A 121,896-nucleotide genomic window follows, 5' to 3' on the forward strand; every position below is an offset into this window, starting at 1 on the left:
ATAATAAATAACAAAGATATTAAAAAACACGGAAAATGACGAACCGTATAACGCCCTCCACTATAACGCTGATTTTGCGGAAGTTTCACCTGTAATCGTAATATTAGAGTAAATAAGATAATAGGTGGAATGAAATTTTGAAACACTAAAAAGTAAAAAAATATTAAAAAATGACGGAAAATGGCGAACTCTGGAACGCCCTGCATTTTCCTAATAATGCAGATTTAGCGAAAGCTCAAATGTAATCGTTATAATAGCGTAAATGAAGATAATTTGTCGGGAAGGATTTAGAAAAAACCCCAAAATTGGCTGTTAAGAACGTACACTCAAGACAAGCGACATAAGAATGTTACGAAATATTAGACAATTCTCTTAATTTCTGCAGAATTTTAAAGTCGGCTTCACTTGTAAACATAAGTGCATCGCTAAGAAGACGTGTTTTCAGGAGAAGTTGTCGACATCTGTAATTGAAGCGCTCGAGACGAACAGGCGGCGCGGCCGAGGAGAGAGGGTGTGTCGAAGTGAGTAGGAGGGGGCGACTTGTCTTGCTCTACAAATTCAAAAAAAAAAAAAAGAAATCGCGGGCATTCTTTACTAACGTGAAGCTTGGGTAGGAGCGAAGCATGTAGTGTATAAGTGCATTCTTGGCGCCTTGGCGTTTTTGCCAACGGCGATGAAACCGTTGAGGGGTACAGGTATACAGCTTTGCTGTAAAAGCCTCTTGTCTTTGAAGCGCGAAGTTCTATAGCGCGAGGCGTAAACGAGTGACCCGGTGGTTTTTTAAGTGCAAATGCACTTTATAAGCGACCCCAAACCATCCACCGCCGGCGTCGGCGGCGGCGGCGTCCGCAGTGCTCCTCTATATTTAAAAAAGAAGCAGCATCCGGCGCCAGGTTTCGATCCGAGGACTTTGCGGCCGCAGCGCGACGCTCTACCGACCAAGCCACGGACGCGACGCTGATATCAGTGTTAGTGACGCGCCTTATATCTTTAACGCATTCAAACTACGTCGTCAGCGGCGTGCGTTGCCGACTCAGCGGCGTTATAGCGGCTTGATAACTGCGTGGTGTACACGTGATACTACAAACCCGATGGAAGAGATGGAAGAGAAGGCGGCGAGGCGGTGGGCTGCGGGGGCCGAGCGCAAGCGCCGCAAGCGGGCCGACAACCGTGCATTCGCACTTTCACATTCTCCCCCTCGGGGAAATGCGGGGGAATTTTAGTCCGCGTTACGCTCTAGCGCGAGGCGTAAACGAATTTCCCGGTGTTTTAGTTCCGTGACTACATAAGACAACGATTACGACTACGAAGACGACAGAAGACGCCAAGAGCCCCAGCCCCTGAAGGGGCTTCGCCCCTAAAATAAATACCGGAGTGAGTTTGCCTATAACATCTGCGCTGTAGCACGCGATATGTGAGAACGATACTGGAGCAGAATCATAGCCTTCCCCTAGGAGCCCATGCGCCGGCACCGAGATGTCGGTTGCGCCATACTCGAATCCTTCAATGCTGCATTATGGTACTCTGGCCAGCGTCTAACACTAGCACTATGTAATATCACCATAAGCCTTACGACGCTTTACTCATACAGCTTATGCGTTATTGAATGCATTAGCACCTCCACCAACCTTTCTTGAACGTAGAGGAGAGAGAAAAGGTGGGAGGGAGGGAGGGGCAGGGAGAACTTTAAGTTCCCAAATTCCCTACTGGCTTTCACCCTGTCTTCATCCCCTCAATAATTTCCTTCCTTATACTCATTAGTGTCACCTGTAATATTGTAACAATAAATGGAACATTTACGGACACTCGACCGCTTCTGAGACACAGCCGGGTCTTAGCCCGTAAGGCTCTACTCACATATGCGCCTTACCATGGAGTACCATAAATAATTCAAAGAGCAGACAGAGTGAACAGCGTACTGCCATAATGTGGTTTAGGAAGGCACAATGTCATCTGCTTCCGTAAACGTGGCACTAAGGAGCTCTTAGATGTTCATTGACCTCTGCGTTAACGCTTTTATATGCTTATCCCCATCCATGAATAAATAATAACGGTCTGTTAATATGCCCTTGCGCGTAGTGGCAATGATAAACGAGTGGGAATTTCAAAACTGCTTATGTCGATTAGTCGCCATTTCTGCACTACTTCAGTCAGTCCAGTGCAGAACGAACGTGAAGTCAACAAAGGAACACCGTGCGCGGAAATTGCTATAGGCGCTACAACATGCAACATGCTACAACATGCACACACGCACATGCGCCATGCACCTCTCTCTCACTTACACACACACGCACGCACGCACACACACACACCCACACGCACGCACGCACGCACGCACACGCACGCACACACACACACACACACACACACACACACACACACACACACACACACACACACACGCAAGCGGGCGCACGATGAAGGCACAAGACCCTGCGAACATCGCCATCGTACGCAGTTTTCCTTTTTTTTTTTTTTTGAGCACCACTGCCCCTCCAAATTAAGGAAAAATGGCAGGGCAGGGTTGCGGTAGGTTGGACAGCCTCCAGGGCGTAACTTTTTCAAACGTGACTGCTTTATTTGAAATTCGCGCTCCTCAATTGCTTCTTTTACGCGCATGCACACGTTCAAGAGCACCGCCCACAGCAGACGTGTACCCAGCCCCTCGGCGGGTTGATATTCTGGGCCCGCATTTTTTTTTCTCTCCAAGACAGGCCTGCGTGTGCCGTTTAAGTGCGGCAGCCGGTCTATATACAATTCCACGCGGCTAAAAAGCGCGTCTGTCAAAGGCGAGGCTCGTCGCTGAGAGTGCACCACCCAGCGGCTTCGCGCGGGCGTGTTTCGACACACGCCCATGACACACAGGCCATAGTATACGACCAGCGCTGCACAGGAACATCCAGAATGCTCGTAAAGGCGGCGGGGAAAAGATGCTCGGAGTATGAAGTCATTCGCACTGCAGGAAGCAGAGAGAAAACGCATGGCTTCCGTATGAGATGACAAAAAAGTCTCCATGCGTTGTGCACTTAGCTTATGCAGTCTGACAACGCACGCTTTAGGTCAGCAACACAAAAATTTCAGTTCAGCAGCATAATTAGGTCAGTAACAAAAGGGTATTACGATACACGCGCACTGGCATCCTGTGATTGACCGCCGAAGCCGGTAACTTGATTCTGTGGCGCGATAGTTTACGAGCTTTTTCTAGTCGTCTGCGTCTTTATTCGGCCGTAGGATCCCCCAGTCCCACTGCTGCGAATTCGGTGCACTGCACTCTATTGACGCCGTGCTTGGTGACGCACCTAATGTGCAGTGAATGAGCCTCGCAATGCGAAGCGCCATCCCGTTCGGTCCCAATCCAGGTGACGACGTAACTTACCGTTGCAAGCTCCCGAACCGGGGCTGGACAGCTCCTTCCACACTGATCACGGGAAGGGTGCGCGATTCTTGGAACCTTAGGGGTCGGTGAACACTCCCATACCATGTGTTAACTATATGGCAGAGAGTTGTGTGAAAATGGCGTCCGCTTCACTGCGCGCTTTGCAAAAGTGGACAGCTGTGGCAGGGACTTTGGCAACTGCTGTTGATGATTTTAGATGCGACTGCATCTCATTCACTCGCCTTGTCCCTCCATACGGCGTTGTTGTTGTCCGTCCACACCCCTCCCCCATTCTCCTCGCCGCGCGAGCTGCGCTCTCCGCCGCTCACCCCCTCTCCTCTCCGATAGCGAACACTCTCTCGCGAGGGGCATTGGATTGGATTCGATTGGCTTAACTTGGCTTGGCTTGGATTGTGTTGGGTTGGATTTGGGTTGGATACGATTGGATTGGATTTGGGTTGGATTTGATTTGGATTGGATTGGATTAAAGTGGATTGTGTTGGATTGTGTTGCGTCATAGCCGCGGCAGGGGGTTCACGGCACGTTTCACGCGATGGGAGAATCAACCTAACGGAAACAACAACGGAACCCCCTATGCGTCGCATCTACACAGAGGTTCCCGCGAGGGGAGGTGGGAGTAATTTTTGTTACCCAAGCAGCAGTGATAACTCCTCCAACGACGTGGATTCGTTAAATTTCAGTTCCGATGAAGACGCTCCCATTCAAATGCCTGTCTTCGAAGGTGCTGCCAGGTAGATTCGTTTTTGACCTCGCACGGTATTTATAAGCAAAACTTGCGTCCTATCTGACGACTGCGGTTTTACATTGATGTGTAGGATCTGGACAACGTACGGCGGGGATATTTTACCAAATGCACCACGCCGTATCGCGTTATCACCTTCGAGGTAGCCTGCAGCTCCTGTCAGATTAGCGCTGCGGAGCGATGCGCCACGCTTCTCAAGAGCGCTGTATTTCGTTTTCTTGTTTCTTACCACTGAAGTGATAATAATTTTGTGTCAGAACACAAGAAAGTGTGCTTGGATGCATATTTTAGAGAGACTGACTTACCCTCGAGTGGCAGAGCCTTCAGTTTCGTTAGTTTGACGGGCCCACAAAGAATCAAAACTTAGTGTACGGCGTTGATTTATATATTGAATCATAGCCAAGAAACGTAGGGACAATTTGTATATCTTAGAATTCCTAAAATAATTTTTTCGGCTTAGTAGAATTTCCTATATCGTCGTTGTAGTGCAGTGCACGGGCCTGGGCCGGCCCAAAAGCCCGAGCCCGGCCCGGCCCGCGGGCCGGGCTCAGGCCGGGTAGCACGCATTTTCTCGGGCCCGGGCCGGGCTCGGGCTTGAACGAAAGTTTTGTCGGGCCGTGCAGTTCCTAAGGCCCGGGCAGTTCCTGAGGCCCGACTATCCTGTGCCGCAAATTCTAAATTGTTGGCAAGAGAAAGTTTTCTTGTTGATATTTCAGGTAAAGTGAAAACAAATAAAGGAAGTGCGAATTCACTACCGCGCCGCTAAAAGATATAAAAAAATACAATTGCACGTAAAAAGCCTTCACATCAATAAAAGAAACGTATGGGTCCCATCAGATTAGTGGGAGAGAGCGGGCCAGAAAACGAGGGCACTCCAGGCACAGACTACAACATGATTTTATTTTCTCTCTCCTTTTTAAACTAAAACAAACAGAACAAACGTGGCTGGATTTCGCAGTGTGTGCAGAGTTTGAAGAACCAATTTTCTAAGCAGAGCCCATGATTTTTTCCCGCAAGAATTTTTTTAGAGCCATGACTAAAGGCACGAAAGAACAGAAGCGCAGATAAAATCATGCTGCCAACGTAACTAGAGGGAAAGACAAAAATCAAATGGTGAAACCGGACGCATCGTCTGACCAAATTTCAGCAAGGAATGGAAGAAAGAAAGGTACAATATCTGTTTAAGAAATGCAATAATAAAAAAAATCCACTTACTTGGAATCATTTAAGGTATCCTTGGGTGTGCCTTGATTTCGAAGGCTGGAAAATGAAGTTACACGACTACCGAAAATACAGCTTCTAAGTGAGGATAAGTTGTACAAAGTTCGGTCCAAGTTTAAAGGAAATTTAAATCTAAAGTAGTCGTATTCGCTTTGTGCTTACGCTTTTTAGGTTAACAGCAAACTTCTTCAAGTTCATGTTAATATCCTCTCGGACTAGGGATGATACTTAACAACACTCTGGCGGGCTCGGGCCGAGCTCGGGCTCATATTTTAGGAGTTTGTCGGGCTCGGGCCGGGCTCGGGCTCAGATTTTAAAAATTCGTCGGGCTGGGGCCGGGCTGCGGCCCTGCATTGCGGCCCGTGCACTGCTCTAATACGTTCTGCGTGTACTTTTAGGGGCGAAGCACCTTATGGGCTGGCGCTGTTGGTGTCTCCTGTCGTCGTCGTAATCGTCGTTCGTCTCATGTAGCCACCGTGACTATAGTACCGTTACTACACCGCCTCACGCTAGAGTACTAAAAAAACACCGGGACACTTGCGCTCGAGCGCTTTGTAACGCGTACTGAAAAAACACCGGGACACTGGTTAGCGCCTCGCGCTAGAGAGTTTCGTGCTTCAAAGACATGATACTTTTACAGCAAAGCTGTATTCCTGTACCCCCCAACGGTTTCATCTCCATTGGCAAAAACGCCAAGGCGCCCATACTACAAGAAGAATATGTTTCGCCCCTCATCAGGTTGCACGTTAGTGAAAATGGCCCGGGATTTTTTTGTGCATTTTTTCTGGTTATTTGACCAATAAACTGTAAATAATTGTACATTTCACAATAACGCTGTTATGTGTTTGGAAGAGCAATCTATAAGCTACAATTTAAAGCATAGCAATGCTAAATGTGTCCACTAGCTGCAAGAGAAAAAAAAAACAAGTTTTGTGGAAGCACTCAAAATCGGCCGTTTTTCCACCGTAACGAAAGGGTTAAAGGGGTTCGGTGTCTGGCGCGGTATCGGGATACCTGGGTTCCTATGGAAGAATTCGATAAAAGGCCGTACGGACTTTCTAGATTAGTGTAAAACTGTCCATATGACGCATAAAAATGCATTTCGGCAGTGCATGCACGTCCAGTAATAGAAAAAGCTTTTAAAGGAGCTTGGCGTTTAGCACTGACACAAAAAATTTGCATCTTATTTTTTTATTGCAATAAGTAGCTAGTGACCTACTTATCACCTGTAGAAACCTCATGCGACGGTTGTTTAATTAGAGGAATTCTCAATGCGGCCAGTCACTGTTTCGGTTTCAGCAGATGCCGCGAAACGATGGATTTTGTGAGAACAAAGCTGACCACGTGACCGTCGAAGGGACATCACCGAGCAGAGCTGCCGTAGCACTGTCGAATCCGCATCACCGGCAGTTTCTGCGAATGCCCCCACGTTCTGATCTCGTGAGCCGCTTAATTAAAAAGCGACCGTGGACGTGGCGCAGGCGCTGCGAGGGCAAATGCTACCGCGGCTAAAGAACGACGCGCGACGCTCGAGATAGTGGGTGGCAAGACGCGCGCTGGTAGCAGCCGGCCGGTCTGCCTACAGGTTGCCTACAGATGTGTTCGGCTTGGCACTGCGGCAGGTATTCGATTGCCGCTGTCGTAAGTGGTGCAGATGACAATTTTTAATGCAACCCGCCATCGCATCATTAACTCCTTTCTCATATAAGCTGCCATGGTTGGGACTTTGGTACAATAGCGGTAACAAGCTATCACTCGAGCTACCTGCGCCGGCCTGCGCCACTTCGCGGCCGTGGCCGCCGCCTGCACAGCGACCATGCGGCTCGCTCAGTGGGCTTTTCGTGTCTTCGGCGCGTTTTCGCGTCCAATGTAAATAAAAAGTAATAAAAACAGAGTGCCTGGAATCGCTGTAGAACTTTGGTCGCGGCCAGCTGCCCGATGAGCCGACGAAATCACGGCGCCTCAGCCGCCAACGATCGGGTCGTTCGTTCTCGAGAGCAGAAGCTCCGCCCTCCGATTGGAGCGGCGAGTCGGGCGAGCCGGCGAAAAACGCCGGCAGTGCGGAAGCGGCAAACACAAACTCGTGACGTGTCTGGATGTTGTTTATTTACAAAATATCCACGGGATGTCAATTGCGCGGGGCCCTCTGCTGGCTGCTCGGTTGCGTTTCGCACACTTTAAAATTGATTTTAAGTATGTTCTAGGCTGTATTCGCCGCTGATATTTTGCAGATGATGTATGTGTGTTCACACCAATCTATCTCCGAAGTTATCTCGCCTTCAAAATTTTGTGTCAGTATCCCTTTAAGCATTTGTTCGACCATTATTAATTGAGAGTTCCTGCAAGCTTTTTTTTTTGTTTTTGTTTTGGTGCTCTGTTTTTATTATTGCTCAGTGTTATCGGCGGCACCTTCGCCAACGAAGCATATCACCGACCAGCAGAGCTCACACGCGGGTGTCGAATTCATCCACGTACAAGTAGTTTCCGCCCTTCTAGGCTACATGAACAGTAAGGCACTGCCACATGTTTTGCTCTAAAATGGGAGGTCGGGCGGTGGCCCCAAGTGTTTGTCTTCTGGTGTCCGTTGTTTGCACTTAAAAATACTACGTTTTCAAACGTGAGCCAACAGCGTGTACGAGCGCTGGCTGCATTTTCCGCGTCAGGCTGAGCGTGTGCTTTTCACACGGTGTCTATGCGACATGGTAAGACAACGGTTGAGATACAAGTGGCTTTCCTTTTTGAACACGGTATCATGTAAGCCAGAAGCGCAAGTTTGGTCCCATGCAGCAGCCGATTGATTGCACAGCAAAGCGCCGATAAACAGCGGTAGAGAAACTCTGCACCGAGTGAAGACGCTTTATGCTGTTCACTACGACAACGCGTAGAACACCGACCTCGAAGCGGGCCGCTAGAAACTGGTGCGAAAATGTCGAGCACCGCAACACTGGCACCTAGTGGACAGGGGGGATGCACCCGCCGCGGTGGCTCAGTGGCTAAGAAGTTGCGCTGCTGAGCACGAGGTCGCGGGTTCGATTCCCGGCCGCGGCGGCCGCTTTTCTGATGGAGGCGAAAAGCAAATATTCTTCATCTTCCCCCAGGGGAACCCTGAGCAGTATGCGAAGCGGCCATGGGGTCGACTGAAGTTCCCATTAGTTTTCATTTCGTCGTTTCCGTTGACGTTCGGCTTCGCGTGCCTTCGTTGTATCAGTAGCTTCTTGACGTAGTTTGAATGAGTGAAGGACACAAGGCGCGTTCGTAGCACATGCTCCCGTCTCGATTTGTAGCGCAGTGGGAAGAGCACCACGTACCTCCCGTTGCGGCCAGACAGTCGTGTGATCGAAACCGGGCGCCGCCTAACTATTTCTTTTTATAGTGGACTGCGCTGACGTCAGCCCAAACGCTGACGGGGCTGAAGAGACGCGTGTGCGCAGTAGAGAGCGGACGGCAGACAACGAAAACGAGGAAGGGAGGGAGACAGCCCCAAGCATGAGATGCTTCGCATCTAAAACGCCCGCGTATACGAGATTTCGGGGCACGTTAATGATCCCCAGGTGGTCAAAATTAATCCGTAGCCATCCACTACGGCGCGCCTCATCGCCTGTGTAGCGTCGGCGCGTTATAAACCCTACAATCAATCAATCAATCAATCAATCAATCAATCAATCAATCAATCAATCAATCAATCAATCAATCAATCAATCAATCAATCAATTAATCAATCAATCAATCAATCAATCAATCAATCAATCAATCAGGGGGGACGCAAATGCTTCCTCGTTTACGGGTCAGCAAAGACTCACACGTCACACTTGTAAAAACACCCATGCAAGACCTAAATAAGCAAGTATAACTACGTTTTTAAAACCCTCGCGCGCGCCAATATCCTGGTCAACGTGAAATAAAATGTGTCGCTACGGGAAAGTAGATGAGCTGCTGATGAGGTCGTCATGGGGCCTTGTAAAAGCGGAAGACGAAAGTAGCGGAGCGAGCTCGACACGACAGGCGCCACAAAACGCCAGGCGTTCGCCAGGCGTTGCTGTAGCAGTAAAGGAGAGCCGCTGTGCGATAACGACAGATTAAGGCAGAGAAGACTGTAGGGAGGCTGCGTACACAACTGCTGCCGCGCATTGCAGCGACAACAAACGGAAGCTGCACCCGCACGTATGGTATTCCCACGCGATTTCCCGTCGCAAATGAGGGGCGAGAACGTCCACAAAGTGCGTCATTTCGGTAAACATGGCGTCGGCAGCCACAGTACAGGACTCGAGCACAGAGGCAGCATTGGTTCGCTGCTCCAAAATGAACTAACTTCTACGCTTGGGACCTCGTATTTATACCCAAAGCGCTAACGGTCAAACAAGTTTCCCCCCTGCTTTTTGCCCACGGTGCGAACAGTGCAGACAAACACAACGCTCTTTCCAGAGTTCATGAGGGGTCGGCAGTCGCGGCGCACGCCGAGTCCGAGATAGGGAGATAGGTCTCCGCAGCGGCGTCCGCGTCCTTCGGACAAATCTCTGCGTGCCGTGTTTCCCGCCGCCGAAGTTTGAATCACGCCGACAGAGAGGCGCCCGGGATTCAAACGGCCCGAGGGGGCCGTTCGCAGGCACGTTGCGGCATGTCGGGATCTCTTGGCTGTCGCTTGGCTTGACCACGCGGAAGGCGCACGTAGTGGTGGCTCTGCCACAACGCAGAAGAGCGCTGCACGAAGCCTGCAGCACAGCGGCGCGCTGAATCGTAACAGCCTCAGCTAGTGATCGTTACAATTTTAAGCTAGCCTTGCTGGCATGCTTATCTGACGCATTTTACCGCCGACAACAAGGCAGAAGCGCGGTATGCCAATTACTGAGATATCGAGAATGCCTAGCCAACGATAACCGCAGATGCCAAGCATATTGTTTCACAGAACTGAAACGATACTGGTTTGGATTCTAATCTTGGACATCGTCCAATCAACATTGCATCTCGTATGCGCGTCACCGCTGTTGTTGCGGCCGCCGCAAATATCGCATGGCATTATTCCTTCTTTCGGGATTTGTAAATTCATTTATCGACCACATAAACGATGAAAAGTGAAAAGTGTGTTCATTTGAGCCAGTCTTTGCAATGAAAACAAAAACAGAAGGTTGGTAAATTCATTTCAGTGTCCTTTTAAAGCCCGTCAGCAGTATGAATTTTAAGGTGTGAGGAAATGCACCTGCGGAATGATTTTTTGCCATTGGCTCTTCAATATCGGAGCGATGTGCTAACAAAGGCACGTTCAATGCTCAACCTTTTTGTTGAAAATTGAGTTGGATTTGAGTACGCTTTTAGAAACGAGGATATGACTGTTCATATTTGAAGAAATCTGTTTGGAGAGTACACAGAGGGTAGTCTAAGAATTACTGCGAAAATTATGAAAGCAACAGCAAACGTCACCGTTTCCAGGTTTTTGATTCAAAACTGTGGCTCTTTTTATCGAGAATAAGCATCCCATTTCACTGCTGCTAGCCGTTTTCTAAGAGTTGGTCGAACTTGAGGACTAGGTTAAGCCCCGGATAGTTCAGAACATCCATTTTTGTCCGGTAACATCTCAAACGTGCTGCACTCGCAAGCAAAACTTGAGGCTAAATAGTGTTCATCTGGGCGCCTATTTTGTAAAATCGGCATTTATAGGCATTTATAAACATTTAGGCACAAACGCCAAGACAGGCATTTATAGGCACTATAAAAACACCACAAAAGCCCTTCTTTAGTCTGATTCATGCTCATACATCAAAGTGGTGCGATAGGAGCACAAGGAACAAACTAGGCATTTGCCCAAGAGTATTATTACTCGGGAGTGCTTACTTGCCTTGTTACGACTCACTCACACTCATGAGCACAGTCATAAGTCATAGGTACGAATGAGTATGTACACTAAAGAGAAGGTGACAGCTCTTGTGTGCTCCCACCTATGTGCAGTACCCTCGATCACACCGAGAAAAGGAGTCGGCTGAAGCCGACGAAGCCCTACTGTTCTGAGTGATGTCGACGAGGTGAGAACGACGATGCATGGAGAACGGGCTGTCGGAGAAGGTGTCGCTGGTGCGGGGCACGGCGGACACCTCGTTGCCTGCCGCTTCGGGCAATTTCGTGCCATCGTCTCTGAATGACTCGCGCTAAGCCTAGAAATCACGCAATCAAGCCGAATTTCGGCCGTCTTTGATCACGAGTTTTTGCTGCACGGCAGCGCGGCTGGCCGCTGGACCTTCCCGACCGGGTGGACGTCTTGGTGTCCGAGTGGATGGGCTGCTTCCTGCTCTTCGAGGGCATGCTGGAGAGCGTGCTCAAGGCCAGGGACAGACTGCTCAGGTCCGGGGGGGCCAGCCGATTCCAGCTCTTCCTGGCGGCCATCAATGATCCAGGTGAGCTTGACAGGGTTGTCGTTTGGGTGAGCACGTATGCACTTTGAAGGGTTTAAAGGAGCAGACAACCCATTTTTGTGGAGTCCATGTCCTCTAGATCATATAAAAGGCCAGCGTTTTATATAGGGGGCTACCACAACGAATTTATAAAAGAATTGGTGGAAGTAATTTTAATTTGGTACTAAGCTTTCTAAAGTCTGAAAGGTGGCGCCATGTAGCGCCTAAGCATGACACTACCGTACTTATGCAAACAGCTCCGTGGGTTTTAATGTGTTATTCAACAACCGCATCAGGGAACAGGAAATGCGACATCTTATTATTGTTTCAGCTGGGGACAAGTGCTTAAATACCTCTTTGCATCTTACGTACAGTGCACGGAGCATTGATTCTCCAGATGGGCTGTGGCGCCCTCTCTTGACTAGTTTCAGTATCAGCCTGGCCTTGATGCCAGAAGTAATCGAGAGAGGGCACCGCAGCCACTGAAAGGGTCTGATTTAGTTTCCATTAGTTTGGGGTAATTAATGCCTTAATTCTTGATGTTTTCCTTATTTTATATTACTGTGTACTTATTTACGGCTTAGCAAAGGCAGCCTCCGTGGAACCGGTGTTGCACGAAGATCACCCCCAACACTTTGCATGAGGGTAATGTGTGCCCCTGTGGCGCTGTGGGATAAGCATCAGCTTCAGAACGTGAGGGACCCAGGTTTGATCCCTACCAGGAGAAGCAGGTGTGTTTTCGAAGCCTCTGTTTGTGTGCGCGACGGCGCGACTACGGTGGCTGACTGTTACCCCGCACGAGCTACAGTGACAAGCCGGGCCACCAAAGTGCTCCACATTAAAAAAAAAACCTGCTACGCATACAGTACATGCAGTTCACCTTCTCCACATTCCCCCTTCTACCCCAACGGTCAGTCATTCCACATTCGCACTCGATAAAACTCCTGTGAAAGTTGGGCAGTGTTGCGTATTTAAAAAAAAAAACAGCTGCAGGGCTAGGGCACTGTGCAGTGGCCGGTCTAATTTGTAAAGCCGAACACCCTTGATGGTTTTGAGTGACTTTCATGTGATTCCACTGTGGTGTGATGTAGCTGAGGGGCAAAGGTGTTGGGTGACGCGTTGTGGTGACGGGGTAACGTGCCTGCGCTCTTCTTTCACAGGCGGTCCTAAGCACGGCCATTGAAGCCGAGCCCACCCACTGGAAGCAGACAGTGTTCCTGCAGGAGGAACCGCATGTGCCTGTGCAGGGTCAGTACTTGCTGCTTGCCAAACAAAGCTGGCGGCCAGCGCCTGAAACAGGGAAACGGTTCCTAAATCTCCCATGCCATTCACTGTGATATGTTCTCCATTGAGCGAAACAGCCAGTTTCCAATGTCTGTAGCACTAAAATAGCTCCCAATCTTGCCATTTACTCGAGACATTCCCCACTGAGTGAAAGGGCTAGTGTCCAACGTCTGTAGCTGCAAAATGTCTTTTAAACCTTCAGTTGGCTGCGGCACGTTACCTATTCTCCACTGAGTGAAAAAGCCAACGTCCGGCTTCCGTAGCACCAAAACGGCTCCTAAACCTCCCATTGGCTGTGCAATGTTCCCCATTGAGCGAAAGAGCCGGTGTGTAACATCTGTAGAAGCAAAATGGCTCATAAACCTCCCCTTGGCTAAAACGCGCTGCGTAGCATGCTCTATGTGGCAGTGCGTACCATACTGCTATGGTATCATCAGCAACTGCAACCTTGGAGTTATTTATTTATTTATTTTTATTCAAAGTACCCCTAAAGGCCCTCACGCAGGAGGGTATTACATAGGGGGTAGTCAGTGCAGCAGAAACAAACATATGAACAAAATATATACACTGGGAAAAATAGAACATAAAAAGGACAACGCATGCGCGAGCACAAATATGATATATGTAATGTTAGCTCGAAATAACGCGTAAAAAATTAACTCTGTAGAAGCAACAACAAACAAAATTTTTGAGAAAAAGAACAATCTGTAAGACATTATACAATAAATAAGCGATAGGTTTGTTTTCAATTCACAACTTCAGTGAGTATTAGTTGATTAAAATTAACAGCATCAATGACGGTGGCTATGTGTGATGGCAATGCGTTCCAGTCAATGATTGTACGCGGAACGAATGACCGAGAATAGTGCAATGTATGACATAGTAAACGCTTCACTTTGAAAGGATGGTCGTGTCTGGGAAGAATGGAAGCTGGTGAAGAAAAGAAATCGTTATGAAGCAATGGGTGGTGATAAAGTTTGTGAAAAAGTGATAACCTTGCAGCTGTGCGTCGTTGCGACAAGTCGAGCAGTTCTGCACGAATTTTCAACTCAGTGACACTGGAATGACGGTAGTAGTCTGAAAAGATGAAGCGAACTGCGCGGTTTTGAAGTGATTCGATGTTGTTGATTATGTAAGCTTGGTAAGGGTCCCAAATTGCTGATGCATATTCTATTTTAGGCCGTATAAGTGTGATGTAAGCGAGTTTACGTAGGTGCGATGGGGCATGCTTCAAGTTATGTTTTAAAAGACCTAGTGAGTGGTTAGCCAATGCAAGTATGACGTCAATGTGATGATTCCAGGATAAGTCCGAACTAAGGTAAACACCAAGGTACTTGTAATTACTAGTAAGTTCAACTGGAGTATTATTTAAAGAGTACGAGGTTGAAATGCGAGATGCGCGTTTAGTAAAGGACATAAGCTTTGTTTTAGAATTATTAAGGCACATTAACCATTCAGAGCACCAAGAGCTTATACCATCTAGGTCAGCCTGGAGGGCCTGCTCATCTTCTTTGCACAAAATTTTGCGATAAATGACGCAATCGTCCGCGAAAAGCCTGATTTGGGATGAAACCGTGTTAGGCAAATCATTAATGAAAATTAAAAAAAGCAGGGGGCCCAGCACGCTGCCCTGAGGAACACCTGAGTACACTTCCGCAAAAGAGGAGAAACTGTTATTAACGGATGTGAACTGAAGTCTTCTTGAAAGGAAATCTTTAATCCATGCGAGTACAAGCGGGTGAATGTTAAGCTGTGTTAATTTGATTAGCAACCTGTGATGAGGGACCCGGTCAAAGGCTTTGGAAAAATCAAGAAAAATTGCGTCAGTTTGTTTGCCAGCGTCAATGGAAGAATGTAAATCGTGAATAAACCCGGCAAGTTGAGTGTCGCACGAGTAGCCCTTTCGAAAACCGTGCTGGTACTTGAAAATGATGTTATGCTCTTCGGGGATTAAACCAGATGACAAGCATTAGGTGAAAAGAGCTGATAAGATACGATGGATGCCTTGAGAAAAATTTTTTAGTATTTTGTTATTGAATCCAAGGTGATCAGATGCGGAAGTGGTTTTAAGTTTGCTGAGTAAAGAAAGTATGCCAGCCTCGTTAATAACTATTTCGGGCATTGAACTAACGGTGGAAGTGTTAACAGCTGGTGATGATGTGACGTCCTCTCGGGTAAACACTAAAGAAAAGGTGTTATTCAGGACCTGCGCGCACTCGTCCTCGGGAATTGCGTCGCCTGCAGCATTGGAAAGGGTGATGTCGGGATGGTTAGAAGGATTTATTGTGCGCCAAAACTTTTTTGGGTTGTTAGTTAACATTGAAGGCAGATCGCGGGCGAAAAAGTTACGGCGGGTTGATTTTAGCAGAGATTGGTAGTGACTGTCACATAATTTATAACGTTTCCAGGAAGCTGAATCTTTGTGCTTATTAGCCTGCCTGTAAAGGCGCTTCTTTTTATTATTAAGCCGGCGAAGCTGATTATTAAACCAAGGGACTGGGTTAGTGCAAGAAATTGTTATGACGGGAACAAATTTATTTATGAGCTCGGCAAATTTAGTTTTAAACAAATTCCAGTTGTTCTCTACTGATCGGGTTGAAAAATCTTCGAGAAAACCTTCTGCGAAGGTAGACAATTCCTGGTTAATACCATCATAGTTTGCCCTTCCGTAACACATTATTTGCTTTTTAGTGACGTTCTTTGTGACAGGTGCCCGCCCAGTACACCAAACATAAGCGGCAGCCGAACACGAAGGAGCACTCAGCAACGTTCATTTGGACATTAGTGCGTGTGCATTCACAACTCATAAAAAGTGCTTAGCTCTGCTCTGTCTTTTCTTCTTTAATATTTAGAGAGTAGCTTAGTTTTATTGCAGTTGAACGTTGATCTGAAATAGTACTTGCAGTTCAGAACTGTTTCAAACCAAGGATTCTGTTAATTTGGAGTGATTTTGTTCCAGTATTGGAAAACAAAAAAAGTTTGTTACATTGAAATCTTGATTAAATTGTGCTTTGTTAAACAGCTGTTCGACTGCACTGTCAGTGCTCTCGCATGTTTACTTTCAACGGCGACAACGTTTGCCAGTAATTTTTGTCCCCATGTAGCTTCCAAGTTCTCGATAAAGAAGAAAGGGGAACTTCTGCACTCTCTTTCAAGGAATCACAAAGACAAAGAAATAATGTGTCAGTGGGTGTGCTGAGAGCGATGCGAGACGTCACAAGACACCTGCAGCTGCCATAAATGAAATAAAAAAAGGGAAGACCTCGGATCAAGAAATAACATTACGGCTGGGCATTTGTAAGTTAGAGAAGACTGTGCAAAATCAGCAAGCACCATGCTGCAAATGTGCCCTCAAAAAGCTGAGAATCTGAAAAGTTTCAAGAGCTTTGGAAGCGTTTTGTCATATAAGAAAGAGATCTGGCCTGTTTGATATGTAACTGCGGTTTCAAATTTGCTAAGCTTCGGCATTCCAGTATTTGGTCTTCCAGCGTACTTGGCTTCTGCCGTTACTGGTTAATCAGGTGAAAAAAGAGAGTAATTTATTCGTTACTCAGCTGAAAGAGAAATGATCAATGGTGAAGATATTTGCAGTTGATGTTGAGAGCTTGGGGCATTTCCTTCGTATACAGGAGAGAGCACATTGCGAGGCCGCCTGGAGTGCCGACACCAGGGGAAGCTGGAGCTGGAGCTCACGATCACCTCAGGCACACGGCAACAGAAGTATGCGCTGCACTGAAGAACCCCTCCATCTGGAAAGACAAAAAAAAAAAAAAACATACTAGCCACTTACTTGGTACTAATCTTGGATTGCCGCAAAGCATGGGACTATCTACATCCCTGCTTTCTTTGGCGGCTTCAATACAGTTTTTTGCAGTTGAAGAGTTGTGCTCTCACTAAAACACTCCTTGTGTGTTACCGAGCGGTCAGTGTGATAAAAATTTATGTGCAGTGTAGGACAACACAAATGTCTCCCGCAGGGATGTTCCGTGAAGTACATAATAAAGAATACGCCGACCACCAAAGTCATTGTTTTATTTTCTCTGGTGGTCAGTGTATTCTTTCTTATGTACTTCAGTGTCATTCCCGACCAGACGGGCGTCCGTCGAAACCTCGATTTCAGGGACGTTCCGTGCTGGGGAGCGAAATTCCCATTTCTAGGTTCAGAAATTCCCTTTTTTGCAGCACCTTGTCTCCCAGTTTTATGAAGAATTCCCTTCAAATTTCCCTGCATACGTTTTTTTGCAGCTGATACATCTTTACGTGGATTCCTGTTCGGATTTGGACGTTCGCCAGCGCCACCTATGTCTACTTGTGTAGTGTTCCGGACGCAGACGCCGTTCCGAGAATCAGACTCTCAGCGTGTAATAAATTCTACTACATCTGCCGCCAAGAAGTGTTTTACTTCGCATTTCGTGTTTTCAATCAAACAGCATGTCTACTTTGCATTCTAAGTTCTAACGTAAACTGCCTGTATGAAAAACAAGACATTGTTGGGAAATTGAGGTAATTTTAGCTCAGCGCCCGAACTGCTGGCGACATGTCTTGTTGACAGGACGCTGACTAAGGCGCACCCGAAATACTTTTTTTGTATGTTGCGCATGAGTACATGGGAACAGGTTTCAGCCCTTGAGCCGCCACCGCTTCGCGCTTTACTAATGTTTCTTATGGAGTACGTATTCTTTCCTGTATTCTCCCTCCTGTTTCACGAACCGGATTGGAATCGGTCTTGGATGCCCTTGGCTTGTGGGTAGACGACCTCGGGTATTTGTACATAAATATGACGAATTGTCAAGGGTCCTTTTTGAAAGGAAACAAAGTAATGACTGTTCCGTGGTCCGCTTTACTGGCATTATTTTTCCGTTTTACTCAACGACTACTGATATTCCGTGAATCTTACAAAGATTCCTTTTTTTCCCATTCGGCCAAAATGACAGCCCAAAATTCCCCGAAAAAGGGAAAATTCCCAGCACGGAACATCACTGGTCTCCAGCAGCATATCTCTCCCAAGTTTTGTTTCGTTTTCATCTTAATCAAGGAGGGGGTGCATGCAGCGTGCATTGATGTGGAGCTTCATATATGTCTTTTTTTTTCATTAGGATAGGAGGCTCACGTCTTGAGAACACCCTAAGAAATAGTTGCTGCATTATATTACATTAGTTCCTCTATATCAAAACTTGCTTGCATTTTGCCCGTCCAAGAACTTACAATTACAGTGGCACGAATGAAGTGGACAGAGTAACAGTGCCCAGAAGGCAGATGCAATTTATCCTGGGCTCCTTCACACCGCCCTTGTTTGAGTGGAGTTGTTCATGGCACGAAATCGACATCACTGGGCAACTCTGCCCAGTCCTCCGTTGAGGACTGCTGTCTGGACTGGCCAGGACCACCAGTGATTCGCCTGTGATTACATACTTTTCCATGCAAACAATGAGGTTGCAATGTGGAGGGAAAGGCAGGGCGGGGGGTGTGAGAAGTTTGCAAATCAGCCGAAGGGTTCACAAATAGTTCACAACTTATTCAGGGAGATCGTACTGACTTGGTACGACTTCTTAAACGAGCGCATCATGTGTACAAAATTCTATTTCTCTCGCCCCTAATCAAACTTTCACAGCAGGGAAGGAATTGTGTTGAAATGCCCTTGACAAGCTCAGAAACAAGTTTTGGGTTATCAGAAACCGGGTTAACTGCTTTTGGAAAGAAGTAGGTATGGAGATAGAATGTGATGGCTGAAATGTTTGCCGTCGGGGATGCGTATTACTGGTGGCATGAGCGGGAGGTGTGGGAGAGTTCTGCAGCAGCAAAATGGAAGAGGAGTTTACTTCGTGGCTCTAGCCAGTGTGCTACCACAGGGTACATCTGGACTAGAAGAAAGTCGAACATGAGGAACCCTGTGACACAGGTACGTACTACGGACTAATTTCTTAGTTTAAGGTTCACCCATAAATTGGTATAGATGGTAAGGGCGAGGCGGTGGGAGTTGGGTACAGTTGGGAAGGGTGCGAATTTGGAGGCGGCATCATATACTGGTGTCTGTTATTGTCATAGAGGATTATTTTAGGTTGTCCTGGTAGGTTGGGGTAGTGGGGGGGGGGGGGGGGAATTTGGACATCGTGAATGGGTTCTTTGATTGTCTCCTCTGGAAATGCTCGGAAAGTAAGACTGCAAGTGGTTGTGAGTGCCGCTGTGTTCCCGGGAAGAGCTGCCAGGTAGGGTAAAATGGTAAAAAAAAAGTAAAATGGTTGTGCAGTCTAGCATTTCAACATTATTTTCAACAATTCTGTGCTTTGGGTTCAAAAAAATTTTAGGTAGGCTGCAGGATTCTTCTCGGTGGCTGCGCACACAGAAGGTGGGGCTTTGAAGTTTTGCAAGAACTTTTTTATGCTTTAATTTTGCGGTAAAATTGTCAGCAATTAAATTAGGTGCTGGGATGCATTGAATATGCTGGCTCAGACATATCGTTGACCTAGCCAAGACTCGCAGAGCTAAACCGGAACTGTTCCCTGATGGAAAGTTTAATGCAGTAGTTCTCAGCCAATTACTGGCAAAACCTAGGACACTTGCTAGCTTTACCTTAGATAAGGAGCAACGGTTGACTTATCGGATGAATTGTGTGTATATCAAATTTGGGACTGTGATTCGAATACGAATAGTAAAAATTGAATACGAGTCAAATCGATTATTTTCGAATACAGATATCATTACTATAGTTTGCATAAAGCTTCTATAACACAGCCATCAAAAGAAGATAACTTGGGAAATCGGGACATCGCACACATGAGTGCTCATGTACTAACGTTTGATAAAAAAATGCCCCAAGAAACCGACAATGAAAGGTTAAGACGGGACACAAAACTTATGGAACAAAGATTCGGCGTACATTGCCATGAAGAAATACGTCTTTTTAACATGCTGTAAATATGTTCAGGGGGTCTTCGTGAGAGATGGGAAAGGCGCGTCCGATCGACTTCTTTAATTTTGATAAAATTTTTATATATAGCTCCTTCTGCACAGGGAAAAACATGTCTTTGGTAATCTGTGGAAAAAAATTCTGTTCGTCAAAAAATTCCCAAATCAAGCTGGCACGTTGAGCGGCTCCCGGAAATTTCGAAACTTCTACCAGTGTAAAAGAGAAAGTACTGCAGGTACCGCCCTAGTTCTTTTTGTGTAAAGACTTTGCATACCCTTCAATGATTGAACGTATTCGTGTTTGGCGCGCAGAGCGAATTCCTTATAATAAAAATTCCCAAATTGGAACATATTTTAAAAAATTGGTCAAATGTGGGGCCTTTTTTTTCCCATCTAATCAAGCTAGGGAGTTTTTTTAGTGTTATTCTTCCATCCGTGCTCTATCTTTGTGCCAATTATAGTTTATATGGTCAAGACAGTTCAATTTGAAAAAGCATTGTACTGCAGCTGGGTAACGCGTTTTGGAATTATCTGAAAGCCAATTAAAGAAATCGCCACCTCCGGTTTGTCTTCAAACTTTGACAAATGAAAGCCAAGGTTGCTCTCTATTCCCTACATCAAAAACATGTTGCACTATTTTTGTTGTTTTGCAGCTGCAAAGCGAGAAGGCCAAATATGGCCTAGTTAGCAGTACTGCAGTGACATACTCAAGGGGTTATGTATAACGGCCAGCAGCGAGACATTTTCACAGGGCTAAAAACGGCCCGGGGAACCCCTCCCCCTCCATATACCGGCCAAGCGAACACAAAATTGGACGCCCCCGGCCGCGATAAAATTGCTTTTCTGCACAGCTTTAGCATCGTGCAAAAAAGCCAATCCAAAGGGGCACGCATGCTTGCAAGTCGTGCGGCAGAGCCAACTTTTATAGGTCTAAGCGTAAACACTGAATATTCTAATTCTTCCAATTATCAGAGCAGTAAAGCCGCACTGCGAGCCGAATCAAAATAGAAAACACAATATTTCTTCTTAATTTGGTTCATAGCATACACAATACTGTTTGGACCCATACCAAGGTATTCGAATTTCGCATATTCCCTCCCCTCTGGTCGTTTTGGCGCGTGGCCCCTTGGAAAGCGATGTGAGATAAAAAAAAGAAAAAACTGTGGTTGATCCCTCTGGCACTGGAATCGGTAAAACACGGAAGTGGAATGTGCAGCGAAATCTGCAGCTGAGCATGATTTGCGGGTCGGCGGCTGTCTTGTGGGTGTGCTTGGCGAGCGACGTCCTGCTGGCGGGTCACTTCGGCACAGGTTATTGGCGTCATTTCTGTGACGGATATAACGTCACTGAAATCTTGGTGTATCCCGACATAAAAACACTTTCATTTTGAAATATTAAACCCGAGAACGAACAACCCGAAGTATAACGTACTCTTTAGCACTAAAGGTTGCTTCCCCGCAAAAATACCCTTTGTGCAGGGGTGCACCTTTACAGGCCGCTTGCTTCGTTGTACTTGCGTCACTTCCGTGACGGACATGACGTAAGCAAAATTTTCGCGAATCCCGGAATAAAACACTCTCGTGTTTAAAAAATGAGCAGAAATCCAGAGACGTTTATTTATTTATTAATTTCAAAATAACCCTGAATGCCCTCCGCTGGAAGGTATTACATAGGGTGTACATTACTATCACAATGGTAAAACGATAAATCAAAATGTAATTAAAACAAAAGACAAAAGCAAAAAGGGCAAAATAAATCACAGCGCATCACGTAAAAAAGGAAACACTCGCAGAGAAGACACACGCACAAAAAAGTTCCGGAAGCACCATGTCAAAATTAATACGTCGTCACAGGGACGTTTACTAGCGTGCAGAAAGAAAGATAAGCAAGAAAAAGAAATGGAAAACAAATTTCCAAATGAGGCAGTAAATTGTGTTAGGTTTGCATATTTCTGTTTAGAGCATCTGTAAATTTCGCGACATTTGATTCGATGGCAACGTGGGATGGCAGATTATTCCATTCAATCGTGGTTCGAGGTATGAATGATTGAGCAAATGCCAGGGAACGACACGTGATGCGTTTGACTTTGTGTGGATGATCACGGCGCGGGAAGATGGCTGAAGGTTCACTCATGAAATCATTATGAAGAGACGCATGATAGTAAAGTTTGTGGAATAGCGACGATGAGACAAGGCTTCAAGCTCTGCACGATTTTTTAATTCTGTTACGCTGGTGTGACCTGAATAATCCGAATACATGAAACGTGCAGCACGGTTTTGTAGGGCTTCCAAATCAGTTATTAGATATGCTTGATGAGGATCCCATATGGCTGAAGCGTACTATATTTTAGGACATATTAGTGTTGTGTATGCCAATTTACGTAAGTGTGCAGAAGCATGTTTGAGGTTATGTTTCAGAAAGCTAAGAGAACGGCTTGCAGATGCGAGAATGTGGTTAATGTGATCATGCCACGTCAGGTTAGTGGTTAGGTGAACGCCAAAATATTTGTAGGAAGAAACAGGTTCCACACGATTGTTGTTCAAGATGTAAGATGTTGATGGACGGGGTGCGTGATTAGTAAAGGAGATTAATTTTGTTTTATCAAGGTTTAGAGGCATTAGCCAGGTGGAACACCATGCGTTTACAGCGTTTAGGTCGGATTAAAGAATGTCATGATCACAGTTAGAATCAATATTACTAGATATTACGCAGTCATCTGAAAATAGTCTGATATTAGATTTAACGCCGTCTGGTAGGTCATTAATATAAATTAGAAAAAGTAGATGTCCAAGTACGCTTCCTTGTGGTACACCAGATGTCACAGGGACTAGAGATGAGTTGTGATTGTTAACTGATGTAAATTGCATCCTGTCAGTGGAGTGGAGTGGATAAACTTTATTAAGGCGAGCTTCAGGCGCTGATGGTTGGGCGCCCACCAGGTGGGGGGCCCCCTCTAGTCCGGGAAGCCCTGGTCCGCGCTGGCTGCCCTAGCCCTCTCCACCAGGCTACGCTGGACTGAGAGGTCGGAGCTGGCCATCTGGCCCGCCCACTGCTCGTACATTGGGTCAGGATTTGGGGTAAGGGATGGGGTTTTCTGACAATCCCATACCATGTTGTACAGGGTGCCGGTTTGGGGACAGAAATTACACGTAGAGTAGTAGAGGGTGGGGTACATGGCATGGAGGATAGTGGGGTGAGGATAGGAATTTGTCTGAAGTCGGCAAAAGGCAGCCGCCTCTGATTTAGATAAATGGGGATGTGGTGGCGGGAAGCGACGTCGTTCATGGCGGTAATGGGCGAGAATGTCCGCGTATGAATTAAGAGTAGCGGGCTTGGGAGAGCGAAGGGGCTGCGTGACTTCGCCTTCTTGAGAAACGGCCCGGTGTGTACGAACGCGGGCAGCGGCGTGTGCTGCCTCGTTCCCCTCGAAGGACTCGTGTCCGGGGGTCCAGATGATGCGCATTTCCGAAAGCTAGCGCACACTTCGCAGAATTTTTAAGGCCGTTGGTGTTATTCGACCTAGCAGGAAGTTGCAGCAGGTGGTAATCATTAATGGTAAGTTCTAGATCTGGTATGGGATCTGGACGCTTCTTATATGTTCTCTTGCACAAGGTTAGAAGGGCAGATTTTTCGGGGGCACACTAGAGTCCACGGGCTTTCAGGTATTGTTGGGTGACCTGAATGGCTGCTTGAAGTGCATCTTGCTAGTCGCCCGGAGATCCAATGGGGACCCAGAGCGTTAGGTCGTCCGCGTATATTGCTGGGGAAGGTTCGGGATGGCTTTTAGTAGGGGTGGCAAGTCTTTCATTATGAGGTTGAATAGTATTGGGGATACTACCGACCCCTGCGGAGTGCCCTTTGGCAGGGTTTTAAATGCGTCGGATCGACGGTGCCTGATGCCCACTGTTGCTGTGCGCTGGGTTAGAGAGGAGACAAAGTATTGGAATGTGCGCTCGCCACAGTTTGTAGATGCGAGGCCTTGAAGAATGGCTTGGTGAAAACGTTGTCGAATGTCCCCTCAATGTCGAGGGCCGAGATGGACCGCTTGCTGTGGCTATTAAGGTCGTCCAGCACTTCCTCCTTAAGCTGAAGTAGTATGTCTTGGGTTGACAGATGTGGGCGGAAGCCGTACATCGTGTCAGGGAAGTAGCCGTTGTCTTCAACGTGGGGCGAGAGCCGGTTGTGAACCAGGTGTTCAAACAATTTGCCGACCCATGAAGTCAGAGAAATAGGCCTCAGATTCTTGGGGTTCAAGGGTTTGCTGGGATTGGGGATGAAAGTGACGTCTGCATGTTTCCACTGTGGGGGCAAGGAACCCGCCAGCCAGCACTCATTGATGTAGACTAGGAGATTTTCTGGGACGGCATGGTCGAGGTTTCGCAATAATTTGTTAGGGATTTTGTCTCGACCCGGAGTGGTGTTTCGGGTGAAACACCACTCCGGAAATACGCTGCCGCCTCGATTTCAGCAATGGAGAACGGCTCGTCCTTATTTGGGATTCGGATCGCCTGTGTAGTCGGGTGCCTGGGTGGGTTGGACGTGAGGTGGGGCCGCCAAGGCTTGCTTAAGTTCGTCCAACAAGTCTTCTTCAGTGCCCGGGTAATTGTGGATTAATCGGCGAAGCTGGTCTGCTGCGGCCGCCTTAGATTCACCGGGGCCCATAAGGGAACGCAGCAGGTACCATGTGCGGCGGGTTCCCAGCGTTCTTTGCAGCTTGTTGCAGAACTGCGTCCAGTTTTGCTGGCTCAGCTCACGGGAGTACGCTTCAGCTTCTGCCGTAATTTCCGCCATGCGGATTTTCAGCTTGCGGTTCGTCTTGTTCTTTTTCCACCGCCTGATTAGCCCTCTACGGGCGTCCCAGAGGTGGAGCATGGGCATCGATGGCTGGGTTATCCTGCGTAAGGGAAAGTTCCTTGGTGTGCTTTCTTGCCTTTTGAATGAGCTTGGTAGTCCATTCCTCGAGACTTGTTATCGGATCAGCGGGGGTTGTTTCTTGGAAGTTCTTCCAATTTGTTATGCGCGCAGTGCCAATTTTTTGGCTGCTCGCTCTTTGATGGGAGATTTGTAACTGAATTATGTAGTGGTCGCTACCAAGAGTTTCGTCCAGGCGCGGCCATGTAGCCCGTTTGATGTTGTACGCAAACGTCATCCTGTTAGAAAGAAATTCTTTTATCTATGAGACAACAGTAGGGTCAATGTTCAGTTTAGTGAGCTTGTGAATGAGCCGACGATGAGGGACACGGTCAAATGCTTTTGAAAAATCTAGGATGATGGCATCTACTTCGACTCCTGCATCGATAGATGAATGTATGTCGTGAATGAAGCCAGCCAGTTGTGTGTCACAAGAATAGTTTCTGCGAAAATCGTGCTGATTATTAAATATGAGGTTATGCTCTTCGAGGTATTTAATGACTTGTGAATGTATAACATGCTCGAACAATTTGAGGAACGACCACCTGACTCGAAGAATGGCACCACCTTGGCCCCTTTCCAATCTCGGGGTATTACGCCTGTTGATAGTGACCGCAAAAACAGGGCCGACAGTTGTGGGAAAATGCTTGATTTAGGCCAGTATTGTCCGCTGAAGAAGAAATCTTGAGATTAGTAAGGAGAGAATAAACTCCGGAATAAGTAATTATTATTTCCGACATAGAAGCATTAGTGCGTAGCATTAGTTCTTTATTTATGGTAGCATTAGTTCTTTACAGCCGTTTTTTTTTTGTTTTTATAAATACTGTCCGACCAATTATCTCAATTTACGCTATTATAACGATTGCAGGTGGACCTTTGTTAAATCTGCATTGTTGTGTAAATGCAGGGAGTTAAACGGTTCACCCTTTTCCGTAATTTTTTTTTTAATTTTTCTTATTTTTTTAGTTTTTCAAAGTTTCGTTCGACGAGTTATCTCCATTTACGACATTATAACGATTACGATTACAAATGGAACTTTCGCGAAATCTGCATTATTGTGGAAATGCAGGGCGTTACACGGTCCTGGCTGTGGGGGTACTCGGCAAAGAATGCCAAGCATTAAAATAGCATGTGTGTATCGAATGCGTTGTCTCTGTGACACATATGCTTAACAGTTTGAGATATGATCTAATGGTAGACCGCTTCGACTAAAATTGACTACATTACACGTTGGAAATGACGCTGTCTCTGCCCGAGTCGCCGTGATCGCTGAAATTTTGCGAGCATCACGACAGAAACTGGCCACAAGCTCCGAGTGGCGCTACTTAGAGACCCGCAGAGGTTCTAAGGGCAAACGCCAGCCCTGCAAACACAGCCTGCGATGGCTGCTCTGCATGCAGTCACGTTGGATTAATATATTACTTCGCGCGGAAATACAAAAAAAATTTCGAGTATACGTGAGATTTCGGTGCCGACTAAGAATTTTTTTTTTTCCAAACCCTTACTGCACTGGTGCTACGACGCGATCCAAGAACCCTAGACTTTAATTTTCGCACTACTTCCTCCTATCGGCACGCTTCTTCTGAAGTAATCCGCGAACCATTTGAGGCGTATCTAATTTGGCACGCCTGTTTCATACGGGATCTGACGCCAGTTCGATAAGCACGCCGCTCTGCTCGGTGGACAATGCTGGCGCGTGAAATTGCGAACTCAGCGCCTTCCCACGACCCAATTGATCGCGCGCATGCGAAATAATGCACCCTCGTGAAGCGCATACAGAACACCCATGCAGCAAAGCCGCAGATACAGCGCGCTTCCGCGGCAGTCCGAACGGAAGCCACTTGAAAACTGTGTGCCGCGCGCACAGGTTTGAATGCTAATTCCTAGAACATCCCTCGCGGCACATGGCGGTCCGGTCCACTTGATGACCATGCAAGGAGTGGCCGGATGTGGAATCGCTGGCTCGTGCGTCGCAGCAACACAGGCGTGCGCCTGTGGAACCAGGCTAGCTCTGGGGCGATTGGATTGCGCCGGAGCCGCTTGATAAGTTTACATGTGTCACATAATGCGTGTACCGTGTGTGTGTCATTAAAACAGATTTGATTTTTTATTTCTTGGCAAAAACCAAGGGGAGGCTGAAACTAAAGGCGGACGTAGCCTGACAGAGGCCCCAGCCGTCCGATTTACAGCGTACATAACAACACGTCTGTTCACAAATTTAAGCATGATAGCACAATCGTAATAGAGAAATAGCACAAAGCAAAGTCATTAGACTCATTACTACATTTCTTATGTATTATACAAAGCATAGGTCTCAAATTCACAAAGGGATCACAATTTACACATAAACGCAGTAATTCGTACGCACGAACTTTCATCAGTTACACTACTATGTCACAATTACGTATTAATATATTTTTGTTTGTAATTGTTTTTAATTTCTACCTTTAGGGGAACATGTAGACATATACTTCGAACCCTTAATTATATATCACTATTGCGAGCGTTTTGCTTAAGTAACACTTCTTTGACCTGTTTTTTAAATGTAAGTTCACTGGCGTCGAAGTTTAATTTTCTGCTAATTTATTTAATATTTCAGTTGACTGGTACAGGAAAGATTGCTCACCATAATTCGTTCTTACTTTTGGAGTGTGCCGTATTGTATGACTGAGATATTAGCCAGAGGATTTATTGGTAACTTGATTGTGGGTCTTTTGCTTATAAATGGTGTGCAGAACCTTCATGTAATAGATTTGGTCAGCTCGAAACATTGAATATTCAGTAAATAAAGGACTTGTCCTCAAATCTGCGTAACAGCCACGATAATATAAATATATGCGCAAAATTCTTTTTTGCAATACAATGTATGCATGTATGTATTTATTGTACTTAGGAAAAGGAAAATCCACCAACAGGCGTAAATTGTCTCGCCTAGGGGGCGGACACCGGAACGCCTGCTGGTGTAGGGGGGGGGGGGAGGGGGAGGATAGGGGGAAAAGAATACATAGGAATAGGAGGATAGGGGAGAAGGTTGACATTACAATGTATGAGCCTGTTATAATTAGTTTTAGTTGTGGTCCCCCACAACAAAATCCCGTAGCATAGTTTCGAATAAATGAGAGCATTGTATAAGTTTTGTTTCAACCATAGTGGTATCAAACGGCCGATAATATGAGACCTATACTTTTAGCGAGTTCGGAGGACAGGTGAGCAATATGCGCATTCCACGAAAGTTGTTCTTGAAACCAAACACCTAAGAACTTCTGTTCTGTCACTCGGTTTAACTTGGTTCCGCTGAATATAATGGGGATTTCTTTCTCGACATTTTTATCCTAAATATCATGTAAGTTGTCTTTGTAGCGTTAAGATGCAATTTATTATCTAATAACCAATTTGATAATTGTTCCAAGTAAACATTTACCGTTGAGTGGAGTTTAATTATATTATCAGATGTGAAGAAAACGTTAGTGTCATCCGCATAAATTACAAGTTCTTGCGGACCTTGTATATTTATGATGTCATTTACATAAACTATAAACAGTAACGGGCCTAACCTGGAGCGTTGCGGAACACCTTGTTTTAGCTTTAATATGTCTGATGCAATGGAGTTTAGTTGAACAAACTGCTTTCTTTGAGTTAAAGAGCTTTTTAAAAGGTTACCTGCCACGCCACGTATTCCATACCTCTCCAATTTATTTAGAAAAATATTATGATCTATCGAATCAAATGCTTTTTTAAGGTCTAAAAACAGTCCAATTGCGAACTGCCTGTTTTCAATGTTTGCAATTATTTTATCTTTAATGTACAGTAATGATTGCTCTGTTGATTTAGATTTTTGGAAACCATATTGACACTTGGAAATTACATTGTGTTTAAGAAAGAAAGTCTATAGTCTATTATAGATTACTCCCTCAAATACCTTGAAAAAAAACTGTCAGGACAGATATTGGTCTGCATGATAATCAAGTCAATCCTAGACAACCAGAAAAGCTAAGAATAACCCGCTACGTATATCCTGGCATAGCCAAGCCAGAGTCTTTCAATGCTTGTAAAGCATTGAAGGACTCTGGCCGAGCTAAGCCACTGCTATTTTTTTTCCTTTCACTTCACCCACGATCATTCATCATCATCACCAGAAAAAGTTGGCTTTTCTGCAGGGCGTATTGGCATGCAATGGCGTCACTGAGGACACTAAAGTTTCGCTTTAATATGAATGGGCCGCGGCTATTTTAAGGGTTATCCAAGACCACTTTCTCATTCTCACAAGATGGAAATTCTTGCAGCCCAGTCCTCTACTCAGTGGGATTGTGCTGTGCAATAGAATTGACGGCACTGTAAGGAGGAGTAGAGAAGTTGAGGGCATTGATGCGGGAAAAAAAAAACTATATAATACTGAAAGAATGTTACCGTAGTGAACAAATATATCCGGAAATGAAATAAGTCTTCCCGGCAATTTTTCGAGAAAAGCCTGCAGCTTCGCATGGTTGCTCATGAAAAAATTTGCCGCGTGTCTGCTCCTTTCGTCGCAAATGTCGACAAATGACGATAGTCTTTATCGACTTTTGCCAAGTAAATGCCTCCCTTCGTTTTCCCGCTCACCTCTCATGTTGTTCATCTTGCTTCGCGCTCTTCCCAAGGTAAAGACGCCAAGGGTTTGCTTAAATCATTTTAAATTTACCGCGTTCCACTGCTCCAGGCCGGCTGTCTCGATGCCAACGCTGCCGTTCGGCGTACGGGCGGAGACGCACGTGAATCGAGGCGCCCTACTTCAACGTTGATAGAACCACGTTGCCCTACTCCACGTGCGTTCTAAGCAGAACTTGGAACCTATCTAGTGGAACCTTTCCTAACTGTTGCCGGTTGATTTCTTAAAATGGCGCCAGAAGCTATAGTGGCGCGGGCGACAGCAGGCGACGGCGGAGTGAATCTTTTTTCTGCAGTTGATGAAGTATTTAATTTCGCAAAAATCAAGCATATATGATTTTTTATAAAGGAACACTGCAAAGATCACTTCAGTATTAATTTGTTGTCTTATATTTGCGTAATATCTTATTCTTCTTCAACAATGTTGGCAAGTATGAACATTACACCGGACTTATACGGGTAGATTTAGCTGTGACTATATAAGACTATTCCGCAGGCTTTGTTTTACTTTGGCCGGGTGGCTGAATCGAGTCACAGACAGACAGACAGACAGACCAAAATTTTTGGGTTTAAGTAGCCCAAGAAAGGCTATCGTCTTTAAAAGCGTACGGTTTGTGGCCGTTTACGTGTCCTCCGCACGACTCTGTTCTGCATTCATCTCGACCTTGGTGCAAATTATGGGTATGGAGCATTATACGCTTCCTCTCCTCCATGTGAAGCTTATTGGGTAAATTAATTGCATCATTTGAAAAGGTTTACGAAGGAGCTAGCTCAGAGACCACAAGAAGCCAGTCTGGTAGCAAGCTTGACTTGATCTTCCAGAAAGGGCAAGTGGTGGAGCCGTCGTTCGAATGCAGACGCGATCGACCAGAGTTGCGTTGTTGACCGGCCATTGCGAAGCCTGCCTGTCTGCTCGTGCGCTCATGGAATGGAAACCGCGGAGGCGGAGCAAATGTAGGCTGCATCACGCAAGGTCCGCCCGTTCGCTAACAGTACCCGCCGAAGAACTTCATATCCCCGGGGGTAAAAGGCACGCCATCACAGTTCTTTCACGGGTTTGTATTATCGCTGTCATTTGCTGTCGGCTGACCCCCGAGCCGGTGCATTTCCCGAGTTGCCTGACATTAATCTTTCCATCTCCGCGTTGACCTGACCGCGGGATACGGGCACGTACTGCACCGGCGATTGCCGATCTGTCGCGAGATGTCCGACAGCCGCCCATATCGTTCCGTGCTCATTCTTCCGGGACGCGGCTGCAGAGTAACGTCTTCAGAAGCACTCCGCTCCGCATGCATAATTAATGCACCGTGTTCGTGGCGGGAGACCAGGCAGCATCGGTAGCAATGGTGCAACTTTGACGCCCTCGCCGAGAACAGAAGGGAGCGTTGGCCGTGGCTCGTAAAAAAGGCCATGGCTATCACGGAAGACAGAACGGAGGAGGAATTGCTCACCCAGCGAAGTGCCGCAAATGGTACGCTTCATTTCTCCACGGCGACAGTTGTCGGTAAGAAGGGTACCGCTAGCCCGCTTGCAGGCGAGACGGTACATTCAAATACCGTCTGTCATCGTGTTTGCATTACAGACCACTGCAATTATTTGCTATTCTTGTTACTATTCATCCACCTCTTCGCATTTTTCCAGCGCTTTCGATAGTGGGTCATTCCGCGCCAAACGTTCCATACTTCGCTCCATCATCTTTGATTAAACCAGAGTCCTTCAAAAGCATTGAAGGACTCTGATTAAACTATAAAAATTCATGGTTGATCACTTCCATATACTATTCATTCTCGATTCTGGGCAAGACAATTTTTTTTTCTGCCTCTCACAACAATTTGAAAATCGCGGCGGTGACGAACACCAAAGTTGCGAAAGAAAATTCGCCAAAATAAAATAATACACTGAGCGTAATGAAATAATTCCAGGTTATAGAAAAAGAAACGCTATTTCTTTCTGTGACGCATTGATATATCTTCTAATGTGTTTGAAAATTGGCTTTGCGGTGTATCAAAGTCCTGAGCAATTTTTGCACATTTTTTGCAGCTACTAAAACGGCCACTCCCTAGTTTACACGGACGGCTCGGTGCGGCAGCAGCAGGGGTCGGCCGCAGCGGCCGCCGTGCTGGGAGAGGCCACCCGAAAGGCGCGGCTGCCCTATGCCTCTTCTTCGGCCACGGCTGAGCTGGTGGAGGTCGGACTGGGCCTGGACCTGCTGCTGGAGATGGAGCCCTTGCCCGAGCGCTGCGCCCTGCTGTGCGACTCCCGGGTGGCCCTAGTGCGTCTTCGGAAACTCGCACTCCTTGTTGGTGCGGGGCACCCGGGAGAAGGCAGCACAGCTGGCGGATCGGGTCACGTACTCGACTGTGCCTGCAGTGGATCCCCGCCCACATCGGTCTGGATGGCAACGAGCGGGCGGACGAGATGGCCGCCGGGGCACACGCGCTGCCTCCGTCGGACATGGCGGCCCAAGCGGCAGCGGACGACGCCCGCCTGCTCATCCAGTGACACATCCGGGCATCCAGACCCGCGGCTGCGTGTCGGAGGGGGCCTGCCGCCTGTGCGGGCCTCACGCCTGCCTCGACGACTGCGCTCGGCCATCCTGCACCTCCGCGTGGGGGACGCGTGGACGGCGGAGCGGAAGCACCGACTGGGGCGGGTGGCCAGCCCCGCCTGCACTCACTGCCGAGCGCCCGTGCAGTCCCTGCTGCACGTACTCTACGAGTGCCTCAAGTTTGTGGCAGGGCGGGCGGAGCTTCTGGCCGTGCTTCAAGGAGTGCGGCCACTTGAGGAGCTGCTTTGGCCCCCGGGCAGTGCTAGGGAGCGGGACCAAGTGCTTGAGGCGCTGGGTTCATACCTGGGGGCCTCGGGGCTGCACAGTGCACTCCACTAGAACTCCTCCTCACTGCCCAGATTGTAGTGGAGTGCTGCTGCTGAAGCAGCTTCTGTACTTGTGTGTGTGCGTGTGTGTGTCCCCTCTGACATGTGTGTTAAACATTGTCCTCTGTAGTTTCATGTGTTGTCTATATCTGTAGTGTTTCTCTGTAATGCCAATTTCCTCAATGTGTAACTCCTTCTTTTCTTTTCTTTTTTTCTTTTGTGTTTTATATTTACCCTTGTGTGTGTTATATACATCGCCTTCTCCCCTATCCTCCTATCCCTATGTATTCTTTCCTCCCTACCCCCCCCCCCCCCCCCTACACCAGCAGGCGTTCCGGTGTCCGCCCCCTAGGCGAGGCCTGTTGGTGAATCTTCCTTTTCCAATGAACAATAAATACATACGTACATACATTTCTGGGGATAAGTAAGCTTCACACTTTGTTTATGTTGTTGACGGTAATTGCGGAAGAAAATGTAGGAGCCGGGAAGCGGATAGGTTCAGCGCGCGCGTGAAGATATGAACTTTGAAAAAATTGCAAAATCGCCCATGTTCAGATGCTTATGGCGCTGTGGGCCAGTCTATGTAAAAATATAGGCTTAAGCTCGTTTGAAAGGGTGTACAAAGGGCTTTTATGTCACAAAGTTCAGTCGAAGTACTTTTTGTTTTAAGAGAGAACAGAATTCTTATATTGAGCGCCCACCACGGCCTAAGTTCGGTGCGGGACGTAAGTCCGCTTCACTGCAACGTCGCTCCTGCGCGGCAGCGCAGAGTTGGCGCGGCAGCGCTGGTCGATCCACCGCATCTTTCGTTGGTTTCTTACGATGCTTCCGGCTTGGTAAATGTGACTCCACGTGCATCCTTCCGCCTTCCGCGGTGCCGCAGACGAAGGGGGTTGCTAGTCTTTTGTAGTTCTTTCACTTAGTACCTTGTATATTGTTTGGGACATGTTATTTTTGCAAACAAGCTACGATTTTCGTCCCGTTTCGGAGCGACAGGTGTGCGAAGTTATGCGGATTGAAACGAAGACGGGGTTCTTGGCGCATCTCCAAAGAAAGCAGGATGCATGCATCAGCGAAGAAGCTAAATTTTTAAGAATACTGTATTGCCAGAAGGAAACCCGTAATACGCGGTCACCAATAGCGACTGCTATTGCTAAATCTGAGAGGAGTAGAAAAAAACATGCTCAGTGCGAATTCTCTTCGCTCGCAGTTCCGCGCCATGCCACACTGCGTTTTGGCCGGCGAAAGTGGCATCCACACAGTTTGCGTGTGCACCAAAACTTCAAACTTATGCTTCATGACGTCGGCTTCAGGCAAATTACAGAACTCAGCAATAGTATGTAAGTTCTTTCAACTTTTCGGAACAGTTTTTATGCGCTGTGGAAGATCTCATGATGCACCATTTCATAAGAAAACAGCACGGAAAGTCCCTGCGAGAGATAAAAAGCAGCCTAAATGATTAGGAGAATATTCTTTTTTTAGACTGCAGCGATTTATAGCTTCCCCTTACAAGATGCTCCACAATCGTACCACTAACTAAATACCCGAGCCGCGGTACACCCATTCATGGCATACCATTACAATCACTTGCCATCATTTCACGCGAAAGCGGCCGTGGCTACATTTCACGCTGAGGCATTAAGACTTCGTGAACACGAATTCCGTGCTTTCCGAAAAATTCGTTATTTTGCCGATGTGGAATCATCACAGTACACGAAAAAGAAAAAATGTTTAAATTTGTGCTGCCATGAAAATGAATCAATTTATCGGCTCAGTGGAACATTTTCGCTCCGTCGCATGGAAATTAAGCGCTTTCGACGGGGCTGCTGCAGGGCCATTCTTCAAAGACATTACCACGGACAGATATAGTTAGAACCCGTTCTAAGGAAGTCACCGGGAACCGCGAATTATTTTGTTAAATCGAGGACTTCTTAAAATCGGGACTGTCAATTTACAAGCGATTTCATAAACTCGATGTCTAAAGAGCGCATCCCGGCAGGTATACCATGACATCGCAACTGCAGCGGCCGCGGCGCGCGCCTGCCGGTAATTTAGCAATGCGCTGAAAATACGTGGTGAAAATAATAAAAATAAAACGCTAAGGGCACGGCGGGAAGCGCATTTATTTGCTAAAAAAAAAAGCCTGTGATTTTCGCCTGTGTGCCCTTAGTTAGCATTGGGTGGACAGACTTTTCGTAGTACGCAAGCGCATTCAACGCGTCCTCGGTTCTTTCGTGAGCCCCAGCAAAGCACCTGACCAAGTAAATAGCGTACATCACCTGGCCTGGAGCGGGCACAGGAGTTTCAGCCGCTTCTGGGTCGTCAGCATCCATGGCCATCTCTTGTGCACTGGAAACTAACTGTACTAGGTACCTCGATTTTTTTTCTTGCGTGGTGGCGGCGCAATAATGTTCGTGGCGTTTCGACGGTAAACATTCGAAATAACTCCGTTTTAAAAGTGTATGTTTTTCGAAACACTTCGTTAAATAGGGAATTGCGCTGTCTCTATTTCGTTAATTCGAGTTCGTAAAAGCAATAAGACGTATAGGCACCTGCGGGGGAGCCCGAATTTGTTCGTTAAATCGGGAAATTCATAAGATCGGGTTTCGTTAGATCGAGTTTTGACTGTAATTACACCCTATCAGCTTTTTACACGAGCGAAAAAGAACAATAAAAGTATATCCCTGCTGTAGGTACCAGAAGAAATGGTTGAGGAAAAAAAAGAGACTCACATGAAGGTTTGAGTCGACAATTTGTTTCAAAGGTACGCGCACTTTTCACCACATGATAAACGCTGTCAATGCTGGGCTCATATTTCGCTCCGCCTGCGAGACTTCCAAGTTGCAAAGAACCCACGTCGGCGACCAGCATGAAAACTGCAGACCAAGACCGGACCGGCAGCCGATCTCCTGCTACATCTGCATCACCTACATGAACGCAGCGTGGGGGATTTCATTTAGGAGCACCAATAAGTGATCATCTGCCGATGACGCCCTTACAAAATCCAGTACCAGCCAACAGCGCTCTGTTAAAGCAGATAGCCGCGCGAAAACGCAAACCGCGGTCGACCAGCGCTGCCGCCCCACCTCTCCGCTGCCACGCAGGAACGACGTTGCAGTGAAGCGGACTTACGGCCCGCAGCCTGAGGCCATGGTGGGCGCTTTTCTCGCCAAAAACAAAAAGTACTCCGACTGAACATTTTAAAATAATAGCTCTCTAAACACCTTTTCAAATAAGCCAAAGCCGGTAGTTTTACATATACCGCCACACAGCGCCATAAGCATCTGAACATGGGCGATTTTGCAAATTTTTCAAAGTTCATACCTTCACCGCGCTGAACCTAGCCGCTGCCCGGCTCCTATATTTTTGTTGCGCAATGACCGTCAACAATATAAACCAAGTATGCAGCTCACTTGCCCCCAGAAATATTTTAGTAACTGTAAAAAATGTGCAAAAATTGCTCACAAATGGCACTTTGCTTCACCGCAAAGCCCATTTTCAAACACACTGGAAACTGTCAATGCGTTACAGAAAGAGAGCGCGTTTCTTTATCTATAACCTGCAATTATTTCATTGCGCTCCATACACTATCTTATTTTTGCAAATTTTCTTCGCAACTTTTGTTTTCATGACCACCGCAATTTTCAAATTGCTGTGAGAGAGAAAAAAAAATTTCGCCAAAAATCGACAAGGAGAATGAATAGTGTAAGGAAATGATCAACCGTGAATTTTTATAGTGTTACCCGAGATGGTCGCGCGTACTCTCTGGGGCGTTCGGCGTAGAATGACCCCAGTACGTTTTGAGCACGGAAAGTTCACTCGTGCGGTCACGGGGCTTGGTACATCTGAGCGTAGTATCGTTTCTGTTGTTTGCTCTTCGTGGCGCCTAATTTCGAAACCCCGCCATATTTTGCAGCACGTTTTCAAGTCACTAGTAAGTTTTTGAATGGCGGAGCGAACATCCCCGCGGTGACCAGTCCACTGCCTGGCCCAGAGTGACGCCTCGGAAAGGGGGATTAGTGTGGTGAAGGCTGAACGTCCGGGCCGCCCATTTCTCGTGACGTTTTCGCGCGCGGCCAACCACGTGAGACACAGTAGGATAGTTCTTACGTGATGGGCTGTGCTCGCGAAAGCGTCACGAGGAATGGTTCGTCCGGGCAGCAGACCGCACGAGAAATCCCCCTGGCCCGGAAGTTTTCTCACCCAGTAGGATTTGCTCCGTAGTTTCACTTGCGAGGTCTCTGAACAGTGCATTAACGCGCGCGCGTGCGTGCGTGTACGCACGCAAAACCCAATCTAACGAAATCACCGGGAACCGCAAATTATTTTGTTAAATCGAGAACTTCGTAAAATCGGCACTATCATTTTAATAGCACTTAATTCCATAAACTCGATGTCTTAAGGCAGGCGCATCAAAGCAGCTACCATGACATCGTAATTGGGGCGGCCGGGTCATTCGCTGGCCGGTAACACAGCAATGCGCTTCCGCGGTAAAAATATATATCCCTAGTAGCACAAATTGTTGCCGCAACGTTTCTGCCATGTTGCCAATGTTGTGTAACGTTAGGCAACGTTACACAATGTAGTGACAATGTTGTGTTGCCAAATGTGGGCCAACGTTGGACACATTCAGCAACAGTATATATCTAGCACCCCCAGCTTTCACTCCAGTGAGGTCGATTTACTCGCACTAGTGTCTTATTTAGTGACACTAACTCGCACCGCTCCGGGGCTCCTCCTCACCACCGCCGATCGTGCACTCTATCACATACGGGACATCTTGAAGGTAGCGCACTTAAACACGGACGCTAGCGAAAGAAATGACAATTCATTTACATGAGAGTGAGTTTGGATTTTTAAATCGCTCTGTAACGTAAAATATATCACGCGCCTTCATCCACACCGTCTGTTTCATGCCTGTCATGTTTTAGAAATGATACGCTGGATTGTGACGTATGTATGATGTCTGGTCACATGGGTTTTGGTTGTAGTATTTAACTGTGTGTCTGTTCTAATAAAAATCAGTTGCGAGTCAGCGCTGTGGTTTGTCGTTTCTTTCGCTAGTGTCCGTGTTTAAGTGCGCTACCTTCAAGATGTCCCATATGCATTACCAACTAGCCCAGTTGTCACTTCTACACTCTATCACAACTGCTATTCCCCTCGCCACCACCGGTGCCTCTTTCAGAAAAAGCGCAAAGGGTCATGGGTACGTCGCCTGCTACCGCCACTTCCGATTCGAGATCTCTCCTGCCCTCCCGTACGCCTCCCGTACGCCTGCGTGCGCCGGTGGCTGTCAGGCGCGTGTGTGCGTGTTGTTTATTTGTCACAGGGTGCTTACCTGTCAGATAAATCCCTAGTGTGGTCAATCGTTGTTATTTATGGAATTCCCGATGCATGAGCGTTTTTTTTTTTCCAGTGGAAACAGATAAACAACAAGCACACACTCACGTGAAAGCCGACGGCCTAGGCCAGGAGAGCTCCCGAACCGGAAGTGGCGGCTCTCCGCGGGAGAAAACAATGCACCCATCAGCCTTTGCGCTTTTTACCGGTCACCTATTGACCCCTGCAAACGAGTGACCACCGGTGAGGTCCCGCGGCTCCTTCCCACCAGAGGGATATCCCGAATAGAGCGGTCCCTCCTCCGGCTCCTCCGGCTCCGGCACCAGCTGCTACAACACAGCAGCACGCCTCCACAGGCAGGGTCGCAAGGCCACACCCACCTGTGCCCACTGCCCCGACCCCGAGACATTAGATCACATCCTCTGCTCCTGCCCTTCGTACGCTGGTGCCCAGAACAAACTGGTGTCTGGGTACCGGCGGCTGGGGGTATACCGTCAAGCACTGCAGAGGACATCCTGCGTCCTCGGGGACCCTTCATGCTGCACCGAGAGGCCTTCAGGCTGCTCCTCTCGTACCTCGACGAGTCAGGCCTCAACACCCGCCCATGAACTGTAGAAGCCAGACCCCACCGGCTATCCACCCCCTGTTAACTCTCTTGTGTGCGTGGGTGTGTATGTGTGAGTGCGTGTGAATGTAAATAGTCTGTATGTAACCTGAGTGTGTATGTATATAGTCTGTGCATAGCCTTTTGTAACCTGTTATCACATTTCATTTTTATTGCCCTTTCACTGTTTTTTTTTTCAAACCACTTTTTTCCCCGGCGAGACCTGTGCCCTCTGTCGAGAGGCATAACTTCGCCTTGTAAATATTTTCATTTTAATAAACACTTTCTCTCTCTATTGGCTTACAACGGCGGTAGCACCGTTATCAGGTGATTGCGGATAACACACAGAAGCGCGAATGGGCGTTAAAGTGACCGAAAGCCGCCGCCACCGTGGCCGCCTCAAATTCCACCTCGCCCAGTATGTGCCCGGTTGAGACGCCGGCGTGAGCCCATAATTCTTCAACTGGAAAGGCTTTCCGAGCGGCATTTTCGCCGGTGCATTTCATGCATACGTATGCGCAGATCACCGGTTGCCGGTTTATGCGCGCACGAGTTGCGGGGGGGGGGGGGGGCGTGCACGCACAGTTGGCCTTCATGCCTTTTCCGATAATGCCCGTTGTGCTGGTTCGACATTTAGATGTGCAATTTTCATGGCTCAATGCGTCCTGTCCTCTGTCTTTCGTAATCGGTTTGGGTCTGGGTTGGTGTATTAGACAGTAAGATGATTACGACGGGGGCGGGAAGCCGACGGTTCCATGTTGGCGTCGGCCCGAACAGAAGCGCGAATAGGTGAATAGGAAGTGACTGATTGATTGATTGTGGGGTTTAACGCGCCGACGCAACGTAGGCGATGAGGCGCGCCGTAGTGGAGGGCTCCGGATTAATTTTGACCACCTGGGGATCTTTAACGTGCGCCGAAATCTCGTACACACGGGCGTTTTTGCTTTTCGCCTCCATCAGAAAAGCGGCCGCCGCGGCCGGGAATCGAACCCGCGACCTCGTGCTCAGCAGCGCAACGCCTTAGCCACTGAGCCACCGCGGCGGGTAGGAAGTGATACCGCGTGCCGGCCTAGTTGGAGGCGATCGACGGCAACGTTGCGCAAAAACAAACGAGGGCAAATAAGAAACGAAAGGACAAGCGCCCTTTCTTGTCGTTTCTTCTTTGACCTTGTTTGTTTTGCGCAACTTCGCCATGTATAGAAAGCCGCTACTAAAGTTCCTCTATATAGCTCCCTGCGGGAGCTATATAGAGGAACTCTAGCCGCTACCGCCGCACTGCGCCCTCTAGTTCCAGCTCGTCGAGTAGCTGCGAATACCTCCCGGATGAAGGGCAACTTGCCCGCTTAAAACGCCGGCGTGGGGCAGTATTACTTGGTCAGGTTTCTTTCACTTCTAAGCCCGCGCACATAACCGGTTGCCGGCGTGCACGGCTTTGGGGGGAGGGGTGCGTGCACGCGGTCCTTGCTGATGGCGCCTCCGTTGTGCTGGCGGGAGGTTTAAACGCGGTCGTCAAACGGCCCAATGCGACTTGTCCGGTGACCTCCCAGTGATCGAGCGGATTGGGTTGGTGTGTTACACGAACAGTGAGATGCCTACGAAGGGGGAGTCAGCTCCTAGCTTGTCCGCGACACTGAACCTTGGGTCCTTCAAAGTTTCATTCAGCTAATTGGCTAGGAAGTATGCTCAATCGCCATTTACGAACAAACGTGTTTCCTTTCATGCACTCCGTAAACTGCGTCCAGCTTCGCAGGTCATTTTCTTCACAGAGTGGAAACGGCACTAATTTTCTTACAGCCACGACTCGTACGCACCCGCAGCGATGGCTAAGGCTAAGGCGTTGTGCTGCTGAGAACGGGGACGCGGGTTCGAGTCCCGGCCACGGCGGCCGCTTTTCTAGTGGATACGAAAAGTCAAACCGCCTGTGTATATACGAGATTTCGGCGCATGTTAAAGATTCCCAGGTGGTCAAAATCAATCCGGAGCCCTCCACTACGGCGCGCCTCATCACCTTCATTTCGTCGACGCGTTGAACCTTTCAATCAATCAATCAATCAATCAATCAATCAATCAATCAATCAATCAATCAATCAATCAATCAATCAATCAATGACTCGTACGCAGTAGCATTTGTGTTCCCGCGCAGTCGACTGTTTCGTCAAGACATGGCGTTTTTTATTCGGTTTCAAAAGCCGCGGAAGACGGCCGGTAACGGCCGCATGATCGATAGGACCGTGCAATCGCGCCAGCCGACATGAAGAACCACCAAGCAGAAGGTTATCTTGCTCCGTGACGCAGCATAAAATGCCTTGTCATGCATGCTCCGGTGGCCGCGCGGCTGCGACTTGATGCGATAACTTTTTCGTTTTGTTTTACAACTGGCAGAATGTTCTGGAAGACCATATCGATGTGAAAGAGTGGAAGGGTAGGCGGTAGCCGACCGATAGCAGCGCTCTGTAATGCCAGGATAAGCGCGTTTTAGAACAAGGGGCACGCCATCTTGCCTGCCGTTCTGTGGCCTGCATGTTGCGCATCGGGCGCAGAGTAGCTGGCGGCGCGCTGACGGCGGCGATGGACAGGTGAGTTTTTTTCCAGGCGGTATGCTGTCTATTGTGGAAGTTTGGTTCGCGCTAAGAGGTGTTTTAATGTAATAAGTGTTGTCATTTTTGTTTCCTTCAGTCGTTTTTCGTTGTGCCTGTGCCATCCCCGCTCCCAACCGGCTCGCTCGGACAAGCGAATACCCGCGAGGGCCTCACGGACTTCCTTCACGGTATGCTGCTTCACAGTCTTCACCGACGACTCTTCCAAGTGGTGAGTTCCGTGGCTGAAGGCCCGGTGCGACGTGCGGCGTGCCCACGAAACCGGCTTTCGTATCATTTTTTTTCGCGACGCTGAACGTTTGCGTATTTGCATTTTCCTAACCGAGCGCACGTTAGCCTCGGAGCCGGACGTTTCCTGGGCCGTCGCGACGCAGGGATTCCGACTGTCGCCAAAGCTTTGCGGTGCGCGTTAGGCTGTAGCTTTCGGGACAGCGGCGCAGTGGCGGTGTTGGAGCCCTTCGCCACTGCCTCTAGCGTCCGACTCAGCTCGGAAGCCCCGTTAAGTTATGGTGATAGTCGGTCTTCCTTTCCGAACGCCGCGGTAGCCGAGGGATATTCACTTCGATAATGCCTTCCGCTCGCACGTCCTCGGTTCGCGCGGCGTTCGGAATACAGTCGCCACCTTCAACGAGCATCACTGAAGCACGGAACGCAGCTCTGCGGTCCGCGGCTCCAAATTGGGGTCGTGGCAAAGGCGAGTGATGGAATTGGTGTCCTTGGTTCCTTTTCAGGTTCGCGTCCGGAACCGCCTCCGCCCTCCCCTTTCCCTGACCCTTGCGTCGTGTCTTATTGCACTTGCTCCTTCCCGCAAACATGCACTACTCATCTGGCTAGGCAGGTACACGTCTCCATCTGTCCTATCTACTGAGCTCGACGACGTGTGTTTTGTACAGAGGTGTTCTGGTAATAAAAGTGGTTCTGTGGCTGTTCGTCTGTTACTTTGCCTTTCAGCGTCCCTTCCCGTTCCTGCCAGGCGTAATCATGGTCCCCGCATTCGGTAAGCCGTGATTACCTTCGAAATTGCAACATTTCTAACGTGATTTGCCTTTTGTTCCAGACCGCCTCCTGCCTATGCGTACCGGCCACCGCCGAGCCGTGCGGGGCCGTCATCGAGACGTCCAGAATGCCGTTCGAGTCGAGCTGTACATGGCTGCGCCTGTCTTGAAATCATTAAACCCTGTTTGCAATCGGTAAGGAAGGGTGATCTCCCTAAACGTAACATTTTTAACGTGATTTGCCTCTTGGTGCAGACCGCCTCCTATGTATGCGTCCTGATTACCACCTTGGAGGACGGTGCTGTCATCGAGCCTTCACGGATGCCGTTCGAGTCGAGCTGTTCATGTCTGCGCCTGTCTTGAAATCATTAAACCCTGTTTGCAATCGGTAAGGAATGGTGATCTCCCTAAACGTAACATTTTTAACATGATTTGCCTCTTGGTGCAGACCTCCTCCTATGTATGCGTCCTGATTACCACCTTGGAGGACGGTGCTGTCATCGAGCCTTCACGGATGCCGTTCGAGTCGAGCTGTTAATGTCTGCGCCTGTCTTGAAATCATTAAACCCTGTTTGCAATCGGTAAGGAATGGTGATCTCCCTAAACGTAACATTTTTAACATGATTTGCCTCTTGGTGCAGACCGCCTCCTATGTATGCGTCCTGATTACCACCTTGGAGGACGGTGCTGTCATCGAGCCTTCACGGATGCCGTTCGAGTCGAGCTGTTCATGTCTGCGCCTGTCTTGAAATCATTAAACCCTGTTTGCAATCGGTAAGGAACGGTGATCTCCCTAAACGTAACATTTTTAACATGATTTGCCTCTTGGTGCAGACCTCCTCCTATGTATGCGTCCTGATTACCACCTTGGAGGACGGTGCTGTCATCGAGCCTTCACGGATGCCGTTCGAGTCGAGCTGTTAATGTCTGCGCCTGTCTTGAAATCATTAAACCCTGTTTGCAATCGGTAAGGAATGGTGATCTCCCTAAACGTAACATTTTTAACATGATTTGCCTCTTGGTGCAGACCGCCTCCTATGTATGCGTCCTGATTACCACCTTGGAGGACGGTGCTGTCATCGAGCCTTCACGGATGCCGTTCGAGTCGAGCTGTTCATGTCTGCGCCTGTCTTGAAATCATTAAACCCTGTTTGCAATCGGTAAGGAATGGTGATCTCCCCAAACGTAACATTTTTAACATGATTTGCCTCTTGGTGCAGACCTCCTCCTATGTATGCGTCCTGATTACCACCTTGGAGGACGGTGCCGTCATCGAGCCTTCACGGATGCCGTTCGAGTCGAGCTGTTCATGTCTGCGCCTGTCTTGAAATCATTAAACCCTGTTTGCAATCGGTAAGGAAGGGTGATCTCCCTAAACGTAACATTTTTAACGTGATTTGCCTCTTGGTGCAGACCGCCTCCTATGTATGCGTCCTGATTACCACCTTGGAGGACGGTGCTGTCATCGAGCCTTCACGGATGCCGTTCGAGTCGAGCTGTTCATGTCTGCGCCTGTCTTGAAATCATTAAACCCTGTTTGCAATCGGTAAGAAATGGTGATCTCCCTAAACGTAACATTTTTAACGTGATTTGCCTCTTGGTGCAGACCGCCTCCTATGTATGCGTCCTGATTACCACCTTGGAGGACGGTGCTGTCATCGAGCCTTCACGGATGCCGTTCGAGTCGAGCTGTTCATGTCTGCGCCTGTCTTGAAATCATTAAACCCTGTTTGCAATCGGTAAGGAAGGGTGATCTCCCTAAACGTAACATTTTTAACGTGATTTGCCTCTTGGTGCAGACCGCCTCCTATGTATGCGTCCTGATTACCACCTTGGAGGACGGTGCTGTCATCGAGCCTTCACGGATGCCGTTCGAGTCGAGCTGTTCATGTCTGCGCCTGTCTTGAAATCATTAAACCCTGTTTGCAATCGGTAAGGAATGGTGATCTCCCCAAACGTAACATTTTTAACATGATTTGCCTCTTGGTGCAGACCTCCTCCTATGTATGCGTCCTGATTACCACCTTGGAGGACGGTGCCGTCATCGAGCCTTCACGGATGCCGTTCGAGTCGAGCTGTTCATGTCTGCGCCTGTCTTGAAATCATTAAACCCTGTTTGCAATCGGTAAGGAATGGTGATCTCCCTAAACGTAACATTTTTAACGTGATTTGCCTCTTGGTGCAGACCGCCTCCTATGTATGCGTCCTGATTACCACCTTGGAGGACGGTGCTGTCATCGAGCCTTCACGGATGCCGTTCGAGTCGAGCTGTTCATGTCTGCGCCTGTCTTGAAATCATTAAACCCTGTTTGCAATCGGTAAGGAAGGGTGATCTCCCTAAACGTAACATTTTTAACGTGATTTGCCTCTTGGTGCAGACCGCCTCCTATGTATGCGTCCTGATTACCACCTTGGAGGACGGTGCTGTCATCGAGCCTTCACGGATGCCGTTCGAGTCGAGCTGTTCATGTCTGCGCCTGTCTTGAAATCATTAAACCCTGTTTGCAATCGGTAAGGAAGGGTGATCTCCCTAAACGTAACATTTTTAACGTGATTTGCCTCTTGGTGCAGACCTCCTCCTATGTATGCGTCCTGATTACCACCTTGGAGGACGGTGCCGTCATCGAGCCTTCACGGATGCCGTTCGAGTCGAGCTGTTCATGTCTGCGCCTGTCTTGAAATCATTAAACCCTGTTTGCAATCGGTAAGGAAGGGTGATCTCCCTAAACGTAACATTTTTAACGTGATTTGCCTCTTGGTGCAGACCGCCTCCTATGTATGCGTCCTGATTACCACCTTGGAGGACGGTGCTGTCATCGAGCCTTCACGGATGCCGTTCGAGTCGAGCTGTTCATGTCTGCGCCTGTCTTGAAATCATTAAACCCTGTTTGCAATCGGTAAGGAAGGGTGATCTCCCTAACCGTAACATTTTAACGTGATTTGCCTCTTGGTGCAGACCGCCTCCTATGTATGCGTCCTGATTACCACCTTGGAGGACGGTGCTGTCATCGAGCCTTCACGGATGCCGTTCGAGTCGAGCTGTTCATGTCTGCGCCTGTCTTGAAATCATTAAACCCTGTTTGCAATCGGTAAGGAAGGGTGATCTCCCTAAACGTAACATTTTTAACGTGATTTGCCTCTTGGTGCAGACCGCCTCCTATGTATGCGTCCTGATTACCACCTTGGAGGACGGTGCTGTCATCGAGCCTTCACGGATGCCGTTCGAGTCGAGCTGTTCATGTCTGCGCCTGTCTTGAAATCATTAAACCCTGTTTGCAATCGGTAAGGAAGGGTGATCTCCCTAAACGTAACATTTTTAACGTGATTTGCCTCTTGGTGCAGACCGCCTCCTATGTATGCGTCCTGATTACCACCTTGGAGGACGGTGCTGTCATCGAGCCTTCACGGATGCCGTTCGAGTCGAGCTGTTCATGTCTGCGCCTGTCTTGAAATCATTAAACCCTGTTTGCAATCGGTAAGGAAGGGTGATCTCCCTAAACGTAACATTTTTAACGTGATTTGCCTCTTGGTGCAGACCGCCTCCTATGTATGCGTCCTGATTACCACCTTGGAGGACGGTGCCGTCATCGAGCCTTCACGGATGCCGTTCGAGTCAAACTGTCCGTCGCTGCGCCTGTGTTGGAATTAAACCCTGGTCGAAACCGGAGTACTGCCTTTGTCGTTTGTACACAGTCGATGCGGCTCGCTGGCTCTGTCGGCTCGAGCGACATCAAGTACTGTGTCGGTCTCTTGTATCTCGTTTCAAACAGTATTTTAGCAAATCCTAGTTGTCATAATGGCGCTTATTAAAGTTGGGAGAGAAAAAAAAAAGAGCGAACAAGTTCGCACTCCTAGTGAGCATAATTCCAAAAATGATTCGCTAGGAGTGCGGTTAGGGACAGCCCTTTACCCCGTATGAACGTCCCACCGTTCATGAAGCGAAGTTCTTACTCGGGTACTTTGTCCTCTGGCTGGTGTGAAAGTGTTCATTCTTGGCAACGTGTCCTCTCAGGATATGGCCCCGGACGGCGAAAAAGGTAAACGAACTTTTGTGAGTAACTTGCTTCGGTTCGGTGTAGCCACCGGCAAAGTAGCATGCGGACAGAAGTCTGACCATTCTTGTCGTCACTCGTAGAGTTGAGTGTAATACTCGGCGTACTGTTTAGTTTTCTCAGTGGCTCTTACTGCACCAATTTGTGTCAGATAAACCATGGCGTGCCATACCAGAGTGTTATCAGATGTAGCTGCTCAAAGATTAGCGATTCAGTATCAAGTGTTGTACATAAATGTGCAGTGAAGGGCTCGATTATGCATGGTGGCAATGCTAAAAACTGTCGCAAAGCGCCTCAGTGACGCTACGCCCCAAGCAGATCGTGACATAGGAGCCTAGCAGCCCTGCCAGAGTGGTGCATTACCTGTGCGAAAGATGTGAGCCTGTGGGGAACCCCGACTGAGTTTTCCCCCCCAGAGGGACGTTTGCTTCAAACTCACCGGAAATAAACAGTGTGCGCGCGTTCCGGTGTTCGTAGTGATGGCGGCGTCAGTGCCTGTTGACGCTGCCAAGAGTCAAAGGACGTTTGGTTATGTCTCCCGCCTACTTGCTTGGCCAGCGGGCTCCTTCATCTCGAAAGCAAGTGTGCCCTGGCAGAGAATTTCCTTCGTGGTCAATAAAAATGCATAAAGTGATTCACGGTTGTTGTCCGCCCTTGCTCCACTCACCAAAGCGTTCGGCACTAATCAGAGGCATCGAAAGCACAGCGGCAAACAAATAATGTTCACATACGGCCATAATTTCGCTTCAAACCAGAGGAGTCATATTCGACGATAGAATATATACATGTACTGAATTAAGTAAAGAAACAGTAATGCGATAACAGACCAAGTAAAAGAAATGAAAGAGAAAGGAACAAAAGTGAAAAAAATTGCTGAAAAGGTACTGAATCAGGCTTACGGCTTATGCGCGGGGCCCGATCTCTGACAAGACGACGGAATCTGCCGGCCACTGTATACTGCCATCTAACCTCCACACGTCATTGGCGCAGAGAAACGCCCTCTCACGGACAGACTCCGCCATTAAATGGCTCTAATAATGTTCCCTAATGCGCGTGGAACTAAACACATGAGTAATTTGCCTGGTCAAGCTAAGGCCGAAAGCTTCAGAACTAGCGCTACTAGCCATGGGTGTACTAATGAGGACGAAATACGTACGTCTCAACTCAGCCCGCATGCAGTCTTTGCCTCAACGGGCGCTTTCTAACCATTCCGACGGCGCCGAAAAGGGCAAGGAAGGCGCCAAGAGGCACGATTTGCGTCGCCGTTATCAGGAAAATCTTTTGCTGATAAGGGGGGTATTTTCAAGCATTCTTTAGCAAAACTTTTCACTCGAAGGTGTAACCATGGTGTAACATTAGGCTTCGCGAAAAGGTGTAAATTTTGACTCCCTTTAGGGTGTACGTGCTGACTCTCTTTTGCAGGGTATAACTACACCCTTTGAGGGAAAAAAGTTTCGCTGAAAAGACCCCTCTTATCAGCAAAAGATTTTCTTGATAACGGCGACGCAAATCGTGCCTCTTAGCGCCTTTCTTGTGCCTTTTGGTGCCTTCAGAATGGTTAGACAACGCCCGTTCAGGCCAAAGATTTTCGGGACGCGTTCTTTAGTTAAACTTTTCACTGGAACTGTGGAAGTATAAGCCCCGCAGAAGGGTGTCAGTCCTCGCACCCGAGAGAGAGAAATATGTTTATTGGCGAGGTTGGCCTAGGAAAGTCAGAATTTGCTCCCTTGCGTGCAGCGTAATGTTAGACCTTTTGAGGGAAACGTTCACATGACATGTGTAAGTTTTCTCTTCGATGTGAGTTTTCATGTGATCTTATTTATTCGTATTCAGAGATCTTAGTGAGTGAGGGTTTGTTCTAAAACGTAGTTTCCCATCCAAATTCCCTTTCATAGTCATATTTTTAATTTTTTTTTTCTTTTCAATTCTGTACATGCACGCCACTGTGCTCAAGCTGGCGTAGCCAGCGAGCTCAGGAGCTTTGATAGAGGCAGCAAATATTTAGAAAACGCTTTTATTTTCGCAATTGAAGCAAGGAGTATGAGTGACATGGCGAGATGCTACGACGTCATGTTTTGGCGGCGTGAAGGATTGCAAGCTTGTACAGAACACAGGCAGGCTTGGACGCGCTTCGGGTTTGGAACTTCCAAGAGGCGTCCTGACTTGTCGAACAAGGCCAGCGCGCTGAAGCCAAGTGAATGCTACATCTGAAAAATAAAAGAACAAGAAGAAAAAGCCAAAGTTACACATATGCAGTAGTCAGGAACGGAAGCAGCTGCGGGCTGGCGACCCGGTTTATTACAGCTCCATAGCAGGGAAGGGAGCAGGCCGATAAGCATCCTTAGGCACCACAGATTACATGAAATTAGTTTTATAGACTTTCAGTCATGCTTCTACGAGGTCGCGGCTTCAATTCCCAGCCGCAGCGGCCGCTTTTCTGATGGAGGCGAAAAGCAAAAACACCCGTGTGTACGAGATTTCGGCGCACGTTAAAAAAAATGGCAGCATCTCAACTCCGTGGATAATGGCGAGGGTGCGGAGTACGGGGACCGTGACATCCAAGTTGCACCTCGAGTGAAATCCGATTTGCGCCCCGACCGTCATTCGATTTTAGTCACTTTGCCTCCGCTTGCCGCGGTTTCATATTCGGGGAAGCTCGTTGTCTTCGTAAACGTTAGCAGCTGCGTGACGCGTCTTACGTTTGTTTCCGTCCATGGCGGGAAGAGGGTATGGGATTTTCAGAACCCGCTTACATACGCGGTGCACCGCGGCGCCATCTCGTGTTTCCGCGTAGCGCCATTTAGCGTAGTTCGATGCAGTCACTGTGCACGTATTACAACTTGATCACAACCTGACTGCACCGGTGCTTTTGCACGTTTTCTCGAATGGACACCAGGCCATTCTTCCCTCGAGGGAAACGAGGCGGCACACGCCGCTGCCCGTGCTCTTACATTCCCTTACTGTGTGCGTAGCACACAACCCAATTTGCTCGACCAGTGAAGACACCAGACAGGTCGCATTTGGCTGTTCGGCGTCCATGTGTAAGACTCCACATGTAAGAGGGTGTGAAACCTATAGTTTTGCATGCACGACCTACCCTCCTTCCTCCGGTCCCCGCATGTGCACGCGTAAACCAGCAACCGCTTATGTGTGTGTGCTTAGCAAAAAAGACAAGAGTAAGCGGCACCCAGAAAATGGCTTCACTGGAATGAAACCGGGGCGTGTGGAGACACAGACTGCTTCGCAGTAAAAAGAATGCTCCCCATGCTGAAAAAGTGGTGCCTTTCACATTTATATTACTGCAGAGCATAACATTACACTCATAAAACTTCCCTCCAAAAGTATATGCCAGCTTGTAAAACTTTAAGCTAAAGGGGCCATGCAGACACAACACAAGCTTGGTTCATTCGAAAGATCGCCACGTTAAAATCATAGTGACACCACTTTTAATGTGCACTTCACCCAAATAAGCTATATAATTAGGAAAAAAGGGAATGGCCATGCCACCCACTAGCTCATTTCCTGCAACAGAGCCTACATGTCCTATGTGCCCAGCTGTGCGATTGGCTGAGGCCGGCAAAAGCAAACACAAATTAGGTACGGCTTGCAAGCTTTCCAGATGAGCTATTTGCCTATAAATGTAATGCATATTCATTTTACAGTAGTACGAATGGTGCGCAATAAAAGTACAAAATACACATAAGCATAGAAATACCGATGAGCACTGCTGTTGGTACTGGGCACACTATGCTTGTTGTAGCTGCACAGCAGTCCGCCGCTTTGGAGTTGTCTTACGTGACCCTGTTTGTCGAGCATACCCCATGTTTCACAAAAGGATTACTTTCTACAGTAGCAAAAACAAGCCAAGTTCTGGGACTAACAGAAAGAAAGCGTTAAGCACCTACTTTCTTCACAGCCAGCACCGTAGACGGCTCGCGCTGGTGGTGCCGCCAGGCTTGTGCTGGCGCAGCTGGTGTCGGGTGCTGGGGGTTCTGCAGGGCTCATGCTGGCAGGGAGCTGCAGGCCATGTCCACTCTTTTCACTCCCTGGAGAGGTGCCTGAGTCACATGAAAAAGTGTTGCACTCTTAAAACAATACGCAGTACAGGCAATCAGTTTTAATAAATTGCTCCGCTTTTAAAGGAATTTAAAGGTTGGTCAATACCATTCTCAGCACACACAAAATCGCAAACAAGTCATTCTACATAGGTGCAGATTGTCCTTTTATGAGACTAACAAGTCACTTTTAGGGTTGGGGCTGTATCAAAAATATAGAGCAATAAGTTGTGTTGCCCACTCATAGTCACATTGTTAGCAAGTCTGCTACAAAACATAAAGCAGCATTGCCGTGTTCCTGCACTTTCACTAGAATTGCAGTTTTATTAATTTTTTTTACTAGGCCTTCTCTTCCAAACAATCTCATTGTCAAAATCCTTTACAGCGAGTAAAGCACTTTCAACGGGCAGTAATTTATGCAGTGCCTGCAAAAAGGCAATGACTAGCAACTAGATAAACCAATAGCTCAAAATCTTCATATATAAGCCACGTGACAAGGTCATGCTGCAGGGCAGTTTTGTTTTCACCCGCCCAAAGAAAGGAACCTGTTCAATCAGGGTGTAGGCTCCGTAGATGGTTAAGCCGCATGTTTGAGGAAGTGAAACCTTCCTTGCAACAGTTGACATTACAGCCAACTAAGCATGATAGCAACTGCAGTATCTGGTACGTTGCTTAGCTCATAATAGTGATAAGAAGCCATGCACACAGATGGAGCATTGTTTACGCACTGGTGAAAAGAACTTGCCGGCCGCTCCATGGTGAGTGATCGCAGCCCCCGCATCTCGGCCTCCAATTTCACGACCCTCTTCCTTAAAACTGCTACAGGGTCTTGGTCCCTTGCGGCAGCTCGAAGAATGATGTCGACCTTCGCTGATCTTTTCTCTGCCTTCGCAGTTTTTTTGTCTGCCTGCAATGAGAGGTCAAGAGATAACATGCCATACTTGTTCCGAGCCTTTTCAACCAAAACGACACCTATTTAGAGCAACAAGCACACTTCAGTGTCATTTTACACGTGTTTAATGATAGCTATGAGGTCAACTTTCACGCAAATATTGACTTCCCCTAATATACATACCTGAAAGTGGTGGCTATTCTAGCGCCTTGGCGTTTATGTGCGCCATGTTCGAGAAGAGCGTTTACAAATAAACTTACTGTAGGGGCTGCTGGCAAGACGGCCTTCACAGAAACACCACAATTTCGAAGCTCGTACAGTCGGCAAAAGGCTTGTCTATAACGCGCGAGCGGCGTGCTCTGGACTCGCCTGGTTTGAGACCAGTAGAATGCGCGACCCGCATCAGCGCCATGGCTCTTTTCCTTGTCGCTGTGCCCGTCGCCTTGACTTCCGTACCTTCTTTCGTCGTCAGAAGCGCTGCCTGCACTGCCGGACCGGGAAACAATAGCGGCAATGAGCGATTGGTAGTAGAGCGTTGGCTGCGTTTAACTACGTGCAACGCTTCTTTTGCAGCGCCCTACACAATTTGGACGCGGCAGTTCCAGGCGCGCAAATGAGAGGCGTGTCTGCAGCAAATACGACTACGCTTTTTATTTCTTTTCTTTGGGAGGGGGGGGGGGACATTTTAGAGGCAGGAAGTAGCCAATGCAAAACGCCTAGGTGATAGCCATAGCTACTTGCCCGATTTAAAAGTCAACAGCAACTTGCGCCAAAGTAACAGTGAAACAATTCAAAAGAGAAAAGACCAAGCAACTTTCCTTCATGTCATTGGCTGAAGACTACGAAATGACAAAACGGAAACGTAGGAGGCAGCAATATCTGCGACAGCTGCCTACACTCGCAGCAGATTGTGCGTGCGAAACGACTGCAACGAGCGCACTGATTTTCACAGCTTAACCAGCACATCCTGCGCTCATCGGTTCATTTGTGCGCAGTTCAGTACATGTTATCTCCGTTCGACGGACGGGAACAACTCTCGTGGCATGTTGGTTCGTCGCAGGAATGCGTTGAAACCAGTTTGACACGAAAGAAGACTCACCGTCAATCATTCCTCTTCCAGTCAAATTGAGCTGACCGCTCTTGCGTGCCAACTTTATCAAATCCACACTCAGCGCGGGCTCTTTTTTCTGGAGATCGAAGCATGCCTGCGGATTGGGCCTGGGATGTTGCGCTCTCAGCTGGGCCTTCGGGATCCGAGACGTGACCGACATGACGCTTCAACGAAGCGGCCTGAAGAGAGCGAACGCGCGAAGTGGCGGCTTTTGCTTGCTAAGCCATTGGTATTTGTAGCACGGCACTAGTTCACTCTACACGGCACACAGCACCCGGAACCTCTTCTTCTACCGCAAACACTCCGCCGGGCCGACACACAGACTCACGGCGCTCACGGCATACAAAATCAAAACGCAACGTGAAACGGCGCCGTTACAAAAAGTACGACAAACAACACAAAAACAAAAGGCAACGTCTCGTGCCACACGTGTGGCACAAGCCACGCCTCCCTGGCAACGGCTGCTGCCACAAATGACGTCACAATGACGTCATAACATTAATTGTCATTATTTTGTGTACTGTAGTCCGAAATACACATTTTTTTTATTTGCAGTACAAAATAACGCACCATTGAACTGCTAAAACTTTTCTAAACAAATATTTTTTGTTCTTGCGGGAGCAGCCGGCGATGCTGCTGCCCTGCTGCTGCCAGCTGCCGTATCGCGTACATGGAGTCCTGCCAGATCCCGACGTCAAGTGTTCAACCACCTCTTGGCATTCCTCGAGGCCACTGGACTAACCCAGCGCCTGTAGCTGAGGCTACTGAACAAACACTCGCGCCGAACCACGACCTACTCGTGCGCCGAACACTCGTGCCGCTGTCGCCTATGTAATGCCCCCCCCCCCCCCCCTCTTTTCTTCTCTCTCTCTTTTCTTCCTGTCTTTCTCTTTCACACCTTTTCTATTCCACCCCTAACCTCCTCCCAAGTCTTTTATCCCCCCTTCCCCTCTCCACCGCACTGGGTTGTATGCAGGTGAGCTCCCTACTGAGCTCAATAATATCCCCAGTGCACTTTCTTTTCCTTTCTTCCACCAAATCACTTCTCTCTCTCCGAAAGCGGGACGAAGCTCCGATTTTCTCGGGCTGACAACATAAATAAACCTGTGGATAAACCGGAGTTCATATTGTTAGAAGAACTATCTGAAAACGTGAGAAAGTTGCTTGTGATTATGTATTGCGTGGGGACCCAGCCAGCCTTTCTAGACCGCAGCAAAATCTCTCGAGTAATATTGACCTGTGACCGCTTGGTTATGCTTGGTGTACGCCGATGGTGCCTGCGTACAGTTTCAGCCTACGTGAGACGACATCGCACAGCCGTCTGGCCCCGTTCGAACAAGCTATGTTCCACACAAGAAAAGACACCGTCCGAGCGTAATTCTGTGAACCTTCCGACGCATGTCGGCGTGGCAGCATCTGCTATCAACAGTTTGCACCACGGCAATTGGTTCAGAATGCTTAAATGGGCGACCTGAAATCGCGGTGCGTGTTCTCGAAATGAAGACAACTAAGCAGCGCCAAAAGATAATCGGAATGTACAGTGCCCAGGACGAAGGGTAGTGGCGGCAACTGTTTTTTACAAGGCACATGTGCGCATTACAATTACAGACAATTGCGCCAAGAATAGGAAAGGTAATATTTGGTGTCCCCAGACATGTACCGCGTATACGTACCACTACAGTAGATCTCCTCTTCTGAAATATTAGCAAGGAAAACTTCCGAAATTGGGAAGTTCTTATTTTCTCGTGGGCGAAATTGTAGCTTAAAATTTGTTTTACACCCACGATGTTTTGAGCAGAAAAGTCTTGTGAGCATGCACCACAAGCATCATACTTGCGTAATATTCAGCGCTTAAGAAGATTTCCTAGTAGAAACCAAAGATTTCATAGTAAAATACATGATTCTATGACAGTTTAGGACCTGCGACCTTCAAAAGGTAGACTAGCTAGGCGCTTCATCTCATAGTACTGCACTGGTATAACTTTCACGTCTCGCTGTACTGTGGTATACGCTATGTTGGCCAGACTTGACTGAGTCCCTCATGCAAAGGAAGTTAATTCAGGACACCCAGACGATAGGGTCAGAGAAGAGGCTGTACAGACGGTAATAGGAAGGGTGTACACTTGGCCGGCCATATCATGTCTAATACACATATATGCACTCTAGCATATGAAAACCTATGGGTTCTGCACAGGCTCAATCAGTAACGTCAAAGAGAATCTTAAGATGTGCCTGGAACGTGAAAGCATGTACGGATTGTTTGTGTAAACAGGTATAAGCAGCGAGCATGCTGCAAATGTAATTGATAGGCAAACGTCAAGGCTGTCATGGGGTGAATTTAACAAAAAGAAATGGTGAAAAAGATCCCACTTTCAAACTACATTGATGTTCTATGTGCATGCACTATAAACACAGTGATCAGTATGTTAACTGTACTTCACTCTAACTGTACATAAACACTCAAGTGATATGATCAACTAGAGGCCCCACTGAAATCGCCCAGTTATGTTTCTTTGCAGTGGAATAGGTCGGTATCTGTTAGTCGCACAAACAAAATTCTGTGATGGCATGGAGAAATAGCTGGAAAGTGGCTATGGAGCTCCGGCTGCTTTACACATTTTCTCTAATACCAATTATTTGTTTGAAGTTTGCAATAAAATTGATGTCATTTGTTAGTCTTTTTAATGAACGAAACTTTTCGTGGCCACAAAACAGTGGTCGATAAACAAATGCTCACTTTCTTTGGTGGCTTGTAACGATTCACTAGAATTTCCCATGGCCAACCCAAGGAATCCATGGCTCGTACACTGCAGGGTAGTGCTAGTCTCCAAAAACATTTGACAGGAGGACTGGAAACTAGCGTGGCGGCCCACAGGCTCCATAGGTGGAAACCAGTAGCCCACCCACACAGTGCCATAAAACAGCTAATGAATGGAGTGAGTCACTGGTAAATATTAAGCAGGTTCAAAGGGTAGGTTCGCATTGATAGATTTTATATGCCATCGTTCACTGTGCGTAGATGAACTATTTAACAGGCACAATAGTCATTTTTGTTATTTCGGACAGTTCTTGAAGGGTTGCCTAAATGTTCTTTAACAAAACAAAAAGTGAAAGCTCTCGGGGATTTTAAAAACATTGTTTAGCCTCTCCAGCAATTGTACCAGCCTGAAGGAACTCGGCTGATAGTTGGTGCCGACTGTCGTCCTCGCTTGCTAGCTCCCTGACCAAGCACATGAATGCAGTGACTAAGAAAGACGGTGACCAAAGTGAGAAGAGAAGGTGGATCCCGTCCCTTGATCATCTAAACACCAGAAAAAAGCACCGATGACTTACAGGCCGCGACTAGGGCGTTAAAATACCTTTTGACATACATTTACAGGACATTTACAACTTTTTATCAAAAAAATCTTATGATTACACACAGTCCCTCCATGGAAGGGGTTTGTTTCTGACAAGGTTGTTGAAATTTGTTATTAGTAACAACATAAACTCATCATTGGTCCCTTTCATTCAGCACACTTACGGGCTTTGTTTTAAAAACCCTGCTGTTTCTATTTCACGTATAAATGAACTGCTTATGCAATATTCTCTTATTTACCTATGTTCGAAGTAAACTGTGTTATACCGTAAAATGTGATGTGCCGAGTGCATGCACGTGTAACATTCTTCTGTGGGACATGCAGAACATGAAGCTCAGTGCTGATAAACTTAAATCAGGGAAAATAAAGCTTCCCATGTTGCTTATTTTTTGTAACTATTCTCTCTACCAAATAAGCTTGGTGGCAACTCAACTAAGCTCACCTTTTCCCTAAGCCTTTATAATTGTTTTGCTCTGCAATTATACATTCTCAGCTGAAGCATGCCTGCTAAATTCAGGCCCCAACCACGCTTTGCTATTTCAAAATTGCAGCTGTATGAAATGTTGCTCTTTAGGTTTTGCCAATGATTTCCAACAGGCCACTAGTGTCAAAACCATTTCATACCTTTAATTGCTATAATTATAGCAAACAGTATTACATCATTTTTATATAACACATTTTGTTGTAACCTCATTCAATGATTTTGTTACCCTGCCAGCCTGGTTCATAAATCTTTGCGTGAACATGCCCGTCTTACAGCTAATCTGCAGTAAGAGACACCACACATTTTGGCTTTCCAGCGTAGCTTTGGTGTCCGCAAAAAGGAATCTTTTTCTTGGCTCCTCTGCAGCGCTTATACAAAAAGATCACTTGCTGGTTTGGCTTTCCCGCAGGACTCTAGTGTAGTGCAAGATAGTATCGCTTGCTTATTCCTTTTTTGTTGAGGTTTTAATGCTGTGCATCTTCCAGAAGAACCCTGGCATTTTGTTTAGAAACGGAGCTTCACAGCACAAACAGTGCACAGAAAGTAGAGCTACTCACTTTTTGCATAGACACGGAAGTTTGGCAGATCACTTGTCATTGACAAGCGTTTGATTTCTGGCTTAAGGTGCAACGCTGGGATAGTTTACTAGTTGGGGAAAAAAAAAACAGCGCTGATAAACGGTACTGAAGTACTAGGAAAGGTGCCGTGATCGACATAATTTCCATGTGTTGGCAGCTTTTTGGTCCAGTGTTTTTCATTAATATTTGCCAGGGGGCCTTAACATGGCCTGCTTTTGTGTAACAAAAATGTCAACAGTGACAGTGAAGCACTTATCAATGCTCACATGCTGCTCATTGATACCAGAGCAAAAGTACGTTCAGCGTTCATTTTATTGTTAGAGCCACCCATGATCCATACACCTTCCAGCTATACTGCAACTTTCACAAACACCGACAGACATTCACATCCACGCACGTGGCCTTGGCTCCAGTTCTTGCACAAGGTATTAAGAAGTACTCTCTGGAGTGGGCAATGTCATGCTCGGCACCAACCATTACCCCGAAGTTGTACTTTTTTAAGCCTGTTGGCTTAAAGGATTGTTTAAGTGCCCGTTTTGTGGAAGAAAAAGAAACAGCTAATGGGCACACAACACACAACCCGTGAATGTGTTTTCTAGCAGCTGGCTTCTGACGAGACTTGCATCATTGTGAACGAAATGTGGGACATTTTATAATGACCCTTACCACTAAGTAAATTCACTTGAGCAATTTTCCACAACAGCACACAGTGCGGAGTTAAAAAGCAATAGAATGTGAAACGTCCCCTCACAAATGGAAACTCTTCCTGTTCACTACCCCAAAGGCTTGGACAGTAGACACTTAAGCACGCTTCACCAGTTGCGAATACAAGCATTAGTGTCAAGTTGAACTCCGCAGAGTGCTTGGAATGGGCATATAGATGTCACAGCCACTTGGAATTTGTACATATAGACTGCAAGCCTCCCAGATAAGCTCTCATCATCATTAGCCCATCCTGCTGAGAGTGAATGAAAGTATTGTGGCTGGTTTTGTTCAATTCCAACCAAGCCAAACACAAGAGTAAAGAAGGAACGAACCTATCAAAATACATACTCAAAGCAGATGCAGGAGGAAGTTTTGTTGCCTAACCAGGTTAGAGGAGGCGAAAGGTACTGGAGCGAAGGAAAGGGAAATAAAAGCCAAGCAGTAATTTTAAGCCTTGCCTATCATTTCATTAAGTTGAAAGCAACAAATCTGAGCATAGATGAACAATAACTGAACTGTCACTTGTTAACCTTATGCACACCATACTTTTAAAGGACTATTAGCAGAAGTTCCAAACTTGGCTCACACAGCGATCTTATCGGCTGCACTTATCCCATGCTTGCACAATTGGAGCTTGAGCCTCCTTGCACAAGAAGCCAGCCAGTCAGCGAATGGTTTCAGTGGTATCTTGAGTAGATATCTTTGGACGGGCAGTTGGGCTCCACCCACGGAAGTGAAGCTGGGCTCCCTGCACGGATTCTGCAGCAACACAGCCTTTCAGTAAAGTTTTTTTCCTACCAGAGTATCACAAGGTGCGAACTGCACTACCTTTTTACTGTACTATTATATCCATTTTTTTTAATTCTTAGGCTCTATGCGTAGATAGCGTGGAGTTCCATTGAAAATATCGCATTGACAAACTAAGCAATCGTAAGGCAAACTAAGCAATTGTAAGGAATGCCGAAATTGTTATTTTTGTAATACCAGACTTGGCTTTACGCACAGGTGTAGAGCGACGGCAAAAGTTGCGCAAAGCGAGGTCACAGTCGTCGCAGCCCACCAGCCCTCCCATTTCAATCCCCAAGGTGCACATTCACTACGATCATAATCTAAGTAACGTTGGTATGTTTAGCCACCTCCCTTTTGGCATTAAATTTCACTTCAGATAGATGAACCATTATTACTAGCGTGCAGTAACAGCCCGTCCCGCTATCGGGCTGCCCCTTCTGCAGCGTTGATCGTCCCATTCCCGTCGCTTGCAAGTTCGCTGTGAAAGGCAGCAATAACTCAGTGTTTTATAAGACCGCAATGAGTCCGAAATTTCACTTCAAGCACGCACTGGCCTCACACTCAAACCGAAACACAGCAAATTCGTAGGCGCCATGTTTTTTTCGATTAACTCCCGTCTTGAGAAATCATCCTGCCCTACATAAGTGGATTGCCAGTGGTCAGCACACGTAAAGCTGCCCCGTGTCTGCTACTTTTTGCGTGCTACACCTGCACACTCCTGTGGTCGTCCGGACATCCCCCTCGATCCAAGCTCCTGGAGTGCCCGTTAAAAATTACCGAATCCAGTGTGGTTCAAGTAGGACACAAAATTCGGCACGATATGGCAAACCTGTTGCAGTAATTCGATGGCATCCACAGGCCCACCATGGCAACCTAGCGTTAGTGCAGCTTTCCGGGTGCGCACCAGCATCAAGGAACAGTGCAGAAACGGAGTCCCCCCGTCGCCTTTGGCGGCAACAGACAGCGCGCCCTCTGCTGCTGCCAAAGCTCATTCGCCATCTTGACCTAAAATCTGTGCGGGAAAGCCACCTGTCGTGCACGCAGGAGCCCCCCCTCACACACACGCACTGCCTTTGGCGACGCACAATCCTACAGGAATGAAAAAGACGGCATGCTCTCCCAACTCACAATTATTCATAGCAACAGCCGTAAAAAATCTGAAGAATGACCATGTGCGCAAACGTGCTTCTAATTCCAATGGTAACTGAAATGTTATTGGTTGAAATCAAAATCATTGGTCGACTGCATTAATAATATTTTTTATTAGCCCTTTGACAAATCCTGGGCCATCTTCCTCAGTACGTGTGACAGAGCATCAGGTGTAGACGATATTGAAATTTGCACGAAGAGCTCATTGAAATAATTAAACTGGCCACATTACCGAGACTGCTCATTCCCTGATTCCAGCTCCAAGTGGAGTCTCTTTGCATGGACATGTTAAGCAACTTTGACATGCTAAAGCGTGGCTTATTCAGCAAGATCCTTGCCTAAAAACTGTCATGGCCGTGCATCAGCGATGTTGCAGAGCCTTCTGGCAAATCTCAGTAAGAGTGCAATTTTTTCCAAGCGTTCGAATGCTTGGATTCATTCCGGCAATCAAGAGTAGGGAAAGCCTCTTCCATTCACCCCTCTCAGGTAGTAATGGAGAGATATCTCCCCATAGAAATACATCAGGAAAAAAAACAAAAAAGAAACACTAGTTTGGTGCAGTGTGGAACAGCACACCAATGAACCTTAAACTTTCACTTTGGCAGACACACAGCAATGCAGTAGGCACACATACCACACCATTGCCATGCTTTGTTCAATTTTTCGAGCTGCAAACTAGTACAAAAAAGTAACTAGCCCGCTGCCCATGCTCCTAATTTTGGCACTCCAGCACTGCCTGGGCAAGGCTGCTGTTGGATGGTACATGCGTAGGCATGGAAATTGCAAGTGCGGTTACCTAAACTTTGCACTTAACCGCACAATGCCCACCATTTTCGGAATGCCACAAGGGAGACACAAAAGGCTGCAACATTTCTATTCGTTTAATTGTCCAGTGGATGACAACCGGGTACAAGAAACTCAAGCGTGTAGAAAAACAAAAAGAGAGGAATAGAATCAATCTCGTACTCAACACACAACGGCAACAGACAAAGCATGGCATCATGCCGACTCATACATATCCTTTATTTACAATTGTACTTGATGCCGCTGATCACAGAAACAGTTTTTCGTAATCTCAATACAAAAACAAGTGCAGAAAACAAACTGCCACCGCTTTAATATGATTTAATCGTCGATGCACTTTTTTCCTCCCATTTTATTCGCCTTAAGTTGCATCCTCCTTGCAAAAGTTGCAAATTCCGTGCTAGCGTATACCTCGGAGCGTGTTCCTATCCCTTCCAAAAATCCCTAAACGCCTACTCAACAGCAAAATGGTTGAAAAGAGTTAACAACCTTTGCATGGAAGAACTGTTTGCTCACAATCTGCACAGTGAAGACAAGGGTCTGAAAAAACCAACAACGGAAACAGCTGCAGCGTGTGTAGTCTACCGGGAAATCAGGACAGACCACATCATGAGAAGAAGAAGAAGAGTGCCTCTAGACGACTGGGCAGCAGATTGCATATATGGGTTTCAAAGCCTCTTCTAGAAAAATACCTCGGGACACCTTTAGCAACGTTGGTCGGAACAAATGAGAAGGAAAATAGAGGGCAGGAGACGTGGGGCGGGGAACCAGAACCGAGGAAAGGCGTGTTGTATTTTTAGACCCCCGTGTGTATTTTTTGCCTTCACTGACCTCACCATCGCATCACTGATCCCCAAGAAATACAATACAGGAAACGACGAAACACTACAGAAAAAGTGTGTGGAACCACATAAACAGTCGACATTCTGATGCTACATATATACACATCATACACATCCAGTTGTGGTGGTGGTGGTGGTGTTTTTAAGTGCTGCGTGATTCTGCTGCCTGGCAAGGGAAGAAGAGTGTGTGGTGTGGAAATCGGTGGTGGTGGTGCGAATATCCATTCTCCGCACTCAAAACAGAAAGAGAAGGCAGAGAAACAAAAATAGCAGCAACAATAGGCGCGAGAGCTGTTTCCAATAAAATATAAAAGTGAAGAAAACAGCAGGGAGCAGTGGAATCAAGTGACAACTTCCCCACCGAGGAGTATCCGTACAGGGCAGCAGACTGCGGAAGTCGCCAACTTTCGACGCATCTCCCAAAAATAAGCAGTCACTAGTGCCAACAAAAATGCCTGTTAAACGAGAGCAGATGGCACGACACCTTTTGATACTCTTGCTTCAGCAAAAACTGCCTGAATAATGAGCCTTGTAAACATCAGTCAATCCACAGGGTTGCTTGTATTGAAACCCACCAGCTCGTAAAATGTGCACTGGTCAAGTACACATCAACGAGTTCGCGCCTTTGCGCAGACTGGTGTTCCAAAAATCAAGTAGTAGTACTCTATTACAAAAAGCTATTTCTACTCCGAACTGCAGGTAACAGGTTGCAGTTAGCGACGATAAACATTATATTAGGAACAAGGGTCACGAAGGACTTCTTTTTTTGTATACCTTCAGCTTACCAATGAAGAAAAATGATTTTTCGACACTGCAGTATCAAAAACAAAGCCTACATGACAGGCAAAGCTGTGACAGTACAGGATCATTGTCAACGTGGTTGCTATATAAGGCTGTCCCGTTTTGTGTAACTAGGCGAAGCTTTATCCGCGTTCCCTTTCACTAGTCCGTGTAGTTGGACAGAATAAAGGACACAGTAAGGAAGTAGATTTTGCTGTGCAAGCTGAGCAGAATTACTCGCAGACAACACTAGGGCTGCCAACCCATGCAAACACAATTCGATCCCACTCGATGACAGTGCTCAACACATTTCCAACTCGCTCATTAAGTACAGCGGTCCAAAATCTCGCTCCGTTGCTTCCGGCAGGCCAACCAAGAAAAACCAGACTGAGCCAACGATTGAAACTGAACGAAACACCAACTTCGCCAGAGGGGGAAAACAGCCGCGCAAAGCAGAGCTCACAGCACACACCCGTTCCAAGGAGACCCCCCCCACCGACCAGCACAGCTTGCGCCCAGACAATAAAAAAAGCAGGCCGAGATTGCCTATTGCTATTGGCATCGCATACACACGCACACACGACTTGGACTGCTCACTCCATACCCGTCCCTAGCAAGCTCCCTTCTGCTACACACAAACACTGCCGGGAACGTTGTCGCTACAGCTGTCCACACTATGCTATGCCAGCCGGTGGTTTCCCTTCCGACAACACCAGGCCACGAGAGAGGCAATGTTCACGGGTATGCAACATGTAAACGGGGCATGCATCGAAGGTATTCTCTACACTGCTATGACTGACCAGCTGTTACAGATACTTTTATACACCGTTTGAGCCACTTCAGTGAGAACAGCACGCCAAGAAGCCTGAAGCTGCGACAGCTTGCCAGAACCGATGCGCTCCCTGCTCCCAGTGGGAGATGCGTCGAAAGTGTGAGCCTGCGCTCGTCGCAAGTCGCCCTGTTGCGGTGGTCGCAGGGAGATCACAGAGTGGAGGCACGCACACCGAGAGCGAGCAAGACAAGGGGGCACTCAGAACTGGTACCACTTCTTATCCTTGTACTTGTTCATGAGCTGGTGCGTAGTGTTGGCAAAGCTCTCCGCCTCACTCATCATGCGAGCCGTGCGCTCCTCCAGCTGCGTCAGGGCCTCTCCTCGTTCCGTCAGTCCCTGCAAAGTCAAGGGCCACAACTGCACGACTCCTGCCACCGTACTCACACAAAACTCCTGCTGCTAAGCTCGTACACTCTGCATTCCACTTCATTTCACATACGTCACAGTTAGCCGTACGATTGTTCCGCGCTGCACTTAAGTGTGTCAGGCTTTTTTCCACAGCTTCACACAGGGCAAGAAAGCCAACCCGAAGGGGCATGCCGTGCGGCAGAGCATGAAAGTTGGCAGGTCGTGCAGCAGAACCAACTTGTGTCACTCTTCAAAACGGTAAAATGCTATTCGCAAAATATTAAAAGTTTCTGAAATTTGCACACCTCTACTATCAATGCATCAATCTATGTAGAAGTTTTTACTACAATGTTATAGAGCAACAAGAATTGTTTGCCTTAAATACTGAACTTTTTACAACAATTCCAACAACACAAGAAAATTTAGGGCATTCAAATTGGATACCAAGAAATGCTGGCATGCCAAGAAATTCGGGTCATTGTGTCAGGTTGTGCACGTGTGACGCAGCTTGGCAGTGGCTTGGTGTTGAGCCTAACGAGGCTCGAAAGATGCGCTCCACCAGCCAGTCATCTGAATTCGACGCATTTTCTCAAAAGTGCTGAAAAATCTTCTGAACTACTGATATTTTTACGGTGACCATGCAGTTTGGTGCTTGAAGCTTTACGACTTAGCAACTGAACATTCCCAGCTTAATTCCCTCATTATGGTTAATTTTTTTTAAAACAACAACTATTTTCTTATTCAGCAATCACAACTTAAAATGGTGAAATATTTCACACCAACCTTGTATTAGTTACTTTATTTCTGGATACATCGACATTCTCAATTTTAATATTTGGGCCAAGCTAGGCGAACACCCTATATCTTGTGCTGTTATTGAAGTGGAAGCTCACTACGGCCCTTCCTTGAGGTTTTGCTACATGGACAGTTAACTTTGGCATGGTCTAGGCACAAACTTTGGACCTTGGCTGGCAACAGCATTCCTAACCATATTTACCAACACCATGATTTCGATGTGACACACCTAGCAGCGATGTTAGTGCTTTGCTGACGTGACAGTGCTACACTCTAACCCACAATTTTAGCGACCAGAAAAAAAAAAAAAAAAAAGCGTAAAACTTCTCTGCACAGAACGAGCACCGTTTATGGATGCAAGCACTTCATTTATAATCGGGCTAGGCGGCTCTCATCCCCCTCAAGCTGCAACATGCTCTATGATACACCACCCATGGGGACCGCCCTTCCAAATTCTGGTCACGAAAACTTGAAAAAATATCTCTAAATATTTGCAGCGGGAGGCTGTCACAGATCGACAATCCCTCTGTAGAACAGGGCACACTGCACAGTGCTACACTGTTCTAGCTGCTCTGTCTCCTTTCTCGGGGCAGGCATAAAAAAGTGGGGGCCCGCTATCCGAAAAAGGGCCTGTTTGCTATCTGCTAGCATCTATTTTTAACAAGCACTGCCAAAGCCCAGTGGAGCCTTTCACACTAGCTGTGCATGACCTTTGCGCCGTGCAGATAACATGCCGGTGCCAACCACCCACCGGAAGGATATGCACGTGTGCTTTTTTTTTTGTGCATGCGTGTGTTTTTCTCATTCTGCACGAGGACATAACCATCTTTCGCAATTCTTTGTTTTATTTGGCATTTCCGCGGGTCTCGCGATCTCTGACGCTTAGCTCGCACAACTGCGATTATGGTTGCCTTGTGTGGGGACCCTTGTTTCCCTACGCCTCGCCTGCACATGTTTTGGCGAGCTGAGAGCCGCCATTTTGGGCACCCGGCACGTCACGAGTCGTGACCTCTTCGTGACCCCATGCGACGCGCCGAACCGGCTCGTCGCGAACGTGTGCGCGAGGGTAGGGATGGGCGAATATTCGGCATTGTCGAATATTCGACCGAATAGCTCTCTATTCGTTATTCGCTTCGATCCGAATGCAGGTATTCGATATTTTCGAATTATTCGATGCTCCCGAATAGGCAGCTAAAAGCCAAGCTTTTCGGCCAAGCTTTCCGAGAGTTACCCCAGGCTTGGCTCAAGACCCACCGACGCGGACATTTCTATTATCAGTGCCGGCACTGCCGAGTTGCTGCCTTGCCTAGAGGTTCGACAAAGCTCTCGGCCGCCAGCACACTTTAGGTTAAAAAAAAAGGCGGCACTGAAACGACACCGCTCCGAACATAGCGGCCCCAAGCCAGCAGCCTTGTACAGGCCGCCATTTTGAATAGGCATGCCGCCATTTTGAATAGGCTCGCACAGTGCGGCAGTACGCCGCACTAAGCGAGCCTATTCAAAATGGCGGCCAGCCACTTGCGCTTTGCTTGGCTACGGCCGAGGATACTAGTGGCTACAATACTTCTTTTTTTAGCGGAGCTTCTAGGCGGCGTTCAACTCTGCGAGTTTCTAGGCGGCGCTTAAACTTGTGAATGAGCAGCCGGCGGAAACTGCTGCACCTAGAGCATGTGGTGCAACAGGCATTTCTTCATGAAAACTTGTGAATACAGCAAAGGAAAGCTGTGTGTAAGATTTTGCAATAAATGTTCAACTGGTAATAGTTTTACACAATGCTGTGCCTACGTGAGTTCTAATTATTAGAAAAAATTGTGTACATTAGTCAGGTCACAAGTTGCTCATTTGTCTTTGTGATTTGCAATGTGTACTATTCGAACTATTCGATTCGAAATTATTCGACCAAATCACTATTCGCTTCGAATTCGCTTCGAACCTCAAAATCTATATTCGCCCATCCCTACGCGAGGGTGTAGGGGAAGGAGGACCAGCTTGTCGCCTTCCTTTGCGCCACTCTCTCCCCGGCCAGGGGAAGACCTCTCCCCCCGAGCCGACCTGGGGGACGAACGAGTGTTCCGCCGCGGAGTCGACTGGGCGATTTGGTCGGAATCAGTTGGCGGGGCAGTGCCTAATGCCCCGATGACGGTGAACCAAGTTGGCTCCTGGGGACTCTGCTGAGAGATTCTGCCCTGATCGGCCGCACGGGATGCCTCCCCTCCTCCTGTGGCCGTGATGACTGATATCAAGGTCGGAGTCCCACAGCTTGAGCGAGCGATGACGGATATCAAGGTCGGAGTCCCACAGCTTGAGCGAGCGAACGGAGCCGCTGTCTTCCCGCAAGTGATAGTCGTGTTGTCTGGTATATGCCCTGTATCTGCCAGGCAATAAAGCCTCACTTTGGATTGCCGGAGCCTGTCTACCGCATGTGAGTACCCGAACCCGTGCACGAGTCTTTGGATTCTGCTGGGGCACGTAGCACTTTCTCTAGCAAAGCTAGCCTGGGTCCTCTGCTGTCCCGTACGTTAGCCCGCACTTGCTAAATCGATAATGCATAAGCAACCACTAGCGCTGTTTTGGCTGCTACTCGATTCTAACGTGCATGCAATATTGGCGTGTATTTTTCAGGAAAAAAAAAAAAAGGTGCGCGTTAGAATCGGGTAAATATGGTGACAATGAACAGTCATGGTAACATCAACTTTGCTATATGTTATATAGTAAAATAAACTGCTTATTACAATGGTCATTTTCCTTATTGTTGGTTATAACAATTGAGCCTGACGGTATGAGCCTAAGAAAAATATAGTAATTGGAGATCTGCGAGAGACCATGGGTGCATTGTGTGTGATCAGGCATGACTTTAACCATGAAATAAGTTGCGGCATCTTCCGTCTTTCCAACACTCGGAAAAAGTTGGTGGTTTTATCCAGTCACGCTATCCCTGATGGCAGAGACCTCCTGACTGCCCCTCTCATCTCCTGCTGTCAGCTGGTCCAGGAAATGGAAGAGGCAGGGGACACCTCTCCAACACTCTTCCAGATTTCAATAAAGCTACAGCGGGGTAATGGGGATCCTCTAGGCTACTGTTGATTTAAAGGATTTAATTTAAAGGAAAGAAGAAAACAACACCACTTTCGTAACATGCAATCTGCCAATCGTTAAGAAAGAAGTAAAATAAAGTCAGGGATTTGATGGAGAGACTCCTTTCTATGTGAAAGACAGTGGTCTTTCCTAGGCACTCTGTGGAGTCTGTTGGCACATGCATGGCTAAGTAAGCCTAGGCAGTCAGCTGTGTAGTTACATTTCCAATTTGTAAATATTGGGTGAAAAAAAACCACTAAATGCTTACAAAAGTAATTTTTTCTGCCCAACTGTTATAACACTTGACCTTTTTGTGGCACTTCAATATTGTTTAAGTGGGCTAGACTGTAGTACACACTTAACGTAGCATCAACAAGTTTGTTGCTGGACTAGTTGGTTCATATTTAAGTTTAGAAGAAACCAGCTGAACATTGAAAACAAAGGACCAAGTGTTAACAAAGATAATAACAACCCAGCAGTGTCCCCGTCACTTCTTTGTTAACACTTAGTCCGTTCTTTTCAATGTTCAGATGGTTTCTTCTAAACAATCAACAAGTCAGTGAGTGCTCCCAGTCTCGGTTGATTGATTGATTGATTGATTGATTGTAGGGTTTAAGGGGGCTCACTGGTCTTAGACCAAAAAAGTTTATTTTTGCAGTTATGATGATGAAAATTTAGGGGCACGTGTAGTTTCACATTCTGATTGTAGATATAAAATTTGTTTTTGAGTAAAGTGATTATATTCAAATTTATTTGAATTTTTATTTTCAATTTTTTGACAGCCTATGTAAAAAAACTGCTGGAGGGATGCAGCTAAACAGGGAACCAGTGAACTGTGCATAAATCAAAGAGTGCAATAAGACTAACATTATTGTTCTATCTGGTCTGTAGCAGAAGTTACGACCATTTGAAGTTTGGGCTTGAAAGGTGGCAGCCAGAAAAACCGGTTTTGCCTTCCAGGCCCAAACTTCAAATGGTCGTAACTTCTGCTACAGACCAGATAGAACGATAATGTTAGTCTTATTGCACTCTTTGATTTGTGCACAATTCACTGGTTCCCTGTTTAGCTGCATCCCTCCAGCAGTTTTTTTACAAAGGCTGTCAAAAAATTGAATATAAAAATTCAAATAAATTTGAATATAATCATTTTACTCAAAAACAAATTTTATATCTACAATCAGAATGAGAAACTACATGTGCCCCCAAATTTTTATCATCATAACTGCAAAAATAAACTTTTTGATCAAAGACCCATGTGCCCCCTTAACGTGCCGATGAAACGCAGGCGATGAGGCGCGCCGTAGCGGAGGGCTACGGATTAATTTTGACCACCTGGGGATCTTTAACGTGTGCCGAAATCTCGTCCACACGGGCGTTTTTGCTTTTCGCCTCCATCAGAAAAGCGGCCACCGCGGCCGGGAATCGAACCCGCGACCTTGTGCTCAGCAGCACAACCGGTCTCGGTTGCTTTTGCTGCATCTGTTTTTTAGTCGCTACAGAAAGTGCGGCTTGCAAGCAGCGACACACACACAAAGAGTGAGAAGGAAGCAGTGCACTCGACCCACCTGCCTGGCCCTCATGACGTCCCCAGCCAGGGTGCCAGCCTGCGCCCTCAGGGCCTCTGTGTTGCCACTATTTCCAGGAATGTGACGAGCAACTGTCTTGGAGGCCTTGCCACTTGCCTCGCCAACTGCACAGACCCACGTTCCACAAGGGGCTCATTGCACAACTGCCCACGTGAAGAATCAAAAACTCGCTCATCTACACAATTCGTGGACGACTCTGTTAATGCAATTGGTGAGAGACGCTAAATATGACAAGCTTGACAGCAGGTGACGGTGTGTTCACACACGACCCGTCCCTGCCACGACTGAGGGCAGCGCTCCAATTCATGGACAGTCTAGAAAAAAGCAGCCGCACTTGATGCCTAAACAGTCGTCTAACTGACAAGAACTAAAACAGCATAGCAGCACAACTACAGATACCCTAGAACGTATGCCAACAAGCACAGGCCACAATTTTGCAAAAACGTGAGCAATTTTAAGGGGCCAACTAAAAGCAATAGCAACCACAATAATGTCCGGTTAAAAAAAGTGCACTTATTCTTTGGACATCAATGAATAAGGGTGGTACTACTGAGGTTTATCTCAAGTTCAGGCAGCAGATTAGCCCAAAACTGCTGCCAACTTTGATTGGTGCCTCCTCAGGCTGCGAACTTGGCTGCCGTCCCCAAAACTGAAACGGGGCTCAAGATGGCCACTGTCCCGTCTCAGCGGTGACATCACGCAATGTCCCGACCTCTTCAAGTACGTGTTCTACTTTTGAACTTCACACGCCCATAACGACTCAACACCAACCTAGCGAAGCTTTCAAGACAAGCCTTCCCCTCTAATTTTCCCCTATTCTCAGCTTCGGGGGTTTATTTACATAATGAGCCTTAACTTACGATGCCACGCATGATGCCTGTGCTACATGGCAAATTGTCAATTGAATGTTAACTTACAAATGCACCTAATGGATACTCAATGCACCTTTTGATAGACAATTGGTCTGACTGCCTCCAGGAGGCCTTTGAAACGGCCGTGTGGCACGGGTATAAATAGGGCTCCGGGTTTTCGGATTAATAATAATAAAAAAAAAATCCGAAAAACCCCAACTGGTAAAATTTTGGACAACTCAGATTCATCCGATAAATGCCGATTTTATACCACACGGTGGGAAGAAATGACGATTAAAGCTTGGACCCCAGTATTTCCGGTAAGTTATGGGCACCTCTGGCTGTTTGCACTTTTCGGCAATAACTAAGAATGGCCGCCAATCCCACAAAAAGGCCCCTTTGCCCTCTTTTAAGGCCCCTACACTTATCTAAACAAGAGTTATCTACCCTGGTTTGGTTGTACACAAAAAGCTTCTGCAACATCACGTGTTGTGACATGCCTGCTTTATCACTATTTTTGCATTTCTCAGGTCGGGTGCAAAGTGACAATCTTTTGTATGAAATTAAAAATGTGACAATGTCTTGCTTTCTTTGTCTGAAAGCCATATTCTTGAAAGCGGTCATTTATACATCAGTCGGTTTGACCATTATAAACTTTACCAAAGGTCAACAGCATCTCGTAGACCAGGCCTATCGCACATTTAACAAAAGTCTTGGAATACTTCCTGCCTCATTTCTGTGCAGATAGTGCTTTGGCGATTTGAAGTATGTAAAATAGAGCGGAATAGAACACAAATTTCAGAGAATTGGATATGTACAAGATATAAACTCTGAAAACGCCGAAACTACTACAAATCAAACTCCAAAAAGCCCCCTCCGAATTTTACCAAAAATTAATTCCGAAAACCCGCAGCCCTAGGTATAAAACAATGTTGCGACTACAAGGTTACTAGGATAGACATTGTCCACATACGGCCGCGAACTGTTTTTTGTTTGGCAACATTTTTACTCACAGAGCTCTTCTCGGTCCAGCATACTTGGTCCACCTCCAAAGAGGCCCTTGAAGAAGCTTTGCTTGGGTGCTTCGGGCATATCCTTGTTCAGGAATATGGTACCAAGCATCTCCTGCAAGTTGGCACTGCCAGACAGAGGCAACATTAGCGTCGCGGGAAGACACCACAACACTACTGTTGTGCACCAGTTTAAGTACAGCAACACCTTCTATCTATACACAGACACAGTTTTTTGCACTTGCACCTGTAATGATCTCTTTATGGCAGTCATAGGTACAATTATTACCACAAACCCAGTTTTTAGCTTTGATTTCTACTGCAATTTGAATTCCATATACAACCAATTGCCTTTCCTACTGCCTTGTTCTTTCTGCTGCCCTTCACACATGGTACTCTCTCCCCTGAAACTTGCCTCGGCTACAAACAAGTGTACTCTATGTGCCACTGAGATGGTCCGAATGCCACAGGTTCTTCTTTTCTCTGATTGCACACCAGTGCAACATCACTGCAGTAGCCGGTGCAGATAGAGATAAACTAAAGCGCTCGACTTCCACTAAATAGTCAAATAAGTGATAGACAAAAATTCATACTGAAGCTCCAAATAAGGCTTGAAGTAATCTGCTTCATTGTGCCTTTGAGCCTGCTAACCGGGGACAAAACAGACCAGGCTCCCCACACAGTGAGCAGTTGCCACAAAAATGTTTCTCCTGCTGAAGCCAGCGTCGCGTACAAACCCCTTCAAGTTCTGCTTTGCATGTCTAAACCAAGCCGCTTGAAGCACTGACCCAGTGTAACAGTGAAGAGCGTACCAGAAATCAGAAGAAATGGTGAACTTCTGCAACTCTGACGGTGAGCACAGGAACATTCCATGACCATTCTTGCTGAAGCAAAAGGTCCTTGCAATCCTGGGAAAGGACAAGAAGTGTGCCACCAACGCATGACCCACCGAGAGGCATAGCAAGAGCCAGCTGACTTGGCGAGTGGCCCTGGCAGAGCTGCTACGTACCTCATGTCCACAAGGGGCAGGAAGTCTGTCTCGTAGAGTGGCTTAAGGCTGGGGAGGCTGTACACAACAATGTTGCCGTTTGCAATGTAGCACACCAGGCAAGCGGTGTCTGCAAACAAGCAGGGGAAAGGAGGGGCAGCACGTGAGCAGTTGTGCACGGTTTGGTCCGCTATAAATGGAAAAGCTTTTTTCCTTACCTGTTGCGGATTTTCTACCAGCTAGGCATCTAAATTAGTTTTAATTTTTATCACTGCATTTTCCTACCAGCTGAAGCCCTTGAGCAAAGGCACAGAATAGGCTATATGCAATGCAATCAACCGCACTGGACACAAATTTAAGAGCATGTGCTGCTTATCTTTCAGCACCCATGGTGGCAGGCAATATGCCTTGCATTACGCAGTAATCAAGGATCGAATGTTGAAATGAAATGTCAGCGATGAGGCACGATATTTTCTACTTGCGGCCTGACATTTAACCGATGTTTTTCAAGCCGTGAAGATACTGCATGCCTACTCTCCTTGCAAGCTAGAAAAGGGTCACCCTTTTGGCATGACAAATCAAGCTGGGTGGACCGTCGAGTGAACTAAGTAAACTGTGCAGTGCACACAAGTACAAAACACGTTCCAGTGGGTGAAGTAGTGTTAGAACAGCCAGTGCATTTTGGGGGAGGCTGTGCTGTGATCCCGGAACTCTGACGAAAGGGGCGAACGAGGAGAACTGGTTCCCTGCCCTGCCACCCACCGATGCTCTTGATGGAGAGCACCTCGGCACAGACGACGAAGGAGGTCTCGGTGAGGGTGGCCTTGAAGAGGGCCGTCTGGGAGGGCAGGGCGACCACGCGCGCCTGCTTCTCCGAGGCCATGACCACAAACTGGCTGTCCCGGGGCGCCTCCACCGACTGCGAGGTGGTGGGCGAGATGCGGGCGCCCCGCGAGGGCATGCTGCGCAGGCGCCGTGCCGACGCCTCTTCCCGGTCCCGCGAGTCCGGCCGGTCCTTCCACTGCTCGCTCAGCGGCAGCATCAGCACCCCGCTGCTGTCCAGGAACGAGATGGACAGGATGGGCCCCTTCAGCCGGAACATGCTCCCTGCACGGCAAGGGCCCCTCTCTGTTGTCCACACGCACTGGGCGGGTCGGCTTTTTCACCAGAGCAAGACCGAGCAAAGCTTATTCGAGCAGGCTTCGAGCACCACAGGTAAAAAGAAAGAAAGATTTGGCTGCGTTGAACTACTATGTGAGCTTGTAAATGAAACTACTGGCAGGAGAGGGCAACACACAATCATTCGAGCACCATTAAAATTCAGCCCACCCTACGATGAAGTTGAACAAAAAAGATATTTTGACCAGCTAGCACGTTTTTAAACATGTCTCCGATGAAACGCTTCTTTGGTTAGCACTTTTGGCGATAGTGCTGAAATGTCCCAGTGCAACTCCATCCTAAAATATGCTCAGGCCTGACCCTGCACCTACATACAGACGAGACCACTTATAACGATACCGTTTATAATAATATATTGAACATATACAACGATGAAGAGCTATTGCATCATCCACTTTTGTATGCGGTCTATGGTAAAATAAACCGCTTATTACAGTGCTCCAGTGCCGCGATATCGGATAGAACGATTGAATCCGGTTACAGCGTGCACTGACAATGCGAGCTGCCGCCAGCTCTCTGTGCCGACGGCATGCACCGCGAGCCACAATGCGCCTTGCATCCCTCCCTTGCACCCCTCGAAAACAAGTTGATTCTACCACTTATGAAGAAGCGAGCGGAGTAGGAGAGCAGTTTTCCTTCTGAACCCCCTCCCGGCGGCGCCGCTTTGGCATCATTCCCGCACCCGAGCTCACGCTGCTTTCTCACACATTTGCCTGCCTGTTGTGTCACGTGTGCACCGCTTTGAAATTCACTGGGTGCCTCTTCAACTGCCTCCGTTTTTCTGTGGAAGGGACGTCAGGGCCGACGATTTGGGAACGTCCGAGTGCCTCACAGATACGTGCTGCGGACAGCGGTGACATAGACTACTCTGACGATGCGGCTGCGCAGCCTACTCAGGCAGTGTCTCCACAGGATGCCCAACGCATGATACAGCCCCCCAAAGACTTTATTTCCGCAAGGACCTTTCGCTCATCTAGGTGAAGCCCCCGTAGATGCTCAATAAGACGTGTGCCAGCTTCGCGTGAAGCAAACAACGCTTGACCGACTATGGCTTCTTTTCTGCACACAAGTACTCGTAGCTAGTACAACCTTGCTAGCATGCAAATAAAATGTTTTGATCTCTGTTATGCCTTTTTTTTTTTACACCCTGCTTATAGCAATTATCGGTTATAACGATAGACTTTCCCTGGCACTTAATATTGTTATGTGGCCTAGACTGTAGTGATATGGCTAAAACTAAGTTAAAAAGGCCTTCTAACAGCACAGCTGCTGTTACACTTATCCTCAAAAGGGGTGGCCATATCTCTAGTTATCCATGAGTCAACTTTTATGGTTCAGAAAGTATTTGTGTCTCTAGAAAGACCACCTTGCAATATTGAAAACAGATGCGCCAAATGAGGTAAAACACACCACAGCTTCACTGCTCGTCCTTCTTCCCAGAGTGCAAGAGCTGATTTTTTTTTATTTTTCATTTAGAATGTAAATGGCAGTACCTGTTTTGTTTGCTTAAATTTATTTATGACTTTTCACACCAGATGGCAGTGAGCACTCCTTGCGTGCCAAGGTCACCACATCTACTCAAGATTTTTCTGCGCTTCTAAACACATCACTGGCACTCCCCATTAGTTTGGGTGGCATGTCGAGGCATTTCAAAACAGATCAACACACCCCTTCCACTCAGCCAACTTTTTCTTCCCCTAAAATTTTCAGGGTTATTTTTGCAGTTTGAACATGCTACTGAAGCACTTCGTAAGATCAAAAAATGAGCCCCTTTTGTTTAGAACTGGGCACAGCTAGCAAGTTGGCCTCTGGCTCGCATTCTTATCGCTGCTCATAGCCATGCCAATTTCCCAGCTCGGAGCCGCCGCAAAGGGCGGGCCCACACGGGGAGGGAGGAAGCGCCCGCTCACCGCTTGGAGAGGCGATGACCGGCTGCGTGTGCCTCGAATCGAGGGGCACAGTGAGGGAGACGGCCAGCACAGACCCCAGGTGGGTGCCGACCCAGAGACTGGGAGACGTTGACGCGTCTGCATGGGAAAAGGGGCACGGCTGACGCGCTGCCACAGCTGGCCAATGGGACGCTGGGGTTTGGCCGTCTGATGCACTCACCACTTTTCCGACAGGAGGATTCAGCATAGCTAAGACAGAGGATTGCTTCAGAACTAATATTTTCTAAACTGGACATGCTTGAGCTTCGAGATCTTGAGAAGGAGCTGTCGAGCTTATCTGGAACAGAGGGCACCACACAGTAATCAGGCTTCCCACGACAAAGACCGGCTCAGGCGCCACGCTACAAGGCTACACTTGTGCCTCCTACACTTCACTGCCTTTCCTACAGCATGCAAATCCACAAAGCACAGTGCCATGCCTGCACTCAGCTGCTACCAAAACTTGTGCTTTGGTAATTAACACCTGACTAAAAATGCGCACAGTCTGGGTCACCACCATGTGGCACACCTTTTCTCAAACAGACCTCTTGCAGAAATGGCAGGGTAGCTTCAATTCAAGTGTTACCTTCAATTGACATGTTACTTTTGAGGGGTTAATTACAACCTATACTTAAATTTAAGCTTGTACATTGGCATCCAAAGCCTCCCCATGGCTGCAGTCGGTAACACTGTCTTCCCAGTACGTAGATGACTGTGTTAAAATAGCAACTGCTTCCCTGCAACACTTTTATTAAAGAACATTCCTAGCGCAATGATACCTCACCCAAGCTCTGCGCTTAGTTCAATCAAATCTCACGAATGACACGCAGAAATGGCACAAACAAGCAAGCTTCCACTGGACAAAGGGCTACCTGACACACACCACATGCGAAGCATTACTTAAGCTCGAGATGCCGCTCTGAAAGCGCCTACATTAGTCACTCAGCTCAGGCAGCAATGGTTTCTAACGACTGACCACGAAATGCACATCTCTCACCAAACTCTATACAAACAGGGAGTGCACGCTTACAAACACATGCAAGTGCTGGAACAGTAATAAGAAAGTGGAACGTGTAGAACAGCGATGGTATGAATGAAAACATTCTGCTTTCATTGTCCTATGTTTACATAATGGTGCCACATTGCTGAAGGACTAAAAGTTATCTTTGCAATGACGATACTACCCTCCCCGCTACATAGGCAATGAAAATACGCTGGGCATTCATAAGCCCAAACGACACTACTGGCTTTGAGTGTACCGCACAATTACATCCATAAACATGCCTTTCAAACAGGAGTTTTCTTTGAGTATTCATATGGCGGAGTGAAGAAAAATCTGTGCTGATAGTATGGCAATTTGAACTTGTTTGGCTTATTCCTGAAGGCAAAGAGTGAGGACACTGAGGTGAGTTGTAAACACTGCGCAATCACTTCATGAAATTAAAGTCTGGCTTGCATAGACCACTATCCCAGTTTCTCCGGCTGATTTACGCGCGTTTTTTTATGAGAAAATCGTGTTCAGAAGTGCTGTTTCCTTTGCGCCATCTTTCCCACCGATTTTCTCACGCCTGCTTTGATGACACACTGGTAGGCCCAGAAAACCAAATTTACCACGTTGCTACAATATTTACCCTGTAAAACCTGTTCATGAATAGACAAGTCAATGATAAATATTAAGTACATGAAACTTAAAATTTTGAACTCTGAGATAGCATGGAAACATTGCAAACCAGTATGACACCACTAAAGTAAGTGGTGCAGCGGCTGCAAACAGCGCAGGGTGCTTGTGCTTCTGCCACCACTTGTAGATAAACTAAGGCTCTAAAATGCGCTAAATATTCAAATAATAAATTACACGGATTAACTTGCACAATGCAGCCGAAAATAGGACTGAGAAATTAACTTCAGTGTCCCTTTAGGACCAACATTTGAGAAGCCATACCATCTAGGAATGTCAGTTTTTTTACGTCCTGTAACTGTTGGTGTATTATGAATGATGAAAACATGCGAACACGCCAAGTATGAATGCTTAAAACAAAACAAAACGATGAATGCCAGAGAAGCATCAAGTCGCAGTTTGCTTTCCTTTCTATTGACTTTACATGCACTCTTTCCCAATGTCATAAATAAAATAATGTAAACATGAGGAAAAAACATGAGCACAAATGCAGCCCCTCCTCCCGCTCAGAATGACTGCCATGGCACACGAGCGCCCCAACGGCACAGGCTAGCCTCGCAGCAGCTGCAGCGAGTTGGCCTCATGCAAGACGCACACCTTTCAACAGTAGTCAAAATGCAATGCTCTACAGGTCAGGTGAGCGCAACTGTGGACAAGGGGGTGTGAGGGGGTGACACGGAAAGAAGCAGCACACCAAAAGCCTTGCCATACCCAGCACCAATAACGAGTGGAGCGTACCGTCTCGCTGATAAGCGACACTGGGGGACTTCAGACCTTGCCGCTCATTTCTAGGCGTTTGAGGATTCCCTACCGAGAAAGCATCACTTACGAGGGGCCCTCACAAAAGCCACTGTGCACTCACACACACACTGATTGCAAGGCACCAATGAGCTACTGTGGAGGCCAGACAGAAGACTAAGGGACAGCAATGAAACACCCTCACAAGCAGACAGCCACAATGTCACGGCAGGGTGAAGCAGACTGCTCTGACCCTGACTGCTTATTATGGCCTCTGCATTGAAACTTAAGCAAGTGCCGCTATGTCTGCAGTGCCTAATTTAAATGCCCCGCGAAAAAAGTTTGTCAAAAAAAAAAAAAAAAAAGAAAGAAAGAAACAGGAATTTTTTCACCAAAGCACAAAATGACAGTGTTGGCCAATGCTGAGCAGTTACAAGCGTTTCAAACATCAAGCATAGAAAATGTGCACGTAAACATTCTCTTCCGTGTCAGAAATATTTGCGAGGACAATGCTGATGTGAAGGAATCAAGCACATAGATAAATTCTTAACATCACTAAGAAATTGTTCCCTGCTACTTCTCACTCCTTAAAACAGCTAAGCAGGAACCATGCTGCTAAAAGTAGTGCCATCTGTATAACTACTGTAATGTTCAACGTGCAGTATGCACTCCCTAACTTTAGCACAAGCACGAGTTACGCCTAGCTACTGGTGCCCGAAAATCTGCTTGCCTTGACCTTGTGCATAACAGGGGCTCTGTTTACAAGGCAGCATGGTCACGTCCTAAGGGGTGCCCCAAACCCCTAGTAGCCCACTCCAAGAAGTTGCAGAATTGCTTCATGAATATGGCTCAACCATTCCTGATACTCTGAATACTTTAAAAACCTTTAGACTGTTATCATTGTTACCCGTTTTTAAGCAAAACAAGCCCCAGATTGACCTCACCTTCCCCAGCATGCCCATCAGACTGATAGAAAACACTAACGACACTGCGTGTCGCCAACAAGGTGAATACGCCCAACAAACATTAGATATGGCAGCTTCATGAGAAGCTCTTCTACACCTGTTGCACGACGATAACACAAAGAGAGCGCGTCCCGCATTGCCCACAGCAAAGCCAAGTCACAAGCAGGCTACTACAGCCCCCCTGCCCAGCAGGCCCCTTCACCATCACCAAAAGAGGGTCGGAAAAACAAAAAGAGAAGGCACGCTCATCAGCCACCTGGTAAAACGTTGAGACACGGAGGTTCCTCAGTAGAAACCAAGTTGGGAAGTTTCTGAAGTTTGCGTGACTTATTGCGGCGGGATTCTGCTTGCCGCCTAGACTGAGCTGGCTGGGCAGCAGCGTTGCCACTATTGCAAAGACCGTTAATCTGAGGAGGGAGGAGGAGGGGGGGACAAAACATCAACAGTCAGCAAAACAGCCCCACCCACACGGCACATCATTTCTTCCCTGCCCAGGTGCTTCACTGCAGGGCCCGTCAAAGACGCAGCGTAGGCTACAGGCCACACTTGCCTGTTGTAGTCTTGCCACGGGAAATCAGATAAAAATGAGCATAACAACAGGCCAATATATGCCATGACACATCCCCAGAACTTTGGGTGTCCCCCAGGGAGCTGTCCTTTCACATATCCTTTTCATTTCTGTTTAGGAGACATTGGGGCCCAATTGGCATATTGGACCTTTGTCGGCACTTGTTATGCTTCCATTGTTGACTCTGGAGCAATGTAGAGAGCAGCTGCGTCCTGAAGGGCCCTTCCACAATGAAGACGCTCGAGCACCGGACCGGCCGAAGCCACGTACTGCCTTGCAGCCCCTACCCGCCCGCCCACCCCCCAAGTGCAGCGCCCTTGCCAAGGTTCTGAAAGCAGGTGCCACCTACCTATAGACCTCTGTTGCCAGCCACAACGGGAGAGCACAATTAGCAGGGGACAGTCGGGAACCAGTGGTAGTGGTGGTGAAGGTGAAGTAGTGCACAAGGAATAGGAAGGGTGGTGGTGGTGGCACGGTGGGGGAGGAGGAGAAAAAAAAATAATGCACATGGAGCACACAAGGGTGCCGGCAAGGTAAGGCACACGCACGAAAAATTTGCACCCAAGGTCACAGCACAAGGGAAAGAGTGGCAAGTGCCACTGGCACAGGATTGGCTCAAAAGAAACTAAGGCTCAATGCTTGGCTAAAAAATCAGGCGAAGGATTAGGCTGGAGCAATTCAAAATGCCTTGCGGGGCACATTATCAGGTCTTAGTCAACAGCAAACAGGCCCCCCCTCCCCCATGCTGCATGTAGCAACACTAGGCGCGGTTTCAAACTGTAAGCTGCCTAGCAGCTTGACACCACTGTTTAACTAAGTGTATCATTTTCTTAGCCAGCGATTTCTTCTTGTGTGTACATGCCCTACCTGCAATGAGCATATATTTCAGTGCCACAAATTTACGAAAAAGTATTTGGCTGCGAGACAAAGTAAGAACTCCCTCAGGTATGAGCAGAGGGCTTTCTTGGCTCTTAAAACAGTTAGATCCATTTAGACCTATGCAAACAATTTTTAAAACTAGAGCTCACCTTTCCATTTATGCAAGAAATAATTTTAAACTCGTTAAGACAATGCCAGCAATCTCTAAATAGCCCCACAGAAGATGCACGTCAATCTTTTAAAGATTAAAAAATGAATGATGCTACGTTTTAGTTCAGGTATCAATGTCCTACCAAACTGGTTTTGGAGCACTGGAAGCATTACTGGACAACTTTACTATTTGTGGTCTGTATCTATACCACTTGAGCATATCTTTTATGTCTGCAAGGCATGTTCCAGGAGCAAGAGTCTCACATATGCACTGAGGTGTCTATAAACTAAAAACTTTCCATAACAATTCCACATTACGAAAATTTAGAATATCCAAGAAACATGTTAACAATAATCTTTTTTCGTATTTAAAAAGCAGGCGCAGAAGCTCATCACCAAAACACAAGAAAGGAAACAGCAGGAATTCTTAGGACACAGATGATGCGTCAAATAGCCCTGCTATCGAAAATACATGTACGTTGGAATGTCTACCTACATTACTATGTACATCACTTTATCCTCAAAATGGTAACGTTGTTTCGCATTCAAATTTTGCTTTTGAAAAGAACTTTAGTGCTACAATTCATTGTCAATTAAGCTATGAACAGGAAACATTGAGGAAGGAAGACGACGACACAAGAAAATGAGGAATAAAGCCAGAACCCAGGGCTCACAAAACTGGGATGGTAACAGAGAAGAAACTCATGGACAAAGGAGGCAATTGCAGGGGCCAGCGAAACACAAAAGGTGAAGAAGGGAGGCAAACGAAAACTGCGCCTGGAACTTGGAGCATAGGCACTGTTGCAAACCCTTGCGGCTGCAACCGAAATGCAGTTCTGTTTTATCACTAAAATCAGCTCAGCTAATGTGATTTCAAAAGAGGCAATTCACCACTAAGCTGCTGTTTGACATTAGGGGCTGCCAGGAACTCTTGAGTAAAGGTTTCTACTATTGCCGGCGATGGTTTAAAATAATTGAACTACACCATCATAACCTTTTGAGCTAAGTTGCTAAAACCACATGGAACATACTGGTGATCTGTTTAGTACTCTAAATGCTTTTAGTTATGCAAGATAACGAAATTCAATGAACTCAGTGTGCCTCTGTGTGCGTGTGTGTGTGGGTTCAAGCTTTACCTTAAAAGATCCCAAAAATGTTTCCAGACGCCCTCTTTGTAATGCTCCCAGTGCTGCCTGGACATACTGCCTAAAGAATGCAAAGGGCCATCAATTTCCTCTTGTTTTTATACATTAACAAGCTGGGCTTCAGAGACATGCTGTACCTCATTCTAGTGTTGCAAACATATACCCCACAAGTTTTCTACTGCATTTTCGAATGCTAGATCACAGACCACACTATTTAGTATTCTCTTAAGAGCTCAATACCAGCACCCGCAAAACTGGGAATAATCAGTATGAGCAAACAGTGAGAGCTAAGCAAGTTTTAAGCAAGTTTTCACTGGATTTCTTTCTTCAGAGCCTCGAACAGATTGAATCAAGCGACTTTTTTCTGTTGGTAAATTTTTTACACAATCTGTACGGCTATGTACACAGATCATTTACTGTTCCTTAATTAAGAATGCAGCTTCATGCAGCTGAGAAAAATTACGCGAACAAACCAAGCACGGAAATGACACTGAGGAAGCGGGACTTGGGAGGGAGATGCAGTAGGGAAAACACTGAAAGCCATGCTCTATGCAGCAGAGGTTCTGCGTGCAGCAGCTTGCAACGTGGCAGCGTAAAGCTACTCCCATTTAGACATGGTTCTCTTTCATCGTTTTCTTACTGAAGCATGTTTAGTGCCTACACAGCACGAATCTTTTTTGTTTTGTTTTATACTGCCAAACATTTACACAGCTAACAAAGCTCCAAAAGCAGAGAATGCCATGCTTGGCGGCCAGAAACTCCACAAACATGCTCCACAACATCCTTGATTTAAAGCAACCTCAAAACAGTCTTTAAAGCCACCATTAAATGCAGAGAGGTGATAGGACTTAAGAAAATTTAAGAAAACTTGAGTGACACTTTGTAATTCGCTACCATCTCACAGAAAGTGTGTGCACACGTCTCTGGTTGTACAAGCAGACTCTAAAAACTGTTCGAGGGTTACCTTGGAAGGAAAATGTCCAATAGAATAACCCTAAAGTCTTAATATTTACCTTTCAGGCATTGCATAATATACAACGAAAAGAGTTCAGAAGTTCAAACATTGATTGATTGATTGTAGGGTTTAACGCGCCGACACAACGCAGGCGATGAGGCGCACCGTAGTGGAGGGCTCCGGATTAATTTTGACCACCTGGGGATCTTTAACGTGCGCCGAAATCTCGTACACACGGGCGTTTTTGCTTTTCGCCTCCATCAGAAAAGCGGCCGCCGCGGCCGGGAATCGAGCCCGCGACCTCGTGCTCAGCAGCGCAACGCCTTAGCCACTGAGCCACCGCGGCGGGTGGAATGGGCAGGCAATGGTTTTTTTTGAAGTTCAAACGTTCTTAATACACCCGCACCCCCACCAAAAATAAAACTAAAAAGAAAATGACAATAACAAAATCGGGACAACCAATTTTAGCTGTACTTATCACCATTGCTCAGTACAAGCTTTCTCACTTCCAGTGGACATTTCCCTTTGATCCCCCATATGCGCTGCACCACAAAGAAACAAGTCGTACTATGCTACACACACCAGGTGCCACACTGATGCAGCACAGCCAGCCTGACTTTTTAGACAAAGCTGTGGCAGCCACCACGAAAAGCACACTGAAACAAGGACAGATAATACAGAGCAGCCACGCCTGCAGGCAGCCTTCCCCACACAGCACGCCCACCTCCAACGTAGGGGCTCAGCTCGTGTCTAAAGCTATGCTGCCCCAGGGACTGTGGGCAGACAGTGAATTGTGTGCTGGTTGCATAAAACGTGAGCACACCAAGCACAAAGAAGGGTTCAAGGACAGGAATCCAGAACTGAAACTACTCTTGAAAATGGGACAGAACCCAAAGTTGGCCGTGGTGAATACCCTCGACTAGCATCCTACCACAGCGCACCACCTATAAGGTTCATGAAGCACTGCACATTGGCCCGATCCATGCTTTCTTAATGGGTTGTTCTGTTTTGTTTGTTTATAGCATTAAATCTGCAGTCTTGACAGCGCACATCATACTTAAAAAAAAAAAAAAAGTTTTGGAACCGAAGCTACACGTGGGCTATGGGGCACACCGTACGGGTGGGCTCTGGATTAATTCTGACCACCTGGGCATTTTTAATGTGTGCCGAAACCTCCATGCATGGCCGTTTTCGCCTTTCATCTATATCTAAAAAGAAGCCACCGGGGCGGGCCAGCAGGGCCTCTGGGCTCTGCTGCACAACTCCTTAGCTACTGAGCTGCCACAGCGGCATCTGTTCTTCTGACAGCTTCGTTTGGGGCACAGGTTTGGGCAGCACATAATCTCCTCTCACTGTGTGCCATGCCAGTGGGAATTTGCCAAGCAGGCCCCAAATTGTGCCAGTCACCAGCGGAAATCTCTTGAACCCGAGATGGGCCTCCCGCCCGACCAGGGTGAAGGAAAAAGGTGCCACGACTGACACCATCACCAGCACTGCTGCTCGTGTGACCAACGAACCCGAATTCTCCGGCTACCCACCACCACCTTGTGTCCCCTTTAAGCCTGCCTGAAGAATGGCTGCAGATAGTCAGGCACATTGGGATGCTTAACCACAGGGATGGCGAGGAAACACCAAGGCTAGTGTTATTCTACCCTGAAGGCTCGGCCAGAGTTTGCTTTGGGAACCGTCTCTAACATCCTGGCCTGGACTCTATTCAAGAATGCGTTCCAGAAGACGTTTGTTATCGTCACACGGAAAGAACGCAATGAGCACCCGCTTTAGGCTCACATGCTACACTCTAACAAAGGGGTCCTTGTGTTCAGTGAGGAGATGTGAGAGATCATTCCGACATGCTGAACCAAACATGGCAGAACTGCGAAACAATAACTCTTCACTGGCTGTGCCTGTAACCCCACAAAAGACTGTCACTGAATAAGGCTGTTGGGATAGAGAGCACGCTTGAAACGTATTCGAGGCAGTATGACCCCCAAACCAGCCCAATCACAGTAGATCATGCTGAAAATTTGACGTACTACGAGTTTCATCTGATACGCTACGTAAAAATGCCCACACTGTAGTCTGCAAAAAATTCCGAAAGTTCTTCCCAATGCCACTGCAACCTCAGGCCACAGCCCTAGCTAACATGGTCTGAAAAAAAAAAAAAAAAGTCCAAGCGTTGAGGACCTCTACGCTGCCCAAGGCACCCCGTGAGCCACAAGCCACGGCACACTCTGGCTCTTCCGTGAGGTGTCGTCAGGAGGACCCACCACACCACCGTGCAGCATCGCCCTCCCGGCCACCTATAGTTGTTCCAACACAATCGACTGGCGCTGAGGATGATGCGAGAAAAACAGAACTTTTCTACTTAGTTTTCTTTTCATGAAATGCAAGTAATTTGAGGTGGAACAGAGCCTAAACTGATAAACATTAATCAATGCTTACACCCTTCGGCAGACGCCCTTTTAATGAAGCAACTGTATCAGGCACACGTGCTTTGGCATTGCAACCTTCACAAATTTTTCATTTTTCAAACGTTCCGCCAATCCTAGCACCAACAGTAGCATGCTTTGCCCCTAGGGTTGTGGGTGGACAGGCTGTGTGTGGAAGCTGACCTGTTGTGGTTAGAGACAAGTTCTACAGCGGCAAGAGCATGCACATAAACAGTCGTCACAAACTGTGCTCTTAAATGTCGACTGCACACTTCACATTTTCATTCTTTCTTTTTCATCATCACCATTAGCCGATTTATGTCCACTGCAGGTCAAAGATCTCCCTCTCTTTTGTTTCTCACGCGTCGTTGAATGACAGAGCCACAAGATCAGCATGCGTGACCAACATCCCTGCAGATGGGAAAGCAACTGCCAAGTCCATAATTGCTGAATTGTACATCGGCACATTTAAGTTTTCTGGGTTTACCTCATTTACACCGAGGCATTAGGACAGCCATTATGAGACTGTTGCCCAACTTTCACGCAAGTGATGTATGCATAATGGTTTTTATGTAGTAAACTTTTTTCCCAACAGTTGCCTACAATTTGCCTGCTTTGATAATTCCTTTAAAGACAGAAATTAAATACACTCAAACCTCGATGCAACAAAGTCGGTAAAATTCATAATTTACTATGTTACATTAAAATTTGCTACACTGAAATTCGTAGTTAAAATGAAGTGCTAACCGCGTGAAGCAGTTCCTGCAAACGAATACGTGGAGCGCACACATGGCTGGCGCACTGTTTCTGCCGGAGCTTAATCGTTTGTTGCGGGCATCAGCGTGAACCGCATGGAGGGTTTTATGCACGCAAAAACGCGCCTCACAAGCCACAGGTGCACTGATGCAGCTGAGGAGACCACTCGCGCAATGCTGGTAGCTCCAGCGACCGCTTCTAACTGCTCGCTGAAATGCAACACGGGGCAAACGAAGTTGTTCATGCGGGAGAAAAGCTAATAATGTGAGCGAAATTTGTGCTGTAAAACGTCACACGTGCCACTTAGGAAAGCACCCATCAAGTATCCTCGGTGGTGGTCTCTGGCGAGGCCAGCCGGCATCCCCGAGCACTTCAAAGCTTTTGCTATCGGGAGCGCCCCTCCCCGTTGGCGAAAGTCATCAGGCTCCTCCCACTGCCGCGTGCGGCGCGAGTCGTTTTTTTTTTGGCTGAGGCAGAAGCCACCGCCGCCGTGGTATTGCGCACGTGGGCATTAAAAAGCCCCCCGCAGGGCTCATAGCGGCCCACAAATGCTTTGCCACGCACTTGCTGGAACGATGGAACCCAGCAAGCACGAGCGGACTTTAACAAAGGGCAAAGCGGCGGCATGTGGGGCGGCGGCACCATATGCAGTCTGTAGGCAAGAAGCTCGTAGGCAAGGAGTTCACTCACGGGCAACGTGGCTCACTGCATCTGTGGCATTGGGCGGCCCGTGTCGCTGTTCATGTTTTATCGAGACCCGTTTCGGCGCTTGCATCTCCCAAAATCTACTTCTACAAACCAAAATTTTGCGCCTAGTTATCCATGAAACTTCGTTACATTAAAATTTTGGCATGGGACTTCGTTATACAGAAAAAAAAAATTCTGTGGTTCGTTACGTCGGGAGTTTCATCACATTGAAGTTCATTACATCGAGGTTTGACTGCACTCTCTCTACCTACCTGGTCATTACATACCCTCCGATACGAAACGTCCACTTGGCTATTCAATTCCCCTGCAAAAATTGCCTGCGAACTGCTTTCATAGTTTAGTTTCTTTATCTTGCTGGAGGATAGGCCATAACAAAAAAAAAAAACACATCACAAAATTTCTGAGGAGATTCAGCGAGCCTAATGCATGAAGAATTAGCATTCGAAACAAGTTTGAGAAACTGCTTTACTGCCTGTATCGCGAGCTCATGCTTGAACCCGATTCAGCTCTGCAAAGGCGAGGGATTTCAGTGATAAAGGCGACCGTCACTGTCAGTGCCAGCTAAGGTATTCGACACCGGGACGCTTGAGACCGAGCAAGGCTAAACGTGCACAGAAACACCTGACCTGGTCGGCACTGGGAGAACGACACTGCTCCTGCTCGCCGGAGTTCTCATTTGAAGGCAGTATTGCATTCCGTTTGGGTGATCGGGCAACTCTCTGGTAGGGGTCAGAGGAACCTGCAGGCAGACAGACAGCGGGGGACGGGATGTCCAACCAGCACCAACTGGCCCCAGCCACCAAGGACGTCCAGGCCTTTAGGCTTCCCCACTCATCGCCTGGGTATTACGCATTGTCATCACGGAAAAGAAAACAAGAGCTCACCATACAAATCGGGAGTACCAAGGTTTAAGACACAGGTCTTCGTACAAAGGTCCACAACAACCAGGCCACATTCATTGCCATAGGCTAATCTGCAGGAAGACAAAGGAACGCATGAGGGGAAACAGTGAGGAAACTACACAGCGCCAAGATTGGTGCAGCAGAGTCAAAGGTGACGTCCACATGATGTTAATTAAAAATAGGGCCAACAGCGAGGGACCGGGAGGAAAAAAAGACAGGGATGCAGCGCTGGTCTTTCACACTGACAAATTGCTCATCTAATCCGTAATCAGTTGTGCTGCTTCCGAGTTTGCAGCAGCTCACCCAAGCTTCCACTTTAGCAACGTTAATCTTTGAAGTTACCCGGCCGTGGTTTTTCACTTCATTGCATAAAAGTAATGGCACATTAACTTGCAGTTGGTAGCCCCCAGTTAGGTTCAGTAGTACTTCTACCTTTACATGGTTCCTCAAGCCCTGTTCACCAATGCTATGGAGCCCACGCAGTCTCGCAAGGCTCAATATCAGCCCCCTCCCCTGGAAAAATTTTGTTAAGGCACATTTAATGGGCGGTCAATGCAGTAACCGCACATTTCTACCCTTTTCCCTCAAGCCATTTGTAACGCTCTGGAAGGTGGCACTGCGCTGGCTCGGGTTGGTGACAAGCCTGACCTTGCGAACGTCAGCGACACAGGCAAAACGAACCCTGGGAACCACTTGCGATTTCAAATAAAGAGACGTCAATTTATTACCATCTACTGCCATCGAAAATGTGAATCAATGGCTATTTACATTTTTCTGCCACAATCAGCGAAGAAGTACAAAATGCCCTGAAAGCTTATCTATTGATAGTACAAGTGTTACAACAGCCCTGCCCATAGTTAATCGATTGGAACTCGCGTCTGGAGTTTCTTTCTCAGGCGCAAATTCAATTCACACCGCATGCAATATCTGATGCACACTCCTCCACGGATTCCTCTCTTTGACAGGGACACCAAGCTCAGCGAGGTGAACTGAGCGCCAGCTACTGTGCCAGGCCTGAGCGAAAGAGAGACGAGGGGAGCACGCACAGATTGTACGTAGAGTTGACGCTGAGCGCGGTGATGTGTCCGGGCGTCTCCCCGCGCACCCACGGGAGCAGGCACACCAGGGAGGGCTGGAAGCCCGTGCCCCACTTCTGCTGGCCCGACCGGACGCTCAGCGAGGTGTAGTGCTCCCCCGCCTGCACCACACGCACCCACCACCACGGGCCCGTGAGCACCACCACTTCAGCTACTTCACACATTCGGTTAACGCAGTGCGGCACCTGGGCCCCAGTGAAGAGGCGAACGTTTGGAGGGGCCATGGAAACAAGATACGACTTTGTTTCACTTGAAAGACCTAGGTTTTGGCAACTTCGCCACCTCTGCTCCAGCCCCGATTTAACCGAAAGAAATATACTGAAGAACTCTCGTGCCCCACAATGCCAGCAGTGATGCAATAGAGAGAGCACTGGAAACATAGTGGTGGGATCAAACAGAGCTACCGGCACCACTGCAGTGGCCCAGTCATGTTTTTAGGCAGTGGCTGAGGTTGGCAGCCACCAAAGACAGCACAAGCAAGACATTGTGACGCTATAAAAACCCAGCAAGAAAGTTTCTGTTTAGTTGCCGCTGCTTCATTTGCTGTCCCGAACATCTAGATTATTTGTCTGAAATTTGAAATAAAGTTTGTATCATCAATTGTTATAGGACAAAGCACTCGTTTGAATGAACCAAAATTGTATCTTGTCATCATGGGCCCTGTAAATAAATTTTCAAAGAAAAAGACCCTACTAGAGGTTTACATCTGATTATATGCATCTGACCAATTACACCTGACCATATAAAGCAGCCGCTACGAGGATGACTAATTTTCTTTGAGCAGTAATCTAAAGATACAGTGCTAAGGACAGGGCACAGAATAGGGGAAGACATATGCAGCACTGACTGACTATCGTAAGCTTTTTTTTTATCACAAATTCCCTAGAGACACCTCTGCCTACCAGTGGGAAGGTAGCGGTCACCAACAAAACAGCAACTCAAGAAAAAGATAACGAATGAGAGAGAAGACTTCTTCTTGTCACCATTTTTTGGCATACCTGCTATTCTCTCTCTTCCCTTCATCATAAAACAACTGCACAAGAGCACACGTCCCAGGAGAAAATGTAGCTGGTCCCAGCTGGTTTATGGTTAAATTCCCAGCTGGGCCCAGCTGGGAATTTAACCATAAACCAACTGGGGCCAGCTACATTTTTTCCTGCGACAAAAGCAGTGAAGCTGCACTCCCAGATCTGTTGCCATTCTAACAGTTATCAGATAGCTGGATCATGACCCAAAAGGGGCAACAGCCACACATGCAGGCCGCCAGTTGGACGGGAACACACATTCTGAGAGAATGAGCCAGCCCTCGAAGCCCACCATTAGTGCACCTCTCTTCCCATCTGTCTAAGCAGTGTAGCTGCAGTTACAGTACATGAAATGTTAGGCTAGTTTTTAAACCAAAGCAGTATTTTGAACTTGCCAATGCACGTCGAGAAAATTGACAAATTCTGGTGCACTAGAAAGTGGTGGCAGCGCAAAATTGTTGAGTAATTAAACAAATAACAAATACCTGGCTAAAAGGTTCCACAGAAGCATTCCGTTTAAGCCATTAAAGAAACCTAATAAGCAATGAATAGAAGGAAGGATGGTCTGAAATGTATTAGCAGTTCTTTCAAACTGCCCCTTGTGTGTCATTTGGCAACTTCAACCAAATCTACTCGAATGTTAGTTCAATTACGACATAACCCTCATCAGAACTGTAATATTATCTTTCTAGCAGTTTTCAACTCCAAACATACAGATATAATTGTTTCCACTTTACAAGCTAGCATTACTACCCGAACAACCCGTGTAAACCACTGAAAGCCGTAGCTGCGCCTATAAGAGAACGAGCGTGTTCACACACATGCACCTTCCATAGGGCTCAAGCTGAACGCACACCACACCAAGCAGATGCATCATGAATGGAGGTGGCAAGAGGAGGAGACCTTTTTACAACCCTCTTCCACCAAGGCACTAGGGCAGGAACCCTGCTGCGACGATTGACGCTGGTACTCGCACTCAGGGGAACAGTCCGCTTCATCGTCCACCTCGTACAGGATTGGGGTCTCCAGCACCTGGTGGGCAGGCAGGGCACCCTCGTCAAGTGTGCGCCCCACTAGGGGCGTTCCCTTCTCGAGAAGTGTACGCACAGAATCAACTTTGCCTGTTCCCAACACAACAGCGGTGACACTACACAATCACTACTGAAAGCCCTCGTTGTCGCTAAAAATGACAATAACCAGAGAACGGTGCTTCCAAGTATGAGGGCATCAAGGCCGTTCAAATTTCCAGGCACAAAGGTCAACCCACCCAGCATTCAAAGCGCAACACCTGTCCCGAGCGGAAAGTAGTAGCGCAATAAGGCTCACCCATTAACGGGTGGTTCAATTCCGACGGATAGGCCGCACAATGTGCGCCCGCTTGTTGGACGGGGAAAAGCAGCGGGGACTGCCCGACAGAGGGAGGGAGACTCACGTCGACCTCGAGGGAGGCCTCCTGCTTCTTGAAGACAAAGACGACGACGTAGAAGCTGGAGCCGGCCACGGCCAGCAGGCGGCTCTCGGCACAGAAGGCCACCTTCTCGACGGCAAAGGGGTCGTCGTCCGGCGGCACCTCCTGGCTCCCACTGCGGCTCTTGGGCTTCTCAAACACCTTGGACGTCTTCAGCCGGTACAGCACCTGCAGCGTCACTGCACCACCGGGGACAGAAGAAGAGGGAAACAGGCAGCTCACCACAGGTGGGCACGGACCAACAGGGCGGGAGCCGAAAAAGGAGTTGATGATGGGGGACTGGCAATGCGGGAAAGTCAATGTGCAAGGAGACGGAGAACAACACAAAATGGCGGGAGATAAAACCTGGCTATCCAAGCTGTTTCCCTTATTTAGTGTGCAGCCCTTTGGCGGCCGTCTCTGGGCTGAGCTGCGTTTCTGTCGTAACCGAGTGAATGATGGCAAGACCCAATAGTGAAAGGAAGCAAAGGAGGAGTGTGTCGTGAAATTGTGAGGGGAGGGCGGTTCACCGTGGTGGCGCGAGTGCTCTCCAAAAATGTGTGGTGGGGGAGGGGAGGGCAGTATTCTGTGCCCGCACGAGGCGCTCGTCTGCGCGACACTGGTGAAAGCGTGAGGGGAGGGTGTGCGTGTCTATGATGTGCGTTCGCTTAAGACGCAGTTCATGGTCCCTTCCTGAGACGCACTTCGCGCCGCCGACGCAGAGGCTCAATCATCGCTGCCGTTGAGAGAACCCACGAGCGAATGCTGCCTCAGAGTACTGCTGCTGTGCCCGAATACCGCATTAGGGAGTATCATAATCGCCACCCAATTTTTTTCTTTTTTTCATTCATTAGAGCTATTCTGAAATATGTCGACAGCTGTATTTTAACGGTAAGACACTGTGCCTAACCAATTATTTTGTTCGGTCACCACTGTGTTTCAGAAACCTTGTTCTCATGAGCTTCATTATTGCTACTTTAAAAGCTACCTACCAAACTAAAAGTGATTCAAGCTAGCATATCTAACCCAGCACATTATAAATAATGAAAATTTATGCCCACAGAGTGTTTCACGTATGCAGATATTCACACAAGTTAGCACGCTTTTGAGAAACAACAGCTCCAGCTGAGCTCCCCCCAAAAGCATTGCACTTCACACAGTGCAAAACACTGTACAGCCACGACTTCGAACTAGCACACGCAAAACTGAAAAATACTGTTCACGGAGGTTCAATATTGGTGCGCTACTGGTATATTTGGAAAGCCACATTTGCCAACTTGGTTACAGCTATTAATTTAAGCCACGCATCAATTTGACTTGCTTGGAAAGAAATCACTCTAGCTCTGTAATCTGGCTCACGTTTTCGTGACTGCATTTCATTTGTCTGTGACTGTACAGCAAAGCTATGCAGTGCTGCAAAGGCTGCATATGAGCCCGATTACACCATCAGGATTACTAGCCTCTTGGCCTCACAGTATCTGCACCATCTTATTTAATAAGCTTGAGACAACATCTTCCTGAAATAGGTCTCATATTACAACTGCTGGCACAAGCCAGAGTATTATTATTAAAAAGAAGACACTCTAAAGTCCTTCACAAGAAGTTCTTGATTGATTGATTGCAGGGTTTAATGCGCTGACGCAAAGCAGGCGATGAGGCGCGCCGTAGTGGAGGGCTCCGGATTAATTTTGACCACCTGGGGATCTTTAACGTGCGCCGAAATCTCGTACACACGGGCGTTTCTGCTTTTCGCCTCCATCAGAAAAGCGACCGCCGGGGCCGGGAATCGAACCCGCGTCCTCGTGCCCAGTAGTGCAACGCCTTCGCCACTGAGCCACCGAGGCGGGTTCACAAGAAGATCGTATTTTCAACACACGAAAAAGCGGTTTCTCATTCATTATGCACCCCTACATTTCCTGTGATTACAAAAGTGAACATGGGCACTGTTGTAACGCACTTTTGAGAACACTTCTGGATTAACAGAAGATGTGAATGGCCTTTCACCCCTGTCCTTACGTAAAATCTTGTCCAAGCACCACAAAACAGAAGAAATGGTAAAGGCGATAGTGACCACCACTTCCTACCTGAAGATGCATCCCACACCTTAAGTGATCCATCAGCATGTCTGAAAATGAGAAGGAATAACAAATGATATAATGCCCTATCTGGAATGCAGCCACAAAACCTGTCCTTTCATCCCGCAACTGGCATGCATTTTAGAAGTGGTGCTCGAGTGAACAATTACCTGAGGTGTGCGGGGTGGGTAGGACAATATTCCCCCCTCCAAACACCACTGAAGCAAGCAAAGACGTACCCAGTGATGATCACTTCAGGGTAGCTGACAGTCGATGTCCCCCACTCGCCACCACTGATTGGCCACTCCTAGAGGACAGGAAACAAAACAGAGCAGAGAAAAAAAGAACTGGCAACATAAACTCTATCACACTCCTAGAAGCCTAGCCTAACAAACAAAAACAGTGCTCAGAATATACCTAGCCACAAAGTGAAATGATGGGAGCCTTGCACAACCCTTACAGTTGCACTTTTTCTTATATTTTTTTTGTTAAATGCTAGTTTTCTGAAACATTTGTCAGCAGGAGCACCATTTTCATGATACCATTGTTAAAAATAAAAAAGAAGGCCTTTAAATTGCGAGTAAGTGTGGGTAAATCAAATACTGTCTGCAACGTATTCATGTGAATGCAAGACAATAAAAAGTTCTAGAACCCCACCGAACAATTGGCATTTTTATAGAATTTGGTTCCTTTAAAGATAACTGCACCTTGTGGTATGCCTTTTAAGTGGATATATACCATACCTGCACGTGCAACACGCAAACTGCAAAGTAGCTGCGCACCTTTTCAGAGAAGCCACCCCTCTTGTTGGCCTTGCTGCCCACCGAGTAGAAGGCGGGAATCAGGTCCGTCGGGCAGTCGGCCAGGTAAGTACAAAAGGTCACGGGAGATTCGTGCAGGTCCATTGAGTAAGGGTTCTGGAAACACGGGTAGCTGCAAACGCCAACGGGGGGATCAGGCACACACGCAGACAAGCCCAACGGCTAACGACACTTGGCGACCTCAGAGACAGCACAGGCTGGGAAACTGGTCCAGGCTGACACCATTTGGGTGGAACACAGCCCACCATGTGGAGGCTGACTAGATGAGTCAACCCATGGCAACAACTACTCGCCTTACCAGGCTTGCCATCTGAGGAGAATGACGGCCTACCAAACAGCTGCCGTCAAAGTCCTTCATGAGAAGGAAAAGAAACAAAGGTTCACCGCTGACACATACCCTTGGCTTGTGAGGTCAACCACCACTAGATCATTCTGTAGAAGAACAACAACAGCGTAGGGCTCATGGAAATCTGCAAGCAAATGACAAAGGAGGTAGTAGTGAGCTCTCTTCGCAAGCAAACTAGGCTCGCTACATGAAAGGAAAAGCTATTATGCCACGAAAATGGAAGCTATGAAAGAAACTGAACAAGCACCATCTGAATACACTTTTCAATCTAAAGTTCTGTCAGGCTGCTGGTTTCATCACCAGCAAGTTTTAACCATGCAGACTGTTCGTCAACCATTCTAAACACAGGGGTGGAACAGAGTACATGGTTTGGAAGCAGCCCTCGGAGCAGGCGAAACTGCCTTTAGTAGCAGGCTTGGAGCATGCTACTAAACGGAGAAAGGCCGTTTGGGAAGGTGCTGGCACAGGCTGCTGTACTAGCCCGTTGCCAATTGAGATTATTCATCTACTATATTAGGCATTCTACCGTGCACTAGAATATACTCCAAACCAGGAACGCAGTTCCTGTACAGTATCTGACAATTTACAATGTGCGCAGTAACCTACTTTCCGTCCCAGCGATGTGTGCCACGTTATCACCGTTCGAAGTGTAAACCTCACACGCAGAGTCGAAGGGGATCAGATAACAGGCCTCGCTTCATGTCCAGTAAATGGCAGTGCTGTGCGAACTCCCAGCCGCGTTCCATAAAACAGGGCATTTGCCTGCATTTTTTCTATCAAACAGCGGTTTCACTGCGTGCACAGGAGAGCATAGCTTAGTCTTCGCCCGTCACGGGGTTGCAAGAGTCGACGAACGTGCGCCTTGGACTACGCGACGAGTGCGTCCCAGGAGGCATAATTAATGCTGGACCATGCTCCACATACATAAAGCCAACTCCGAAGTTCACAGGCGAAAATGAGCAATTACCTCACAACAAAGGCGAACCGAATTGACAAGCGAGGGCAAAGCGCACAAACAATACATGCATCTACAAAAATGGTTGACTAAATTGAAGCTCACCTCCACAACAACACATGCGAATATTATTCTGTTTTCTATCAGTTTGCGATGTGACACAAAAATGTTTTGCTTACTTTTGGTCATTTTTCATTGATTTTGGCGCAGTGGCCAGCACCTGTGTTGTGCCTCCGGCCTAACAGCTAAGCCAAATTGCCAACTTCCGTAGCCACCCATAGCTTTAATGAAACCAAAACTTTATCCGCATTGAAACCGAAAACACGATGTTTCAGCCAGGTTTTTGGGCCGGGGTACCATGGCAGTCGTATCTCGTGGCTCAACTCGGGCTCTGCGGTGCAGGACGGTGCTCATAAACAAGCTTGGCGCAATAGAGGCACTTTGGCGCAGGAGGTAAACAAGTTCGGCACTGAATGGCACGAATGGCGCAGCTGTTCCACCCCGGTAAATAGACACCTACTAAGCATACAGCAAGCTTATCGACAGGTACAGATTAGATGATATGGCGCTTTGATATTTGTGGCAATTAGACAAGACAAACCAGTAGCGCAGACTGAGCTGGGAAAATGCCAGGAAAAAGGGGACGCACCACTTTGGAATGGGGTTTCACAGAGGGTAACAAAATCAACAATGTTGTGCTCCATTTCCAAAACTGTTGTGGTTTTTCCATGAATAACAGTCAAAGCCGGTGTCTGGCCACTCTTGTCGAAGGGGAGGCCTCCCGAAAAGATAACAAAGGAGTCCCTGTAAAAGCAATAAAAACGTGAGCTCTTCACATACCAAGTGTTTTAGCAAAGTTGACAGTACTTATTTGTAACATAACTTTCAATTTGTGAATATTTATAGAATTGAACCAAATTTGAAGTTTTTTCATTATTTCACGGGTACTGAATTCCCCAATTTATGGGGGGCAAGTAGACCTAACAATGTCGCAGAAACCTCCAGTATTTCTGCATTGGTGCACCTACGTTCCTCATACTTTGTTGCAGGCCGGAGTAGGATGTAGCAGGCTATGCTAACTCATACGTATTAATATGTGCGGCTGCATGTGCATGTATTAACGCAAAAGAGCTGCTCGGCTAGTTTGGCGAAAGCGCACGCCCAGCTGGCATCTGCGAAGGATGTTTCCGAGAGGTGCCTCACATCTCCCAGTGGAAGTGACGCCGGCAGCATCACCCAACTGAAAGGGACCCTGCAACACTTTTTTACTCTTTTTTAAATCCTAAATGCTTTCAGAACATATTCAACAAACACATCCAGTAGTTAGAATAGGAGGTCCCAAAGTACCTCAGCCAAAAATAACTGCTCTATGCCCATCAGATAACTTAGAAACTTGCTCAAGAGAATTTCCTCTTTCCCAGACTTGACAGTCTGAGTGCTTGAATCGTGTCATTGCAGCAGTGTAGCAGCTATTGGCCAGATTTCTTTCAGTTGCAGCAATGCAATAAACACATTCAAAATTCAATAACCAAAAGCAAATCGGATCTGCTCTGATGAAAAAATCACACAGTGCTGCTGCTCCTTGCTGGCAACAACTATAGCTTTCGAAAGGATAAAGGAAATGCGAAGGATAAAGTGAACGCATTTATCGGAAGTGCTGCAGAGTCCCTCTAAAAAGACGCTGCAGCAGGGACTGGCACCCTGCGGAACACGGAGTTTGAGGTAAAAGTGAAAGGGTGCCAAGAGAAGAAATAAAACAAAACAAAAACCCCCCTCCTGGCTTCATGCACATGCGACTGGGCGCTGCCTAGAAAGCGTTTGATTCCTTGAGTCAGCGCAAGATGGCCTAAGGTGCACTTAAATCTATGGCATAGAAATGCATCGTATGACAAGGGTGGCCAGTACCACGTGCAGCACCCCTCCGCAACAACAACCCAGTATTCCCCCAATGTAATGCCCTCGAGCCTTTAAGGTAGAAATAAATGAAAATAAATGTTTTCGCGTTTTTATGTGATGAAAATACATATGCTTAGAGATCTTCAGAAACTTTTTGATCTCTACATGATGTTTTTGAAATGCGAAGACACAACAGAAGGCGGGAGGAATATAATGCGACAACAAGATTCAAACGTCCATTCCATAACGGTAATTTTCTACATATGGACACTTTTACTGCAACCTGATATGCTTTTAAACTGTGCACAGCAGTCACTTTGGAAGCTTCGAAAGCAGGTTTTTCTTCGCAACCTTCTTTAGCATTTTACCGAAATTCTTTGTGAGACTCACTTCTTTGCAAGTTGAAGGCAATTTGTGAAAAAACATGAAAATTATCATTCTGAAGAAAATTACTTGAACGAACTCAATGTGCCTGCAGAACTTCGGCATTGCTATGCTTATTCTACTCGGTGATGGTTATAAAACGGTAATGTGTGATGCGGCATTGCTGTTTACTCACGCCTTTGTTTAGTTATGCATCCTCGTCAAAACACAACCACTTCTGCAATAACTAACTCAATTAAAAGAGTCAAGATAACAGATTCCTCCACATTAAAAACATCAACTGAACTGAAATGGACCCAAAATTAGTTATACACAAAGCAAACCATTTCTTTTTGTAGATTTCTAAGTTGAAGTTATGCTAGCTCTGGTGCAAGGGTCCCATATCAGAGCAGGGTACTTAAATGCTGGCTGAACGAGATGATCAGACAGAATGCTTTCAAACTGACAAAGACGCTTTTTTCTAGGAAGAGTGCAAAATTGTAGACTTATTTTTGCAATTTCTAGCGCTTGGTTTGCCCCAAGGTAGTTTTCAGAAACAACCAAGAAAATTTTTGTTGCAACAGAAAGATTGCTTCACCGTGAAAGTAAAATGCAGCCAATAAAACCGTCAGACTATGAAACGCATCCCCACAGGTCTATTTTCATATGCATACCCGACGTGCACTGTGCATGCACCAGTGACACGCTGACAGGCTTTCAGTTAGAACAAGCCTGCGCACAACTAGGGCATGCACAAAGATGACAGACTCCCGCCAACTTGGAACACACATCTTTCGCTTGGCGAATGGATGCATGAGAACCGTTTTTGTTACTGTACTTGCATGTCGGGCTTCCCTGTTCAAGGAAAGAACAATTTTGCACTTTAGCAACCAGCACAGGTAGATTCACAGGGTCGTGAAAGCTTACAACCCAGTGCGAAACAGCCTCGACTAAGAAGGCGTAAAATCTACGCAAAGTGAGCAGAAACAACGGAGTGACAGATACGTACGCTCCCCTGACCGTTTTCCATTCCGCCTTGTAAATGGGCTTGCATGGATCAGGCTTGCCTTCTTTCGTGTTCCGCACTGACGGGGAAGAACACAAGGGAGACGCCACTGAGACGAAAGGCTCACACTGCAAGTGCACACATACCACCCCCAACAACAACCCGTTGTGTGCTTCAGAGCCTGAACAACCAGTTCTGCTCTGAAGGTCTATTCCTGTTCGTGTTGTTAACATGCAGCATCAATTAACTGCCCAGCCCTTATATACGCAGCTCCTTCTGTGCAAGTGCCCATAAGGGAGAAAAGATCCCCTGAAGACCTCTTGCCCTCTCCAAAACCCACCGCCTAAACAATCTCCCGCCGCTGTGAATTCTGCTCCCCGTCAGCACCAGTCACCCAATTAGGCTGCCGGCTGGAGCAGGGTCGTACCGTGCGGAAAGATGATGTTGATAGGTTTGCTCGGGGCGCGGATGTTCCATGTGGTTAGGCTGCCATCGGAGTGGCTGCACATGAACTGCTTGCCCTCGTGGTGCCATGCGACAGAGTGGAGCGCCTGCAGGGGGGGGGACAAACAAGCACGGGGCTTCAAGCCAGGCTCTTCTCAGTGCAAAGCAGGTCCACAACACCATTGCAGAACTGCGATCAGGCACATTCTACTCAACCAAGCACTTTAGTCCCTTCTGGAAATTCAGCTCCAAACTGAGGTTACCGTATTTACTTGTGTAATGAACCCACTCGCGTAATGAACCCTCCCCCCACTTCTCTTCTTGAGAATTTAGTTTTTTGTCACCTTGAATAAAAAATGCGGCGGGAATATGTTTTTATCTCAGCATGATTGCTGATCCCTTAGACCACCATAGTAACTTGATATCACGCTACAGTACGCGCAGAAATGCTAAGAACGCATTCCAACAAAAAGAAATCTTAACAGTAGCAAGAAACGTGAGCGCGAATGCCGTGGCTCACAATTTAAAAATTGCGCACTTGCGGAGCGCCACCTTCTGAACGCAAAACGAACATTCTTGCGCCGTAAAAACGTTCCTGCGTGCGAACAAAGCATGAAATGCACTCCGAACTCCTTCCCTGCTCTTTTTTGCTATGGCTGGTTCTGGCAGCGTGCGAACAAAGCACTAAACGTACTCCGCACTCCTCTGCTCTTGAGGTTCTGCGATTTCGCCATTGCACTCGCGGTTTTGTTGTTCAGCTGTGCTCCGATCTTTTTTTGTGCTCCTAGTGCGCGCCGTACGATGGGCCAGTACATCAGCCACACAGCCGGATTTAAACTGAAGGTGGTGGAGCATGCGTTGATGCACATGGAAACCGCGCGGCTGGGCGGCACTTCGTGTACGTTACGGGCGAAAATGAGGTTTTTGGGCGGGGAACAGGGATCGCCGTGTGTTTCGTGGGTCCAAAGAAGGAAATTTTCCGGTGTCGGAAAAGAAGCTTTGGAGTGCCTTGATAGCACGCGAGACGGTGCGCTGTGGGCCGACAACAAATGCAAGGCGGCAAGCAACTTTACTAAGGAGGATAGCTCCATGGCGAGTAGGGACCCACTAGCACGTTGCAAACAAAAAATAAATTTGATTACATAATTACCTAGTGCTTTTATGAAAATGGCAAGGCTATGACAGTGTTTCCCTCAGCAACTCTGCTGTATGAAATTTCAACCTTTAAAACCGTTGCAATTTTTTTCCACATAATGAACCCTCCCACCAAATTCATGCTAATTTTCTGGAAAAAAAGTGGGTTCATTGCGCGAGTAAATATGGTATTTGTTACTGCCCCAGTAGTTATTTCAATGTGGCTTCACCTCAGGTCACTGGCACTGCTGTACAAATTGATACCAGGTGTTGGCTGCAAAATCTCAACAACAACAACAACAAAAAAACAAACAAAAAAAAAACACGGCATGATTGTGCTGGCAGACTCACTTCGCTATGTTGGAACCTTGCATCAGCAGCACGGTTGCGCAAGTCCCAGAGAACCAGGGCTCCCGTCTCAAACCCAATCAGCAGCTGAAAGCAGCAGCAAAAGAAGAAGAAGGCAACCCATGCAGTAGTATTAGCGACACTTGAGCTTCAGGCAAAACTTGACTCAAAAGGGTCGAGGACGACTGCCCCAGCTAAGCAGCTTGTGGCTGGAACCAAATTATCATCAGGTTGCATCATTGCAAGGCACACCGCAGTGTTCAAGAAAGGATCAGGAAACTCATGGTCCCACGGTATTTTTCATCCCTCAACAGCACCCAACTGCGTTTTATCATTTCCATTTCTCATTCTTCTTTCTCTCCATTGTTACCTGGCGTGCAGCACCGAGTCATTTTGTGCGAGCTAGCACAGTTTCTTAGAAACACAGGTTAATATTGTCACGCGGGACCCAAAGGCATACATGGGAAGTGTTCTGGCCATCACAACATTGCACGGGCAGCAAAGATCTGAAGCATCTGGCCCCCAAGTGGCACAAAAATTAGTCCTGGGCACAGATGGGCTTCGCACAATAGTGCACTGCCATCCCAGTAGGCCCGGCCCATTCATCCTTCTGCAGGCCCGTCTTTCCACAGCTGCATGGCCTGCATGCTATGGCGAGGGCCCAAGTCATTCCATAAATGAAACTTCAGTAGCAGAAAAGCATAGACCTAAGCTGTTACCTTTATTCAAAATTCTATGCCACCTCAGCTTTGCTAGCTGTCTGCCTCTTCATATCATAGAGTGAACCGGCTCATTATTCTTCCCAGTTTTCTGTCAATCACTGCAGCCACTAAATTTGTTAGGTGGAAACTGCCTGCTGATCCTGGTGATACCAACATCAAGTTGTGGGCAAGGTACCGCTGCTACTGGTGAAACAGGACAGGAGCGTCTGATAACTACACTCGTTTGACTCCACGTTTTCGGAGGTTGCGCAAATGATATGCCGTGTGCCAAATAAGACTATGTGACAAAACTAACCACTATGTTCACATGTAGCAAATACCTATTCCGGAAAGCATTGTGGTCAGATGAATTCACCACTCACAAAGCTCGTTTTCACAGAAAAAATAAGTGCTCTAGCCTCCAGCGCCAGCAAGCTTTTGAGAGACCAGACAGGCCTTGTTTTCATAGCAGTGGTGCGCATGGGAGGAGAGAGTCAGAAGAAAGGTACTACCATCATCAGCACCCTCTCTGGAAATTTTCAGGTTTGGAGTAAGGACAAGGCCACCGATTCTGCTTATGAAATAATAAATACTATTTTTTTTTTTTAACAAGTGGAGCGCCAAATTTATGAGGTTTCGACATTTGAAGGACAAGAACGACAAAAGCTCCTCAAGGAAAGCAAAAACAAAACGGCACAGGTTGCACTAGTGGTGCCAGGCTGGAGAAACAGCAAAGCTGGCGGCCCCTCTCCTTTCAGCAGAGATCCAGCTGTTGCACCTCGCACGGATATCCGAACTCGCTGCTAAAAGTTCTCCATGACTGACAGGCCTGGATCGTCTTGTCCGCAGCCTTTCACATCTTTTTCATTTTTCATTTCATTTTATTTCCTTAAAGACCCCCTGCGGGGCATCTCCCTCAAAGTGGACCGTGTTAGCACGTGGTCTAGCGTGGGTTCTAGCATGTTAGCACGCACTAGAACCCGCGGCAATTAGCTTCGCAAAGTCGGCATCTGCAGCGCAAACTCGGCGTCTGTGCTTCCCACTTCAGGCGCAAACGTGCGTGAACTGGCACATAGAAGAGCAGGCGAGAGATCACACCACGAACGCTGGGCCGAGCATTCTCGAAGGTTGAGCTGGCCAATGCCGAGTGCTCCTCACGAGGCTTATGCTCACGTATGCTTAGTATTTCTTTCTTTCTTTCTTTTTTTTTGCGAGCTCAAGTGGTACAAGCCCCCGCGCAAGCCTGGGCGACGCCAGGTGCTCCTCGTGAGGCGCACGCTCACAGCAGGCGCTCGGCTGGGCCTGGTAATGCTCGACGGCGGAACTAGAAGTTGAAACAGCTCTGCTGCTAAAATAAAATGAAAAGGTTACGTCGAGTACACCAACTGAACCCTGCAGTTCGAGTTTCCTCATTTTGAATTGATCTTCTTTTCTTTTTAACTAATGCCGAGCAAAAGCTGGCTTCCTCAAACAGCACTGCTTAAAATGATGGTGTCCCATGTCGTTGCTTGCCACAGCCTACACCACTGGCTATGATGAGCTCCATTGCAGAGCCTTTCTACTAGCCGAGGAGGGAAAAAAAAAGGCTTCGCGCGCCTGCCTGGACCGTGCATACACATAAAAAAATGGCCGTACTCCGTGGTTCTACCAGCGCTGGCAACAATACCCAGCTCAATGAAATGTCCCACAGGTGCTCCTCATTTTGTTCATAATGGCTGATATGCATCTGCAATCGTAGCCAGGCCTAAAGGTTCGCCGCAGCCAGATGCTCGATGAAGTGCCTAGGGCACACAATGCACAATGGGCGTCCATAATTCATCTCTGTCACCCCAAAGATGAACAAAGTTGGAAGCACACAACTGCGCAGCGGGGTAATAACAAAAGCATCTTGCAGCAGCCATACGGCACACACTAAGCCAGCTAGATTTCTAGAAACAAGCTCCGAGCGCAAGACTTTGCGTCCTTGACATGTATCTGAAGCTACGATAATGCGCGGGATCAATACGAGTGAACTGACTGAAAAAGATGCTTTAATTAACATGAACAAATGGGACACTGCAGAACACGATGGGCATACCGCTTCCACTTATTTAGGAGCTGCACAAAATAAAAAATGCCCGACCAGCCAAGCACAAAAAACCGAAAAGAAAACATTGCAACGCCGTGTCTGTTCCGCCTTTGTCGCGTACTTACAAAATGCTTCCGAGTAAACTCTGCAGACATCCCCAAGTTAAAATGTACCAAAATGAAACACTGTCCGGAGTTTTATCGAGTTGGAGAAGTTAGCTATTGCAATGATGGGGATAGGGCGGGTGTGCAACGGGAATTGCAAAACAGGTGCTTCGCAAGGAAGAAAAGGGAGATAAAATACAGCGCAGTGCTGACATTACAAAGCAAAATGAGCTGTGGAAGGAGTGTATGACGCGTGCTCTCATTAATATTTTCGGTAGCCATGCCTACAAGGGTGGCCATATGTGAAGTGGTTGACACCAGGAGAGGCACTAGAGCGAAAACAAAGCACGGCCTGCATCCAATGCAAGATGGATCCACGGGCTCATAAGCGAGACAGCAGGGGCAGAGGTGGCTGACCTTGTTAGCGTCCACTGGGTTGTCGCTGACATGAACCACTGCGCCAGGATGTGTTTTACGAGACCTGGGGAAAACAGAGGGTGCACACGTGTTCATCAGGCACACAAAGAGCACACCCTAAGGTAACTGAATGACTAGTCTCAAGACCAGCAAGTGTGACCTTGATTCTTCCTCTCAAGCACTTAATAAGCACTGCACTGTAAATACTTTGGTTCAATTGAGCCATTTCATTTCCACGTGCTTCGTGTCCATCTGTGATCTGGAACTTAATCCTTCAAAGTTCCAACAAAACTAGAAACAAGTCCAGCCTTGTTAAAGGCACCAGCCAGGCGACTTCTAGGCATCAGTTGCTCTAATTGGTCCCCTATTCTGGATATTCTGCCAGCAACCTTCCCAGTAACACAGTTGTAACTTGGCTATATTAACATTAATTTGCAGTTTGTTTCATCAAAGTTATCGTGACAATATTGCTCTGGCGTAACGGGGAGCCACAGAGTGATGTAGGACACCTGAAGTTTACAATGTGAACAAAAATCTCGTACACAAGGGCATCGTCCTATTTCACACACATTATAAATACAAGCTCTGTGGCCAAAAATCAAATATGCAACCTCTATATTTTATATTCTAGACTATGTTCTATTCTTACTATCCCTACTTTACTATGTTCTACACTGAAGCTATATTCTATATGCTATTATATTTATATAATAAAGCTATGTTTTATACCACTATACCTTAAATGGTGATGCTGCAGATAACACTAGGCATCAAGCTGCTCCAGAAATTGAGGGGGCTATCACTACAGTACATTACCCAAGCAAGCTTCAATCTCCTACACGAGCCTTGAGCAGTCAGTAAATGAAACAAACACCACTGGGAAATGAAACTGCCAAAATCAGAAGGAACTCACAATTCTATGGCCTTGTTCCAGTTGATAACGTAGCCAGAGAGAGTAAATGATTCTATGTTTACTACATGTAAATTGCCACGTTCGGTGCCGATGTACAGCCATTTGCTCTGGAAGGGCAAGTGACAATGGGTGATCCTGGAAGAGAAGGGGAGGAAAAGAAGAAAAAAAAACGTCGATGCCTTGGCCGCATCCTCGGGTATTTGGGCAGTCAGCATTCGGAATAAAAAAGTCCTGCAGGTAAGGGCACTACACATGGCTCAGCTTCGGTAAAGGTTATTCACTCGACATTACATGCAAAAATAATGCGGAAATTGCCACGTAATGTTGCACTGGAAGAAGAGGAGAAGTGGGCAAACACCCATCGCAAGTCTCATTCAAAGGATGACAACCAGCAACACATCCACCCCCATTAGCGATAAATATCCATCCCTGCAGTTTGCACCAAAACAACCAACTGGCCTTGCTACCTACACAATCCTTTGCTACTGTAAAATACCATCCTCAATCAATGCAGAAAAAAATTTCAGTGGCCTGGCATGGACACATGCCTCATGCAACTGCTTACAAAACTTGGAGAATACAACTTGGAACAAGGGTTTCACTTTCTAAAGGGATACCGAAGTGAATTTGTTGAAAGAGTCTTTTGTGGCCACAATGTGCACTCAGACCGATGTGTTCCATCTTTCGACTCCCCTAGTTCACCTACGATGGGTGGCAGGAAAAACAGCGAGCGCCATTCGCAGCGGCCACCTGAGCTCCCATGACGACGCCACACTGATTTGCAATGCGTTTTCATGCTTTCTCAGCTGACCTTAAAATCCTTTTCACCCATTTTATGGACTGTTTGCTCGGGCACAGGCCGCACAGATTAAACACACTAGCAATTGGCTGAATTTCACCACGTGAACCAGCCAGTGAGCCGTCGCAGCCGATATCAGCAAATCAAAAAGGAAAGTGTCACGAGGGAGGCGGCACTTTCACGTGCACATTTCTTGATAAAAAAGTGTGCATAAATGTGGCAAGGTAACTAAATAACGTCTACAGCTTACAACTAATGTTTACTTGCTTCACTGTTCCTTTAAGACTGCATACACTGAAAGCCACTGCATTCAAAGGACAACTTAAGGGGAAGTTGCAGGAATTCATGCCGCTCTATACCACCCATACAGCTTGGTGCCCCATATTGTTCTCATCCTTACCGGGTGCATGCGAGACTCACCTTTCCTTCTGAAACTTGAGCGTGTGCACCACCTCGGGCTTCTTCTGGCGGAGATTCCAGAGGTGGAGGGTATCGTCTGCACACACGCTGATCAGAGCACCCTGAACACAGGGCAAGGGCCAGTCAAAACCTGCTTGCCCCGCCCTTTGCTAGCCCAAAAATTCCGTCAACCCAGCTGGACATGTAGAAAAAATTTAATACAAAAGGAAAAGAGGAGGAGCTTACCTCATTCACCAAAAATAAAATCTGTATCACAGCATACTCCAACACGTGTTGAATGGTGCAATCCACACCAGGCCTGCCAAACCTTGAGAAAGTCGGCCGTCAAGGAGGTCCAAACTGAACAATTGTGCACTTGGTTGCAAAGAACAGACCAGGCAGTGATCAACGCCATGCCATGCAGGACCCTTTTACATAAAATTTACGGCCTAGAGGTTCACCTCAATCGGTGCAGGAGACACACTGACAATTGCAATCATTTTCAGCATTTTACCTACGTAAACCTTGCGTAGAATTTCACTTAAGCAGTATACCCGTGCACATACGCGGCAGTCGTGAGGTGTAAGCAATGCCGGAAATCAACCTTCCGCGATACTGTCATCACATGCCAGGTTTCTGCCTCCTGTTGGCATACTTGAAGAGACAAGTGACAAGCTTGCAGTTGCAGCAAAGGGACAAGTTTCCCGTGTGCCCAGTGCTAACAATGTCAGGCAGCAATCTCAGTGCAATTCTATTCCTCCACATGTTGGGCTCAATGCTACCCAGGCATTGACTAGCGACAAAAATGCAAGAACAGACTTTTACACTGCCACGCATTTCTGCCTAGTTATGGTTGCTGACGTCACGAATAGGGCAATATCCAATTCCTCAAGCAGATATGCAAGCAAACTCCACGAGTGGCATGGGCTACGAGCCCACTGAGAATAATTTTTCACAACCCACATGGGTAGCGTGGCAAAGAGCTAGCTCCAAACACAGCACCAAGGTGTAAATGTAGGCACTTGGGTATTGCGAACTAATAAACAATGCTGCGTTTTCCCCTTTACGTCACCTAGGTCTGCATGGCTTGCACAGATGAGGCAGAATCAATGCGGGTGTGGAAAAGCTGCTGCTGCAAATACATTGCGTACGATATTTTTTCAGCAGACCCAAGATAGGCAGCGAGTCCTATACAATAGACATAAAACCTAAAAATTTTATTCCTTGTGAATGGGGCTATTGACCTATTGCTGGCATTGCAGACACCATGTCTCCATGAATGTATGTACCTCTAATGTTGAGGACGTAACTTAAGCACGTTACATGTTACATGGGAAATTCGAATTCAGTGTCTCTTGCGTCTGTTTCTTAATGTGCACTAAAGGTTGTGTACATGGTTGCCTTTGCATTTGGCCTCCACCAGAGATAAGCTGAGAGCCGAAGCAGAAGACAACGGATAATTTGATGGAGAGACGTGATGAGGACATTTGGGGCAGAGAGTGGATTTGGGTAGCAGCAGATAGGAGTGGCTGTAAGTCTATGTGAGGGGCCTCTGAACTGCAGCGAACATAAATATGATGATTCCTGTTAGAAATAAGTCAAACAAATGTTGGGAACAAAAATAAGGGCAGCTTGGCAGGCTGTGAGCAGCCTTTTGAGGACACAGTAAAGACTGCCAAACAAAACACAAAACAATTTATTAAATAATCAGAACAGAGGAACAAACAAACAAATCGTGGCCACACAAGAAATTTGCACCGAAACAAAATGTCATAAAAATAAGGCGATGTAAAACACAGGAGGTGACGTGTTTATCAGATACTCCACAGCAGCAGCTACACAGATAGTGCATATGGTGCCTCAAAGGAGATGCACACTTGACACCGTGGTCCAACAATACTTACAGGGGCCTGGGGAGCCCCGATACAAAGGGAAGCTCTCGTGAAATTGGAGGGTAGAGTGTCTATGGTACACTGCATACCGCACCCACAGGGCCTCCCCTAATGGCAAAACACCATTCGCATTCACAGAATACTCGCAGGCCTCGTCTTGTTTAGAGCTGATGTGGGAAGCACCTCAGAATGTACGCAAGCAACCCCCCACCACAAGTGCGCCACATTTGATGGGCAGGTCACAAAATCTGGTAAATTAAATACTTTGGTCGATTCCTCTCATATTGGGTACTGAAGTGAAGGGAGTGGTCACAATGCATCAAAAGCATGCCTTGGTGCCCAAATTCTGCGACAACGTTGCACGCAATACATAATACCAATACTAAACATACGAAAACCCAAACATTTCATTTCTTCGTGCAAATAATATTTCTATTGGCCTGCTTTCTTCCAACTAACCGGAAAAGCACTTCCATGGAAACGGTTATTTCTTTAATCTGCATCAACCTAATCCCAGAGTGCATCAATTCCAAACAGTCAATGCGCTCGCCCTAAGCACCACAAGATGCAAAGATGATGGCATCCCATCACCACACTAAGTTAGAACGCAGCATGTGCCGTGGCTTTTTTGATGGGTGCTACAATACCCTAGCAAGGGACACATTGGTGCTCGATGCTAGATAGCCCAGCAGGGAATGTAGAGCCCATGCGAATGCACCGCAAAGGATACAACCTCAGAGAGCCATTTTTTGTTCCAATGGCAAGTATCCGCTGCACCGGATCAAATGCCAGTGCCGTTGGTTGGAAAGGAAATCCATGGCGTACAGTCTGCCAGGCAAAGAAAGATCATGCACACATTTATTTGAGGTGAACTGGCCAGCAGGCAGCAACCCTCCCCTTGTTCACTACTTCATTCATTGCCTGCTAGCAGCCCCTCTTTAAATGCACACAAGCATTTTCTATGCACATTCAGCAAAGGAACCAGCCTGTCCATCTGTCACTTGATGTGTCACTTTTGCTCTACAAGAAAATGCTATTACAGACGGCTCCAGGGCCTTCAGTTTTTCACGAGACTGCCCATGCTGTTCCCAAGAAAGAAGTCTTCCTACCAATGCACTTGTGTACAGCAGTGAAGCCATCTTGAAAGAGGCTATGTGCATAGTGCCGCTCCAAGGGGTATAATGGAGGCACTGAATTAAAGGAGCTATGACTTTCGGACTCATTATATCGACCCTGAAAAAATGCCTTTCCGGCACAGCCCTTGTGAGCATTTGTGAAGCCCATTTTGAAGGGGCCCAGGCATTCATACTTTGCGACACAAGTCTCCTAATGTTGCCTCTAAAGATGTCTCCCCCACAATGCACTTTTGCATTGTCAGTGACGCCTACCCTGACGTAGCTCGGTGTACTGAGTTTCGTAGGGATCTAAGGGCGTCTTATGGAAACCTTTAATAAAATGCCCTAGGGCCTCTTTACATTGATACTACACTGCTTATGCTGCTCCTGGAAAAGCGTCTTTCCAGCAACCCATGTGTGCACAGTTGTGAAGCCAACTTTAGTGGCTCAGTATATAGCAAGACAGCTTAGAAATTTATCCGAGAATTCCCACAAGGGACTTTCTGCAAATGTTTCACTATTCTACTAGCTGATAGATGGCAACTAAGACTAACCGAGCTCACATTTCAACAGTTCACCTTTCTTTCCTTGTGGTTTCATTAGTATAAAATGTCGAAGTTTAACACAGCCAATATAATTTAATAGCCAGGCATTTCCGTTATGTGAGCTTAAGCAAACTGTAGAGTAATGCCAGATATGCATTGCCCATTAAGCTTTTCAGTTTCAAGCAGTAGATGTTCACATGCAAATAACATCCATCCTTTTCAGGTGAAACCAATATTTCTAAATACTTGCACTCCAAAGGGAGGTTACACAGTCTGCGTTCCACTCAATTTTTCCCAGAAAAATTGCCATCAATAGAGACACTTACATTCAGTCAGTGAGGAAGTAACCTGATACACAATTCTTGCACAAAGGATGGTATGAATACATTAAGCTTGGGGGTGACCCATAAACCTAGATGGAGACTACCTAGATGGACTAAATTTCCATTATTTCATTTACAGATCATGAAGATTTGCTGCTTGAAGGTTGGTTTTGCCCCTGGATGCTTGAGAATTGCAAAAGTACAAGCAGAGAACTAAGAGCCAATGAGCAGGCACTTTGACACCAGTTCCCAAGAAATGGATCGCTGGCATATTGCAAATTGCAGCATTATGAAGTTGTAACATGATGTAGGCAACAACGTGCAGTCATTGTCAAAATTCTGTGGGCCACGGCGACCATGGCCAGAGCAGGTCTGAGGCCAAGCAGGGGCACTGCGCTTGCCGCTGTCGGCTGGTTACGCAGCTAAAGAGAGTGAGGGGAACTTTTGCTTTTGTAGTGTGTCCGGCGCGACAAGTGCTGTGCAAAGTGCCTGCGCCTAAGCAGAGTGAGCCTGCTCTGAGAAACCGGCTGCACTTATCGCGCCAGAATGCGCAAAAGTTCCCCTCACTCTCTTTAGCCACGTAACCAGCCGACAGGGGCAAGCGCAGCGCCCCTGCTTGGCCGCAGACCTGCTCCGGCCACGGTCGCCATGGCCCACAGAATTTTGACAAAGACTGTACCTAAAACATCCGCGCAGGTGGTCAGAATTTGCAAGCCTAATTTTCATGCTGTTACTCGTGCTTCGAACACTACCTGCCTTACAACTTACGCTGGTGAACAATACTTATGTTTACATTATTTGTCGTGTCAAAGGTATTAATTATTTTCTAACTGGTGAAAATGTAAACGTCCAAAAGACAACAAGAATTCCATTTCCACCTGGTCTGCAACTTCCGAATTGACAGTTAGCTCAAATTAGAAAAGCTTCCATGAAAGCAAAAATCCTAATTTAAGTTGTCAGCCATAGCCAATATCTATTTTAGGTGACAAGGCGCTCATACGTCGTATAAGAGTTAGGCCAATGAAATTCAAAACGCATTCTGCACCAAACCATGGAGGCCATTGCACAGAATTTCTTTGTAGTTTCTTTACAAAGTGCCCCAGTACATTTTTCCTGTGGGACAACTCTGCGAGCATCCAGAGGCAGCCATAATATCCAAGCCCACTAGGCCAGTGAAATAACGCTCTACACAAAAACATAATACTAATAAAATAAAAGTGAAAGTGTCCCTGCAATGATTAATGTTCTTCCAGGAATGCAACCAATCTGCGTCACTTGCACTGCTCGACCCTGTCCACTCGCGACAGAACAATCCCAAGGTCCACACGGCTGCTATTGCAGGTTCGCGACTCTGGAACAGCGAACTGTCACTATATGCGACTCTCGGTGTAGTTTCCTCAAAGCGACCAGCAAGGCACGTAGAATTTGCCGGCGATAAGCTTTCACAGGCCCGCTAGAAGATACGCAGCGAAGCATTAAATCTCAGCTGTTTCGGGTCTTCTCGCGCTTGCACATGTCGGCACCGATTTTCTCAAACTGGACTTCAGCTACACCAATACAGTTTAACGTACTGAATAGCTCTCTTGTCTCTGACGGACGTCTTAGGCACACCACCTTGGATAACGTTAAGCGCAAAGAAAGTGCTGGAAATCTAGACGCCTATGCACTCCGTGCGCAGCACGACAGCAGCAGTTGCACAGCGAAGCTCATCCCTCCATCTCTTCTGCAGGAAACAAGCAAACGCTCTTGGCGAAGTGGAGGGACACCGGTTACATACGACCAGCTCACACGCAGCTTACACCAGCATGGTACTGCTGCCTGCCTAAATTATTGCCGCCTTTGCACGCTGTAACCACGGCACACTACGTGTATGCCATACTGCATAGCCGAACGGGTGCACCCGTTTCGAAAGCAACGCAGGGTGGGTGCATAAAAACGAAAGGCAGCTCGGATTCAACGTGACGAACACTGCGTACTCGCAAATCATCGCACAACAATCAGCGCAACTGCAGCGGTAAGCGAGCTCTTGTCAAAGCACACACACGAGCCCGCAAATGAAATGGCGACTCCCGTCATAACACAAATCACACCCCCTTTTGCCAGCGCAGCGCGCACCGGAGTCAATTACGTGCCCGCCACCAGCGGCCCCGCAAATCCGCTATGGGTCTCAAAAACGTGTGTTCGCTTACTCTGGAAACCTTAAAATGTTCCGGTCGCAGCGTCTCTTCGACGTCGGCTTCTGGTTTCACTGGCTGGGTTACCGAGGACCGTAGCCCGTCGAGAACACCCTTGAAAAATCCAGACTTTTTCGTATCGGATCTAGGCATCCCCGATGAAGATGCAGTCTCGTTATCCTACTGGAAACATCAGTACGCTGCACTCAGTGCATATGAAAGCAATGTTTGAGTAACGGATTAAAATAAAAAAAAACTACGTGGACACGGCCCGACTCGCGAAGCGTGAACTGTTACGGAAAAAAATTCTTTCGGTTTCTCACAGAGGTCGCTGGAGTTCTTTTCGCTTTGCCCAATGAGCGAAGCGCATTCCTCGCCCGGATGTTTGTCACGTGACTAGACGAGCTGGTTTTGGGTTTTCGTCATGCAGTCGGCGCCGAGGCCCGAAACATAACCAATGTATTAGAAGTAACAGAATATCCGTTGCTTAACAAAGTGTAAAAAGAGACGCGACACTACAGCATAATAGAATGCGAGCACAGTATTAATTATACCATTCACGAGTTTCTTTTTGGGTTTTCTCTCTGGCGCGCGCATACCGAAACATAGCCTAGTTACTCCATTTGTGCGCTTTTTCACGGCCTAGAGCGGCAACTTCTCGCACATAACTGCGGGCGTCACGCTCAGTGATGCGAATCCACATCTTGCACAATTTTCTAGCAACAGGTACGTAGGCAAGATAACCCGCTTCGCTTGCGACCGATAGGGCGTGCTACCATGCAAGGCACGTACACTTCGCGGAACGAACAAATACTGAAGTGTGGACGGTCAAGAACTCGTGAACAATAAATCTGATAAAAAAATGTATTACGAAATAAATTTTAAAAATGCGTCAACTTTCACTGCCCGTTCTTAGCAAAACGCCCGAAGAGAAAAAATAAAAAGACGTGTATGTGGTTGTCTGCGTCCATTCTAAAAACGTTTGATATAATTTGTCCAATGACCCGAACATATAAAAAATGAGCATCAATGTGTACGGGAGTCGCTGTTACGCACGATTTTCGCGACTTGCGCTCGATGCGTAAGTCCCATCTAGTAGCCCTTGCGCGCAATTTTCAAACGTTGGTTGTGCTTCGGACGATATGAAACGAAAATAAACGCGCAATACCCGGCCGGCTTTGAAACAAAAACAAACGTGCAGCTGCAAATAAAATCCACAATAGATTGCACCACGTGAAATGCGTTTAGCTTTACAAATTTCTCAGCGGTATGTCGATTGACCCGCGTGCCGCGGTTCCATATATTTGAGCGCTGGAGTGCGGAATTGAGATATGCGTTCATCATTCAGTACTATTTACTCAATCTTGGGCAAATCAGTGTTACACAATGTCACTTTTAGCACTTAGATATATAGGCGTGCTCACAGGTAGGGGGGGAGCTAGGGGGATAGCCGCTAGAATAGCGATCGAAGAGATGTGTTGCAATTCCATCTCATTGAAGTAAACATTTTATAGTCATTCCTCGTCTTAGAAATGCGTTGTGACCATAAGGTGGGGGGCTGCGGTAAGACTTCGCACCCCCCCCCTCTCTGCGCACGCCTATGCTTATACACCTTTTCTCGGTGCCATCCTTTCTTGGTGCGATCCCCTTTTTTCCAACTTATGTAATTCCGAATTAAGTTTGAACTCTTAATTTAAAACGGCCAAGAAGTAAAAATAAAAATTTGTTTAATTTAGAAGAACCAGCCCATGGCGACCCCCTTAAATCACTTCCATCCTCGAGAGACGCGTTTTTAACCCAAAAAAAATTATTTGAAATATGGGAAACTCAATTTCTGGCGCTCTTTTTAGGGGTAATACTAAGTGTGCTAACTGAACACTAAGCACTCAAATAGTAGTACAGGCAGCACTGTACTCCCGTGGCTGGTGATGTCCCCATTGCTCAGATGATGGAAGTTCACTTTCAAATCGGCGCCATTGGATCAATGCAGTCTTTTAAAGGAACGAAACTTGTATTTAGCAAATCGTAATTTTTCGTGTACGCAGTTAAAAATACTGGGAAATTGCCGGGCGAACGCACATGAGCGCGGGCTTCGCGGCGACCGCCCAGCAGTTAAAAAACCAAGAAAATGCCTAGCGCTCGTGTGTGCATGTCTCGAGGCGACCGGCCAGCGTGCCCTGCGCACGTTCGTCAAGCCTAGCATACACGTGCACATAGGGATATTGGCCAAGATTGCGGCGACCGCCGGGCTGTTAAAAAAAGCAAGAAAATTCCCAGCGCTCGTCTATGCATGCTTCGCTGCGACCACCCAGCGTCCCCGGCGCACGTTCGTCAAGCCAGACAGATTGGTCAAGATTGGCAAAAAAAAAAGAAGCTCCAGCGTTAAGCCGTAATCGTGGCAACACTTGATCGGGACGAGAGACTCCAGCATTCGACGCGTAATCGCGGCAGCACTTGCTCTTGCGAGCGCAGTTCATCTGCGAGTGACAAGCAGTAAACTGCGCCCGCATGGCTGCTCCCGCCAGCCGATGCCACCATGTGTTTAACAGCTTGTTTTAACACCGAAGTTTGCTTAGAAAATACCTTGGATGATGATGTCCGAGGTGATGTCCGAGGTTATGGCATCCAAAAAAAAAAATTAAAGAAGCTCACACTTATAACAACAATGATGGAGTAAAGGTAGCTGCGGCAGCGAAGAAGCAAATCGGCGGCAATCGTAATGGCCGTGAAGGTTGCGTGAGCTTCGCTACCTTCAAGTATTACGCATTAGTGTGAGCTTCGTTCGTTTTTTCTTCTTTTTCTTTGCTTTCATGGCCACAGGGAAACGTGCTTGCGGTTGTTCTCCCGTTCACAGCTGCTTTCGGTGGCTGTCGACCATGGTCGTCACTGAGGTACCTTACATGTTCTCAGGATGTTCAATATTTTTGCCTGCGACGGCCGTGGCTGGGGTATGTGCACATGTAGAAAGGACAGGACCGTGCTTGCCTGATCAAAATCAGGCTCATGAGGTGTTAAAATTTGGCAAGAGCATATGTGAAGAGGAGAGGGGCGCTTTTGGCCAATCTGAGGGCGTTTTTCGTGGAACGCGTGAGGTACAAAGAATCGAATCGCACAGAGTCGGAGAGCAAACAGCAGCGCCGGAGAAGCGTGGACCGCTTCTAAGATGTGAAGGTGCCAAGACGCCAAGACGGAAGGGGGGGGTCAGAAATACCAGTGAACATGGATAACAATGATGTCGTTCTGAATAGACCTCTAGAAATATGGGTAAATTTGACTCAGGGATTTAAACACACCCCCCTACACCCCCCCAGAAGGACTTCGACACCCCCCCAAACCGCAAGCACCCTGCCTACGGATTTATACAACACCCTCCCAAACATCCCACCGACCCCCCCCCCCCCTCCCCCCCCAACATCGAAATTCTGCATAAACCCCTGATTTGACTACTCAGCGGAAATGGTGCCAACGTATACTAGCAGATTTCGTTCGCTTGCTGGTGTATCGAATTTCAATAAACTTTCGCATTCAGTCGTATTGCAAGTTTCGGCTCTATCTTAATTCCTCGAAGCTGGCTTCGCCGTGCAAACCATTTTTACAGATATGGTAGACAGGTGAACACAGAGAGAGAGAGAGGACTTTATTCGATGCCCGAGATGGGTTCTGAAGTGTAGACGAGTTGGACGGTCTCCCTACGTCAGCCGTCAGCCAGAATTCCTTGGATCCTCGCATAGGCTTCGGCCATCCGGACTGCTGTGAGTTGTGGCTCCGGTGTGGAGCTGAGCAGAACAGTCTCCCATTGTTCTAAAGCCTTAATTTTTTATAAGTGTATTCATATGGGACTTCATATTACAGTCAAACCCGATTATAACGAACCCGGATAGAGCGAATTATCCTATTTATAGAACAAAAATAAACGGTTACGGAAATACACGCGAAACATATTCTTTATGACGCACTTCACATCTGATATACGAACTCGGCGCGTGCATGGCCTCGGAGCGGCGATTGAGATGTTGATTGGCTGCGATGGATATGTTGAGCCTCCCATGGAGCGACGTGACTCCCGGCACTTTCCGTAACTGTTTCCGACGCGCCTGACTCATGATTAAACCCTCCCAGTCAGCGAGTCCGGGCCAAGATGGAGCATCGGCGAACTGTGAGAAGAGCTTGCCAACGTTCTCGATGTTGTGCTGAAAGGAGTGCCCTTCAAGGATTGCCTGAGTGTCGACGACGACGTTGCCTTCACTGTGAGCCCCTCGGACGCCGACGCCGTCACCGATGCCATGGCCGCTGGCGCTGCTAGGCACCGAAGAGGCGGAGGATGTCGCGAGTGAAAGCCGTCTGATGCTTAATGAAGCGCTTTCGGGAGTCAATGTGCTCTACCAATATTGCTTCGATATTGAAGGACACGGACTGCAACTGATGTCTCAGGTAGAGAATGCTATGCTACTAGTTGACGCCGGCAAAACGGAAGTGAAAACAAGAATCACCGCTTTTTGGGAAAGTAGGTAGTTACAGATGAAAGTAGCTTTATTGCTAGCAATAAATAGCATGGTAATGGCATACTTTATTGTGTTCGTTTTTGCATGCGGAGATGGCAGGAGGAGGATGGTGGGGTCCCGCTTATTGCGAACTCGTAACAAAACTCGTTACAGGCGGGTTCGGCTATTTCGAACTATGGATATATCGAACTAATCATGGCGCATATTGCAGTTCACTATAACCGGGTTTGACTGTATAGGCGGTCGTATTTCTTTGGAGCTCATAGCAGGACCCTAACATGTGCTCTAGGTCCGCTCCAATGGTGCACAAAGTGCAGAGGTTTGAGTAAAGGTCTGGATAGCAACGGTTAAGGGTAACAGGGCTTGGAAAAATGTTGGCAACCCGTCGCCACGTGACTTCCTCTTTCCTGGATATGGTGTGGTGGGCCGGTGGCATCTGGCTAACCTGCAGTGACTTATTATATCCCTGTATGTGACTAGCCTGTCTTTGAGTGATCTAATAATGCGTGCTTGTTATTGGCCTTCCTGTGCTGTCTGGTGTGGGGATGATGGTGGGTGTGGTGGCGTCCTACGTAACACAGCTCGGTTGGCAAGAGCTCGAGCGGTTGCGTGGGCTAGTTCACTCCCTTGTACACCGCAGCGGGCAGGAGTCCATATCAAAATAATTTTTCTTTGGTTGGGAGTCTTCTCTAACAGCGCGGCTGCTGTTTTATGAATGCGGTCGCTCAGGTAGAATTTATAGCAAGGCTATGACCATTTCCTCGTCCTGAGTGGGATTTTTGGCCAGTGTGGATGCTGACGGTATATTGTGACTCCCTCATTGCTGACGACTGCAATCGTCATGCCGTTGAGACAAGAGCCGCCGCCTTTTTTGTTGTATCTCGCAAAGCAGCGAATAATAAACTGTACTAAGCAGTTTTTTTTTCTTTTTGCATTTTTTTTTTCATAAATAAGGGTACCGAGGAGACAGCACGTGCTTTACCCTCTGCTTGGCTTCATGAGAAAAGAAGACATTCAGGAATGCTTTATAGTTGCATTTCGTTGCGACTTTGATCTGCCGTTCCCCCTTCCTTCCCTTCTACTTACAAACTCGGGTCCGAGGCTTCGGGCAATGGCAAAAAGGCTTCCTGTGTCTCCCTTTTTAATCTAACCGCGTGTCCATTATTATGTTCCTCCTGCAGGCGAATTTTATGTGGTATGGCGACTGCTTTCACGCCTTTTTTTTTTTCGTGTGAGAAATAAAAAAAAACTTGACTAGTATTTTTATTATTTATGTTATATTTATTTTACATTTATATATATATTATTAAGCTTTATATTTGTTGTCAAAATACCCCCCCCCCCCTTCCCCCCCGGACAAATATCTTGGGTGCGCTAATGTTGTCATTTTGTATATTGAGCCATTGTCATTTACTGATATTGCTTTCGCTGAACAACTGCCGACAAGGTATCGGTCGAGATATGGGTGACTAATGAGCTTTGAGTGCCTACATCATTTTCCCCTCATAGAACAGCCGCTCGGATGTATCAGCCCTTTCCGTTTGGTCCAGCGCTGATTGCATTCCCGCTTTTTCCACAATGCACCGCCAGCAAATGTATACGGTAGTCGCAGTGGTGGCACAGACGGTGTTCCAAGCCCTCGAACACGCAATTATGGGCTGGTTGGTTGGAGGTTACAGCCAGAAGCGATGAAAAGAAAATAGGGCACGTCGCCCTCACTCTCTCTCACACACCCCCACACAAAAGTGAGATGGAGCAAGCCATCCTACAAAAACCACACAAGGAGTTTGCTTGTTTCATTTCTTGTGCACTTCTCGTTTTGGGCGCAGAGTTCGCGCACGAGGACCCACAGTGAATAATTTCACCCCCCTCAGGAAACACCGGCTGAAGCCTTTACCGGTACGGCATTATTTCGCATATTCTACTGCAAACATAGCATGATCAGAGCACAATCGAGGCACCAGCGCAGCAAGTCAAACCTTGGCGCAGGCTGCATGCTTTACAGCCTCGTTCGCAACCTTTTGTCCCCATTCCCAACTAGCAGCTGGGAACTGGACCACAAACCAGTTGGTTGCAGTTCGGACCAACTGGTGCCAACTTATTCCCATTTCCGCCTGCAGGGCACCTGGCGACACGAACCGCAAGAAAACCGTTTCTGCAGCGGATGCAGGAGCTCGGATCGCTAGGCGTCAGCCATGGCTCAAACTGGTTTGGGAAGCTACAACTTGCGTCCTGAATGAGTTGCGTGTATAAGCCGGTCGCACCAACTGTTTAGCCTCGAACAACTCCGCAAAGAGCTTGGTTCTTCGAAAACGGAAGCAAACTTTTTACGAAGGCTCAAGTTAACCGCGTTCTTTGTTGTGAGCTAGCACTAAAGGCACGTGCGCCGGAAGAACAAATGTGCGCCTTCTGAGCACCGCGGCGGCTTGGTGCTGCGCGTTATCAGCGATGCATTAGAGGCTGATTCATGGGGCAATCAGTCTGCATTCAGGGAGACTCGTCTGATCAAGTTTCTTTGGGACTTGCTAATTCATGATCCACGGGCTCAAAAAGCATCGCGCGTCAATACGAGAAGTTTTACAAATCCACCTGAATGTTCCTAACGGCCCAGTTTGTTTGTTTTAGAAATTAGCTTATCTTTACTGAAATAAAAAATAAACAAATGCATTTTAGTTTTCATTAGATGGCGCTAGCGGTCTTCCATGCGGGTTTTATTATTTTTATTTCAGTAAAGGAGTGCCACTAGGCCATTGTGCGGTCATGTATGTACTTTTAAAGCTTATCGCATTCGTGCACGATGGTTTTTAAGACCGTAGGTCACTCAGTGGTAAGTCCCATCGGAATGTTAACAGGCGAGTCTCAAATACGCAACAGCATCTCATTTTATTCTGAACAGGAGAAATAGAAAACGCTATGTAGACTAAAGGTTCGGGTGTTAAAGGCACAACCAGAAAAACGACAAGAAAATGTACACCACTGAGCACTACAACAACGAAACGAGCTCGCCTAACAAACAATACGAAGAAAATACCTGAGAGGGTCGGCCATCGCCATTTGACGTTGTGCCGGCGCAGGTGCAGCCAGCCAACAGTATACGATCAACGGGCGACACAACCTTGCAAGTACACGCTCATGCATCTCCCTTTTACACCGTATATACAGCAGCAGCTGTGGCGTGGATTTAGGACAACAGATGATCTACAACTGCGCTCGCAACATACATATCACAGTGGTAAGAGATGCGCGGGAGGAGATGATACCCCGAATTCAGCAGATGCGCATGACCAGAGAACAGGCAGGATGAGATGGTGCGCAGTGCGCACTGTGCTCCCGGGATCTTTCTGGATCTGCCAAGCGAACAACGAGGGTCCGCGGCCAGCTGGATCAGAGCTGGCAACTGGCGGAGGAGAAATTCAAGTTGGAGGGCGGAGGAGGGACCGGTGGCGGGGTCTCCGGAATGTGGATGCCCTCGGTCTCCAGCAGCCTCAGCCGGACCTCCATGTCCAGCAGAATGCCCATGTCCCCACGCGCCTCGATGCTGCTGGCCGCGTTCCCCAGCAGCACGTCGAGGCCGTCGACCCAGCGGTTGCGCACCTTGGCGCTGGGGGCCACCAGGTTGAGCGGCGGCCCGTCGTTGCACACCACGATGGAGAAGGCCAGGTCCACGACGGCCCTGGACGCCTTGCGGGCCTGCGGGCACGACGCGCCCGTGTTGACCATCTCGATGTCCGACACCGCGATCGACTCGGGCAGCTCCTCGATGTCGGCCTCCTCGCACGTGGCGCTGCAGTCGCCGTAGTGGATGGCCTTCAGGTTGCGCGACAGCTTGACGAACACGTGGCGGTCCTTGATGCGGTTCCCCTTGGCACTGTACTTGGGGAACCTGGCACCCCTGCAGAGCACGTTGATGCGGTTCTGGTTGACGAGTTCGATGATCTCGGCCCTGAATGAATCCCGCAGCTGGTTGACCGCTCGCGACTGCCTCTCGGACGCCTTGCGCTCGTCGTTCTCCCGCTGCAGCTGCTTGACGATCTCGGAGTAGGGCAGGGACGACAGCGTCGTGCGGAACCCGTTCACGTCGGAGCAGTGCGGATTGAGCTGCAGCGCGCGCTTGATTTGCTCGCGCACGATGGCGAAAACCTTGCGGACGCCCGCCGCGTTAGCCCTCATCTCGCGCCAAGTCTTGAACACGAGCAGCATGCACACGCTGAACACTTCCTCCAGAAAGTGGTCGTGCGAGAAGAACATCAGCAGAAACGTGCCTTCCTCCGCCGGCGGCTCGCCCACGTTGAATACGCGGCACAGAAGCTCCGACAGCAGTACGCTGCTCTCGGCGAGCGGACAGATGTGCTCGGGGGAGCTGCACAGGTTTTCCTGAACTGCGGTGGCGAAGCTCAGGTTGTACTTCTCGGCGAAGTACAGGAGGTTGTCGATGGCCAGCCTTCCCGCCGGCTGGGCGAAGTCCTTGAGCGGGGAGTCGGCCTTCTTGATTCCCATGGCGGCGTACTGGGCCGAGATGCGTCGCTTGCTGCTCAGACGCTTCAGCTTGACGTCGGAACACGCGGCCCCGTTGCCGAGATTTAGAAGGGCGTCGATTTTGGCGCCCAGAGCCAGGTCTTCGGTGTCCACCGAAGCTCTGCGAAGTCGCTCGTACAGGCTAAGCAGCTGGACTTGAAATACGTAGAGGGCACGCGCCAGCTCCGAGTCGACTTGACCGTAGTTGGTCAGCCTCGTCCACACGACGCTCTTGAGCTTCCAGTTGCTTATGGCGCTCTTCAGGGCGTCCCGGTGACCAGCGTTGCCCTGTGCGAAGAGGGCGTTGAGCAAGATGATGCAGTTCCTCATTACCCCCACCGAAGAGTCCTGCATGAGCGCGGCGTAGCGTTCCCAAGGCATGCCCGTGAAGACGGTCTCGTACAAGGACGCATTGCTCGCCACCGCGGACTCGAGCACGCCGAGGAACACTTCCACGGAGGCGGAACTCGTTTCGCCGCTACAGTTGGTCTCCTTGAGAATCCTGCTCAGGCATTTGGTCGACAGGAGCTCCCACGACACGAGGCCCTGGTCGACGAGGCTCTGCAGGCTGAGGAGCGCTCGGCACAGCGTGGTTCCCTTGTAGACGCCAGCTTCGATGCCGGTAACCAGGGTCCTGGGACCGTCCCGGGCGACGAAGTGACTCGCGTAGTCGGGGTCCGAGGCCAGAATGAGCAGCGCTCGAAGCGCCTCGGACTTCTCCTCGGGGGAGCCGCAGCCCAGCCTGCCCACGACCTCGTTCCTGGCCATGGGCATGCGCACCAGCTGCAGCACGTCGCCGTTCCGCATGTCCGACTTGTTGGCGTCGAAGACATACACGTCGCTGCTGTCGTACTTGACCGCGTAGCACTCGGGACTCACGATGCCCGCCCGGCCGCATATGTCCTCGACGATAGTGGACAGCGGCAGACCCAAGTCGAGGTCGAGCAGCTGATCGCCACGAGGGGTCTTGAGCCCGACCTTGACCCGCTTCGCGGTGACCCGGCCTTCGCTGGTAGCAGCCATGGTGACGGACCGCCAACTAGCACGCCGCTCCAGCGTTCGCGCTCATACTCGACGTAGCTCCGGGCGTCCTCGATACGGCGCGAACTTCGGCCGCCCTATCGAACCCCTTATCGGACTGCGCCTAGACGCTGCCGCAGCACCGGTAGCGTGGCGGGCTCTATCAACGCGATCCGGCAGTATCGGTTTCGGAAAGCCGCGGCGAAGGATTGAATCACCGGCGGCAGAGGAGCGTACAACAAGCGCGGTCACGTGCACCCCGGCAGTCATGGCTGGGCGCGTACACAGCTCACGCCGTACACAACGAGGAATTCCGGGACAGCTGCGGCAGCGCGCGGCGTCCGGTGCGTTCGCCCCGTTTCAGCTGTCACGTTGGCGCGCTTTTCTGCGCGCGGCGCACGATTTTGCCCTCGCCGCCGCCGCGACGCTGCAGGCGACGTCATTCACCTGGATCGCGCGCCTCGGGGACACCCGAGACGGGCAACCCGATCGCCCGCCGGCCGGGCGCCACACGCTTGCTTCAGCTCCAGCGGGCCAGCTCCCGAACTGAACACGCGCATTCCCGGGAAGAAACGCTTTTCGTAAACAGCTCGAGTGGTACAACGCGGTAGTTGACGTTCGCGGAAAAAAAAATCCACCGCAGAGGAATGGGTCGCGACAGACTTCTTGAGAACGGCTGTAGCTATCCCCTTCAGCACAGCCCACACTACTGTAGGCTTGGTATTAAGAGATTCAAATGCGCTTGGGCGAGGCCATTTCCCCCGAGACGCCAGAGGGGATTGGCCAAGGCTGGATTAAAATAACTTCCAATGTGCGGTCATCCTTCTAACCACGTGAAAGAGCTTCGCCAGTCATGCAGGCCTTTTGTTTGATGACCTGCAGTCAGGGGTTTCCCCAGGAATCGAATCATGTATGTAACGGGGGGGGGCAAGAGACTATTTCTTTTTTATTAACCACATGCTCATCCCCATGACGTACGTTTCTTTTTAGATTTCATTTCTTTATAAAATTTGCTTTAGGTTGTATCGCGTGTTTCCAAATTTGATTAGAGTTGTTTGTATTAAAAACATTCTCAGCTAATTGTTTCTTGCCTTCATGCTTCTTGCTTGACCAAACTGCCCAGACGTTTCATACAGGGAATGACATAAGTAAAATTTAGATTCAAGGGGGGGGGGGGGGGGGGGGGTTGAAATAACGGCCTGCAGTGTTGTGGCTTGCTTTTTTTAAGACCCGTTTCAAATCTAAACCCTGGCATATGTCCCAGAAATAGACCACGTTTGACGACTGCCCATGCCATTAATGCATGCAGCTGACAGTGCAAGCACACGCCACGGGAACCATACATAAAGTGACATATCACAGCTGCAGCTACCTGTCAAGACAATTACCCTACCCTCCCGACATTTTTGTCTTGAAGTGGGAACTGTGTAAAGTTATCTTTTCTGGTGCATTAAATAATTTAGTTAGAACAGAAATAATTTGTATTGCACTT

At 47.6% G+C, this 121,896-nt stretch overlaps 5 protein-coding genes across 19 annotated transcripts; 2 read left to right on the forward strand and 3 right to left on the reverse strand.

Moving 5' to 3' along the window:
* Positions 1–11,573: 11,573 nt before the first annotated feature.
* LOC144152153 (protein arginine N-methyltransferase 3-like) lies at positions 11,574–16,760 on the forward strand. Its single transcript, XM_077683371.1, has 3 exons — positions 11,574–11,743; positions 12,901–12,988; positions 16,654–16,760. Exons 1-3 carry the CDS (start codon positions 11,735–11,737, stop codon positions 16,758–16,760), a joined length of 204 nt encoding a protein of 67 aa, XP_077539497.1. The 5' UTR covers positions 11,574–11,734.
* Positions 16,761–40,606: 23,846 nt separating this feature from the next.
* Positions 40,607–45,562, forward strand: LOC144151494 (uncharacterized). 3 transcript variants are annotated; one of them, XM_077682563.1, is made up of 22 exons: positions 40,607–40,879; positions 40,980–41,111; positions 41,516–41,594; positions 41,852–41,897; positions 41,958–42,090; positions 42,151–42,283; positions 42,537–42,669; positions 42,730–42,862; positions 42,923–43,055; positions 43,116–43,248; positions 43,309–43,441; positions 43,502–43,634; positions 43,695–43,827; positions 43,888–44,020; positions 44,081–44,213; positions 44,274–44,406; positions 44,467–44,599; positions 44,660–44,792; positions 44,852–44,984; positions 45,045–45,177; positions 45,238–45,370; positions 45,431–45,562. In XM_077682563.1, exons 1-6 carry the CDS (start codon positions 40,824–40,826, stop codon positions 42,173–42,175), a joined length of 471 nt encoding a protein of 156 aa, XP_077538689.1. In that variant the 5' UTR covers positions 40,607–40,823; the 3' UTR covers positions 42,176–42,283; positions 42,537–42,669; positions 42,730–42,862; positions 42,923–43,055; positions 43,116–43,248; positions 43,309–43,441; positions 43,502–43,634; positions 43,695–43,827; positions 43,888–44,020; positions 44,081–44,213; positions 44,274–44,406; positions 44,467–44,599; positions 44,660–44,792; positions 44,852–44,984; positions 45,045–45,177; positions 45,238–45,370; positions 45,431–45,562. The 3 variants fall into 3 exon arrangements, with proteins under 3 accessions (XP_077538689.1, XP_077538688.1, XP_077538690.1); XM_077682562.1 differs by lacking the exon at positions 41,516–41,594 and adding an exon at positions 42,344–42,476 and having other exon boundaries at positions 40,611–40,879; positions 40,980–41,070; positions 41,632–41,897; XM_077682564.1 differs by lacking the exon at positions 41,516–41,594 and having other exon boundaries at positions 40,620–40,879; positions 40,980–41,070.
* A 2,385-nt stretch (positions 45,563–47,947) lies between these two features.
* LOC144151912 (uncharacterized) lies at positions 47,948–52,449 on the reverse strand. 6 transcript variants are annotated; one of them, XM_077683080.1, is made up of 5 exons: positions 51,994–52,449; positions 51,155–51,375; positions 50,748–50,909; positions 49,853–50,005; positions 47,948–48,154 (listed from the first exon to the last, which is right to left on the reverse strand). In XM_077683080.1, the coding sequence occupies exons 1-4, from the start codon at positions 52,163–52,165 to the stop codon at positions 49,949–49,951; spliced, it is 612 nt and encodes a 203-aa protein (XP_077539206.1). In that variant the 5' UTR covers positions 52,166–52,449; the 3' UTR covers positions 47,948–48,154; positions 49,853–49,948. The 6 variants fall into 6 exon arrangements, 5 of the variants coding, with proteins under 5 accessions (XP_077539206.1, XP_077539205.1, XP_077539204.1 ...); XM_077683079.1 differs by having other exon boundaries at positions 51,351–51,380; positions 51,994–52,447; XM_077683078.1 differs by having other exon boundaries at positions 51,264–51,380; positions 51,994–52,446.
* A 7,483-nt stretch (positions 52,450–59,932) lies between these two features.
* Positions 59,933–110,689, reverse strand: Tomosyn (syntaxin-binding protein tomosyn). Of its 8 annotated transcripts, none has more exons than XM_077685613.1 (29): positions 110,383–110,689; positions 106,941–107,038; positions 104,565–104,646; positions 104,340–104,488; positions 103,121–103,255; positions 102,208–102,271; positions 98,921–99,004; positions 97,419–97,542; positions 96,995–97,070; positions 94,376–94,530; positions 92,823–92,895; positions 92,387–92,537; positions 91,844–91,911; positions 91,614–91,654; positions 89,515–89,729; positions 88,986–89,114; positions 87,007–87,158; positions 85,943–86,031; positions 85,685–85,797; positions 77,725–77,875; positions 76,477–76,572; positions 74,269–74,385; positions 74,070–74,186; positions 71,743–72,087; positions 71,002–71,110; positions 70,805–70,900; positions 69,996–70,120; positions 68,111–68,235; positions 59,933–62,663 (listed from the first exon to the last, which is right to left on the reverse strand). In XM_077685613.1, the coding sequence occupies exons 1-29, from the start codon at positions 110,518–110,520 to the stop codon at positions 62,526–62,528; spliced, it is 3,555 nt and encodes a 1,184-aa protein (XP_077541739.1). In that variant the 5' UTR covers positions 110,521–110,689; the 3' UTR covers positions 59,933–62,525. The 8 variants fall into 8 exon arrangements, with proteins under 8 accessions (XP_077541739.1, XP_077541741.1, XP_077541740.1 ...); XM_077685615.1 differs by having other exon boundaries at positions 104,340–104,440; positions 110,383–110,688; XM_077685614.1 differs by having other exon boundaries at positions 76,504–76,572; positions 110,383–110,688.
* A 5,537-nt stretch (positions 110,690–116,226) lies between these two features.
* On the reverse strand, positions 116,227–121,218 carry LOC144153814 (engulfment and cell motility protein 2-like). Its single transcript, XM_077685543.1, has one exon. The coding sequence runs from the start codon at positions 120,405–120,407 to the stop codon at positions 118,254–118,256; it is 2,154 nt and encodes a 717-aa protein (XP_077541669.1). The 5' UTR covers positions 120,408–121,218; the 3' UTR covers positions 116,227–118,253.
* Positions 121,219–121,896: the final 678 nt, after the last annotated feature.

Source organism: Haemaphysalis longicornis, unplaced genomic scaffold (genome assembly GCF_048455015.1).
Source record: "Haemaphysalis longicornis isolate Haplotype H1 unplaced genomic scaffold, Haemaphysalis longicornis Haplotype H1 scaffold_9, whole genome shotgun sequence".
Lineage (NCBI taxonomy): Eukaryota > Metazoa > Arthropoda > Arachnida > Ixodida > Ixodidae > Haemaphysalis > Haemaphysalis longicornis.

Excerpts from the sequence above, each read along its gene's own strand:
- LOC144152153 (XM_077683371.1), top strand. Across the intron at positions 12,989-16,653 it reads ACCGCATGTGCCTGTGCAGG|GAGAGAGCACATTGCGAGGC; the intron begins GTCAGTACTTGC and ends CTTCGTATACAG.
- LOC144151494 (XM_077682562.1), top strand. The coding sequence starts at position 40,824 with ATGTTGCGCATCGGGCGCAGAGTAGCTGGCGGCGCGCTGACGGCGGCG. Across the intron at positions 41,071-41,631 it reads CCTCACGGACTTCCTTCACG|GTTCGCGTCCGGAACCGCCT; the intron begins GTATGCTGCTTC and ends GTTCCTTTTCAG. Across the intron at positions 42,091-42,150 it reads TTAAACCCTGTTTGCAATCG|ACCGCCTCCTATGTATGCGT; the intron begins GTAAGGAAGGGT and ends CTCTTGGTGCAG.
- LOC144151912 (XM_077683078.1), bottom strand. The coding sequence starts at position 52,165 with ATGTCGGTCACGTCTCGGATCCCGAAGGCCCAGCTGAGAGCGCAACAT. Across the intron at positions 51,381-51,993 it reads TGGAAGAGGAATGATTGACG|TGCAGGCAGCGCTTCTGACG; the intron begins GTGAGTCTTCTT and ends CCGGTCCGGCAG. Across the intron at positions 48,155-49,852 it reads CGGTGCTGGCTGTGAAGAAA|ATGTAGCATTCACTTGGCTT; the intron begins GTAGGTGCTTAA and ends TTTATTTTTCAG.
- Tomosyn (XM_077685613.1), bottom strand. The coding sequence starts at position 110,520 with ATGCCTAGATCCGATACGAAAAAGTCTGGATTTTTCAAGGGTGTTCTC. Across the intron at positions 97,071-97,418 it reads CAACATCATCTTTCCGCACG|TGCGGAACACGAAAGAAGGC; the intron begins GTACGACCCTGC and ends CTTCCCCGTCAG. Across the intron at positions 91,655-91,843 it reads CCTGAAGTGATCATCACTGG|ACATGCTGATGGATCACTTA; the intron begins GTACGTCTTTGC and ends TCTCATTTTCAG.
- LOC144153814 (XM_077685543.1), bottom strand. The coding sequence starts at position 120,407 with ATGGCTGCTACCAGCGAAGGCCGGGTCACCGCGAAGCGGGTCAAGGTC.